Source organism: Nesoenas mayeri (genome assembly GCF_963082525.1).
Source record: "Nesoenas mayeri genome assembly, chromosome: W".
Lineage (NCBI taxonomy): Eukaryota > Metazoa > Chordata > Aves > Columbiformes > Columbidae > Nesoenas > Nesoenas mayeri.
Genome location: NC_137553.1, coordinates 7970677 through 8114855, shown reverse-complemented (window position 1 = coordinate 8114855; position 144179 = coordinate 7970677). Strand labels below are relative to the sequence as shown.

General features: G+C 43.2%; 2 protein-coding genes across 2 annotated transcripts; one reads left to right on the top strand and one right to left on the bottom strand.

Moving 5' to 3' along the window:
- Nucleotides 1-6320: 6320 nt before the first annotated feature.
- LOC308051409 (E3 ubiquitin-protein ligase KCMF1-like) lies at nt 6321-20041 on the bottom strand (the record flags this gene model as incomplete). Its single annotated transcript, XM_080361839.1, has 3 exons — nt 6321-6952; nt 8325-8604; nt 19858-20041. Coding segments are annotated over 3 exons (717 nt in total), but the record flags the coding sequence as incomplete, so codon positions are not given.
- Nucleotides 20042-66182: 46141 nt separating this feature from the next.
- Nucleotides 66183-136467, top strand: LOC308051421 (E3 ubiquitin-protein ligase KCMF1-like). The gene is made up of 7 exons (XM_080361848.1): nt 66183-66436; nt 96915-97082; nt 111917-112056; nt 120145-120246; nt 122756-122930; nt 134184-134463; nt 135836-136467. The coding sequence occupies exons 1-7, from the start codon at nt 66421-66423 to the stop codon at nt 136086-136088; spliced, it is 1134 nt and encodes a 377-aa protein (XP_080217974.1). The 5' UTR covers nt 66183-66420; the 3' UTR covers nt 136089-136467.
- The last annotated feature ends 7712 nt before the right edge of the window (nt 136468-144179 follow it).

The window sequence follows — 144179 nt, the reverse complement described above, 5'->3', positions numbered from 1 at the left end:
CATTTAATGATCAGGATGATGTGCCACAGCGTACCCTCACTGAGCTTGCAAGATGACACAAAACTGGGAGGAGTGGCTGATATGCCAGAAAGGTCGTGCTGCCATCCAGAGGGACCTGAACAGGCTGGAGAAATGGGCTGACAGGAACTTCATGAAGTTCAACAAGGAAAGTACAACGTCCTGCACAACCCCAGGCACCAGTACATGCTGGGGGCCACCCAGCTGGAAAGCAGTTTGGCAGAAAAAGACCTGGGGGTCCTGGCGGATGCCAGGTTGAACATGAGCAAGCAATGTGCCCTTGCTGCAAAGAGGCCAAATGGTAGCCTGGACTGCATTGGGAAGAGTGTTGCCAGCAGGTCGAGGGAGGTGATCCTACTCCTCTAATCAATGCTGGTGAGGCCACCCCTGGAGTATTGTGTCCAGTTCCGGGCTCCACAGTACAAGAGAGACACAGGCATACTGGAGAGAGGCCAACAAAAGGCCACAACGATGATTAAGGGTTTGGAGCATCTCTCCTATGAGGAATGGCTGAGAGAGCTGGGATTGTTTAGCCTGGAAAAGAGAAGGCTCGGGGGGGATCTCATCAATGTATATAAATACCTGAAGGGAGGGTGAAAACAAGATGGAGCCAGGGTCTTTTCAGTGGTGCCCAGTGACAGGACAAGAGGCAATGGGCACAGACTGAAACACAGGAGGTTCTGTCTGAGACTCAGGAAACACTTTTTCACTGTGAGGGTGACTGAGCACTGGAACAGGTTGCCCAGTGGGGTTGTGGAGTCTCCCTCCTTGGAGATATTCAAAATCTGTCTGGAGATGGTCTTGGGCAACCGGCTCTAGGTGGCAGTGCTTGAGCAAGGGGTTTGGACCAGGTGACCTCCAGATGTCCCTTCCAACCTCAGCTGTTCCATGATTCTATGAACAGACAGGGGCCCCAAGACAGAAATGCATGCACATGTAGACACCTGGCTTTTGAGGCAAGCTACAGTGTCCTTAAGTAATCTGTGATTAAGAGTCCACACCCTTAAATAACACACCCAAGATAGGTTAAAATAAGGCTCTCATCTCTTTCAAAGACAAAGGGAGATACACAAGTTAGAGCTACTGCTAAAGCTCACAGTTCCGCTTCCAGCCTCATTTTATGTCAGATGAGCAATCTTGCTGGCCCCTTCTGTGTCAAATCACTATGGAAACATTGTCTTCCTGTGCTGATCCCAGACTACTGAGCACATTCCATGCTTAGTTTGCAACCTATCAAGTTTCCATCCAAGACTCAGATCTCCTCCAGACCAAGTGTCACGTTCCTTCCCCCACTCATTTCCCAGACAAAGTATTTGCTAAGGGACAGACTGTCCTTTCCCTGCTATGGCAGTAATAACTTTGTACCTCTCGATAAACAGGAAAAATGATGTGATCAGAGCCAATACTCTTAACTCCCACAAAACGGAAAAAGCTTCCAGAAGGTGAAGCTGGCAAAAGCTAACAACGTTATAGAAGTGAGAGAACCAAGAAGCTCCTATGGGAAGAACAAAGCCTCATTTCCAAAAGAAACTACCCAGTGAAAGTAGTGACAGCCATAAAGGCTTTCTACTGAGAGGTTTAGTAGGTCTGACAGTCTCCAGAACCAGTTATAATACTAGTAAGGTGTAGTTAACCACTTCACCTCCTGGCCATCTGATTTGACTGATTACCTCCAAGTCCCCAGAGATGTTTAAGTTATTTCATTCTGTTCCATGTTCCACCCACCTCATGCAAATGTCTGGTTCTGGCACAGTACCAAACAGATGAAAAACCTGGTTAAATCAGATTAGAAGAGTTGCAAATAGTCTGAATTGCACCATGCATACTAAACATAAGTACCCGCAGGCACCTAAAGCAGAACTTGTTCCCCAATAGCTTCAAAAAAGTTCTCATCTCTTCCCATTTCTATATATGAATATGCCCTTATCTCCCCAAAAGGGATCATTTTTGCAGCACTTGTAAGCTCAATATCAGCATCACACTAAGGACAGCTACAGTGCTTTCAATCAGCACAGAATGCAGGTAGAAGACCAAGCTGACCTAAGTGTCTCACTGGTCTCCAGAGCTAACACACACACGCTAACACACACACACACACACACACACACACACACACAAGTCAACATCCTCACACAGGTAGAGTCTCATTTGCCATCTTGCAAGACTCACTCTAAGGGCATATCTGAGCTCTGAGGTGCAAATTTGTAGGAGAGCACACCAAATTCCAGATGTGCTCTCTATTCATAGATGTAGCCTCTCTACAAAGATTGTCACAGGTTGTGCCACATTTTTGGGAAAATAAACGTCTCTCACACAAATGCACAGTTTTCAACAGACTCCTTATGACTGTCAGGTATGCCAAATGCAAGGCCCCTCTTTTCTGAAGTGATGGTCTTAAGGTAGGAAATTATGTGATATCCCCTCCAGGCTCCCCTTGAAATGTTCTCAAAGGCTATTTTCACTATAGCACACAGCATTGTGAAAATAAGCATCAGTAATTTGAAAGTAACAAAAATATAATTCTGGGAAATGTTCTTTCAATGAAGAACACTTCCTTGCAAATACTCATCAGCAGAGTGCTAGAACAACACCCTCCCAGTTGCTGTTTGGCATTATTTCTAAGCTAACAAAATCTAACACACTTGTGATTCTTAGAGGAGTTAATGCAGTAACTAAATTTAATTTTAAATGTAAGCCAGCAGATACTCAGATTCTAATCATAAACATGGACAGTAAGAGTTTGCGGGCTTTCCAAGTGCTTTATGTAAAAGCAGAATGGAGTTTGCAAACCCTGCAATGTAAACATCCTCAATAGACCAACTACATATAGATTTAAAATAAAAAATAATATACGTCAAGATACTGATTTTAAATGGGCCTTTCCTGGAAATTCAATGCATGTACTATAAGTTTACGTGCTTAATCACTGCTACATGCACAGAATATGCACTTTAAAAAAAGTGTTTATGTAAATCACTCAGGGTTTCACCATGAAATGACTTTGCATACAGTTGTGAAGGACAGTTTAATTCCAGAATTTCTTCTACAGCTATCTGGATAATACATCATCACCAAAGAATCAACTGAAAAACAGTCCTTAAAATGCTTTATTGAACTGAGTCTTTCTGTAACTTGCAGAAGATGTGTCCGGAAAGACTGCAGTTGTGATTTTGTTGGTTTTTTTTTTTAACATCCTCAACAGTCAATTAAAAATGAATCTTTATTGAAGGTAACTCCTGAGATAAGCAGAAGACCAGTGTAAAAAGTTCCCTTAAAATATTTTCTGTTGCAGAGACTAAAAGAAAAACAATGCTAATACTGTACTAGATGGAAGTGATCAGAATTTGAGAACTGAGAAAATGAGAATGGAACTCAAACGTTAACCTATGGGGTAGCTTCTTTTGTTGCTGTTATCTTAGATTAACATGCATATCACAGTTCTCTTAGGAACATCATCAGATTTTCAAGTCTAATTCTCAGAAGTTGTGTGCATTTTTATCTTTATAAGCTAACTTTACATTCCAAATAACTAAGGCCTTTCTGTCCCTTGCTTTGGGGCTATTATAATAATCCATTAAAAAAACCCCTTAAAGGATTAACAGTATAGGCAGATAGGGAGCATGACTCAATTAAAAAGGCTTTATTTTTCATGTCAGAAATATAACCCAAAACCCCAATAAATAAAGTTGGATAGGAAGTTAGCATTAGAAATTCAATTGTAATGTATGGAGATATCTGGGAAGTCAAATCCTCAAGCTCTCCCGATACAAAGGAGTCTCTGCAAACTATGAAGCAAACACATAAATATCTCAAAAAGATAAGGACTGGGAAGGCTTAGAACTAAGACAGCATAATCACAGAAGGCTAGGGATTGGAAGGGACCACGAAAGATCATCTAGTCCAATCCCCTCGCCGGAGCAGGAACACCTAGATGAGGTTACACGGGAAGGCGTCTAGGTGGGTTTTGAATGTCTCTGGAGAAGGAGACTCCACAACCTCCCTGGGCAGCCAGTTCCAGTGTTCTGTCACCCTCACTGTGAAGAAGTTTCTTGTCAAATTTAAGTGGAGTCTCCTGTGTTCCAGTTTGTACCCATTGCCCCTTGTCTTATCATTGGTTGTCGCAGAGAAGAGCCTGGCTCCATCCTCGTGACACTCACCCTTTACATATTTCTAAACATTAATAAGGTCACCCCTCAGTGACCTCTTCTCCAAGCTAAAGAGACCCAACTCCCTCAGCCTTTCCTCATACGAGAGATGCTCCACTCCCTTAATCATCTTTGTGGCTTTGCGCTGGACTCTCTCCAGCAGTTCCCTATCCTTCTGGAACTGAGGGGCTCAGAACTGGACACAATATTCCAGATGGGGTCTCGCCAGGGAAGAGGGGGAGGAGAGCCTCTCTCGACCTACTAACCACCCCCCTTCTAATACACCCCAGGATGCCATTGGCCTTCCTGGCCACAAGGCCGCAGTGCTGGCTCATGGTCATCCTGCGGTCCACCAGGACCCTAGGTCCCTTTCCCCTACACTGCTCTCTAATAGGTCATTCCCCAACTTATACTGGGACCTGGGGTTGTTCCTGCCCAGATGCAAGACTCTACACTTGCCCTTGTTATATTTCATTAAATTTTTCCCTGCCCAACTTTCCAGCCTGTCCAGGTCTTGCTGGATGGCAGCACAGCCTTCTGGCATGTCAGCCACTCCTCCCAGTTTGGTGTCATCAGCAAACTTGCTGACAGTGCACTCTATTCCCTCATCCAAGTCATTGATGAATATATTGAATAGTACTGGTCCCAGTACTCACCCTTGAGGCACTCCACTAGATACAGGCCTCCAACTAGACTCCGCTCCATTGACCACAACTCTCTGGCTTCTTTCCTTCAGCCAGTTCCCAGTCCACTTCACTACCTGGTCGTCCAGACCACACTTCCTCAGTTTAGCAGAAAGGATGCTGTAGGAAAGCAAGATGTGGGAAAGCAAGATGTGTGGTTCCAGCCACCTGGATGATAAAGTAAGATCAATACTAACACGACCATCCGGACGGTCAAAGAAGAAATAATAGTAACATAATTAGATCACAGCAACTAGTCAAAATATAAAGGGCCTGGGCGTGTGAATGAGTGGGTTGGAACGGTGCCCACAAGATATGCATGGGAACGTGACTGAAAACAGTCACGAGGGTGGTGTGTTTGGGATAACATCTTTTGAAAAAACATCCTGTCTAACCCCTTAGTCCAGGTCCATATCTGTACACCGATAAATTGAGAACTGTTAATAAAAGTCAGCTCAGCCTGGCTCAGCTCTGCTCAGCTCTGCCTAGCTCTGCTCTCGCTGCTAACTAGAACTCCGTGTCTGTGCATCTCTGTCTGCGTCTGCATGCGTCATTCCTCATCGCTGCAGATGCTGTGGGAGACTGTGTCAAATGCCTTACTGAAATTAGGGTAGACCACATCCACCGCTCTGCCATCATCTGTCCACCTCATTATGTCCTCATAAAAGGCTATGAGGTTGGTTAAGCACGACTTCCCCTTGGTGAAGCCATGTTGACTGCCCCTAATGACCGTCTTATTCTTGAAATGCCTTGAGATGCCACCAAGGATAAGTCGTTCCATCACCTTTCCAGGGATGAAGGTGAGGCTGACCAATCTATAGTTACCCAGGTCCTCTTTCTTGCCCTTTTTGAAGACTGGAGTGACATTTGCTTTCCTCCAGTCCTTAGGTACCTCTCCCGTTTCCCACAACTTAGCAAATATGACGGAGAGTGGCCTAGCAATGACTTCAGCCAGCTCCCTCAGCACTTGCAGGTGCATCCCATCCGGACCCATGGATTTATGAATGTCCAGATTGCCTAACCTCTCCCTAACCCAGTCCTCATCAACCAAGGCAGACTCCTCCATTGTCCTGCCTTCCTCTGGGGCCTCAGGGGTACGGGGCTCCTCAGGACAGCCTTTGGCAGAGTAGACAGAGACAAAGAAGGCATTCAGTAACTCTGCCTCCTCTGTATCTTCTGCCACCAGGGCACCCACCCCATTCGTCAGTGGGCCTACATTGCCTCTAGTGTTAGTTTTATATGGCCCAGAGTTTCAATTAATATGCAGGGAGAGCACATAAAAAGGTCATTGGTCATGTGTTACTCAAAGGCTACTTCATGGCCACAAACTGCTAGTGAGCATTAATATTTTTCTTTTGTCACATTACCTTTGAATAATTGAAAAGCTTTGGGGGTTTATAGTTTTACTCATTGTACTCACATTTTTTTAAATGACAAGGTCACTAAAACTCATATACGCTGCAAAAAAAAAAAAAAGCAGTAGTTAAGGTAAACCATCCAAGCAATTTTTATTTATTAATATTCATAAATACACACAGCAGCTTCATTAGAGACTTTTCATTTTTTCCTCTTCAGTTTGAATGTGGAGTATTAGGAGAGCTTTTTGCACGTCAAGCTACAGGATGCAGAGCTGTTTTCTCCGCACTGCAACCTATATTTACCTGCTAAAAGTAAAAATTGGTTAAGTGGAAATGATTATCGTATATATCTTTTCTCTCTTCCTTTGAATGTACACAATGTAACAAGAGTGACAGACCTGGAATTACAATCACCAAAACAAACCCAAGATAGTTGTTGTCCACTTTCATTGGCAAATACAGCACAGAGGACATTGTCTGTAAAGTGGGATGTCATCAAAGAGGAGGCTCATTTCCTTTATTATTCTCTTTTAAATTTAGGTTTTCTAAAGCAACATCTAGAGGCATAATATCTACACAGCCCATAGCACCAAAATCAGCAACCTCTCTCCGTTCATCCTCATCTGAGGAGGAACTTTCTTCCCGCATCAAAGTGGACAGCAGAAGCTCCTGAACAAACAAGCTGCGGTCTGCCCGTTCGCTTTCCTTTGATTGACGCTCTGCTTCTGACATCTTAGGATCATTCAACCTGCATAGCAGCACAGAAAGAAAGAAGACGGGCTTAGTGGTATCATCAACAAAATGAGCTTTCACTAATTTCCTAAACAGCTGGACTGAAACATGCTGAATAACATTTGAAAGCCATTCCTTTGAGAACAACCTAGGTACTGCTGCAATTCTTTCAACATGTACAGATTTGACAACTCCTGATGCAAGAATACAGACATTTAACAAACTTGTTCCTAGATGCTTCAAAAATCTTCGTAGAAGTACATTCTAAGCCTGAAGGAAAAAAATAGCTATTCCTGAAGTTTCTTTTCCTTCAGAAGAGTTTTGTTTTAAGGGGTGTTAAGATTCTCTAGTTATCCCTTAAGCGCTCATTTTGTCCCCAGGACAACTTCTAAATGCAAGCATGATGCAAAATACATTACTACACACATAATGCCCAGAGATTCCCAAAGCACAGTACATCATTCACTTCACTTATCAGTGCATGCACCATCACCTAATAGAAACAAGGCAATTGCTTGCTCCAGTTCTATCCTAGCTCATAGGATCAGTGGCTGACATTTGCAGATACTTTCGCTAAGGTTATTATTTTCAGAAAGTTTTGGATTGAGATGTTATCACAAGTTTTGACAAAAATTGGCATGACAGCAATAACTTGTCCCAACTCAGGTTTCTAGACACAGAAACTGTTTAAATACCTGTGCTCTTTCTCAATATGTGATTGAAAAACACTCCCCCCCGCCTTGAATCCAGAAAATCAATATTTTAAACCTCCTAAAAGAGCTGGAATGAGAGCGCGCAACTCTTCAATAGCAGAATGGACTACGTAATCATTGTAGGTCCCTTCCAGCTGAACTATTCTATTCTATTCTATTCTATTCTATTCTATTCTATTCTATTCTATTGAACTCTATGATCTAACTACACTTTCTGAAACGGGTATGTATTCTGCTTATTAATAGCACATTCCATATTTGCTTTTATCATCCAAAATACTTTATATATAAACCTCTATTCAACCTTCAGCCTTCATTAAAGATTCATTTCCTATTAAATAAAACTACTTTTTAAGTTCTCTCCCCTCACATTAGCAGTATAAAAGTTTGAAACATATTATTGCAAAGGCTCCCGTTTTATCAGAAGTAGTAGGGTAAACAAGCACAGTTTACCAAAGTAATATCCCTTATGTTTCTCTTCAAATTGAGAAACAGCAAGTAATATTTATGCATTGTCTAGGAAGAAACACACAGCAGGGTTCAAAAGGAGTTGTTACAAATGCAAACAAAAGCATAGCATCTCAACTACAAACTTCATTAGGGATCTGGCATTGTCCATAACAGGACCAAGGAAAACAGAAATGGCAGAAGAGTTAAAACCATAGGACAAGTTACCTTGTAAGAAGAAACTGGGAATTCTGTATAGTCTGTTGATTGCTTTCTGTGTTAGATGTATTGGTTGCTGCTATAGATTGTGTAAGAGTGGTGGGGATGCTGCTCGTGTTAGTGCGTCTAGTCGCATTGCGTGCAGTCTCCAGTTGTTGTCTTGCTGCTTGTGCATGCTGTCGCTCCAGCTGCAGTTGCATCTGCAGCTGCTGTAACTGAGAAGCAGAAGGGCCAGAAGAACTGAGCTGCCCTGCAGAACGTCTCACGCCTGATAACTGAGATAAAAGCTCTGCCAGAAAAGAGAGAAGTTTCTACAGTGAAACTGAAATCTGTTTAAATACATATCACATAACAGCATAAATATGTCCTGAATACCAGTATATCAATTCCTTTGCTTTCTTAAACCTTTCATCAATGACATTAATGAACGAATCATATTGATTTGAAAAGCTTTATGGGCTATTCATTACAAGCATCCCGTGTCTCAAAGCCCATAGGGTAAGGAAAATTACGAATGATCTAGAGTAAAGAACTGTGCACAAATAAGAGAGTCAAAGCTTATAGCTTTTTAAACAAATAAAAGTCAACCTATAGGGAACACCATATAAGCAATATCCTGTGCAACAATTCTGTAAAATTTTATCTTTGAGTCAAAATAGTTATTGACTAAGAAACCACTTCAATTCTGACTTCGGTTGGTGGCTTTATATCCCCCAATGCACCTTCAATGCGTATTCCAGAGGGAAGCTGTGCTACAGAAATGACAAACATTACAGCATAATTTCAGACATTTTTAGAAAATATCCAGTTCAGAAAGGTTTTTCAAATGTTGCATTATATGAAAAATATTTGACCACAGCAGGGCTTGTTGTTAGACTTTTGACCTCTGCCGGAAAAAAGATAAATTGTAACGATTAAATAAATAAATACGTCTAGCCTGGATCCCTTCCCTCCAAAATTCAAGACTGTGACAAATTCTGTCCATGCTAAGCTTTTCCCAAAATAAATGTTAATAATAAGTTATTGCTCAGTGATTTACCATAGATTATATTCCACCCAAGGTTGTGAGTACTACTTTGTTGTGTTTGATACAAGGAGGGCAGAAGTAGGAGATTCCCTCTCCCCATCCATCTAACCTTCATTAAAGCTGCAAGTTGTTATTACAGCTCCTCAAAATTTTCCTTCCATCTTACTTTATCTTGCTTTGAAACTAGGCTTTTCTTAGGGGAATAAAGCATAATGCAGTATCTCATTGCATCAGGAACACTTGGAATGCCAACAGTAAATGCTCAAGTCACTTTTAATCAGCACAGCCAATCACATCAAGATTAACTACCAATAATATTTTATTTCACTAATTACTGATAATCACGACAAGGAGAAAAATAAATAATGTTTACAGGTCTGTTAAAAGCACAAGTTCTAACTTCTGGTAGTATGTACTAATTAATTATTGCCCCAATACAAAGGAAGACTTATAACACTGCCAAGTAAAACAGATGTATTTATCCTCTCTGTTTGCAAGATCACTTTGAGTTCAACTTAACAGAACCCTGGTAGCAGATGTGAATTTGAGACACAGGCTTGGCATGACACAGACCCCCAGCCAGGCTGCATTACATTCTCTGAATGCAAAAAAAAAAAAAAAAAGAGAGAGAGAGAACGAATACCATTTTATTATACATGCTCCTAAATGGGAAGGCCTCATGAGGCTGAAACAAACCAAGGCAGCCACTTCACATTTAACTCAGCTGAACTAACACCCAGGACACACAGACATCCTCCCTTCTTGCACCAACTCTAGTGCTTTACAGACCCACGACCTAACTTAACTCACTAAGATGACAGAAAGTTTTTAATTCTCTTTTGCTGGGACATTTTTAGAAGTGGGAGTGCAGCCAGAAGGTTCCAGGAAGTGATTCTCTCCCTCTATTTGGCACTAGTGAAGCCACGTCCAGAGTACTGTGTCCAGTTTTAGGTTCCAGTTTAGGGCCATGTGACATAACAGAGCAAGCCAAGTGGAGGGTCACCAAGATGATCAGGAGGCTGGAACACAGTACATGAGGAAAGAGCAGGAGAACTGGGTTTGTTCAGCCTGGAAAAACAAGACTAAGCTAGACTCTTCTCAGAGGCACACAGCAATAGGACAAGAGTCAGACAAGGGAAACATGGGAAAATACAATTACATCCAAAGGGGTTTATTTTCCGCATCCCCTCTGTGCTGGTTTGACTGAAAATAGGTGAATTTTCTTCATGCAGTTAGAAACCTTTCTTTTTCATAGCTAGCATGCTTGAGGACAAGTAGATAACACCCCAGCAGAGAGCCAATGTTTTTAATTGCTCTGGTCTGAGAGCCAAGGACATTCTGAGCACCCTGCTTACAGGTGTCGAGGAAGGGGGGGCAGACATGGGGCAGAGACTGACTGACATCCAGACTGATCAATGAGAGTATTCCATCCCACTGGCATCATGCTTCGGATATAAGAAAGGAAAGACTTCAGTCCTCGTGAAGGCGAGAATGTTGTTAGCTGGCTGCTCCGATCCTGGGATAACGGAGCTGATGGTCTGGAACTAGAAGGTAGGGGAGCCAAGCAGCTGGGATCTCTGTCAAGGGATGCCACCCTTGGTAGGGCAATTTCAAGAGAGAAAGACTCCTCCATGCTCTGGAGTCGACTCCTGACAGCCATGAAGGCAAGGTTTCCCTTCAAGGAAGATGTTATATGTAATCCAGGGAAATGGAATACTATGGAGAGAGGTATCCAGTTCCTGAGAGAATTAGCTGTGCAGGAGATCATCTATTTTGAGCCAAACAGCCAAGAGGGGACAGATCCAGATAGAATCCTTTGTACATGACCCTATGTGGCGCAGGTTTGTACAAAGCGCACCACCGTCATATGTTAAGTCATTGGCATCAACGACCTGGACAGCTGCAGCTCAACAAAACACTGCTGAAGTGATTAAGCAGCTTCGGGACTTTGAGGACAGCCTCGCTAGCTCTCTATGGGCTTGTGTCTCGACTGTGGGGAAACTGTGCGAAAAATCTGATGACCGGTTTAAAAAGCTGCTGCGAGAAATCAAAGCACTCAGAGAGGACAGGTTCCATTCATGACCTGTATGAACCTGTTTCAGCTATTAGGAGAAGGCACTTCCAATCTCAAGAGAGGGGACAGAAGAAGTACACAAAGAGAGGCACACTGTGGTTTTTCCTACGTGACCAGGGAGAAAACATGAGGAGATGAGATGGAAGACCTACCTTGGAACTCCAGGAACTAGTACTTGAGTTAAAAGGAAAAACTCCTAGGAAAATGGCTGCTCCAGTTTCCAGAAGGGGTAGAAGAGATTCTGATGCTCTTGAAGGAACCTCTAATTCATACCCAGAGACTGTGCAAAACACAAATTAGAGGGGCCCTGCCTCCAGCCAGGCAGAGGAAAGGGACAACAGAGTTTACTGGACTGTGCAGATACGATGGCCTGGTACAACACAACCCCAGGAGTACAAAGCTTCGGTGGACACTGGTTCTCAGTGCACGATAATCCCCTCAAACTACAAAGGAACACTATCAGTATTTCTGGAGTGACTGAGGGATCCCAGGAACTGACTATAATAGAGGCTGAAATGAGCCTAACTGGGAAAAACTGGCAAAAGCATCCCATTGTGACTGGCCCAGATGCTCCGTGCATCCTTGGCATAGACTACCTCAGGAGAGGGTATTTTAAGGACCCAAAAGGGTATAGGTGGGCATTTGGCATAGCAGCTGTGGACACTGACAATACTGAACAGCTGTCTCCTTTGCCTGGTCTCTCAGAGGACCCTTCTGTTGTAGGACTGCTGAGGGTTGACGATCAGCAGGTGCCAATTGCTACCTACGACGGTGCATCGCCAGCAATATTGCACCAATCGAGACTCTTTGATTCCTATCCAGAAGTCGATTTGTCAACTGGAAAGCCAGGGTGAGATCAGTAAGACTCGCTCACCTTTTAACAGCCCAATTTGGCCAGTGCATAAGTCTAGTGACAAGTGGAGACTATCGTGGCCTGAATGAAGTTACGCCACCATTGAGTGCTGCTGTGCCTGACACCTTAGAACTGCAATTTGACCTGCAGTCAAAGGCAGCCAAGTGGTATGCCACAACTCACATTGCTAATGCGATTTTCTCTATTCCTTTAGCAGCAGAGTGCAGGCCGCAGTTTGCTTTCACCTGGAGGGGCATCCAGTACACGCGGCATTGCTTGCCCCAGGGGTGGAAACACAGTCCTACCATCTGCCGTGGACTGATCCAAACCACACTGGAACAAGGTAAAGCCCCAAAACGCTTGCAATATATTGATGACATCTTTGTATGGGGCGACACAGCGAAAGGAGTCTTCGAGAAAGGTGAGAGAATATTTCAGATTCTTTGGAATGCTGGTTTTGCCATAAAATGAAGCAAGGTCAAGGGACCTGCACGAGAGATCCATTCTTTAGGAATAAAATGGCAAGATGGGCATCGTCAGATCCCAATGGATGTCATCAAGAAAATTGCAGGTATGTCTCCACCTACTAATAAAAAGGAGACACAGACTTTCTTGGGCATTGTAGGTTTTTGGAAAATGCATATTCTTGACTACATCCAAATTGTGAGCCCTCTCTGTCAAGTGACTTGGAAGAAGAAAGATTTTGAGTGGGGCCTTGAACAACAACAGCAAGACTTTGAACAAATTAAGTGTGAGGAAACTCATGCGGTAGCCCTTGGGCCTGTCTGGACTGGACTAGATGTTAAAAATGTGCTCTACACTGCAGCCAGAGATAGCGGCCCTACCTGGAGCCTCTGGCACAAACCATCAGGGGAAACTCGAGGTCGACCCTTAGGTTTTCAGAGTCGAGGATACAAAGGATCCGAGGACAACTATACTCCAACTGAAAAAGAGATACTAGCAGCATATGAAGGGGTCCAAGCTGCTGCAGAAGTGATTGGAAGGGAAGCACAGCTTCTTCTGGCACCTTGACTGCCAGTGATGGGCTGGATGTTCAAAGGGAAGGTTCCCTCTACGCACCATGCAACCAATGCTTCGTCGAGTAAGTGGATTGCATTGATCACACAACGAGCTCGAATAGGGAGTCCCAATCGTCCAGGGATCTTAGAAGTGATCACAGACTGGCCAGAAAGTAAAGACTATGGAATGTCACCAGATGAGGAGGAAATAACACATGCTGAAGAAGCGCCACCGTATAATAAACTATCTAAGACTGGAAAGCAGTATGCACCGTTCACAGATGGATCCTGCGGTCTCGTAGGAAAACATCGGAGGTGGAAAGTTGCTGTGTGGAGTCCCACATGACGAGTCACAGAAGCCACTGAAGGACAAGGTGAATCACGTCAATTTGCAGAAGTGAAAGCCATCCAGCTGGCTTTGGACATTGCTGAGCGAGAAAAGTGGCCAGTGCTTTATCTCTACACCGACTCATGGATGGTAGCAAATGCCTTGTGGAGGTGGCTACAGCAATGGAAGAGAAGCAACTGGCAGCGCAGAGGTAAACCCATTTGGGCTGCCACACTGTGGCAAGACGTTGCTGCCCGGCTAGAGAGCCTGCCTGTAAAAGTTTGTCATGTAGATGCTCACGTGCCTAAAAGTCAAGCCACTGAGGAACATCGAAACAACCAGCAAGCGGATCAAGCTGCTAAGATCCAAGTAGCTGAGGTGGATTTGGACTGGCAACATAAAGGTGAACTTTTCCTAGCTCGGTGGGCCCATGATGCTTCAGGGAATCAAGGAAGAGATGCAACACAGAAATGGGCTCGTAATCGAGGGGTGGACTTGACTATAGACACTATTTCACAGGTTATTCGTGAATGTGAAGCATGCACCAAAATCAAACAAGCCAAACGGTTAAAGCCTGTATGGTGTGGGGGGCGACGGTTAAAATATAAGTATGGAGAGGCTTGGCAAATTGATTATACTATACTTCCACAAACCCGCCAAGGTAAGCACTATGTACTAAAAATGGTGGAATGTATTAATAAGGCCTAAGCATGCCGCGAATGGTATGGAATAAGGGGTGGAATGTGCTGGTTTGACTGAAAATGGGTTAATTTTTTTCATGCAGTTAGAAACCTTTCTTTTTCATAGCTAGAATGCTCATTATTTGGACTTAGTTTGAGAACAAGCAGATAACACCCCAGCACAGAGCTAATGTTTTTAATTGCTCTGGTCTGCGAGCCAAGGACATTCTGAGCACCCTGCTTACAGGTGTTGAGGAAGGGGGGCCAGAGATTGACTGACGTCCAGACTGATCAATGAGAGTATTCCATCCCATTAGCATCATGCTTCGGATATAAGAGTGGGACCTTCCAGTTTTGGCTCTACCGGTCTCTCTGGTTCTTCTCTCTCTCTCTCTCTCTCTGGGGTAGCCGGGAAGCTCGTTTGGGACGTTTAGCCCGGCCTTCTGCCATTTTGCAGAGGCCTCTGGGCTTTTCTGCCTTTTTCCTCTCTTCTCTCTCTTTGGGATCAGCTGCTGGGACCGGGCTGTTTCCTAGAACTGGCTGCTCAGCGTGTTCATGAGGAATTGCCTTAAGTATCTTTTATTTCTATTTTATATATATATTTACTAGTAATGTATTAGTATTTTGTTATTTTATTAAACTGTGTTTATCTCAATCCCGTTTTCTCCTTTCCCTTTTGATTCTCTCCCCTGTTGAGAGGCGTGGGGGAGAGGGTGAGCGAGCAGCTATCATGGTTGTATTACTAGCTCGGGTTAACCCGTGACATTCCCCCCACTACCCCCTTTTAAAATATTAAGGCTCTTAAACACTAGAACAGGTTGCTCAGAAAGGTTGTAGGATCTCTGTCCTTGGAGGCATTTAAAACTCAACTGAATGAGGCCTTGAGCAACCTGATCAACCTGATCTAAATTTTTCTGTTATTTTTCTGCTTATTTCAGTGAGTTAAATCAGCTCACAGATGGTCTGAAGAGCAGCCAGCACAACAGAGGCAAAGGAACAATGCCTATTGAAAGGGCCGGCGGGGGGGGGGGGGGGGGGGGGGGGGGGGGGATGTGTGGAGCTGCAGCTTCCTCTTTCAAAAGCAATGTACTTTTAAGTTAGTTCACTGCCTCTCAAGGAATCACAGCCTAACAATAAGAAGTTACAGTTTAAACATTCATGCCTTTTCCAGGATCTGAAGCAAAGGAAGATAATAGCAGGAACTTATCTAAGTGCAGAAAGTTCTGAAGTTTCCCTGGCACTTATCTTTCACTATACAAGCATAAGATTGATGTCTTAAGATTTTACATTAGGACAAATTACAGCTCTTTTAAAAAACAACTTCTCCATCAATTTTTATTTTTACCTCTTTATAGAGAACTTATTATTGAAAATCACAAAGTTGAAAAAATACTGAAGAGATTATATCTGTAAATCCTAAAAACATTCCTGCGTGATTGTTGGAAGTTAAAAATGAGCCATGAAACATCTCCCTCTTGAAAATTCTCCTAAACCGGACCAAAACATGACACAGAAATCAAAGAATGGTTTGGGTTGGAAGAGACCTTTAAAGATCATCTTGTCCAACCCCCCTGCCATGGGCAGGGACATCTTTCACTAGATCAGGTTGCTCAAAGCCCCATCCAACCTGACTTTGAACATTTCCAATTATGGGGCATCCACAACTTGCCTGGGCAACCTGTCACAGTGTCTCACCACCCTCATCATAAAAGAAATTCTTCCTTATGTCCAATCTAAACCTATCCTCTTTCAGTTTAAAACCGTTGTCCCTTGTCCTGTCGCTACAGGCCCTGGTAAAAAGTCTCTCTCTGCCTTTCTTATGAGCCCCCTTTAATTGCTGAAAGGCTGCAATAAGGTCTCAATCCGTTCATCCCCCAGGCTGCATTGATCCCCCAACCCAGGTGCAGAAACTTGCACTTGGCCTTGTTGAGCTTCATGAGGTTCACACGGGCCCACTCCTCAAGCCTGTCCAGGTCCCTCTGGATGGCATCCCTTCCCTCTAGCATATCAGCTGCACCACTCAGCTTGGTGTCATCCGCAAACTTGCTGAGGGTGCACTCGATCCCATTGTCTACATCGTTGATGAAGATATTAAGCAGTATCGGTCCCAGCACAGATCCTTGAGGGACACCACTCGTTACTGGTTTCCACTTGGACATTGAGCCACTGACTAGAACTCTTTGGATACAGCCATCCAGCCAATTCCTTATCTATTGAACAGTCCATCAGTCAAATCCAGTTCAGAGGCAAGAATGATATGGGGGACCATATCAAAAGCCTTACAGAAATCTGATGCAATCACTCCATTGTAGAACCCCACTAGATTAGTCGGGCACAAATTTGCCTTTGCTGAAGCCATGTTCGCTGCCTCTGATCACCTCTCTGCCTTCCATATGCCTTGACATGTCTTCCAGGAAGATCTGTTCCATGATCTTACTGGGTACAGAGGTGAGGCTGACCGGTCGGGAGTTCCTAGGGTTGTTTCCCTTTTTCCAGTCACTGGGGACCTCGCCCAACTACCATGACTTTTCAAATATGATGGAGAGGGGCTTGGCAACTACATCAGCCAATTCCCTCAGGACCCTGGGATACATCTTGTCGGGTCCCATGGACTAGTGTACGTTCAGGTTCCTCGCACAGTCTCAAACCTGATCTTCTCCTACGATGGGGGGGGACTTCATTCCCCCAGTCCCTGCTTTGAGGTTCAGGGGACTGAGAGGTGTGGGAAGAGAGATTACCACTGAAAAATGAGGCAAAAAAATTTTTGAGTATCTCAGCCTTCTCTGTGTCAGTTGTCGCCAGCTCCCCTGTCTTATTTATCAGGAGGTGTACATTTTCTTTAATCTTTCTTTTCTGGCCAACATACCTGTAGAAGCCCTTCTTATTATTCTTCACATCCCTCACCAAATTCAGCTGCAGCTGTGCCTTAGCTTTCCTGGTCCCATTTCTACACATCCAGGCAGCCTCTCTATATTCTCCCCAGGATACACGTCCCTGGTTCCACTGCCTGTGCATTTCCTTCATATGCTTTAGTTTCACCAGGAGGTCCTTAGCCATGCTGATCTCCTGCCTTCCTTGCCTGATTTCTTACACGTGGGAATCTAGAGCTCTGAGAAAATGTCCTTAAACAGCTGCCAGCTCTCTTCTGCTCCTTCAGCCCCAAGGGTAGTTTCCCAGGAGGTCCCTTCCACTAGTTCCTTAAACAACTGTGTTGATGAGCAAGAGTTCCAGTAACCCTTCTCCTCTGGTTGGGCTGTCTGTCACCTGGATTAAGAAATTAATTTATTGAAATCCCCCAGCAGGACAAGAGCTTGCGAGTGTGATGCTTCCTGCAGTTGAAGCATCCCCCCTTGATTGGGCAGCCTGTAGTAAGCACCAACCACGAGGTTTCCTTTGTTGACTTGGCCCCTATGTTTTACCCATAATCTCTCAACCTGCTCATTGCTGTTTTTCAAAGAAAGCTCTGTGCAGTCAACCCTTTTTTTTTTTTTTTTTTTTGTTTAGATAGAGGGCAAACCCCCCACCCCTCCTCCTTTCTTGACTGTCCCTTCTGAACAGCCTATAGCCATCAATTGTAGCACTCTAGTCATGATTTGCCCCATCAAGTTTCAGCAATAGCTATTACATCATAGCTTTCTAGCTGCACAGTGGATTCCAGTTCCTCCTCTTTGTTACCCATGCTGTGTGCATTGGCCTAGAGGCACTTCAGCTGGGCTATCAGCCTTGTCACCTTTTTAGAGGAACATGCCCTAATTCCTTTGAGGCTTTTCACAGGTGTTTCCCTGTTGGTTCCTAATACACCAGCAACCCCTGGCTCCTGTCTGGTGCTCAAAACTCTATCCCCCTGCACCACTGAATTTAGTTTAAAGCTCTCCTTGTAAGTCTGGCCAGCTTGTTGGCAAAGACCCTCTTGCCCCACTTGGTCAGGTGAATCCCATCAGCTCCCAAGAGACCCAGCTTCTCAAAGACAGACCCATGATCATAGAAGCCAAAACCTTGAATATGGCACCAGCCACACAGCCAGGCATTCACCTGTTCAATTCTTCTCCTCCTTCCTGAACCCCTTCCTCTGACCAGGAGGACAGAGAACAGTATCATTGGACCCTACGTGGAATAGTAGGAACGGATGATAATCTATAGGGTTCACCAGGCTCAGCAGCCTCTCAGTGATGTCACGAATGCAAGCTCCTGGTAGGCAGCAGACTTCTCTAGAAAAATTGCCTGGACAGCAAATGAGTGCTTCTGTACCTCTCAGTAAGCAATCTCCAATTACTAATACTTTATGTGCTTCTCTAGTGGCACTGGTTCTACTGTGGAAGGATGCTTGGATCAATTTTGCACGGTCAGCTTTTCCTGGATCCTGTCCATTACTCACGTGCTCTTCATTCTCCAACCCCAGAGCACTGTATCTGTTACGTAGGGGCACTTTAGGGGAAGGTTCTTCCTACTGCCCTGAGCAGAGTCCATTCTCCTTTGTCTCGTGAGTTTCTTGTGTCAGTCAGCTCAAGGTTGAATTTGGGCTTACCTTCCCCTTGCACAACCTTAAGGCAGGCCTGTCACTCAGCTCTATATAAAATGCTTATTAAAATAGTTATTTAAGAATTTTTAAAGAGTTAAAAGACCTCCTTAAAATCAGCAAGCCTGTCATTCAAACTGTACTCTGAAAGTAAACTGAGCACATTTTAAATGTCTATCAATAATATTTCACCTGAACAAATTTCGTCTTGCTGAAATCAAGTACAGCACTTGGTTTGTGCTAAAAAAATAAGATTCATCTCTATCACCTCTATGCACGTGGCAAATTAAAGCTAGATGCATTGAAGTAGGTAATGGTAGTTAGAAACAATTACATTTAAAATTACATGCATATCATATGAGGAGAGGCTAAGAGACCTGGGACTCTTCAGCCTGGAAAAGAGAAGGCTCAAGAGGGAAGAATCTTATCAGTGTATATAAATACCTGATGGGAAGGAATGAAGGAAAGACTCTTCTGTGTACTGCCCACTGGCAGGGAAAGAGGCAGTGAGCACAAATTAAAACAAATGGAATCCATCTGAACACAAGAAAACAGTTTTTACCGTGAGGGTGGTAAAACACTAACGGGTTGCCCAGGAAGGATGTGGAGTCCATCCACAGAGATATTAAAAATCTGACTGGACATGGTCCTGGGAAACCTGCTCTAAGTGGCCCTGCTTGGGGATGGTGGGGGGTGTTGGACTAGATGATCTTGAAAGGTCCCTTCCAACTTCAACCACTCTTTGACACCACCTGTGGACAGGTCAGTCAAGGGAATGAGCCTTTAAGTCTCTAAAGGGACAGTGTTTTTCATTTCAGAAATTTCAGGTCCAGTCCCTGTAGACAATCCAATTGAGGATACTTTTCATTAGTTTACACCCATCAACTACAACACCTGAAAGTGTGTGTGTATATATATATATATCTATATATATATATATATTTCTTTTTTTCAAAGCACAGAAAAGGCAACTATTATCATCTTGGGTTCTGTTTCAAAGTCTATTTAAGGACTCTGAGCTAAAATCAGTGGTCACAGCTCTTACCAGCTATAGGATCCATGGTTTCTCTATTGCTTGGAGAATATGAACTCTGAGAAGATGAAAGCCCACCAGTGGAACTGCTAGTAAAATGCATGTTTGATCTACGTGCACGGGGGCCTCCCAAACCCCGGCCTGGGTGAAACATTCTACGTACATGACGAACGCCACTAGATTCATCATAACCAAACAGTTAAGAAAAATCATTTGCTATCAAGTGTTAAACAGCAACAACATTTACTAGATGGAATAATTAGGCAACACACTACTCCTCATTCATAAAACAATGATTCAACTTTGTAAGTGTACTGTGATCATAGCTATGGCGCCAGTCAGACCTGTAGATCTGAATCCAAAGCACCGAGGCTGTTTGCACCAAATTCATCTTTCCCAGGCTTTTTATCATGTCTAAAAAATGTCAGGATGAATTTCCTACCTTCTGGATCGTTTTCTACTAGCTAACTTAAACTGATGATGCATATTCAGCAGAACACATTGCTCAATAGACATCAAAATAGGGAAAGAAGGGTATTTAAATACTGCAAATAATCTACAAAGTTTTATTACCATTCTTACCAAGAGCATACAGTAATTATTGCATTTTATGCTTTTATCCAAGGAATTTCACCCACTCCAGTGTAGGAGTTCTCAGGGATTTTCTTGAAGTTAATGTGTGGATCGGTTTCTATTAGATGGCGGTTTGTTACTGAACTAGCCAGGCCCAAAGGAATTTCAAGGCTACCTCGGAAATCTGAAAACAGGACCTGCTGTGGGAGTGAGGCAATTCTACAGTAACAGGGCCTCAACAAGATGTAAATCAACAGACCTATTAGCAGTGAGTCTTGGGCGCGTGGACAGTTCGTGAACATAGACAATATCCAATCAGCTAATGCATGCTTGGAGCGTGAAATAACTGCATATATAAGGAGGCTTGTTTCTGTAATAAATGGGTTTGCTTGAATTCATATTGAATTGTGTGGAGTCCATTATTTTTTGCCCTCGCAAGTGGTGATTCTGACGTGATTCGCAAGGAGAATTTACGGCGAGGGGATGACTGCTATGAGGAACGAGCCCCAGCTGGATACGGCTCAGCTGGACCGTGACCAGGACGTACTCTGCGGGCTGCATGACTCCTGATTGATCGCTACAGAAGCGACAGAGGAGGGATAAAGGATCCAATATTGTTGCAACGGACACCCAAAGAGGTGAGCAGCTGGGGGTGAGAGGAGATGGGGTGGAATATTTTTAAAGAAGAAGAAATATTGCGGCTCCTCTTGAATATCCTCTCTATGAGAGGGGTGAAGTATGAGGAGAGTAACCTCAAAAGACTATTCATTTGGTGCAGAGGCAATGGGTTTCCTGCTGACCTGTCAGGAGCTTTTCAAATAGAGACTTGGGAAAAAGTGGGAACTGTGTTGTGGAAGGCAATCAGTCACAGTGAAAAAGATATTCTCGGCCTTGTAACCGCCTGGCAACCGATAATTACTACACTGAAGCAGTTATAACCTGAAAAGACTGTTATGAGCATTAGTGATTCAAAACTTAAACTTGAACTTTGGGTTTATATAGGGCAGAAATTATGGGATAAAGTCAGCAATGGAGATAAAGAAGCTAAATCATTAGCAACTACATGGAAGTTTATAATTACCACTTTAAAAGATCTTAAGGCTGAACTCTCTGCTGCTGCCGGAATTTTTGCAGCGTTGCAGCCTGATAAGAAACCTGAAAGTCGCTGTGAAGTTTACCCGGTTCGTGTCTTTGATACCCTCCCTATTCCATCCCCTGCTGTGCCTTTGGCACCCCTGATGGTTCAGCAGTCCAGAGCAGGGGGAGGGAAAATGCCGAGCGGGTGGCCTCCTGTACCATTGCCCAACTCTGATGAGGACAAGTCCAGAGGATTGGAGTCAGACAACTTGCCCAAGGAACCTGTGAAAGCTGAGAATGCTAAGGTTGTAAACCAGTGTACTACCAGTCCTTTTACCAATTTGTATCTGCCTTTCCTGCCTTTTAACCCTCCAACTTCCACAAGAGAGTACAAGGACTCACTGGATAAGAACTGGACAAAAGAACTGTGTGACAGATTAGATCAGCTAATAGTGAGTGAATCCAGCAGTCGGCAATGCGGTCATGCCAATCATGACGGGAAAGAGGGTGCTCCTGGGGACTCAGGTTATACGAATAATTATGATGCTAGAAAGTATTGACAAGAATGTGCACTGTTCTGAACCCCCCTGTTACTAGTGATTCTCCAGCACCGTTCAAGTCTGCGTTATCTGACAACTCAGATGAGGATGAGGGCTTGCAGCATTATTTTGAAAATCTAAAAGGAAAATGAGTATGTGTACATGTTGCCCCGAGATCAGATAAAAACCATGAAAGACTCAAGCAAAATTAGTCCTATGCAATGTAACAGCTACAGATCATTTAGGACGGAATGATGGGGACTCATTTAAAGGGGCAGGTATCCCCAAACTCTTGGAACAGACACTAATTGACACACCACAATTACAGGCGCTATTAGTTTCTGAAATCCTGAGGCAGTCAACAGACCTTGCATATCAAGCTATGATAGAGGTGCCGGAAACCAACAAAGCAGCCAAATTATTTACAATTATTATCAGGGTCCCAATGAGAATTACATGCAATTTATTGACCATCTTCAAGAGGCCATCAATAAGCAGGTTGAAAACTTAGAAGCTAAGGAAGCACTGGTGTTGAAATTAGCAGTTGAGAATGCTAATGTTTACTATCTATGTGTTATCTGCAAGTTTTACGGTACATATTACGTGCTTCTGTGTATTGCCTCTCTGAAAATCAAGCAGCTTGTCAGAAATGTGAGTTAATTGTTTTACTGGTTGTTGTTAGAATTGTTTCTTTGTGGTATAAGTACACTGTAAAACCTTCTCCCCACTTTTCCCACTCCTGCTGCAAGGAGCCCTGTGCTTCACCCCCTCCCTTCCTCTTCTCATGGTTTTTACTTACGAGATGAGGTTAGGAATGACTGTTTTCAGTCTTGTTCCTAAGAAATCACTATTGGGAGGTGTTTTAAAACATAGGAAAACACTCGGAATTATGAGGAAGGAAGATCTTGTTAAATATTGAAAACAGTGTTGGCTGCTGTTTAAGTTAAATGATTGGGAAAAGTGTCCGGAGAATAGAATCTTGAAGTGTAACACTTTGTTGCAATTAATGTTGTTTTTAAGGCAAGAAGAGCAGGACAAAATAAATCTCTACAAGAAATCATTAAATCATTTCAGACAGTTTTACAGGTGGAACGGTTTGAACTTCAACAAGCTGAGAATTAAATGATAACACATAGGTCATAGAAAGCTTGCTAAAGTCTGCAAGATGCTTTCCTTATTAACCTGTTTTCTTTGTAGGTATCTGTTTAAGCATATTACAGTTTAATAGGTCTTTGTCTGTTATATGGTACAGTAAGTTCATAGACTGTTAAATAATGAGAATCCATGGACTCAAAATGTGCGTTTTGTGATAATATAGAAGATCATGAGTAATTTAGTTCTTTACTGCATGAATGTGATGGTAAAATTTTGTGTGTAGTAGCTGTTATTTTTCTTTCTAGCATGCTAGCTTTATTCCGCATTCAGACTTGCGCAACTCTGTGATAGGCTGTGTCTCATCTCGATGTGCTGGATTTGGCTCTTTGGTATGCACACCAAGTAAAGAATCCTGGTTTTGGAATAACAGTTGTAGCACCCCAGATAAGACACTAATAAAAGCCTTGCCCAGTCCAGCTTGCTGTGGCGGCAGGGGGGGCAGGTGCCGATTGGGCTCCAGCGTGCACTGACCTTTTTTGTCAGGGAGACCCAGTGGTACCTTTGCCTGGCTGAGCAGCAAGCAGCCCAAAGGTGCAATGCAAAAACTGAGATACTGTCTTGAATTAGTGTAACTGTGATCTATCTACATATTTGAACTTCGTATTTGGTTTTCATATCTGAGCTCAGTATTTTAATTTTCATATTTATATGTGGTACCAAAAGAATTTTGTTTGGGGAGATAATTACAAAATGGGAACCAGTTCCACTGCTAAAATACCACCTTGCTCCCCCTTAGGATGCATCCTTACACATTAGAGTAAATGCTCTTATTGTTATCTAATAATTTTGATACCAGAAAATAATTTAAATTGTTAAAAAATAAAAAACCAACACCAAAAAAATCCCAAAACACCTAAATGCTATGATGGATGTGAACTTGGTATTGTATGAAGTTGTATTTAGAAGTTGTTAGAATATGAACTGATTTGGATCTAGGAAAATGGAATAATGGATTGATGTTTAATATACTGTTTTTTGACATCTGTAAATTGTAAAAGGTAAATGGGGCTGAGGAATGTAACGACTGTTGAGCTAACTGGAATTGCATATAAAGTGTATTATGGTTAGAATGAAATGGGAAAACAAAAAAGCAAAATATCCCAGGCCTGTGCTTGAACATAAATTTCAGGCCTGTGTCAAGCTACAAGATAAACTCAACTCATTGTAACTGAGGAGTTTGCCAGAGCCTCCCACTTCGTACCAGCGATTATGCCACCTGCATGGCCTTGGCTACATCTCAACTGCAGCAAGAAGAGAAAGAGAAAGCAAAACGGAAAAACCTAGTTGCCCTCTGCTAAGCGGAGAAAGGAGGGCTTTGCTCCCCCTGCTCTGTCTTTTCTTTCCTGAAGTGTTGTCATCCATCCTTGTTGTGGCACTGCGTTGCTTCTCGGATTTGAATCAGGGGTTGTTGGTGCTGTTTATTTTTGCTTCAGTCTTGTTTCTTAGTTTCTGGCACATCTGTGGAGAGAGCTCATCATTTTACCTCCTTGCTGAAGTCAGTCTTTTCACACTGGTCGTCTTTAGGGGGTCAGAGTGCTCAGTGCTTCTCTGGGTCAGACTGGTACTAATTTGGGTGTGGAGTGGAGCCAGGTTGGTTTGATGTGGAGTTAGAACTGATTTGTTTTCATGCTGGGCTGGAGATCCTGCCATCTCAGATGGGGGCGAGAGGGAGGTTTTATTCCCCTCCCCAGCAATGTTACTGCTAGAGAACTATAATACTGCATCAAGGTGTCTGAGGGTGAAATTTAAAGGTATCGCCAGTGGATCCATAGTTCTAATGAAGCTGAGAAATAAAACAAGTTTGTTTTTTTTTTTAATAGACTTATTCTGTGGTAACTAGTTGTAAGAGACTTCTCAGTAAATTCACCGTGATAGTTTTTGAGGTCATGGGAGAGAATGAAAGAAAGGCCGTTTTTTGAAACCAATGGAATGCCAAATTTGGAACAAAGTTTTACCATATGAATTCTTGTCTTTGCCAGAAAGCCCTATACCTCTCTTGGGTCACGATTTGTTAAGTAAATTGTAAGCTCAAATAACGTTTTCTGAGAATTCTGTTTAATTGTATGTCCTACAAGAAGCTGCTTGAATGGTGCAGATCTGCTTGCTGCAAGTGAGAAATCTCCAAGGAAATTTCGAATGCTGTATTTCACTAGTATTAACAGCCAATGTTTCGATAAAACAAACACTACACTGATAGAACTGAAACTAGACTTCGATCCGGTAAGGGAAAACAATATCCAATAAATATGACAGCCAAAATGCAGTTAGAAATTTGAGAGATGAGATTACTAATAGAGTGATAGACCAATTGTTACTCTGATCAAGAAATGCAGGGAATTAATTTGTCTTAAGAGGCCATGATCCTTTTGTCATATATGTACCATTTGTGAAATTTAATTTTGATTTTTTTATTTGCAATCTACGTCCTTGTAAATTGCACTAACTGGTTTTCTTAACAGCACAGCTGTTGGCATGCATAAATGTAAATTGCTGCAGAACCTGCAAGTCTTTAACATCAGGTCACAGACCATACGTGTATCTGGTCTGATCCTACATACTTGCACAGTTTTTGTTGATGGTTCTGGGAAGTCTCATAAAGCTGTAGTGGTCTGGCGTGAAGATAACAATTGGCATCATTCTGTGAAAATTATTGAAGGTTCAACCCAGTTAGCAGAACTTGGCACAGCTTTACATTGCTTAGAGCTTTTTAAGGAGGAACCTCTAAATTTGATTTGTGATTCTGAGTACATAGTCAAGGTCCAATGCATGTATCTGATCGTATCTGATTCTTAAGTGGTTTTTTTTGGGTTTTTTTTGTTTGTGGGTTGTTTTTTTTTTTTCAAAAACAAAAAGAGGAAGAAGTAGGGGAAACACCACAAAACCAATTGTCAAAAGCATTGTATGTGATGGATCACTTGTATCTAAGTGGTGCAGCCCAAATTTGCCCTGTGATGAAACACTTTGCAAGTATGACCCAAAAACATGCTAAATCAGAAAGAACCTACATTAGTTATGGTCGGATCACTAGTTAATGGTCAATGGAAAAGGCCACATCAATTGATAACCTGGGGAAAAGGTTATGCTTGTGTCATTACAGGCCAAGGATCGAAGTGGATTCCCGCAAAATGGGTCAAGCCATGGCTGAATAAAGACAACAAAGATTTAACAGATGGAGACGGACAGGAGGGAGACAAGTTGTGAGGACTGTTTCAGATGTAAACCGTGGATCCTAATTCAGTGTTATAGATGCTCACAGACCTGGTGGTCTAGAAGCCTGTTAGCAAGCAGGTGGTGTTCCTTTTGTGGAGAATGGCAATTTGAACAAACAGCAGGAGAACCAAAAGGGCGATATTACACTTAGATAGTCAATGCAAAAATGAGGTAAAATTATGAGACATTCCTACCATACTATCTACTGCACTCTTTCTCCCTAGTCTAGCAGCTGGTAAAGCTTTAGGAGACATATCAAAGTTAAGCTATTGGTCTTTTAAACAGGCTAATCTAACTTCTGAGATACTAACTCAGTAGTAGATGTTGATGATATTAGGCATACTACTCTACAAAATTGCACAGTTACAGATCTTTTACTTTTAACGCTAGGTCGTGGTTGTGAAGAATTTGAGAGCATATGTTGTATTAACTTGTCTGATCCTTCTGAATCTATTCATAGTACTTTAGACAAACTAAAACAGCACATTAATAAGATTGTCATAGTAGAATTAAGGTTTGACAAATGGCTTAAAAGCTTGGAAATAGGTGGGTAGTTGTTTGATCTTATTATGTAAGGCTTAGCTACATTATATGTAATTGTAATCGTTGTTAATCATATGTTGTATGCTGCAGTGTATTTCAAAGATGATTCAGCGCGTTGTAAACAAGGCCTGGCTGGTTCAAGAACAAAAAGGGGGAATTGTGGGAGATTTGAGGGATTTTCTTGAGGTTGTTGTGTGGATGGGTTTCTATTAGATGGAGATTTGTTATTAAACTAGTCAGGCCCAAAAGAATGTCAAGGCCACCTCAGAAAGCTGAAAACACAACGTAAATCAACAGACCTATTAGCAGTGAGACTCGGGCGCGTGGACAGCTCGTGAATATGGATAATATCCAATCAGGTAATGCATGTTTGGAGCGTGGACGCGTGATCAGGAAATAACTGCGTATATAAGGAGGCTTGTTTCTGTAATAAATGGCTTCGCTTGAATTCATACTGGATTGTGTGGAGTCCATGATTTTTCGCCCTCGCATCTTCTCATGGTTTTTACTTACGAGATGGGGTTAGAAATTACTGTTTTCAGTCGTGTTCCTAAGAAATGGGTATTGGGAGGTGTTTTAAAACTAACAGAACTTCTAAGGCTTTGAGTGGACTTTTGTTAGATATAGATTCTGTAAGATATGCTACACTGCAAAATAGAGCCACAATAGACTTTTTGTTATTAGCTCAAGGACATGGGTGTGAAGATTTTGATGGGATTCGTTAAATAAATTTTGTATTGGCTGGGGGCCTTTCAGGGTGGTTGTTATCTGTAGTGAAAACGGGACTCATTGTCTTGATGATTGCTGTGGTTGTGTTACTAATGTTGCCATGCATGATTTCTCTGCTGCAAAGGGCCCTGCAGTGGACAATGAAGGCAATTTTTTTTAGCACAAAAAATACAAAAAGGGGGAACTGTGGGACTACGGTGGATCCTTGGATTCCCTGACGGAGGGCATGGGAACAAAACTTAGCCTTGAAGACATTAAGGCCTACCCGTGAGAAAGATGGGAGTAAAGGAGATGTTAAGGATGTACCCATGAGAGAGAAATGAGTAAAACAGTAACATTGTCATTTGTCCGTCTCAACCACGACAATCATCATTACCGGTTTCTTTATGCTCATTTGTGGTCAATGAGGCAGAGTCTAGTTGGAGGCCTGTATCTAGTAGAGTGCCTCAAGGGTCAGTACTGGGACAATTACTATTCAATATATTCATCAGTGACTTGAATGAGGGAATAGAGTGTACTATCAGCAAGTTTGCTGATGACACCAAACTGGGAGGAGGGGCTGACACGCCAGAAGGCTGTGCTGCCATCCAGCAAGACATAAACAGGCTGGAGAGTTGGGCAGGGAAAAATTTAATGAAATATAACAAGGAAAAGTGTAGAGTCTTGCATCTGGGTAGGAATAACCCCAGGTTCCAGTATAAGTTGGGGAAATGGACCTGGAGGTCCTGATGGACAGCAGGATGACCATGAGCCAGCACTGTGCCCTTTTTGCCAAGAAGGCCAATGGCATCCTGGGGTGTATTAGAAGGGGTGTGGTCAGTAGGTCGAGAGAGGTTGTCCTTCCCCTCTACTTTTCCTGGGTGAGACCACATCTGGAATATTGTGTCCGTTTCTGAGCCTCTCAGTTCAAGAAGGACAGGGAACTGCTGGAGAAAGTCCAGTGCAGAGCCACAAAGATGATTAAGGGAGTGGAGCATCTCCCTTATGAGGAAAGGCTGAGAGAGCTGGGTCTCTTTAGCTTAGAGAAGAGGGGACTGAGGGGTAACCTCACTAATGTTTTTAAATATGTCAAGGGTGAGTGTCACAAGGATGGAGCCAGGCTCTTCTTGGTGACAACCAATGATAGGACAAGGGGTAATGGGATCAAGCTGGAACACAAGAGGTTCCACTTAAATTTAAGAAGAAACTTCTTCTCAGTGAGGGTGACAGAACACTGGAACAGGCTGCCCAGGGAGGTTGTGGACTCTCCTTCTCTGGAGACATTCAAAACCCGCCAGGATGCCTTCCTGTGTAGCCTCATCTAAGTGTTCCTGCTCCAGCAGGGGGATTGAACTAGATGATCTTTTGAGGTCCCTTCCAATCCCTAACCTTCTGTGATTCTGTGATTGTCACAACACTGTGCATCCCCAGTTGCTGGAAAGGAATACATGGGTTGAAGGCAGCTCATGACGGTTGCTCTCTTCAAAGTTCATCTTGCTGGTTTTTTGATTTTTACACTATGCTGATCTGAAACACATATACACTTCCCCCATGTTGGTCTGTCTGGCTCAGGAAGATAATACTTTCTATTGATTATTTTAGAGAAGGCCATTTACATAACCAGTTGACCCACTTACCTGATACAGTCATTTATCAAGCAAAGGTGACTCTCTGGTCTTAAGATAATTTCAGATAAGTTCAGCTTTCTTTATAATAGCTGTGGTTATTTCCTGCATTATTTTCTGAGCTTCATGAGTTCATCATCCTTGCCTATCTTCTCTGAGCCTTCTTCTACTGTAGGGGCTCCTTAATCAGTTACAACATCAAGGTTCCAGCCAGTTCTAACCAGCCAGTTCCAGCTGGTTCAGCAACAGACCCACCACAGGTCAAAGCTGAGCCAATCAATCTGTGAATACACATTTAAGAAGGCTGGGGGAGGAGATGAGGCAAGTAGGTTAGGCCAGAGAGATGAGATGGGGAGAAAGAAAAAAAAAAAAGAGGGGGAAAGGGGGCAGAGGACCAATACTTGAGAAGATGGATGTTTTCTGAAGGAACTGCAGCCCAAGGAGATTTTTTTTTTCCTGAAGGACTTCATTCTGTGGGAAAGCCCACACCAGAACAGGGGAAAAGCGTGAAAGGAGTAGCAGAGACAAACTGCTATGTACTGACTGTAACCTCCCAATATCTCCCTGCAACACTCAGCAGAGTGAAGGAGTTGAGTCGAGGAGAGGAGAGGTGTTGTTTTAATGTTTGTTTCTCACTACCAAGATATATTTTAATTTTTTGTTGTTTACTTGGGGTTTTTTTGTCATTTCTCCCCCCCCCCCCTCCATCCTTCAAGTTGAGTCTGTTTTGCCCATGACAGTAATTGGTAAACAATCTCCCTTTCTTTGTCTCAACCTGTAAGCTTTCTCATCCTATTTTCTCCTCCCTCCTGCTGAGGAGGGTGTCCTGGTTTTGTTAAAAACAAGACCAGTTCTCTTTTAGTGATTTTTCTTTCAGCTAAGTTCTTCTAGGTGGCTGTACTTTTCTGAGTTTTAGCCTGCATATTTTTCCTTGGATGCTGTACTTGGTGCTGATAAGAAGACCAACAGAATGCTGAAGAAGTTCATATTTAGATTTATTACTATGGTAGCCAAGAAAGACTGCTAAGTTTTCACACATTCTGTTGTGAGAGGGGTGTGTTTAAGGAGGGGTGGATGGAACAGGTGACTTAAGTTGACCAATTAAGTATTCCATCCCATAATTGTCATACCCCCTATATAAGATCTTTCCAATATAAAGTAAAGGGAGAGGGAAAAAGGGGGTGTTTATCATGGTTTATTGCCAACTTGCCTTAAACTGTGACAGAGGGGTATGAAGGTGCAGCTGAGTGGGCATTTGGCTGTTAGCCAAAGCTAACCCACCACATTAACCATATCCCAAACCTATAACCTGGTAGGACTGCCTTAAGCCCTTTACTGAGAAATCAAAGTATGATAGCCTCCCCTATCATGTTGTCCCCTAGACACATCTGCTCTGCCTTTTGTACCTTCATTTGTCTTCAGGTTATAATAACCCTCCAGCAACACACCTAGCTTACAGTCCTCATCAGTATGTTAGCAAGCTTTTTTGCAAGGCTGAGATAGGGTTAATTTCTACACTGCCAGGATGACTGACCCAGAAGTAACCACAGGGGCATTTGATACCATATAAGGTCATGTTCATTTACAAAGGGGAGGAGTTAAGGGGGCAGTCTCTCTTGTTCTTGTTCACACTGCCGGGAGCTGGGAGACTGGGTCGGCTACTTCTCGACCACGCGGTTTGGTGCTTTTTTCTGTATTTCGGGCGCCGAGCTGTGGCTCATTGGGGGAAGGGGGGGGGGGGGGGGGGCAGTTTCGGCGCCAGCTGTGGCCGGGGCGCCGGGAGAGTTTCAGCACGAGCTGCAGTTGAGAGCCCACTTGTCTCTTCGGAGAGAGGGGGGCTGACGCAACGGACTGCCACTTGGTGGAACAGCCGCGTGGATCGGGTTGTGCTGTATGCCCATCACTTTTTTTGTAGGTTATTTCATTAGTGTTGCTGTTTGCTTTTTTGGTTTTTATCCCAACCCATGAGTTTTGCCTTTGTTTTCTCATTCTCTTCCCCATCCCACCGGGGGTGGGGGAGGGGTGAGCGAGTAGCACGTGATTTTAGCTGCCGTTGGAGGGGAGGTGGGGCTAAACTATGATAGTCCTTTTTGGCGAGCCAGGCAGGAGAGGTGAAGGGCTGGGATAACGACAGAGCTGACCAGACTGTCTTAAAATTTACTATATTAGTGATCACAGTGTTTCTTTGTTAGTCCATGTGGCTGTGTCATCTGATTTCCTACATGCCCTATGTGTTCTTTGCCACGCTGTTTATTACATCTGGGAATAGAATTAGGCTTATCATATTGCTGTCCTGTATAATATCAACCTATGAGATCGTGATTTCTTATCTTACATGTCTCTGGCATCTTTATAAGATCATGTTACTTCCATAGCTCGGGCGCCATCTCTCAGAATTGATTAGTAATCGCACTCAGTCTATGGAGAAGATGGAGGGGGGAATTTTCCCCCACTTTTTCACTTCCCTTTTCTCCTCTGGTTTAGGTACAACGGTTTTTGAGGATTTTGAACACCTTAGCGATATTCAAGCTAGCATTCTCTTGTTGCTGTGTCACCTGAATGTGTCTCAGGTCACATACAGGATTGCAAAATTATGTTTTAAGAATATCACCCATAGATTTGCCCCGATGGTCATGGGTGGAATGGCATGTGGGAAAACATGGGCAAGTATCTAGAGAATTTCTCGCCTCTGGTGGTTTGGATTTTCACTCCTGAACAACTGCAGACCCCTGATGAGGTGATAGAATGTTTAAAAGGAAAATGCTCTGGCTACTCCAGAGAAGCACAATTTACTACACCGTGCTGGGCCCTGGCCAGTATCAAACACTGTTCAACACCATGCAGCTATCCCACAGCAAAGAAAGGAATAACAAGCCAGTAGGCACTATGGCTACTCCTACCCTTGCACCAAAAGCTGCAGCTGCTCAAACCCCAGGCACTGTGGCTACCCAGATCCAGGCAACAGGTGCTACAGTTGAATCAGAGAACCAACCTGCATCTGTATCAGTTGCCCCTATACAGAAAAAGAAATACACAAAGAAATCAGTTCACTTAATGAGGGAAGATGATGACCCAGCCCCATCACAAGAACAGGAGGAGGAGGAGGCGGCAGAACCAGAGATAATCATCCCATCTCTATCCCCAGGTGAGCTGCGAGATACGTGAAAGGATTTCAGCTGCCGGGATGGCAAGCACATAGTTGCTTGGCTGCTCCAGTGATGGGATAACAGGGCTGGTAGCTTGGAATTAGAGGGTAGGAAAGCCAATCAACTAGGGAAGAGGGCATTGACAAGGTGATTGGAAAAAAGACACAAACCTTCAGCCTTTGGAGGTGACTTCTGTCAGGTGTGAAGGAAAGGTATCCCTTCAGGGAAGATGTTTCCTGTCACCCAGGCAAGTGGACCATCATGGGGAAAGGTATCCAGTACTTGAGGGAATTATCTGTTCTGGAGGTGATTTATAATGACCTAAATAATGAGTATTTACCCACAGATCCAGATTAAGTCCAATGAACACAACCCATGTGGTGGAAGTTCCTGCAGAGTGCACCATTGTCCTATGCCAGTTCATTGGCAGTAATGTTCTGGAAAGAAGGCGAGGAGCAAATGGTGGATGAATTGCCCAGCCAGCTCCGGCAATAAGAGGGAAGTCTGTCTTTCTCCCTGTGGGCCTGCATCTTGGCTGTGGAGAAACTGCCACACACGCTAGCTGAAAAATTATCCTGAGAGTTCCAGCATTTCAAAGACAGGTTCTGCTCCCCACCTGTACGGCCAAGGGTCTCACCTTTTTGGAATGAGTGTCTCTCTGATAAAGAGAGAGAATATAAAGTGTATACAAAACAGGGCACCCTGTGGTTTTTCCTGCATGACTGTGTGTCGAGGGTTTTGATTGCAGGGTGACAATAAAACCCTGGCAGATATATTGTTAACCTCCTCTCCTCCCCACCTTCCCCCTTTTGCCCCTCCCTCTCCCCCCTTCCCACTAAGAACAGGCGATGGGGAGGGAAAGAAGGATAGAGAGAAGAGAGTTGGAAAAATTAAAAATGTTTTACTACTGCTACTAATAAGAATAAAGAAAATAATACAAAATATACAAAACCAATCTTGAAAGTCTCAGCAACTGCAGAGACGGCACCCAAAGTCCTGCGTTGGACTCTGCAGCTAACCGGAGCTGGATTCAGTCTGTCACTAGGCCTCAGTTTGCAGGGACGACTAGCAAGGTCCTCTCCTAATGTCGGCCATAAGGAAAAGGGAAAAAAAAGGAAAAGGAAAAAGGGACGAGATCCTCAGATTCTCGTGATCTCCCACTTTTATATGAAGTATTCACGTGAATGGAATGTTCTACACAGCTGATCAGTTTCTTGGTCACCTGTTCCTTGTTGCACCTCTTGCAAGATGTGAATCTGTCCTTATCAATAAGTTAACATTCCATTGCTATGTTTACCAAAACATGTATCTGGTTCTCTAGGAAAATGCAGCTAATATGAAGGCTTTAGCTGACAGGCAAATTCACTAAAAGAGAAACTCGTTTTTAACAAAACCAGGACATTCCACCCCTTATAATATGCCAGTAACGGTATACTTAAACCTTATCAATACAATCTATCAATACAATCTAATTAATCACTACTACTATATATATATATATACACACATATGTACATATATACACAGGAGTAATTCATCTTAATCAGTGGACCATCCTTTGAAAAAGTTCATTAAGCTCCTTTTGTCACAACAGTCTCCCAGGGCAGGAAAAATGGTACATCAAGTGCATCTCATGACCACTGTTTGTGGGTTAAAGAGATCAACTTCAAAGAAGTTGTCAGGCACCACTCGAAGAAGCTAGCGCTGGTTTCATCATCATTGTCTTGATCTGAAAGACTTATTAAATACTCTTAGTGAGGCAATTCACATCATGCGGTTCAGTATTGCATATTTTCAACTAAACTCAAATCCCCTTGAGGTACACACCGAACTTCTCCATCTTTAAGCATCATGCACCAGGTGCTGCCAGGTCCCTGGGCAAAAACAATCCCACGAATAGGCTTGCCTTTGCCTGAGGCAGGAGTAACCCAGACTGCTTTTCCTAACATGTTTTTCATGTGTACTACAGGGACTTTATCTCCTTCTGCAGTACGAAGAATTTCTGACTGGGCAGGCCTGGCTCGATTGATTGATCCCCTATTGTTGACCAACTAAGTGGCTTTTGCTAAATGTGAATCCCAGTTTTTAAAGGTTCCACGACAAGGGGCCTTTAGTGTAGTTTTTAACAGACTATAGTACCTTTCAATTTTCCAAGGCTGGTGCATGATATGGAATATGATATACCCACTCAATACCATGTTCTTTGGCCCAATTGTCTATACTACTGTTTTTGAAATGAGTACCATTGTCTGATTCAATTCTTTCTGGCGTACCATGTCGCCAAAGGACTTGCTTTTTAAGGCCCAAGATAGTATTTCGGGCTGTAGCATGAGGTATGGCATATGCTTCCAACCGTCTGGTGATTGCTTCCACCATTGTAAGTACATAACGCTTACCTTGACGTGTTTGTGGAAGTGTCATATAATCAGTCTGCCAAGCTTCTCCATACTTATACTTTAATGATCGCCCCCCATAACATACAGGCTTTAACCTTTTAGCTTCTTTGATTTTGGTGCAAGTTTCACATTCATGAATAACCTGTGAAATAGTGTCCATAGTTAAATCCACCCCTCGATCGCAAGCCCATTTAGATGTTGCATCTCTACCTTGATGCCCTGAAGCATCATGGGCCCACCGAGCTAGGAAAAGTTCACCTTTATGTTGCCAGTCCAAGTCCACCTCAGCTACTTTAATCTTAGCAGCTTGATCCGCTTGTTGGTTGTTTAGATGTTCCTCGGTGGCTCGACTTTTAGGCACATGAGCATCTACATGACGAACTTTCACAGGCAGGCTCTCTAGCCGAGCAGCAATGTCTTGCCACAGTGTGGCAGCCCAAATGGGTTTACTTCTGTGCTGCCAGTTGCTTCTCTTCCATTGCTGTAACCACCCCCACAAGGCATTTGCTACCATCCATGAGTCAGTATAGAGATAAAGCACTGGCCACTTTTCTCGCTCAGCAATGTCCAAAGCCAGCTGGATGGCTTTCACTTCTGCAAATTGACTAGATTCACCTTGTCCTTCAGTGGCTTCTGTAACTTGTCGTGTGGGACTCCACACAGCAACTTTCCACCTTCGATGTTTTCATACAAGACGACAGGATTCATCTGTGAACAGTGCATACTGCTTATCAGTCTCTGAAAGCGTATTATACGGTGGTGCTTCTTCAGCACGTTTTACTTCCTCCTCATCTGGAGACATCCCAAAGTCTTTGCTTTCTCACCAGTCTGTAATCACTTCTAAGATCCCTGGGTGATCGGGATTTCCAATTCGAGCTTGTAGCGTGATTAATGTAATCCATTTACCCCACGTAACATTGGTTGCATGATGTGTAGAGGGATCCGTCCCTTTGAACATCCAGCTCAGCACCGGCAGTCATGATGCTAGGAGGACCCGTGTTTCAGTACCGATCACTTCTGAAGCAGCTCGAACTCCTTCATATGCTGCTAGTATCTCTTTTTCAGTTGGAGTATAGTTGGCCTCAGATGCTTTGTATCCTCGACTCCAAAAACCTAAGGGTCGACCTCAGGTTTCTCCTGGTGCTTTCTGCCAGAGGCTCCAGGTAAGTCCATTATCTCCGGCTGCAGTGTAGAGAACATTTTTAACATCTAGTCCAGTCCAAACTGATCCAAGGGCTACCGCATGAGTTATCTCACGTTTAATTTGTTCAAAGGCTTGTCATTGTTCCAGGCCCCACCCAAATTGGTTCTTTTTATGAGTCACTCAATAGAGAGGACTCACAATCTGGCTGTAGCCAGGAATATGCATTCTCCAAAAACCTACAGTGCCCAAGAAAGTTAGTGTCTCCTTTTTATTAGTAGATGGAGACATACCTACAGTTTCATTGATCACATCCATTGAGATCTGATGACGCCCATCTTGCCATTTTATTCCTAAAAACTGGATCACTCATGCAGGTCCCTTGACCTTGTTTCGTTTTATGGCAAAACCAGCATCCAAAAGAATCTGAATTATTTTCTCACCTTTCTCGAAGACTCCTTTCGCTGTGTCGCCCCATACGATAACATCATCAATATATTGCAAGTGTTTTGGAGCTTTACCTTGCTCCAGCGTGGTCTGGATCAGTCCATGGCAGATGGTAGGACTGTGTTTCCACCCCTGGGGCAAGCAATGCCACATGTACTGGATGCCCCTCCAGGTGAAAGCAAACTGTGGCCTGCACTCTACTGCTAAAGGAATAGAGAAAATCGCATTAGCAATGTGAGTTGTGGCATACCACTTGGCTGCCTTTGACTGCAGGTCAAATTGCAGTTCTAGCATGTCAGGCACAGCAGCCCTCAATGGTGGCCTAACTTCATTCAGGCCACAATAGTCTACAGTTAGTCTCCACTCGTCACTAGACTTACACACTGGACAAATTGGGCTGTTAAAAGGTGAGCAAGTCTTACTGATCACACCCTGGCTTTCCAATTGACGGATCGAATTCTGGATAGGAATCAAAGAGTCTCGGTTGGTGCGATATTGCCAGCGATGCACCTTTGTGGTAGCAATTGGCGCCTGCTGGTCGTCAACCATTAGCAGTCCTACAACAGAAAGGTCCTCTGAGAGACCAGGCAAATCAGACAGCTGTTCAGTTTTCTCAGTGTCCACAGCTGCTATACCAAATGCCCACCTATACCCTTTTGGGTCCTTAAAATACCCTCTCCAGAGGTAGTCTATGCCAAGGATGCACAGAGCATCTGGGCCAGTCACAATGGGATGCTTTTGCCAGTTTTTTTCCAGTTAGGCTCATTTCAGCTTCTACAACAGTCAGTTCCTGGGATCCCCCAGTCACTCCAACAATATTGATGGATCGTGTGAGGCGTGGAATGACCTTACAACCCTTGAGGTTATAAGGAAGGTATGTATTTATTTACAACACTGGACACACGGGGAATCATTTCACCTAATACGTGTGTAAAATTACAGTAGCTGTGAGCTTGGTTATATGCAGTAAAGTGTTACATATTCATGAAAGTTTTAGGAACGCCTATGCATATTCATAACCTATCCCCGAGAAGGCGGTTCTTATTACAGTGAGTTCCAGGAGACCATTTCCACAGTCTCCACCTCTGGCTCCTCCTGGTTGCAGCTGCGCAGTGATCGTGAACCCACGTCCTCTTTCTCTGTACACGGTCACCTTTGGTCCAGTGTGATGAGTTGGTTAGGTCTCAGACTGCTGAGTTGGTTAAAACTGGCATATCTCCTGTCCTGTGCCCAAGTTTATGTTATCTAGTTCACCCAAGGATGCACCAAGGATTATTATCTTTGCAAGGTGTCAGTGAAGTCCTGTTTTTTGTACAGTAAGTTACACAGAGCTAAGCAAGGCTAGGCAATAGTGCTGTGGGTTAAAGGGTTAGCTCTCCAAGTGTCTTTAGTGATGTGGGTAGGGTTAGTTCTTTAAGTGTTAATGAGTTAATTGTCAATTCCCTGTATCATTCCCCCCTTTTCTAAGAATTTAGTAAATTCTTTTACTAACGTGATGATTCTGTATCTGTGTTTTCTCTGGCCACAGGTAAGAAGGCTACTTCGACCTGAGAAAACTCATCTCTATCCTTAAACAGAATTTTAATGTTAATGCAAAAGTCAGGCTCCCGGTGTTTGTCCCCTGTGCTGCTGAGCTCTTTTGGGGTAGCTGACAACCATATAGCTGGTGCTCCATCAGAAATGGCATCTTCTGGGCTGCAACGGGAGCTTGCATTCTTTGGCGTGGTGACCCCGCTCACTGCAGCTGTAGCATTTGTCTTCTCTTTTGGGTTTCCTCTTGCTGAGGTAGTAAGTGCCGCCCGGGCCGGTCACCCAGAAGGACCAAAAAGGCCACAGGGACCAAAAGGTCACCCAGAAGGTCCAGAAGGACCAAAACATGTCAAGGTGGACATAACCTAATTTATTTGATAGAATTTCAGAAAGGTTTTGGTTAATTACTACAAATTTAAAACTCTCCTGCAGAAGTGGGCAATGTAATATATATACTCTGATTGTTTTGATTCCAAAGCACCCATTTAAAGCGCCCCCCGTGGTTTTATTCAGATCTTGCTCATGCCAATTTTCATCCCACCTATGTGCTAAGGCTATGACTGTAAGAAACACCATTTTCCAGGTTGCGCCTGGGTTACCCTTCATGGTGCTTTGCAGGCTTTCTTCACTCTAGAATGATGGATCCGGGCATTCCATTCTTTAATCTTGATAGCAGTGAAAGATGTCAGGAGGACTTGAAATGGACCTTCCTATTGTGGTTCCAAAGTCCTTTTCTGCAAGAGACTTCACATACACATAATCTCCCAATTGGATGTTATGTACTGACCCATCCAGACCCCTACTCCAAGCTCCAAACATGTTTCCCAATTTTGTTAAGTTGTTTACTCAATACTACCATATAAAAAGTCATAATTTCATCCCCTTCTTGTGCAGACATCCCCTTCTGTACACTATAGGGTCTCCCGTACAGGATTTCAAAAGGATTTAACCCTTCTTTGCCCTTGGCCTTGTTCATATGCAAGAGTGCCAAAGACGAAGGTTGAGACCAGGCCAAATTCGCCTCCTGCCCCAATTTTACAATTTGTTGTTTAATTAGATGATTCATTTAATACTTTTTTTCCTTTCTTCCTGGCCACTGGATTGAGAATGATAAGGGGTATGTAGTTGCCAGTCTATTCCCAAGTACTGACTGATTTGCTGTACAATTTTTGAAATAAAGTGTGGCCCTTTATCAGAGGATATATCAGCTGGAACTCCAAACCTTGGTATTATTTCTTGTACTAATACTTTAGTTACCTCCCGAACTTTTGCTGTTTTGGTAGGGAGTGCTTCTGGCCAACCTGAAAAGGTATCAGTTAGTACTAACAAATATCAGCACCCCCCTTTTCTTGGGAGTTCCGAAAAATCAATTTGCCATTATTGCCCAGGTCCGTTACCTTTCCCAATTTGACCCATTTCTGGCTTAGGTGTATTCTTAGGATTAGTCTGGAGGCAAAGATCACATTGCTGTGTCACCTGTCTTACAGCAGTATACAAATTTGTAGTTACTATTTTTGATCAAATGTTTATATAATGCTTCTGCTGCTAAAGGCCAAACTAAATAGCCGATAACAATAAGTTTTCCCTTGTGAGGTGTGAGCTCACCCTTCCTCATTATATGATTCATCTAAATCTATAATAAGTTTTTGGTCTTCCTTAGTATATTCTGGCTTACCTTCAAAAATAACCTGCCTGTCGGGGACTAGGGCACTTTCCACTTTTAGCTTTTGCTTAGGCACCAGTTTTGCCTCTCTGTCCACCACCTCATTTACTTTTTACAATTCTGAGCTCACTTTCTGATGCGCCTTGATATGCATGATTGCCACCTTCTTAGGAAGTTGATCTGCCAATATTTCTTCTGCATGTTTGATATGTTTGCCTTGAGAGTTCAAGAGTCCTTTTTCTTTGCAAATTGTTCCGTGCGCATGCACAACCCTGAAAGTATACTTAGAGTCTGTATAAAAGTTCACGGTTTTACATTCAGCTAGTTCTAGAGTGCAAGTAAGGGTGATTATTTCTGCCTTTTGTGCTGAAGTACTTTTAGGCAGAGGTCCAGACTCCATCACTTCATGGCTAGTAGTTACAGCAAAACCAGCATGCCTTTCACCATTCAGGATATTGCTGCTTACGTCAGTAAAACAGTTCTCCATGTTCTCACAGTATCACAGTATGTTTGGGATTGGAAGGGACCTCAAAAGATCATCTAGTCCAATCCCCCTGCTGGAGCAGGAACGCCTAGGTGAGGTCACACAGGAACATGTCCAGGTGGGTTTTGAATGTCTCCAGAGAAGGAGACTCCACAACCCCCCTGGGCAGCCTGTTCCAGTGCTCTGTCACCCTCACTGAGAAGAAGTTTTTTCTCAAATTTAAGTGGAACCTCTTGTATTTGAGCTTGATCCCATTACCCCTTGTCCTATCATTGTTTGCCAGCGAGAAGAGCCTGGCTCCATCCTCATGGCACTCACCCTTTATATATTTATAAACATTAATGAGGTCACCCCTCAGTCTCCTCTTCTCCAAACTAAAGAGCCCCAGCTCCCTCAGCCTTTCCTCATAAGGGAGGTGCTCCACTCCCTTAATCATCTTTGTTGCCCTATGCTAGACCCTCTCCAGCAGTCCCCTGTCCTTCTTGAACTGAGGGGCCCAGAACTGGACACAATATTCCAGATGTGGTCTCACCAGGGCAGAACAGAGGGGAAGGAGGACCTCTCTCTATCTACTAACCACCCCCCTTCTAATACACCCCAGGATGCCATTGGCCTTTCTGGCCACAAGGGCACAGTGCTGGCTAATGGTCATCCTGTTGTCCACCAGGACCCCCAGGTCCCTTTCCCCTACACTGCTCTCTAATATGTAATTTCCCAACCTATACTGGAACCTGGGGTTGTTCCTGCCCAGATGCAGGACTCTACACTTTCCCTTGTTAAATTTCATTAGCTTATTCCCCGCCCAACTCTCCAGTTTGTCCAGGTCTCGCTGGATAGCAGCACAGCCTTCTGGCGTGTCAGCCACTCCTCCCAGCTTAGTGTCATCAGCAAACTTGCTGATAGTACACTCTATTCCCTCAACTAAATCGTTAATGAATATATTGAATAATACTGGCCCCAATACTGACCCCTGAGGCACTCCACTAGATACTGGCCTCCAATTAGACTCCGCACCATTGACTGCCACTCTCTGGCTTCTCTCCTTAAGCCAGTTTGTAACCCACCTCACTACTCTATTGTCTAGACCACACCTCCTCAACTTAGCTGTGAGGATGCTGTGGGAGACTGTGTCAAAGGCTTTACTGAAGTCAAGATACACCACATCCACAGCTCTGCCATCATCCATCCACCTTGTTACATTCTCATAAAAGGCTATGAGGTTGGTCAAGCATGACTTACCCTTGGTAAAGCCATGCTGACTGCCCCTAATAACCCTCTTATCCTTGATATGCCTTGAGATGGCACCAAGGATAAGCTGTTCCATTACTTTCCCAGGGACAGAGGTGAGGCTGACCGGTCTATAATTACCCGGGTCCTCCTTCTTGCCCTTTTTTAAGACTGGAGTGACATTTCCTTTCCTCCATTCCTCGGGCACCTCTCCCGTTTCCCAAGACTTGGCAAAGATGTTGGAGAGCGATCCAGCAATGACTTCAGTCAGCTCCCTCAGCACCCGCAGATACATCCCATCTGGACCCATGGATTTATGGATGTCCAGACTATTTAATTGCTCCCTAACCCAGTCCTCAACGACTAAAGCAAACTCCTCCATTGACCTGGCTTCATCTGGGATCTCAGGGGTACAGGGCTCCCCAGGACAGCCTCCGGCAGAGTAGACAGAGACAAAGAAGTCATTCAGTAGTTCTGCCTTCTCTGTATCTTCTGCCACCAGGGCACCCACCCTATTCATCAGTGGGCCTACATTGCCTCTGGTATTAGTTTTATCTGCTATGTATTTGAAAAAGTTCTTTTTGCTGTCCTTGACCCCTCTCGCCAGGTTTAATTCGAAGGAGGCCTTGGCTATCCTAGCTGCCTTCCTACATCCTCTAACAGCAGCCTTATATTCTTCCCAAGTGGCCAGCCCCTGCTTCCATGACCTGTAAACTCTCCTCTTCTGCTTGAGCATACCCAACAGATCCCTATTCAACCACGCAGGCCTCCTGGCTCCCTTCCTTGACTTCCTACGTGTGGGGATGCTCTGATCCTGAGCGTGGAAGAAGCAGTCTCTGAATGCAATCCAGCTCTCTTGAGCCCCTTTTCCTTCAAGCAGTCTTGCCCATGGGATTTCCCCCAGCAATTGCTTGAAAAGGCCAAAGTTAGCCCTGCTAAAGTCCAGGGTTGCAATTCTACTTGCTATTCTGTTCCTGCCACCCAAGATGCTGAACTCCACCATCTCGTGGTTACTGCAACCCAGGCAGCCCTCAACCTTTACTGCTTCGACCAGACCCTCCTTGTTAGTGAGGATGAGATCCGGCAGTGCACCTCTGCTAGTTGGCTCCTCCACCATCTGCATGAGGAAGTTCTCATCAATGCACTGGAGGAACCTCCTGGACTGTGGCTGGCTGGCTGAATGGTCCTTCCAGCAAACATCAGGGAAGTTAAAATCACCCACAACAACCAGGGCCTGTGACTGTGAGGCCACTCTCAGCTGCCCATAGAAGGCCTCATCAACTTCCTCAGCCTGATCTGGTGGCCTGTAACAGAAGCTCACAACAGTGTCACCCCTGCCAGCCTGCCCCTTGATCCTGACCCATACACTCTCAACTCGCTCATCATCCACTCCTGGGCAGAATTTAGTACATTGTAGTTGCTCTCTCACATAGAGAGCAACTCCACCACCATGCCTGGCTGGCCTGTCTTTTCTGAAAAGGGCATAGCCATCCATGACCACATTCCAGTCATGTGAACTGTCCCACCATGTTTCTGTAATTGCCACCAGATCATAATCTCCCGACCAAACATGGGATTCTAACTCCTCCTGCTTATTCCCCATGCTGCGCGCACTGGTGTAGAGGCATTTCAGGGAGCGAGCAGAGCACACCCATTTCTCCCTAGGGGCATAGGAGGCCACCTGGTCCTCATCAGTTTTAGAATGCTGCCCCACTGGGACAAGCCCAGCTACAACCCCATCCCCCTTCGAGCCTAGTTTAAAGCTCTCCAAATGAGCCCAGCTAATTCCTGCCCTAGCATCCTTTTGCTCCTACGAGATAAACCTTTCCTGCGTGACCCTGTCCGGACTGGTGTCTTATAAAACCAACCATTATCAAAAAATCCAAAGCCCTGCCTGTAGCACCAGTTTTGGAGCCAACCATTTAGAGACTGAATTTTCCTATTCCATCTCACATCGTCACTTGAAGATGGAAGGAGTGAAGAGAAGATCACTTGAGCCCCTGAGTCTTTCACCATCCTTCCCAAGACCTTGAAATCATTCTTCATTCCCCTCAGACTACAGGAAGCAGCTTCCTCCCCATCTGTCTGGAAGACCAGCAGCGGGTAGTAGTCTGTTGGGTGCACCAGTTTGGGGCGCTCTCTAGCGATATCCTTGATCCAGGCTCCAGGTAGACTACAAACTTCCTTAAGATGAGGGTCAACTCTGCATATTGGGCCCTCTGTTCCTTTCAGAAGGGAATTTCCTATTACAATCACCCTTCTTTCTTTCTTATCAGAGGCAGTCTTAAGTTGTGAAGTCAACCGCCTCTTCCTATGTGATCTTGTAGGCAGGCTTGGCACCACCTCCTCCCCAACCTCTTCTTCAAGATCCAGGGCCTCAAACCTATTACGGAGGGGCACCTGGGGAGACAAAGGAGGCAGGGAGGGGGGCTGCCCGTGACGCTGAACCGGAATACGCTTCCAACCCTTGTCGTCTTTTAGGTCCCCTACCTCTGCCCGACAGCAACAAGGGTGGGGCTGTCTCAGGACTTCCGCCTCTGCCCAAGAGGGCAGGAGGTCCATCTCCTTTTGGGGGGTACCTCCCTGGGACCTTTCCGACTGGCACATCAGGGTGTTACTCCACCAGTCCATCTCCCTTTCCCACTCCCTGATGGTCCTCAGCATCTCAACCTCCTCCTTAAGTTTCACAACCATGTGGAGCAGATCTTGCACCTGCTCACACCTCACACAGGTGGAGTGCTGGCCTCCCTCCCCCGGCAGCAGCAGGCTCTGGCACTCCCTGCAGCCAGAGACCTGAACAGCCACTGTTCGGGACAGAATCTCAGTCTGCGTTGCCACCATCTGTTTGGGACAAGCTCTCCTCCTGGAGGCGACCATGGTCGTCAGTAGTCTGGGATGCTGGCAATAAGTTAGAGGGGCTGACAAACAACAAGTGCTCTCTGCACCCTGTTGTACAAGCTGCCACACCCGCGGCTGCAGCACAGTGTGGGTGGGACTCACCCGCTACACAAGCTGGTTGCTCCTCCCTGCACCTCGTGGGCAGAGACTAGTCGCTGCCCTCCCAAAGGAATTTTCAAGGCAAGGGGAGGGGGTGTGGTCGCCGTCACAGTGGGAACGCCCCCCGCCATGTCAGCCGCTCTCTCGCAATGGCTGCCGGGGCTTTGGGGATGGGAATCCGCCGGGAATCACGCTGTCCCTGTACGTTTCCCTCTGAGCTTCCTAATCTCGGCTGAACCTCGTGGTCGGCTGAACCCCGCCGGCTCCGGCTCTCGCTGGGCTGGCTCCGATCAGCTGACTGAATGCTAGTATCGAGTTTCAGCCGCTTTTAAACCTCCCTCCGTCACCGTGGGATTGTCCTTTAGATCTGGTCGGCTGGAGTATATTGCTTCGATGGTTTCCAGGTAATTATGATGAACTGGTTTTCCAATGTTATCACTGAGGAAAGAAGCTGGATTGACAGTGTTAGTGATGATGATGATTTAGCCTGATATTTGAGAAGTCCCAATGTCCCCCTTTTTCTTTTAGAACTGTAGACACCGTGTGGGATACTAGCAGTCATTTTCTGACCCATGGTAAATTTCCGGGCCTCCTGTATGTTCAGTACCACTGTTGCAACTGCCCGCAGGCATCCAGGCCACCCTTTTGCAGTTGCATCTAATTGTTTGGAGAAATAGGCCACTGCTCGTCAGTATGGGCCAATATCCTGTGCCAGTATACCCAAGGCTATTCCCTGCTTCTCATGAGAAAATAGAAAAAAAATGGTTTACTCACATCTGAGAGTCCTAAAGCAGGTGCTGCCATCCAAGCCTTACCAAGTTCTTCAAAGGCTCCTGTAGCTCCTTTATTCCATTGCAGGTGTTCCTGATCTGTGGCTTCTAGTACATACAATGGCTTGACAAACAATCCATAATTATAAATCCAAAACTGGCACCACCTTGTCATGCGCAAAAAGGGTCTGTAATTCTTGTACAGTTTGAGGCTTTGGAGTTTGGCATACAGCCTCTTTTCGAGCCTGTCCCAGGGTCCTCTGCCTTGCACTAATTTCATACCTCAAATAAGTTACTTGTTGCTGTATCATCTGGGCTTTCTTCTGTGATACCCCGTATCCTTGGAGCCCCCAAAAGTTCAATAAACTTACAGTTCTGGTTATGCACGTCTTCTGTGTCCTGGTAGCGATCATCCACATACTGTCGTATCTGTCCGTCAGATGGGGCTTCCCAAGATTCAAGATCTTTAGCGAGCTGATTTCCAAATATTGTCGGGCTGTTTTTGAAATCCTTGTGGCAACACCGTCCATGTGAGCTGGGTTTTACGTAAATATTGTCTGTCTGGCTTCACGGAGAGAGAAGCAAAATGGCATCTTTTAAATCTAAAACAGTAAACCAAATCAAATTAGAGTTAATACAGTTAGAAGTGTGTATGGGTTTGCTACCACTGGGTAGAGGTCCTTTGTTATTCTGTTTATAACCTGATTTGTATGAATTTCTCTATTACTGGCCAAATTCCTTCCCTGTCCTCCCTTTTCTAAGGGTATTGTTTTATCCTTACCGGCTTTTCTCCTTCTTTGATTTTTTACCTTGACGGGTACAGCATTTTTGCCCTTCCAGGTACATCAGTAGTCTATATCCCGGGATACACTTGGTTCATGACTTCTTCATTTATCTTGCCTTCTGTGGGAACAGTTGCTAAAAGCAAGCCCATTATTTTCATATATTGCTGATCATTTACCTCCAGAGTAATTTCTCCTTTTTTTGAATCTGATTACTGCACCCATTTGTTCCAACAAATTTCTCCCCAAAAGGTTTCAAGGAATTGGACATATATAGAAATTTATCAATATCTACTTGTTTACCCAATTTGTATTTCAAAGGTTCACAAAGATAAGCCCTTTCACTTTGGCCAGTGACTCCCTTTACCTACTATGTAATTGTTACTTATTGTCCATCCATCAAAAATTCCACTTGTTTCTGTTCATTCCAGGTTCCCATCAGTCTTTTTCAAAACTTGCTACTGTCCGTTTCTCTCTGCCTACTTCCTCTGTACCGTGCCCAACATGCATTTTTCCAATATATATACTGACCTCTCTCTAAAGGCTTCCAAAGCCTTCCAACCTCTTCAGTTCCATACTTTCTTATCCTTTCAACAATCTTCCTTTTCCCTGTTCCTGAATACTCTCCAAGCTTCATCAAACAACATTTCCAAATTTCTACTTTCTGTTGCTCTCTCTACTTTCTGTTGCCCTCAGTTTTTTAACAACATATTAAACATAAGTCCATTATTTCTATTTTCCTAGATCCGATTCAGTTCATATTCTAGCCACTTTCAAACCACTCTTAAATACAATCTCCCAAGCTCACATCCATCATAACATTTAGTTTGTTCTTTTTCCATATCTCCGACTAGCACATAAATTCAATATAGATCAGAGTTTCATAACTTATCTCCTTTCCTGGTCCCAAAATTATTAGATAACAATAAAAGCAAATTATCTTAAAGTACTGTATCTCATCCTATTTTCCAAGTTCTGCAGAACAACATTTAATTGCGACTAATTGATATAACCCCACATTCAAACCACAAGAGAATACAATATTGTTTCAAACTTTCTTTTATCAGGTTTCCCCACTAAGTTACTCTAATGTTTAAGAATGCATCCTAAGAAGAGCAAGATGGTACTTTAGTATTTTAATGGAACGGGTTCCCATTTTGTTATTATGTCCCTCATTTCGGAAGGTGAAAAACATATCTGCATATACTTTCTTACACTGGGCAGACTGTAATTTAACTCATATGTCACGTGACTTAAATCAAGGTGTTTTAAGCTCATCTTCTTCTTCATACAGATCACATGCTAAAGCATACCACCATAAACAGCAATTACTGTAATTAGCACACACTCCCACAGCTCACACAGACACTGGTTGGTCTTAGGATTTGCGAGTTACTTTACGATTTAGAATGGAATGCATGGAATGCCCGGGCACTTACAAAAGATAACACACAGTTATAGACCAGTTATTCCTTTTTGACCATTACCTTTTTCAGCAGCTGAAAAAAAAAAAAAAGATTTCTGCATTACCCTTCACTCTTGCTAAATTAGTCATTAGCAAAAGTCCATTCTGGCTCTCGGAATCAAGATGCAGAAATCTCGGAGTTGCTCGATCTACCCCCAAGATCGCTAGTGGCTGTGGCTGAACCCCAAACAGACAGCAACTCCCCCTCAGGTACCTTTTCCCACTGCAGAACTCTGGCCACACATGAGACGTCTTTCCACACCTTACTGGCTTGCCGCCAAATGCAATTAAATGCAATTTTATTACAACATACCTTATCTGCTATCGTGGATGGAGGTCTCTTGTCTGCTCCTGCAATGAAAAACAGAGATGGAGATCTTTCCAAAAAAAAAACTTCGGGGCACGCCTAAGATCTTCTCAGCTGTTCAAGCAGGAAGCAGAACGCCCTCCTGGCTGGCTCACCAAAATGAGGCACAGAATGACCTTACAACCCTTGAGGTTATAAGGAAGGTATGTATTTATTTATGACACTGGACACACGGAGAATCATTTCACCTAATACGTGTGTAAAATTACAGTAGCTGTGAGCTTGGTTATATGCAGTAAAGTGTTACATATTCATGAAAGTTTTAGGAACACCTATACGTATCCATAACCTATCCCCGAGAAGGCAGTTCTTATTTCAATGAGTTCCGGGAGATGGCTCTAATTTGTGTTTTGCACAGTCTCTGGGTGTGAATTAGAGGTTCCTTCAAGAGCATCAGAATCTCTTCTGCTCCTTTTGTAAACTGGAGCAGCCACCTTCCTAGGAGTTTTTCCTTTTATCTCACGTACTGGTTCTTGAAGTTCTGAGGTAGGTCTTCCATGCCACTTATTCATGTTTTCTCCCTGCTCACTTAGGAAGAACCAGAGTGAACCTCTTTGTGGGCTGCCTCTGTCCTCTCTCTCAAGATTGGAAATGCCTTCTCCTAATAGCTGAAACATAGGTTCGTACAGGTTGTGAATGGTACATATCTTCTCTGAATTCTTTGCTTTCTTGCAACAGCTTTTCAAACCGGTCATCAGATTTTTCACACAGTTTCTCCACAGCAGAGACACAAGCCCGTAGAGAACCAGCAAGGCTGTCCTCAATGTCCTGGAGCTGCTCAATCACTTCAGTAATATTTTGTACACCTCCAGCTGACCAGACCATTCCTGCTAATGCCTTAGCATATGCAGGTGGTGCACTTTGTACAAATCTGGCCACACAGTATCATCATAACCATCGTCCAGTTCCTTGTTGTTATATAATGAATACTTTGATTCAGAAAGAAAGCCCAACATAGATATGGGATCACCGAGCACAATGTAGAAAATAATTGATACAACTTATGCCATAACATCTTTCAATCAATGTAATTCACTTTGCCTTAATACCACTAAATAATGTCTGAAGCAAACAGACATGCGAGTATCACAACTCTATGAGTTGGCACTGTGCCAAGAAAATTGAAAGGTATGTCAGAGCAGTAGAAAAACCAAAAATCTTCAAATTTACCCCTTTCTCTTGCGCCACATTGGGCGCCAATTATCTTTTGAGGGTTTTGATTGCGGGGTGACAATAAAACCCTGGCAGATGCATTGTTAACCTCCTCTCCTCCCTCCCTTCACCCTTTTGCCCCTCCCTCTCCCCCCTTCCCACGAAGGACAGGTGATCGGGAGGAAAAGGAGGGCAGAGAGAAGAGAGTTGGAAAAATTAAAAATGTTTTACTAATGCTACTAATAAGAACAGAGAAAATAATACAAAATATACAAAACCAATCTTGAAAATCTCAGCAACTGCAGAGACGGCACCCAAAGTCCTGGATTAGACTCTGCAGCCAACCGGAGCTGGATTCAGTCTGTCACTAGGCCTCAGTTTGCAGGGACGACTAGCAAGGTCCTCTCCTAATGTCGGCCATAAGCAAAAGGGAAAAAAAAAGGGAGGAGATCCTCGTGATCTCCCACGTTTATATGAAGTATTCATGTGCATGGAATGTTATACACAGTTGGTCAGTTTCTTGGTTGTGGAGGGGTTTTGATAGATAAAGATCTGTTGCTGAATTAGTCAGGCTCAAAGGAATCTCAAGGCCGCTTCGAGAAGCTGAGAACAGAATCTGCTGTGAGAAAGAGGGGCGTTCCACAATCACCGGGGTCCTGGCGTGGCGTGAATCATCGGACGTATCATCAATAAGACTCCAGCGCACAGACAGCCCACGATACTCATTTAGCGAATCCATGCTTGGAGCGTGGATGCGTGATTAGAATATAGTTACATATATAAGGAGACTTGTTTCTGTAATAAATGGTTTTAGCGTGATTCACATTGAATCGACTTGTTTTGCTGAGTCCTTATTTCGCTCCAAAACTTGGTCACCTGTTTCTCATTGCCCCTCTCGTGAGATGTCCATCCATGCTTATCAATAACTTCACATTCCATTGCTATGTTTACCAAAACATCTATCTGGTTCTCCAGGAAAATGCAGCTAATATGAAGGCTTTAGCTGACAGACAAATTCACTAAAAGAAAAACTTGTTTATTAACAAAACCAGGACACCCCAGAGAGAGAGAGAGAGAGAGAGAAGAACCAGAGAGACCAGTAGAGCCAAAACTGGAAGGTTCCACTCATATCTGAAGCATGATGCCAATGTGATGGAATACTTTCCTTGATCAGTCTGGATGTCAGTCAATCTCTGCCCCATCTCTGCCCCCCCTTCCTTGACACCTGTAAGCAGGGTGCTCAGAATGTCCTTGGCTCTCAGACCAGAGCAATTAAAAACATTAGCTCTGTGCTGGGGTGTTATCTGCTTGTTCTCAAACTAAGTCCAAATAATGAGCATGCTAGCTATGAAAAAGAGAGTTTTCTAACTGCATGAAAAAAATTAACCCATTTTCAGTCAAACCAGCACATTCCACCCCTTATTCCACACCATTTGCGCCATGTTTAGGCCTTAATACGTTCTAGTTCATTGCTACTACTATATATATACATATGTACTTATACACATCATATATACAAAGATGTAATCCATCATTCTCTTAGTCCCTGGGCCATCCTTTTGAAAAGTTCATTAAGTTCATTTAATCAATGACTTTAAGCTTCACTTATCACAACAGTCTCCCAGGGGAGGAAAAATGGTATATCTAGTGTACCTCATGCCCACAGTTTGTGGGTTAAAGATATTAACTTTGAAGAAATTGTTGAAGCTGGCTTTGGTTTCATCACCACTGCATTGATCTGAAAAACACTCATTGAACACTGTTAGTATGGCATATAGCACAATGTAGCTATTAACATCATGCAGTTCAACTGAATATTCTCACCTAAAATCAAATTCCCTTGAGGTACACATCGAACTTCTCCATCCTTAAGCATCACCCACCACGTGCTGCCAGGTCCTTGGGCAAAAACAATCCCACAAATGGGCTTGACTTTGCCTGAGGCAGGAGTAACCCAGACTGCTTTTCCTAACATGTTTTTCATGTGTACTACAGGGACTTTATCTCCTTCCACAGTACGAAGAATTTCTGATTGGGCAGGCCCAGCTCGATTGGTTGATCCTCTAGTGTTGACCAACCAAATGGCTTTTGCTAAATGCAAATCCCAGTTTTTAAAGGATCCGCCACCCATTGCTTTTAGCGTAGTTTTTAACAGACCATTGTACCTTTCAGTTTTCCCAGTGGCTGGTGCATGATATGGGATGTGATATACCCACTCAGTACCATGCTCCTTGGCCCAATTGTTTATAAGACTGTTTTTAAAATTAGTCCCATTGTCTGACTCATTTCTTTCTGGTGTGCCGTGTCGCCAAAGGACTTGCTTTTCAAGGCCCAAGATAGTATTCTGGGCTGTAGCATGGGGTACGGCATGTGTTTCCAGCCATCCGGTGGTTGCTTCCACCATTTTAAGTACATAGTGATTACCTTGGCGGGTTTGTGGAAGTATAGTATAATCAATCTGCCAAGCCTCTCCATACTTATATTTTAACCGTCGCCCCCCCATACCACACAGGGTTTAACCATTTGGCTTGTTTGATTTTGGCACATGTTTCATATTCACAAATAACCTGTGAAATAGTGTCTATAGTCAAGTCCACCCCTCAATCACAAGCCCATTTCTGTGTTGTATCTCTTCCTTGATTCCCTGCAGCATCATGGGCCCACCGAGCTAGGAAAAGTTCACTATATGGGAATTGTGGAAGATTGGGCAAGGAGGAGAAAGGTAAACATGCTCAAGTGTCCCGCAGCTGGGGTATAAAGAAAGCACATACATCACACTAATTGTTTTACTGACCTTGTGTGCTTGACAAGTAGAACCTCTGTGTTAGATAACATAGGCCTGAGAGAAACCCTACAGTACCTTATCATCTCTGAGATTCCTGCTTTGTTTTCAGAAAGAGCAGAGTGCAGCAAGAGACTGCGTCTGCTCTAAGCACTGAGCGCAGCCAGCCTAGTGATCTTCCAGCAGGGCTAAACTTACCAGTGCCTGCATCCTCGCTTATGTCACCTCTGCCTGGGAGCTTAGGTGCAGCTTCGGAGATCACCCCGTAGAGAGGTAACTAAAACAAAACTTGGTCTTTGCAATTGCATTCGTGGCCTCTGGCTCTTCTTGTGACATGCCTGTCCTTGTGCACACATTCACCTTTATGTTGCCAGTCCAAATCCACCTCAGCCACGTGAATCTTGGCAGCCTGATCCGTTTGCTGGTTGTTTCGATGTTCCTCAGTGGCTTGACTTTTAGGCACATGAGCATCTACATGACGAACTTTTACAGGCAGGCTCTCTAGCTGGGCAGCAATGTCTTGCCACAGTGTGGCAGCCCAAATGGGTTTACCTCTGTGTTGCCAGTTGGTTTTCTTCCATTGCTGTAGCCACCCCCACAAGGCATTTGCTACCATCCATGAGTCAGTATAGAGATAAAGTACTGGCCATTTTCCTAGGAGTTTTTCCTTTTAACTCAAGTACTAGTTCCTGGAGTTCCAAGGTAGGTCTTCCATCCCATCTCCTCATGTTTTCTCCCTGGTCACGTAGGAAAAACTACAGTGTACATCTCTTTGTGTACTTTTTCTGTCCCCTCTCTTGAGATTGGAAGTGCCTTCTCCTAATAGCTGAAACAGAGGTTCGTACAGATCATGAATGGAACCTGTCCTCTCTGAGTGCTTTGATTTCTCGCAACAGCTTTTCAAACCGGTCATCAGATTTTTCACACAATTTCTCCACAGTCACAACAGAAGCCCATAAAGAGGAAGCAAGACTGTCCTCAAAGTCCCAAAGCTGCTTAATCACTTCAGCTATGTTTTGTTGAGCTGTAGCTGTCCAGGTCATTGATGCCAATGACTTAACATATGACGGTGGTTCGGTTTGTACAAACCTGCGCCACATAGGTCATGTACAAAGGATTCTATCTGGATCTATCCCCTCTTGGCTGTTTGGCTCAAAATAGATTATCTCCCACACAGCTAATTCTCTCAGGAACTGGATACCTCTCTCCATAGTATTCCATTTCCCTGGATTACATATAACATCTTCCTTGAAGGGAAACCTTGCCTTCATGGCTGTCAGGAGTCGACTCCAGAGAGTGGAAGAGTTGTTCTCTCTTGAAATTGCCCTACCAAGGGTGGCATCCCTTGACAGAGATCCCAGCTGCTTGGCTCCCCTATCTTCTATTTCCAGACCATCATCTCTGTTATGCCAGCATCGGAGTAGACAGGTTACAACATTCTCGCTTTCACGACAACTGAAATCTTTTTGCGTATTTCTCAGCTCAGTTGGAGAAAAGGATCAAGTGGTCACTTCCTCTTCTTCTTGTGTTGATGAGGATGCCTCTTGTGTTGATGGTGCCCCCTATGTTGATGATGCCCCTTGGCCATCACCTGCAGCATGAGTAGTCTTTCTTGTGACTCTGTTACAATCGGCAACTGATGCTGACTTGGGCTCACTATCTCTTGATTTATTTCCAGAATCTAAGTGAGTATCACCAGAGTTGGCATAATTACAGTGCCTGTTGAGATTGCAGCAGCATTGCTCAGCATGGGGGTTGCTGTAGGTGCTTTGTCAGTCTCTGAGGCAGTGTCTGCAGTCAGGGGGGTGACGGCCTTGGCTGCTTTGCTCTGTGTAGGAGTTGGAACTGCCTTGTCAGTTGCTGAGGCTGAGGAAGCGGCATTGTCTGCGGTCAGGGTGGGGGGTAGCAGGGGCTGTAGCAGTAGCCTTTGCTGCCTTACTCTATGTGGCGGTGGAGCTGCCTTGGCTGCCTTCCGCTGTTTGGGGCAGGCAGCGTCTGTAGCTACCGTGCCTGTTGCTGAGTCTTGAGAAGACTCAACGTAAGTCTCAGGAGTCAGAATAGATGCAATCCTCCTATTTAACTTCATCCCTCTTATCACTAGCATGAACTGACACACATTCAGCAGACCTGACAATACCAACGAAGTATGATCAAAGCTCCAAGGATATTCAAAACTCTCAAAAACATCTGTAATCTGTCCTAACGTAAAAGGAAATGTATCGTTAGTTAGCTTTTCTATAGATTGGCTCATCCAATTGGAAAACATGTAGCTGTATTTCTCTTTAATCTCTACCGGAGGTTTCTTTAGATACAACAGTAATGAATATAAATTCATTATTGGCTGGAATATAATAAAATAAACTAGTGCCAAACCACACAGTAAAATCATCACCATTGTTCAGTTTCCAGACGTAATAGAATGCAAGAACCTATTAGTGAAATATCCATACTGCACTGGAGCAGGGCAAAGCTCTGGAACACCTACAGTACATTGACGACATCATCATGTGGGGCAACACAGCAGAGGAAGTTTTTGAGAAAGGTGAGAAAATAATCTGAATTCTTCTGCAAGCCAGTTTTGTTATAAAAAAAGTAAGGTCAAGGGACCTGTTGTCACGAGGGTTTAATTTAGGGTTTTGCTTGCTGCAGAAAAATGTTTAAATTTCTTAAAGAGAAGCGCAACTTAAAAGAGTTCGGTGGCAGGTTCACTCTATTATTTATTGCATGGGAAAATATGCCAAGCTGAATGCTGCTTACCTTCTCTCCAGATGCCTGTATTCATTCACGAAGCAAACTTTCAGGCGCCTTCCCTCTCTGATAACCATTCGCCCCAGGGGCTGTGTCTTGGAGCTCCAGAGGCAAACTCTCAGGCGAGGCCCATGTCCATCACGGTACAAACTTTCAGGCGTCTTCTCTCCCTATTTTTAAAGCTCCAATGGCAAACTTTCAGGCGAGACCCTTAACCACATGCAAAACAGACTTTCAGGAAACAAAATTATCAGAAAATAAAAAATTTAATGGAGTAGAATAGCAGAAGGGCTGGCTCAAGATGGGTACTTGCGCAGAGGTCCACCCAAGCATAGAAAACTACAAACTTTTATATCTTTACAGGCCATTCACACCAAGATCCAGTCCAATAGCAAAATTTCACCACCAAGTCCTTTGCTCCACATTGGACCCCTTTTCCCTGACTCCACATGGGCCTTTGTTTTGTTCAGTTGTAGACACTGGTTTTGGTCCATATCCTTGAAGGTGCTGTTTTGTCTGGATAAAACTTTTCTTCTCAGTGAAGTGCAAAATAGGCCCTGTTTTGCAGATGTCTGTGATGTCTCTGCATTAGCCTCGGATCGTTGTTTTCCCAGTCAGTCCCATTTTTCCCAGCAAAATGCAAGCTAGACTTTATCTTGCAGGCGTTTAGTGTAGTCTGCAGTTGCTTTTGGTAAATATGAGCTTAACATTTAAGCAAATCTAGTCTACTAAGTAACATGAATCAAAGAGTATATTAAAAATCGTACAACCTTATATCTCTAAATAATCCATTACATTTGGTGTGCATCTACTTAAGCTATATGATCAATACCGAATTTGAATTGGGCTCATCCGCTGACCTGTGAGTAGTAAAACCATTGCCATACAGCTCACTTATTTATCAGGGAGAGCTCAAAGTGGGCTCATCCAGGCTGTTGCATTTATAGAATGAAGTGGTTGACTTGTACTCAAATTGCATACAGTAGGAAAAGTCTGCACAAGATTCCCTGCGCCCACAAGCCACCGGCATTCAATGTGCTGTTCTGCTTCCCTGTGGGTCCCCTGGGAGGAGTTCTTGGCCTGGCTGCAGCTCAGGCCCTTCCCTCCTCTGGAGCCTGGACCAAACTGCTGCTGGTTTGGCTGGGGGTGGGGGGGGTTGAGTGCATCCACCACACCTGCACAGGAGATCCAATTTTTAGGAGTAAGATGGCAGGATGGATGTTGTCAAATTCCAATGGATGTGGTCAACATAATAGCAGCTATGTCTGCACCAACTAAGAAAAAGGAAACTCAGACTTTCTTGGGGGTTGTGGGGTTTTGGAGAATGCACAAATTGTGAGCCCTCTCTGTCAAGTGACTTGGAAGAAGAATGTTTTTGAGTGAGGCCCTGAGCAACAGCAAGCCTTTGAACAAATTAAGCAGGAGATAGTCCATGCTGTAGCTCTTTGGCCAGTCTGGGCAGGACAAGATGTTAAAAATATGCTCTACACTGCAGTTGGGAAGAATGGCCCTACCTGGAGCCTTTGGCAGAAAGCGCCAGGGGAGACTCAAGGTCAACCCCTGAGGTTTTGGATTCAGAGATACAGAGGATCTGAGGCCCACTATGCTTCAACTGAAAAGGAGATATTGGCAGCATACAAAAGGCTTCGAGCTGCTTCTGAAGTAGTTGATACTGAAGCACAGCTCCTCCTGGCACCTTGACTGCCAGTGCTGGACTGTTTGTTCAAAGGGAAGGTCTCCTCTACTTGTCACAGTTGAGACAGACAAACGACATGGACCAAGTTCTTCCAGGATGAAAGTAGTAGATGCCATTTATTGCTGCAAGTGCATTTTTATACAGTTCTACCAATTCATGTGTCTCTTCAATATTGGTTACAAGTTACAGCAGTAACATCTCATTGGCTAATTTTGCTATCATCAATGTTACTCTTCTACTCACTTCTCTCTCACGGGTACAACTTAATATCTCCGGATACTCCTTTACTCCCATCCTTCTCAAGGGTAAACCGTAATATCTTCAACCTTGATCTCTGTTCCCATACTCTCTGTCAAGGATTCCACAGACCCGCTGTAGTTTCCCACATCTACTCATCATTCAGCTTATGCCACGTGGAGTAAATGGGTTGCACTGATCATGCAATGGGCTTGAATGGGGAACCTTGATCATTCAGGGGTCTTGGAAGTGATCACTGATTGGTCAAAGGGTAAGAATTTTGTGTTGGGGGCAGCTTTGGCTGCAGCGACCATGAGATGGTGGGGTTCAGGATCCTGCATGGAGAAAGCAGGACAATAAGTAAGACTAAAACTACGGACTTCAGCAGGGCAAACTTTGGCCTCTTCAAGGTCCTGCTTGGAAGAATCCCATGGATTAGGACTCTAGAAGGTAGGGGGGTCCAAGAGAGCCGGCTAATATTCAAACATCACTTCCTCCAAGCTCAAGACTGATGCATCCCTATGAGCAAGAAGACAAATAAAGGGAGTAAGAGGCCAGCATGGATGAACTCCTGTCAAAACTCAGGTAGAAGAAGGATGTTTACGTAATGTGGAAAAAGGGACAGAACACCTAGGAGGAATATAAGGGGGCTGTTAGAGTATGATGGGATGTGGTGAGAAAGGCCAAGCTCCACCTGGAAGTAAATCTAGCCAGGGATGTCAAGTACATCAGCAACAAAAGGAAGATCAGGGAAAATGTAGGTCCGCTGCTGAATGAGGTGGGTGCCCTGGTGATGGATGATACAGAGAAGGCAAAGTTACTGAATGCCTTCTTTGCTTCTGTCTTTACTGGTAATACTGGCCCTCAGAAATCCCAGACCCTAGAGGTAGGAGAGCAAGTCTGGCAAAAAGAACTTTCCCTTGGTTGAGGAAGATCAGGTTAGAGATTGTTTATACAAACTGGATATCCACAAATCCATGGGCCATGATGGGATGCACCCACAAGTGCTGAGAGAGTTGGCAGATGTTATTGCTAAGCCACTCTCCATCATCTTTGAAAGGTCAGGGAGAACAGGAGAGGTGCCTGAGGACTGGAGGAAAGCCAACGTCACTCCAGTCTTCAAAAAGGGCAAGAAGAGTGAGGCGCAGAAATGACCTTACAACCCTTGAAGTTATAAGGAAGGTATGCATTTATTTACGACGCCGGACACATGGGGAATCATTTCACCTAATGCGTGTGTAAAATTACAGTAGCTGTGAGTTTGGTTAAATGCAGTAAAGTGTTACATATTCATGAAAGTTTTAGGAACATCTATACATATTTATAACCTGTCCCCGAGAAGGCGGTTCTTATTACAATGAGTTCTGGGAGACCATTTCCATAGTCTCCACCTCTGGCTCCTCCTGGTTGCAGCTGCGCAGTGATCGTGAACCCACGTCCTCTTTCTCTGTACACGGTCACCTTTGGTCCAGTGTGATGAGTTGGTTAGGTCTCAGACTGCTGAGTTGGTTAAAACTGGCATATCTCCTGTCCTGTGCCCAAGTTTCTGTTATCTAATTCACCCAAGGATGCACCAAGGATTATTATCTTTGCAAGGTGTCAGTGAAGTCCTGTTTTTTGTACAGTAAGTTACACAGAGCTAAGCAAGGCTAGGCAATAGTGCTGTGGGTTAAAGGGTTAGCTCTCCAAGTGTCTTTAGTGATGTGGAGTAGGGTTAGTTCCTTAAGTTTTAGTTATTAAGTGTTAATAAATTAGTTGTCAATTCCCTGTATCAGTGGAGTGCCCCAAGTGTCAGTACTGGGGCCAGTATTATTCAATATACTCATCAATGACTTGGATGAGGGAATAGAGTGTACTATCAGCAAGTTTGCTGATGACACAAAGCTGGGAGGAGTGGCTGATACGCCGGAAGGCTGTGCTGCCATCCAGCAAGACCTGGACAGGCTGGAAAGTTGGGCAGGGAAAAATTTAATGAAATATAACAAGGGCAAGTGTAGAGTCTTGCATCTGGGCAGGAACAACCCCAGGTTCCAGTATAAGTTGGGGAATGACCTATTAGAGAGCAGTGTAGGGGAAAGGGACCTGGGGGTCCTGGTGGACAGCAGGATGACCATGAGGCAGCACTGCGGCCTTGTGGCCAGGAAGGCCAATGGCATCCTGGGATGTATTAGAAGGGGGGTGGTTAGTAGGTCAAGAGAGGTTCTCCTTCCCCTCTACTCTGCCCTGGTGAGACCACACCTGGAATATTGTGTCCATTTCTGGGCCCCTCAGTTCCAGAAGGACAGGGAACTGCTGGAGAGAGTCCAGCGTAGGGCAACAAAATGATTAAGGGAGTGGAGCATCTCCCTTATGAGGAAAGGCTGAGGGAGTTGGGTCTCTTTAGCTTGGAGAAGAGGAGACTGAGGGGTGACTTCATTAATGTTTACAGATATATAAAGGGCAAGTGTCACGAGGATGAAGCCAGGCTCTTCTCGGTGACAACCAATGATAGGACAAGGGGCAATGGGTACAAACTGGAACACAAAAGGTTCCACTTAAATTTGAGAAGAAACTTCTTTCTCAGTGAGGGTGACAGAACACTGGAACAGGCTGTCCAGGGAGGTTGTGGAGTCTCCTACTCTGGAGGCATTCAAGACCTGCCTGGACGCCTTCCTGTGTAACCTCATCTAGGTGTTCCTGCTCTGGCAGGGGGATTGGACTAGATGATCTTTTTTGAGGTCCCTTCCAATCCCTAACATTCTGTGATTCTGTGGAACAAGTACAGGTTAGGGGCTGACCTGCTGGAAAGCAGCACTGCAGAGAAGGACCTTAGAATTCTGGTAGACAACAGGTTGACCATGAGTCGGCAATGCGCCCTTGTGGCCAAGAAAGCCAATGGTATCCTGGGGTGCATTAAGAAAAGCGTGACCAGCAGGTCGAGGGAGGTTATCCTCCCCTTCTACTCTGCCCTGGTGAGGCCGCATCTGGAGTACTTTGTCCAGTTCTGGGCTCCCCAGTTTAATAAGGACAAAGAACTACTGGAGGGAGTCCAGCGGCGGGCTCCAAAGATGATTAGGGGTCTGAAGCATCTTTATTATGAGGAGAAACTGAGAGAGCTGTGTCTGTTCAGCCTGGAGAAGGCTGAGAGGGGATCTTATCAATGCTTATAAATATCTTAAGAGTGACTCTTTTCAGTGGTGCCTAATGATAGGATGAGGGGCAATGGGCACAGACTGAAGCATAGGTGGTTCCATCTAAACATGAGAAGAAACTTCTTTACTTTGAGGGTGACAGAGCACTGGAACAGGCTGTCCAGAGAGGTTGTGGAGTCTCCTTCTCTGGAGACATTCAAAACCTTCCTGGACACGTTTCTGTGCAATCTACTCTAGGTGAACCTGCTTTAGCAGGTGGGTTGGACTAGATGATCTCCAGAGGTCCCTTCCAACCACAGCCATTCTGTGAAGAGGCCCCACCATATAATAAGTTACCCGAGAATGAGAAGCGATATGCCCTGTTCACTGATGGGTCCTGTCTTATTGTGAGAAAGGATCAGAGGTAGAAAGCTGCTTTGTGGAGTCCCACATGGTGAGTCACAGAAGCCACTGAAGGACAGGGTGAATCGAGTCAGTTTGTGGAGGTAAAAACAACCCAGCTGGCTTTAGACATTGCTGAACAAGAAAAGTGGCTGGGGCTTTATACTGACTCATGGATGGTGGCAAATGCTCTGTGGGGGTGGTTATAGCAATGGAAGAGGAGTAACTGGCAGCACAGAGGCAAACCCATTAGGGCTGCTGAACTGTGGTGAGATATTGCTGCCTGGCTTGAGAACCTGCCTGCGCCACACAGATGTCCATGTGCCTAAAAGTCGGTCCACTGAAGAACATCAAAACAACCAGCAGGTGGACCAAGCTGCCGAGATTTAAGTGGCTCAGGTAGATTTGGACTGGCAACACAAAGGCGAATTATTTATAGCTTGGTGGGCCCATGATGCCTCAGGTCATCAAGGAAGGGATGCAACATATAGATGGGCTCATGATCGAGGGGTGGACTTGACCATGGACACTATTGCACAGGTTATTCACGATTGTGAAACATGCACTACACTCAAGCAAGCCAAGCAGTTAAAGCCTGTGTGGTATGGGGTTGACGCCTAAAGTATAAATATAGGGAGGCCTGGCAAATTGACTATATTACGCTCCCAGAAACTTGAAATGTCAAGTGCTATGTGCTTACTATGGAGAAAGCAACCACTGGATGGCTAGAAACATAGGCTGTGCCCCATGCTATTTACCGGAACACTATCCTGGGCCTTGAATGCAAGTCCTATGGTGACATGGCACCCCAGAGAGAACTGAATCAGATAACGGGACTCATTTCCAGAACAACTTCATAGACACCTGGGCCAAAGAGCAGGGCATTGAGTGGGTATATCACATCCCCTATCATGCACCAGCCTCCAGAAAAAATCAAACAGTACAATGGACTGTTAAAGACTACACTAAGAGGAATGGATGGTGGAACTTTTAGAAACTGGGATTCAAATTTAGCAAAGTCCACATGGTTACTTAACATCAGGGAATCTACCAGTTGAGCTGGCCCTGCACAACTGAAGCTTCCACACACTGTAGAAGGGGATATAGTCCCAATAGTGTGCATGAAGAATGTGTTGGGGAAACAGCCTGGGTTACTCTTGCCTTTTACAAAGGCAAACCCATCCGTGGGATTGCTTTTGCTCAAGGACCTGGGTGCACTTGGTGGGTAATGCTAGAAGATGGAGGAGTCCGATGTGTACCTCAGGGGGATCTGATTCTGGGTGAGAACACTCCCATCACGTGAATTGTATGATGGTAATTGCTGCGTAATACCATAAACCAGATTAACAATATTCTGTAAGTATCTTTCAGGTTACTGAAGAATTAATTTACTAATGCTACTAATAAGAATAGAGAAAATAATACAAAATATACAAAACCAATCTTGAAAGTCTCAGCAACTGCAAAGCTGGCACCCAAAGTCCTGGACTGGACTCTGCAGCCAACCAGAGCTGGATTCAGTCTCTCACTAGGCCTCAGTTCGCAGAGATGACTAGCAAGATCCTCTCCTAATGTCAGCCATAAGCAAAAGGGATGAAAAAGGGAAAAAAGGACTAGATCCTCGTGATCTCCCACTTTTATATGAAGTATTCACGTGAATGGAATGTTATACACAGTTGGTCAGTTTCTTGGTCATCTGTTCCTCATTGCCCCTCTCGCAAGATGTGAATCTGTCCTTATCAATAAGTTAGCATTCCATTGCTATGTTTACCAAAACATGTATCTGGTTCTCCAGGAAAATGCAGTTAATATGAAGGCTTTAGCTGACAGGCAAATTCAGTAAAAGAGAAACTTGTTTTTTAACAAAACCAGGACACAACCACATAATGAGTGCCTACTAATGAACTAACACTTTAAGCCACATAATGAATGCCTGGTTTAGAGCTCTATGTAACCAATTGTGTTAAGAAAAAACAGAACCTCATCGAATGCCAAGATAAGAAGTTTTACAGCACTAGCTGTAACCTTTAGGAGACAAGATAACCAAGATTTACAGCAAAAGGGGGCGCCAGTCTGGTTTTGGTTGACTTGGCAGCTTGAGTTCCAGCCAATTCATCATAATGAGCCAAAAAAGTAAAAAGTTCACTGTGATGAAGCTGAAGGAGCCTTCATCCAAAGACCCCCAAAGACCCCTTCTCAAGACCACCAAGTGACACTGCGCAGGCGCAACAGGGAGGGGTCAAGGAGGAGACTACGGAAATGATTATCTGAGACTCATTTTAATAAGAAGCGGGGGAAAGTTATGAATATGTATAGGCGTTCCTGGGGTTATTATGAATATGTAATACCTTACTGTATTTAAGCACATCTCTTATTGTTAGAAGGTGTGTGTGTGTTGGGCAGAGCGAATCCCCCCCCCACCCAGCGCTGTTTTGCTTATGCTCTAATGAACACGTGTTTAAGGAATACAATTAAGGAATTGGATTAATCGCTGTTTATTCATGGAAAAAGTGTGAGTTATTTATTTCACCACTTTGTCAAATGTATCCCATCCCTGATCAGCAGTCCTCACTCCTCAAATAGGGACCCATAATTATAGAAGCCAAAGCCATATCTGTATGACACCAGCCCCACAGCCAGTTGTTGATCTGCTGAATGTGTCTGGTTGTACATGAGCCTTTCCCCTGCACTGGCAGGACTGAGGAGACACCATCTGAGCTTCCATGCCCTTTACCCTCATCCCCAGAGCTCTGTAGTCACTCTTGATAAAATTTGGGATACCCTTAACAGCACTGTTCCGGCCTACATGGAAGAACAGGAAAGGGGTAATAGTCAGAAGGCCAGACAAGCCCTGTCAGTCCTTCTGCAACATCCTGGATTCTAGCTTCTGGCAAGCAACAAACCTCCTGAGACATCAGGTCAGGTTGGCAGATTGATGCCTCCATTGCCTGTAGGAAGGAGTCTCCAGTAACTATAATATATCTTTTCTCCTTCGTGCAGACACAAGGCTTTGGCTCACCTACTTCTGATGAATCCCTTGAAGAGTCTTGTTTGTCCTCACCAGTGCCCAGAGCATTATTCCTATTCTGAAGTGCTTGGTTCCTCTGTGCCCCTGCTCTATTATTCTCTGTAAGGAGGAGTTTAAGAGAATGGGGTATACCAAAAGGATTGGAGAGACACAAAGAAGTTTGCACATGCACAAGGAGTATGGACCCCTCAAGGGACATCCATCTAACCCCTGTCCCAGGGCAGAGACCAGTCTTGTGAGCTGAAGCAAGAGGCTCTCACAGCCAGACTCAAACCACCAGGATGACAACTGTGCTGGTTTTGGCTGGGATAGAGCTAATTTTCATCATAGTAGCCTATATGGGGTATGTTTTAGATTTGTGCTGAAAATAGTGTTGATAACACAGGGATGTTTTAATTATTGCTGAGCAGTGCTTACACAAAGTCAAGACTTTTTCTGCTCATCACACTGCCCTGCCAATGAGTAGGCTGGGGGTGCACAAGAAGTTGGGAGGGGACACAGCTGGGACAGCTGACCCCAACTGACTAAAGGGATATTCCATATCATGTGAAATCATGCTCAGCAATAAAAATAGGGGAGAGGTTGGGGGGGGGGGGGGGGCTGCTGCTCGAGGACTGGCTGGGCATCGTGTGGTTGGTGGTGAGCAATTGTTTTCATTTGCATCACTTGTCTTTCTTGGGTTTTATTTATCTTTGTTATTTTTTCTTTTATTACAATTTATTATTATTATTTTATTTCAGTTATTAAACTGTTTTTATCTTAAACTACGAGTTTTCTCATTTTTACCCTTCCGATTCTCTCCCCCTATCCTGCTGGGGGAGAGTGAGTGAGCAGCTGTGTGGTTCTCAGTTACCAGCTGGGGTTAAACCACAACAACCTTGCAGTATTACTAAGTCAGCCTTTGGGCTTTGTGCTATATACTGCAAGACACAGGCAGCACTATCCTCTAAAATGCCAGTACAAAATGCCAACTTCATAAGAACATGTGCATGGTGATATAGTGATCGCAGTTAGAAGAAAATTGTACATCGAAGAGTTAGTGATCTACACAACAATTAACCTAAGTAAGCCCAGGCCTGCATTGTGCTGCACATATTCCTTAGCCACAGGATAAACTTAGCCAGCTTATTGTAACAGAGCAGCCTGCAGGCAGCTCTCATCTTGTACCAGTAATTATACCCCCTGCATTTCCTTGACTTAATCTAAAGCAATGAGTTCTCATGTAAACGTTATTTCTGTTTGACAGTAAAAATGAAGAGAGTTGTTTTCTTGTAAGAAGACCCTGTAAGAGCTCAAATTATCAAAATGGGGTAACAGACAACAACTTTCAACAGACAGGGTTTGCATGGTGTGCTACACCCTGATCAGAGACCCATTCAACACTGCACAATCTGGGGTTCCCAGCATCTGAAGGGACAAAACATTATCTATACTATCCTCTCCTTCTTTATAGTGTTAGCTCTAATAAATAGCATTTAAAATGATACATTACAGAGTCTAAACACCTTTCTTACTGGGATCATAATGAACCAGCACCTCCTGGTGCAAAACACCCTCCTCCCTCTCTATTCCTGAATCCCTATCCCCCTAATCTCCTTCTGCCCTCTTCCCCACCCTTCCCTCTTTCCACCTCCCCACATTCTCTCCCCCTTACCTCCAACCCCTTCTCCTTTCTCCCTCCCCCACAACCCCCTCTCCCTACTTCCCCCTCTTCCCCATCCCTTCAACCCTATGCGCCTTTGTCTCCTCCCCCTCCTCTCTTACCTACTCTCCCTTCCTGTCCCCCTCCCAACTTCCCCTCCCCATTTTCCCCATCTCCCTCTCATCCTTCTCCCCTTCCCTCCTCTCCCTACCCCCTCACACCCCTCCTCCATCCTATCCATTCTTCCCCCATCTCCCTCTCCCCTCCCATGATAGATGTTTCCTTTACAATTTCTTCTCTAGACTCTTTTTGCAAAAGACAAAGAGTTGCAGGGAAAGCAAATAAAATTCTCCAAGTCACAAACTTTTTGCTTTTTCATAATTCTTTATAAGGTTCTGCCTCCCTCCTTCCCAACTATGTGGCTCTCATTTCTTAGGACACATCTGTCACAGTATAGCACAGGCATGCTGCTGCTATCTTAAACCTCTTAGGGGAAAGCTCCTGCAGCAGTCAGGAACTGTGCAAGGTTTGGAGCTTCCCCCTCCCCATTCTGAAAGCACATCCCTATTCTTTGGAGCCTAACACTAGTAAGAGGCAGAATGAAATAAAAAAAATACACAGAAAAGTATGGGAATATGCCACCAAAATGACTTAGTTCACCTATGACAAATCAGTATGTTACTGTGGCCACAAGGTCGTCTTCTCTTCACCTCTCAGCACTTCACAGTCTAAGCAGAAACAGAATTATCAAGACTAGGTAAACTCTACACGTGTGCAATATGGCACTGTTGCAGGTAGGCTGGCATTTACCTTTCTCAGCTGATTAAGAAGTTACCTGAGCACCCTCAGCATTGCAGGAGTCAGGCAGCCAGGACAGGGCAAGGAATCATCAGGGCATGTGTCAGTCAGATTTATCACTGCTTGCTACACCTCGAATTAGAGAGAGTTTTGCAAGCCACACTGGAGAGGGAATGGGAAGTATTATGAACCACCTCACTGAACTTGTCCCCTCCTTCAAGGCTGCTGTCAGCTTGCTGCCATTCCTCGCTCTCTGGTGTCCTTACTAGAGGGTGAGGGAGAAGATCACAGTGCACCTGCAAAGGTGCAGCCCTACCACTACAGCAGTGTGTTTTACAACAGGTGCAAGGAGGGGGACTCTTCTCCCTGTCTCTCGCGGCACACAGACAGTTGTCAGAGGCCAAAATGGTGGAGGAGACTGTATCTCTGGTGAATGTCTGGAGGCAGCAGTCTTTCCTACTTTGGAGGAAGAAGGGGAAAGCCTCATCCAGTACATGTAAGCTACACTAAACCCCATGGCTTTCCCTGAGTTGAGTGGTGTCGATCCTCCTTTCTATTGGCTATATATTTCCTCTTCCTTCCTGTGTGCAGTAGCAGCGGCTTCTGGACAGAGAAAGAACGAAGAAAAAAAAGAGAAAGAATTAAAAAAAACAAAAACAAACAAAAAAACAACAACAACAAAAAAAACCAAAAACAGGTGGAGAAGGAAAGGAACTGGGAGACCTTGAGCTTAGGACGGGAAAGAGCTAACGGATGCAAAAAAGAGTCAGCGTTCTTACAGTAACAATAGAAGAGGGAACAGAGGAAGAGGGGTGTAGATTAAAGCAACGGAAGAGGAAGAGAGGCCTAAGATTCACTGTATCGTGGCGCCTGGGAAGTCGCTGCTGGTGGATCCGCCCCCTAAGGGAGGGAGGGAAAGAGGCAGCCCAGCCGGCTGGCTGGCCGGTGCTGTTGGAACAGCTACTTCTTCTTTGCTTCATCCCTGCCCCTCCCCCCCCCATTTTTTTTCCTTTTTTTGTTGCTTATTCGGCTTCGCACTTGGGGGGCAGTGCGTAAGGCGGGAGGGACCTAGACTAAAGCGACGCCCGAGCAGCCCAGCGGGAGCCTAGGCCTGGGCTGCAGTCTCAAAATTAGGATGTCTCGACATGAAGGTGAGACACCCAAAGCCGCGGAAGGGGGAGGGGGGGGACAGAAGATACGTCCTTGAGTCCTATACGGCGTCAGGGCCTTGCATGCTGCCGTGTGAGGTGGGTCAACATGGCGGCGGCGCCGCCGCCGTTGCCGAGAGCGGGGCCTGTGGAGTCGGTCGTGGAAAGTGGCCATGGAGGGAGGAGGAAGGCGGTGGTCAGTCGTGGCTTTGCAGCGTTGCTGGAGGGGAGGTGGTGGTTGTGTCTGTTATGGGTAGGCCCCAAGTTTCTTTTCTGTCGCCACTAAGCACGTATGCCGGGCCTGTGCTCGCTGAGGTTGAAGGGCCTGCTGCAGCTTGAAATAGGCCTAGTCTTTGTCATCCCTCATTAGTTTGCGACTTGGGCCGTGCCTTGCTCTGGACAAGGAGTATGTCCGAGGCAGCTAATAGAGGGAAGGAGACAGGAGAGCTGTTTATTTTCATTCATCTTATGTAACTTTTTAAAGGATGGGCCTGAGAGGTGGTCCTGGAGGAATTTGTTTTGGGTGAAAAGATGAAGATGTAAGAGGGATGGGAGGTGTGTGTTAGGGTGGCTTGCTGATGTGTCCTGGGAGTCGTGAAAAGGAGAAGGGGAGGTAGGCTTGGCATGATATGCTCCCTGTGAGGGGGAAGTACTTCCAGGTTTCTTAGGGCAGGGAGGAGAAAGGACTGTGGGGCATGAGGCACGGGGGGAGTATTGCTTGAGGGAAGGTGTTACAAGGAGGGTGGCCTGGCATCCAGGGGAAGTGAATTGGGGTGTCGTCTGCTTTGGTATAATGAAGGTGGGGGGGTTGCACGGCAGGGGTAGGAAGAACTCATGCATGTAATTAACTGTGGTGTTGGGATTGGTAGAAAGAGTTTTTGTAGTCTTCATGGTCTTGTTCAGGTGTAGTTTGTATTTTGGTAGCTTTGGCAGGTTGAGAAGTAATTTAATTTTTTTAGTTTTGTCTTTTAAAAGAGGAAACATGCCAATGCAGCAGCAACTTTTGTAGAGAGATCATAATAAAATGATTTTGTGTGTTTGTCCTTGTTTTGCATTTTTATTTTTGCTATGAGTAAGTGAAGTGAATAGTTAAGGGTTAATAAAAAAGAAGAATGGAGAAAAAAATTAAAGAGAATTTATGTAGAGAGAAGTTGTGTGTGATATTAGTAAAGAAACTTGCTTGGTTTTCTACCTCTTACTGGTAGTTGCACTGTTATAAAATATTCTGTAGAAGTTCTGCCTTGTATATTGAAAGTATAGTTTTTTTGCTCTGTTAGGTACTAAATTTAACACCTGTCTCCATGCATAAGTTTGATTCTCCTAGAGCTGTGAGAATAATTTTTTTAAAAGGAATGGTGATATCTTTATTTAATCTTAATATTTTAAAAGCAATGTGCTAGAAGACGTAAATGTTTGGACGTAATAATATTTCTAGATGGAGAGTTGGTAGCTTGATGCTGAACTAAACTATGATGGCTATTCATTGTATAGCTACAGCATTTTTTTAATGTGTATATGCTTGCTTATCTATGACCAGTCTTGCCTGAATCTACTAACACTTTTTAAATCTAGTAAAGGTACCAAATCCTCTTGGCTCTTTTCTGATTAAGATGTGGTTTTGTGTGTGTTGGTTTTTTGGTGGAGTGTGGGTACTTTTTTGGGGGAGGGGGGTGGTGGTGTTGAATTATCTGCATCCTATGCAGATAATGAGGCAAATGCTAACAACAGTGAGTAAAATAAGGGTTAATAAAAAGGTTTTGTTTGTGGCTTTGTTGGAGAAAGTACTCTGTAAACTGCTGCTGTGATAGATATCCAGGGTAGATTTAAAGCAGGGTAGTAGGATGTGGACTCATTAGATTGCACTGGTTAAAGCTACAAAAGCGGTATGATGCCTTGTTCAGTGTTGAGATATTTTAATAAAGGAGAAGAATTACTAAAACTTTTTTTTTTTAAATGTGTTTCTGATTGATAGCCTCTATCTTTTGAGGTTTTTCTAGTGGATGTTAGGGTTTTTTTTGTAGTGCAGGAAATAATGTTTTTCTCAGTCTGTTCATCAGCAGAAATCCAAGTATGGAAATAATGTTAAATGTGGTTTTGTTAAAAATTGAAAATGTATATAAATGTTCTTTGAAGTTGCATGTTTTTAAAAATGCAAATAGTTATTTTAAGTGTTAATTTTATATTAGTTATAAGGTTAGAATAAGTTGCCTTGATGTAGGGTCTGTGGTTGGCTGAGAGTTCTCAATCTGTAAGTTAATGGAAGCTTTTGCAAGGATAAGGTATAGGAGAAAAGTGAGTTTCAATCATGTTAATAAATTGTGTCTTTGCTGTGTGTTTTTTGTCAAAATACCTTATTTTTGCCAGAATCAGATTTGTGATGGGAAGGATGTATTTGAGAAGATAAACGCTGGAGAACTTGGAATTCCAATGTCTTGGGGCTCTAAATAAGCATCTGATGGACATAAAAGCTTATTTTTCAGCAGAGTTTTTGTGGCAACAAATTAAGTCATGTTGTGGATCAGAAGTTGGTTGGGACACAGGAAAAGAGAGAGTAGAATTCAACCATCGACTGCTTGCTATTGACTGTTTAATACCTTCAGAAATTGAACTGGTATAGAACTTCAAAAAATATCCAAAGAGTGGGGGATGTGGGGGAAGGAAATGTTTGCAAATAAGACAGTTATTTGAGCTAGGTGTGACTAGAAGGACTTCCAAGGAAATTTAGAAAGAGCTAAATAAGCTCAGTGCATGAGCAGCACAAGATGAGTGAAATTAACTTGTGTTAAAAGAAAAAGCAATAGGGAGAAATTAACTTTTCGGGTACCTTGAAGTGTCTACTTCACTGGTATCAACTTGGGAAAGATTGTGGGGTATCACTGTAGATAATCATGCTTCTGTTTTGGCTGCTACTGTGTTTGATAAGATATGAAAAATGTTACTGCATTCGACAAGCTGTTCGGAACAGCAAGGTTGTCAAGTTGAGCACTCAGGAGCTGGGATGTGCCAAAACTAGCTTGTGCAGAGAAACTTAATTTAGCCCTCTTTGAATACAGGCATTGTGAAATTGTTAGGTTGGTGCAAAAGTAATTGCAGTTTTGGACTGTGAATTTTAAATCATTAGAACTAGGCTCAAACATCTTTATTAATCAAAATAGGAACCATAACAATCAACACATTTTTGCCAATGATAAATAAGTTTGTTTATTCCTGTAGCGCAAAAATCTGTGCTTTGGGATTCGATGAACTCTTGGAAAGCATTTTCTGCATCCTGCTGGTTGTGGAAGCGTTTTTCCTGCCAAAAGTTGTCAAGATGCTTGAAGAAGTAGTAGTTGGTTGGTGAGAGGTGAGGTGAATATGGCAGATGAGGTCAAACTTTGTAGCCCAATTCGTTCAACCTTTGAAGCGTTGGTTATGCAACATGTGGTCACATGTTGTCGTGGAGAAGAATTGGGCCCTTTCTTTTGACCAATGCCAGCTGCAGGCGTTGAAGTTTTCGGTGCATCTCATTGATTTGCTGAGCATACTTCTCAGATGTAATGGCTTTGCCAGGATTCAGAAAGCTGTAGTGAATCAGACTGGCAGCAGATCACCAAAGAGTGACCATGGCCTTTTTTTACTGCAAGTTTGGCTTTGGGAAGTGCTTTGGAGGTTCTTCTTGATCCAGCCACTGAGCTGGTCATCGCTGGTTGTCATATACAATCCACTTTCTGTTGCATGTCACAATCCAGTCAAGAAATCGTTGTTGTTGTGTAGAATAAGAGATGACGACACTTCAAAACAACATTTTTTTTATTTTTGGTCAGCTCATGAGGCACCAACTTATCGAGCTTTTTAACCTTCCCAATTTACCTCAAATGCCAAGAACCTGTAGAATGGTCGACATTGAGCTGTGGAGTTCTTCGTCAACTTTTCCTGTAGTTTGAAGAAGATCAGCTTTGATGATTGCTCTCTGTTGGTCTTCGTCGACTTCAGATGGCTGGCCACTGTGCTCCTCATCTTCAAGGTTCTCATCTCCTTTGCAAGACTTCTTGAACCACCACTGCACTGTATGTTTGTTAGCAGTTCCTGGGCCAAATGTGTTGCTGATGTTGTGAGTTGTCTCTGCTGCTTTACGACCCATTCTGAACTCAAATAAGAAAATAGCTTCAATGTGCTTTTTGTCTAACATCATTTCCATAGTCTAAAATAAATATAAATAGGAAGTAATAAGCTAGTAGCAAAAAAGGCATAAAGCCAGAAAAGCGCATTAAAATGATGTATAACATAACCACATGTATTTAAGAATGTATTCCAGTATCAAATTACAAATTTCAACTATGTAAAAACCACAGTTACTTTTGCACCAACCTAATACATAGCCACATATTATCTTCTCTGTTGTGCTCTGCCTTTTCAAGGGTGTATAGGGAAGGAGGCTGTTTTATGTAGGAGAGGACCAGATGAGGCATTATAGAAAGAATATATTTTTGTGATGTTGATAGTCGAATTTTGTTGTGGAAAGCTGTATTGTTTTCTGCATTTTCTGTGGAGTTCTTGAGTAATGCCAGGCAAATTGCTTGGAGAAGAGGTTACAGGTGGCTGCTATCGCTGTATTGTTTCATGACAGTCTGAAGATTTTGGCCCTTCACAGTTGCAACTCTCCCTGCAAATTAGTAGCTCTTCTACTGTTTTAGTTCGTAGAAGTGTTTTGGCTGAGACTTCAAACAAAATGCATTCTTGCCCTATGGAAATTTAGGTGGATAAATGTGGTAGTTTTAACTATGAAAATTACTTGTAAGAAGAGCAACAAACAAATTCAGGCAGCACTGTTGGATTTCAATATAACAGTGTTATAAACTATTTTATGCAACTTGAATCTACTTCAAAGAACTCAGGAACTAATGTGACTGGGGGGGTGATGGGGAGAGAGAAACAAAGGACTGTTGCGTGCATAGATACTGAAAAAATCTTGATCTTCAGGGTTGACAAAGAGTATCTAAAAAGTACTAATAGCTTAAATAATATAGATGAAGAGTGCCTATAGTGTGTTTTTTTTTTTGTTGTTTGTTTTTTTTAATAGAAGAACAGGAGGTTTTTACAACTAAAGAGGCTGATTCAAAACTGTTTAACAGAAGTGCATTTTCACACAGTGTGTAACTAGACTATGCAGTGATTTTTTTTCACATAAAAAGTTATACTGCCTGGTTTCCAGTTTGAAGGATTAAAACTTTGGATTCTATCTCAAACTCTGTATTTCACATCTCTTAACTATTTGAGACTAAAAGGTTGCTGTAGAGAGTCTAATGTCTGATTCTGTGATGTTCTTACAACTTTACAAACTTTACATGCATAGTCAGCTGAATCTCTGATGCGAACTCATGCTAATTCCGAAGTTCTTATGTAAATATGATCCTTAATGTCATTCACATGTATTGGGTTTAAGTGGCAAGGTTTGGTTGGTTGGTTGTTTTGTTTTTTGGTTTTTTTTTTGGGGGAGTGGGACCTGCAGGGGTGGCATCAGTGGGAGGAGACATGGCGCTGGGCAGAGGTGGTTCTGGCTGGCTCTGCAAGGGACCCACCGTTGTCAAAGATGAGGAAGTCATTGAAGCTGATAGCACTTCTGTGAAAACAAATTTAAGAAAGGGTAAAAATGCTGTGCAGCAGTGTGTTTAAGAAAGGGGGGGGAGGGGAGTGTAAGTGTAAGAAACAAACTTGCAGACAGCAAGGTCAGCAAAAGAGGAGGAGGTGCTCCGGAGTGCTATAGCAGGTATATTTCCCTGCAGCCTATAGAAAGAAGTGAGAGCAGACCAGTGGTGGGACCTGTGGCCTTTGGAGAGGACCACAATGGAGCAGGCTCCAGGAGGGAACTGTAGCCCATGGAGAGGATCTGGTGCAGAAGCAGGCTAGTGGCAGAAACTGCAGCCTGTGGAGAGGACCCCATGCTGGAACAGTCTTTTCCTGAAGGACTGTAGTCTGTGGAGCAGACCTATTCTGGAGCAGGGGAAAGAATGTGAGGAGAAGGAGCCGTGGAGACAAACTGTTATGAACTGACCGCAATCCCCAGTTCCACATCCTTCTGAGATTGTGCGATGTCAGGTGCTAGATGATAAAACCACAAAGTTAGCACACCTTCACAGTACTTACATCATTTATACTTTTGATTTTGGTTAGTGTCTTCCCAGGTTTACACCCCCCTTTCCAGGATTGGTTAGTAATTTACATAGGGTTACACAATCATTTTCTTGTATTATGCATGCTTATGGGTTGGGGTCTTCGCTCCTGTGGGTGTGATATTTAGTACTATAATGAGCAAAGTTCATCTAAAGGACACTTTATCTGATGATCTCAAGATATGTTAAACAAACTAAACTAATTGTGCAGCTTCCAGGCTGTCCAAATTGCAAGGACAGGAGCTCCTGATAAAGAGCTCTTTGAATAACTCTTTGTTAAAGAAGCAGACTGACCTGAAACTGGTCCACTGATATACATATCCTTGGGTAATTGTTGACAGGATTTAAATATCTTTAGGTTAGTAATTGCCAACAGGATTCAATCTTTTAAGTGGTAATGGCTACGTAGTGACATGCTCAGTAGTTTCACTGGTTTTCAGTATGTATAAATGAATTTTTTGGTTTTGAGATATTTCATGAAGCTCTATTTTGCATAAGCTTGACAACTGTCTGGAGCCTAAAAGTGAGGTCTCTGCAAAGTTAAAATATTTTTTTTCCTCTCATAGAAGTGCCTTCAACTTTTTTTTTTTTTTTTTTATTGCTTGCATAAGTGCTCTTCATTCATAGAATTCAGAACTGAATCTCAGAAGTGAGTACAAACAGTTGCTTGACTCATACCTTTTGCAGTCTTTGGTTCAAGGTTGGAGCCTTTTTTGAACATGAATAAAACCCTCAAGGTACTTTGAAAAGTGACTAGGTTTCTTGTTTAAACTAAAGCTATCTTCTCTGACTTTCCAAAATATTTGAGTTGCTCTACCACTTAAATGATCCAACGTAGGGTTTTTTTTTTTATATTCTAGTATAATTTTTTTTCAGTACACATGTATCATTTTGGGTTCAAAGAAACCCTTATTTTTGCAAGTCAGCTCGTTGTCTGGGTATGAGACCTGCTGAGAGGAGTCAACAAGAGAGGCTCTCCTTATATTACTATGCAGACTCTGGGAGATGGGGGTGTGTGCGTTCTGCTTTCAGGGATATAGGGCTCACAGGATGCAGGGGAAGAGCATTTTGGGATTGTGTAAGACTTAGTATGGGGTATTTAGGGGAAGGCCCAAAGGCAAGGGAAGAAAGGTATCAAGGTGGATTGGATGGAATAAGCATGGGAAAATAGAGGGATAAGGGGATAAAAGGCCCAGTCACATGTAAACAGGTTGCTGATCAGTATGCTTGTCTGGCCATGCCCTGTGCCTGATCAGTGCAGTCTGTCCTGTCTTATTAAGCTTCCTAACTGTTTTTCCTAGGTGAGAAGGTTCTCTGTTGTGTGTCTATGGAGGTCTAAATGCCAGCAACTGGAGAAGGGGCTGTGGAATTATAGGGACTCATGAGCCTGAGGTCCCAGCAACTGAAGTGCCTTCCAGTTGTGTGGGTGCATGTAATAGCTAGTAAACTTCAAGCTGGACTAGCCAGAAAGTAGGAAAAGAGGCTTGGGAGCCAGGTATTGAAGAGTTTGTAAGTCTGGGTCAGTTACTGGAGAGACCAGAGGGTCTGAGAGACAACTACTGGAAAGGCCAAAAGTCTGGATGGGCTACTGGAGAGACCTATTTATATGTGTGTCTTTGTGTGAAACAACTGGAAGACCAGGGGATCCAGGGGCCAGCTACTGGATAGACTGTCTAAGGTCAGTTACTGGAGGAATCCACAGTATGTGTGTGTGTATGTGTACGTGCATGAAGTCTGAATACCAGTAGCTGGAGTGGGGCTGCAGGCCTTGGGAGTTCACATGCCTAGTTGCCCGGAATGGGGGAGACCAGGGATCTAGGGGCCAGCTACTGGAGGGATTAATAGTGTACATATGTATGTGTTTTCCATTAATGGGCTTTTTTCATGATCAGCCAGAGAGAGAATCAGGAACAAGCCATTGGTGCTGTTTGTGAGAGTGTTGCTTTATTTTTTCATCAGCGTTGATCTGTGTGGCTGGCTTTGTGTGTATGTGTTGTGTGCATGTGGAAATACTTGCTCACTCAGTCTTGCTACTCTTTGGAACTGGGAGTATGGCACTGTGGTAGCCTTGCCTTTATTGAGCTACTAGCTTTAGCACCTTCTAATAGCATGTACCTTTTAAATAGAATAACAAATTTAATAGAATCAAAGAATTGTTTTGGTTGGAAGTGACTTACAAAGGTCATCTAGTCCAACCCCCCTGCAATGAGCAGGGACATCTTCAACCAGATCAGGTTTCTCAGAGCCCTGTCCAGCCTGGCCTTGAATGTCATCAGGGATGGTGCATCCGCCACCTTTCTGGGCAACCTGTTCTAGTGTTTTATCACCCCCATTGTAAAAAAATTTCTTCCTCATGTCTAGCCTGAATCTTCTCTCCTTCAGTTTAAAACCATTACCCCTTGTCCTATTGCAGTAGGCCCTGTTAAACAGTCTGTCCTCATCTTTCCACCTAGCCTTGTGTAAAGGTAAGAGTTTACAAGGAAAATTGAGTTTTACTGATACCAGATGTGTTAAATAATCAGTGGCTGAAAGAAAAAACTTGATTAAGTGTATAAAACTATGAGTTAGGATGAAGGCAGTTTGTCTGCTTGACTGAGCCATAATGCTACTTAGTTCTCTGAAACCTAATCAGGTATATCACTTGTTCCCATTGTTCATTTTCTCCTTTTTTGTCACTCTTCTGTGTGTGTTTTATTGTGTGTTAAGGCAAGTTCTGAAAAACCTTCAAAAACCCTTCAGCCTGTGTTCTCATAAGCTGAATCTTTATTGTCCAAAACCAAAAACCTCAGGACCTTGATCCCATGATATTAAATGAGGAATTTCACCCTTGAATTTAATGAGTGCAGGGTTAGGTTGTTAATATTTTCTTGCACTTGTTAGTGTTTAAAGCTCTCCTCAGTTCAAGTATTCTCTGTTCATAGAATTCATGTGTTTGCCAATTTCCCAACTAACAGAAATGTTAAGACCATGCACAGTACCAATTCTTATGCTTCCACTTAAGTCTTTCTGTGCTGATACAATGCATTACTGTTTACTTAAATTACTGTATTTATAATAGATTAGCAAGCTTTCTTGTTGTGATGGTGTTTGAAGACTAAATTATCTTAATTGAAAGATAAGGCTATTGAGAGACAGCATCAGATTTTCAATTAAAACAAAGTCTGCTTGATTACAAGTCCTTGCATTGTCCACTAAGTTTGTAATTATTTTTTCAAAAGTTATTAGGTATGAAAAGCTTTTAAATAAGTTTTGCTTATAGCTTATGACTGGTTATATTCTAAATGTTTAGATATGTTAAAAGTAATATTTGAGAAGATTTTTCTTAAATGCAGAGGTCCATAGTAGTCTGGATACAGGCATATCTTTGCTATAGGAGGAAGTGCTTCATTAATAGTTCTTTAACTCAGAGAAAAGTAGACTGTAATCATAAAGAGACTAATTAGGGCATCAGGTATAAAGAAAAAAATTTGGATGGTCAGTATTACCATTGTGAAGCTCTTTGCTTATTTAACTGTGAAAAATGTGGTTTGTCTCTCTTGCAGTGTTTTCTGGAAGTTGTAAAGCTAGCAAAGAAATGAATAGAAGGCAGCAAATAGAAGTGTTATTCTTGGAGGTTTCAGCATTGACAACTGTTTTCCAATAATGTGAATTAAGCAATTGCATGTTGCTAAACAAGCTAAAGCTAAAGAGAATTTTCTGCAGCTGTTTTATCTAAATTAGTTGCCTGGGAATCCTATAACCATATTAAAATTGTCGTCTTGTACATAGTTGCTTTCTGAATTTGGTATAAGTGACTCCAGTTTTTTTGTCTTTTTCTCTTTAAAGTGGATGAAGTTTTGCTCTTCACTAGAGCTGAGACTGAGAAGTGTTCATCCTGGCTTGTCAGGAAGATAGTTGTATTAGATTGTAGGCCATATAATGATATATATTTTTAGGGAGTGGGTGTCAAATGATGTCTAGAGAGCAGGTTCAGTTTTGGAAAGTGTCTAACTAGAGGACTCTCCAATTCATGTTCTTGGTGTCCCAGGCATATACTTGAAAAGCTGAAAGCATCTGCGGATTTGCATGTAAGTCCTTAGAACTGATTTATCTTCTTGATGTCTTTATAGAGAAGGTATGTTTTAATATTGACAGAAAGTGATCCAAGTTAAACCTAGAGTGTTTTGATATAAAACCCATTCTGGTCTACTTCAGGATAAATGAGTAATGTTTATATTTTCTCTCACAGAAGTATTTGTCTTGTAGCCTCTCAGTGGCTTGATCCTTGTGATAATTGACTTGATAACATCAGTAGTTCAGTGATTTGTGGGATGAGGGGGCACAAAGTACTGTGAACTTTATCACTTGTCTGAATGTAACCTTGTATTGAATACATTTAAAAATAAACTGCATTCCCTGGGTCTACTAGTACCCTATGTTATGACATCCTGCTAGGATTGTAAGAAGACAACTCTGTCCAACAGGCTGTTCCACCTAGGGGGTACTGAAACTGTTTCGGTGATATAAAAGAAAAAAATTAAGCACTTAGTGTTTATACTTGGGTTGCAAGATAATTCTTAAGCATGTAGCATTGGTATTAGTTGGGGCATGCTTTCTCTTGGTATGACAGATGTAATCAAGAGGTACTCAATTTCTTTGCCTCAGTTTTCAACGGTAATCTCTCCTCCCATATCTCTTGATCCCCCGAGCCTCAAAGTGGGGACTGGGGGAATGAAGTCTCCTGCCATTGTAGGAGGAGATCAGGTTTGAGACTACCTGAGGAACCTGAATGTATCCTGGAGAGAATATAGGGATCCTCCCACTCATATCACTGATGTCAGATAACTTTTAATTGGGAAATATGTGTTTGTTACTACCTACATAAGAACTAGAGAAATCACCACAGTGTCAATCATCTCAAAACTGATGGGGGGGAGCTTTATTCAGTTGGACTGTATTATAAATAATTATAGAAAATGCACGTGGAAGTTTCTGTACAGTATTGCTTTAGCAATCAGTGTTGCCAGCTGCACAAAACTTGATAGTTAATTTTTTTCTGGACTAGCTGTTCCGTGTTGGGTGCTATTTCATGTCTTCTGACAGCTAAGACTAAAAGGAAGAAAAAGGGGGAGAGATTTCCCTCTGTCCAGTCGCTAGCAGTTTAGGAAAGGGTATTCTGCGTAGCAGTTAGAAGGGTTTTGTTTAAGCTGTTTTAAATGGCTACACATGTTTCTTGTGAAGAATCTTGTGCAGCCACTGCAAGATATCACTTTTATCCCTGGGAGACTCTGGACAAACTCTTTAAATTCCAGTTTCTTTCTTAAACAGTTTTCAACTGTTTTACTGCCTTTAGTCTTGACCACGTAAATGGTTCTAGCTTGGTTGTTTTCAGTATATATTTGCAGTGAGTTAAGAGTTCCAAATGCTTTTTTAACCCCAGCACAGTTGGGTGAGACATCAATATACTCTTAACTAGTATTTAAATAATGTTGTTTATTTTAAAAACATTTTAAAAGGTGCAGTTAGCAAGCTACTAAGATCCTTTTCTAAATGGGACCAAGGCTGGAATTTTTCAAAAGATTTATATTAAGGATGTTCTAGTTATCTTAGTTCCCAAATTTAGCTTAAAAAAAATCTCAGATTGGGGGCATTTTTTCTGTCACATATAGCTATGGAAAGCTTTCCAAACTGCGTGAGAGCAGTAATCAATCAGTAGAACGTTAGTGACAATGTTCTGTTGCTACCAGTATCCAGTATCAACAGATTCAGAGGAGGAACAAACTATTCTGTGCTACACAACTATATTCTCTCCCAAGGGAGATTTCCTCCCTCCCCCTAAAACCCTGCAGGTGAAATGTTTTATGCTCTATAGCATAATAGATTTGAAAGAGTCAATTCTTCCTGAAAGTATTTATTATAGTAACTGGATATTCTTGCCAAAAGAAGACTAATAATTTCTCAGTCTTAAATTTCTCAACTCAGCGATATCATGAGGAAATTAATTATATACCATAATTGTACATTGTGGGATAAGTACATTGGGCACCAGTCTGATACAAATAATAGATTTTATACAAGTGATGATAATGCTGGTTTTGAAAATAAGAAAATTTGACATAAGGTAAGCTAAAGCTACTAATTTAGAAATTGGAAAAATAAGATATGTCCAAGGACATTATTTCCTAGCTTAGTAGTTAATTGCACTAGTGCTTCTTAAGATAAAAGGAACCTTTAGCTAGACTGTCTTGGGAGAATCATGTTAACACTCTTCTGGGAAAGATCATCTTTAAATGATTCGCTGATAGTCTCTTAGTATGTATGAAAAAGCTTATATTTCAAGTCATAGCTTTTATAGACATCTCCTAATAAATGTGGGAAATAAAGTGAAAGGGCTTGTTTTCATAATTGAAGCAAATGGAATTTGTTTGAAGAATGAGGGAAGATGAAGCAAAGGGGTATGAGGGAAGTGCTGAATCCTCTGTTGACCTGCAATTCCTTGAAGACTGGAGTGGGTGAAATTCCTTGGATAAAAGCATAAAATGCAATAATTACTGTATGCTCTTGGTAAGAATGGTAATAAAACTTTGTAGATTATTTGCAGTATTTAAATACCCTTCTTTCCCTATTTTGATGTCTATTGAGCAATGTGTTCTGCTGAATATGCATCATCAGTTTAAGTTAGCTAGTAGAAAACGATCCAGAAGGTAGGAAATTCATCCTGACATTTTTTAGACATGATAAAAAGCCTGGGAAAGATGAATTTGGTGCAAACAGCCTCGGTGCTTTGGATTCAGATCTACAGGTCTGACTGGCGCCATAGCTATGATCACAGTACACTTACAAAGTTGAATCATTGTTTTATGAATGAGGAGTAGTGTGTTGCCTAATTATTCCATCTAGTAAATGTTGTTGCTGTTTAACACTTGATAGCAAATGATTTTTCTTAACTGTTTGGTTATGATGAATCTAGTGGCGTTCGTCATGTACGTAGAATGTTTCACCCAGGCCGGGGTTTGGGAGGCCCCCGTGCACGTAGATCAAACATGCATTTTACTAGCAGTTCCACTGGTGGGCTTTCATCTTCTCAGAGTTCATATTCTCCAAGCAATAGAGAAACCATGGATCCTATAGCTGGTAAGAGCTGTGACCACTGATTTTAGCTCAGAGTCCTTAAATAGACTTTGAAACAGAACCCAAGATGATAATAGTTGCCTTTTCTGTGCTTTGAAAAAAAGAAATATATATATATATATATATATACACACACACTTTCAGGTGTTGTAGTTGATGGGTGTAAACTAATGAAAAGTATCCTCAATTGGATTGTCTACAGGGACTGGACCTGAAATTTCTGAAATGAAAAACACTGTCCCTTTAGAGACTTAAAGGCTCATTCCCTTGACTGACCTGTCCACAGGTGGTGTCAAAGAGTGGTTGAAGTTGGAAGGGACCTTTCAAGATCATCTAGTCCAACACCCCCCACCATCCCCAAGCAGGGCCACTTAGAGCAGGTTTCCCAGGACCATGTCCAGTCAGATTTTTAATATCTCTGTGGATGGACTCCACATCCTTCCTGGGCAACCCGTTAGTGTTTTACCACCCTCACGGTAAAAACTGTTTTCTTGTGTTCAGATGGATTCCATTTGTTTTAATTTGTGCTCACTGCCTCTTTCCCTGCCAGTGGGCAGTACACAGAAGAGTCTTTCCTTCATTCCTTCCCATCAGGTATTTATATACACTGATAAGATTCTTCCCTCTTGAGCCTTCTCTTTTCCAGGCTGAAGAGTCCCAGGTCTCTTAGCCTCTCCTCATATGATATGCATGTAATTTTAAATGTAATTGTTTCTAACTACCATTACCTACTTCAATGCATCTAGCTTTAATTTGCCACGTGCATAGAGGTGATAGAGATGAATCTTATTTTTTTAGCACAAACCAAGTGCTGTACTTGATTTCAGCAAGACGAAATTTGTTCAGGTGAAATATTATTGATAGACATTTAAAATGTGCTCAGTTTACTTTCAGAGTACAGTTTGAATGACAGGCTTGCTGATTTTAAGGAGGTCTTTTAACTCTTTAAAAATTCTTAAATAACTATTTTAATAAGCATTTTATATAGAGCTGAGTGACAGGCCTGCCTTAAGGTTGTGCAAGGGGAAGGTAAGCCCAAATTCAACCTTGAGCTGACTGACACAAGAAACTCACGAGACAAAGGAGAATGGACTCTGCTCAGGGCAGTAGGAAGAACCTTCCCCTAAAGTGCCCCTACGTAACAGATACAGTGCTCTGGGGTTGGAGAATGAAGAGCACGTGAGTAATGGACAGGATCCAGGAAAAGCTGACCGTGCAAAATTGATCCAAGCATCCTTCCACAGTAGAACCAGTGCCACTAGAGAAGCACATAAAGTATTAGTAATTGGAGATTGCTTACTGAGAGGTACAGAAGCACTCATTTGCTGTCCAGGCAATTTTTCTAGAGAAGTCTGCTGCCTACCAGGAGCTTGCATTCGTGACATCACTGAGAGGCTGCTGAGCCTGGTGAACCCTATAGATTATCATCCGTTCCTACTATTCCACGTAGGGTCCAATGATACTGTTCTCTGTCCTCCTGGTCAGAGGAAGGGGTTCAGGAAGGAGGAGAAGAATTGAACAGGTGAATGCCTGGCTGTGTGGCTGGTGCCATATTCAAGGTTTTGGCTTCTATGATCATGGGTCTGTCTTTGAGAAGCTGGGTCTCTTGGGAGCTGATGGGATTCACCTGACCAAGTGGGGCAAGAGGGTCTTTGCCAACAAGCTGGCCAGACTTACAAGGAGAGCTTTAAACTAAATTCAGTGGTGCAGGGGGATAGAGTTTTGAGCACCAGACAGGAGCCAGGGGTTGCTGGTGTATTAGGAACCAACAGGGAAACACCTGTGAAAAGCCTCAAAGGAATTAGGGCATGTTCCTCTAAAAAGGTGACAAGGCTGATAGCCCAGCTGAAGTGCCTCTAGGCCAATGCACACAGCATGGGTAACAAAGAGGAGGAACTGGAATCCACTGTGCAGCTAGAAAGCTATGATGTAATAGCTATTGCTGAAACTTGATGGGGCAAATCATGACTAGAGTGCTACAATTGATGGCTATAGGCTGTTCAGAAGGGACAGTCAAGAAAGGAGGAGGGGTGGGGGGTTTGCCCTCTATCTAAACAAAAAAAAAAAAAAAAAAAGGGTTGACTGCACAGAGCTTTCTTTGAAAAACAGCAATGAGCAGGTTGAGAGATTATGGGTAAAACATAGGGGCCAAGTCAACAAAGGAAACCTCGTGGTTGGTGCTTACTACAGGCTGCCCAATCAAGGGGGGATGCTTCAACTGCAGGAAGCATCACACTCGCAAGCTCTTGTCCTGCTGGGGGATTTCAATAAATTAATTTCTTAATCCAGGTGACAGACAGCCCAACCAGAGGAGAAGGGTTACTGGAACTCTTGCTCATCAACACAGTTGTTTAAGGAACTAGTGGAAGGGACCTCCTGGGAAACTACCCTTGGGGCTGAAGGAGCAGAAGAGAGCTGGCAGCTGTTTAAGGACATTTTCTCAGAGCTCTAGATTCCCACGTGTAAGAAATCAGGCAAGGAAGGCAGGAGATCAGCATGGCTAAGGACCTCCTGGTGAAACTAAAGCATATGAAGGAAATGCACAGGCAGTGGAACCAGGGACGTGTATCCTGGGGAGAATATAGAGAGGCTGCCTGGATGTGTAGAAATGGGACCAGGAAAGCTAAGGCACAGCTGCAGCTGAATTTGGTGAGGGATGTGAAGAATAATAAGAAGGGCTTCTACAGGTATGTTGGCCAGAAAAGAAAGATTAAAGAAAATGTACACCTCCTGATAAATAAGACAGGGGAGCTGGCGACAACTGACACAGAGAAGGCTGAGATACTCAAAAATTTTTTTGCCTCATTTTTCAGTGGTAATCTCTCTTCCCACACCTCTCAGTCCCCTGAACCTCAAAGCAGGGACTGGGGGAATGAAGTCCCCCCCCATCGTAGGAGAAGATCAGGTTTGAGACTGTGCGAGGAACCTGAACGTACACTAGTCCATGGGACCCGACAAGATGTATCCCAGGGTCCTGAGGGAATTGGCTGATGTAGTTGCCAAGCCCCTCTCCATCATATTTGAAAAGTCATGGTAGTTGGGCGAGGTCCCCAGTGACTGGAAAAAGGGAAACAACCCTAGGAACTCCCGACCGGTCAGCCTCACCTCTGTACCCAGTAAGATCATGGAACAGATCTTCCTGGAAGACATGTCAAGGCATATGGAAGGCAGAGAGGTGATCAGAGGCAGCGAACATGGCTTCAGCAAAGGCAAATTTGTGCCCGACTAATCTAGTGGGGTTCTACAATGGAGTGATTGCATCAGATTTCTGTAAGGCTTTTGATATGGTCCCCCATATCATTCTTGCCTCTGAACTGGATTTGACTGATGGACTGTTCAATAGATAAGGAATTGGCTGGATGGCTGTATCCAAAGAGTTCTAGTCAGTGGCTCAATGTCCAAGTGGAAACCAGTAACGAGTGGTGTCCCTCAAGGATCTGTGCTGGGACCGATACTGCTTAATATCTTCATCAACGATGTAGACAATGGGATCGAGTGCACCCTCAGCAAGTTTGCAGATGACACCAAGCTGAGTGGTGCAGCTGATATGCTAGAGGGAAGGGATGCCATCCAGAGGGACCTGGACAGGCTTGAGGAGTGGGCCCGTGTGAACCTCATGAAGCTCAACAAGGCCAAGTGCAAGTTTCTGCACCTGGGTTGGGGGATCAATGCAGCCTGGGGGATGAACGGATTGAGAGCGGCGCTGCAAAGAAGAACTTGGGGATATACTGGTGAATGGAAAAATTGGACATGAGCCAGTTATGTGTGGCAGCAGCCCAGAAAGCCAATTGTATCCATAAAAAGTCTTGCTGGTAGATTGAGCGAGGTTATTTTGCACTCCCCCTTTCCCCAAACAAACAAATAAAAACCCAACAATACAACAGTCTTTGCCACTTTTCAATAGGTTCATGTTGAAGATATTGCTGTGGAGAACTTGACTGTACCTTTGCTTCATGTCTGCTGTAGAGTGTTGGGCAAGTCAAACTTAATTGGGTGCTTATTAATCACTTGTTACTTGCTTTCTAGATGACTTACACTTTTTATGTGTAACTTCTGGAATCTGGGGTCTGAAAGCGAAGTGAAACAGCTCCTTTTAACATTGGACTTACATCCATATGCGTTATGAACAGAGCTGAAACTCACTGGCTCAGCAGTACTGGATGGATGGTGCTCATATCTTTAGAATAGGGTCAGACAAATATCCGATGCTGTAGCAGTGGACTCCACAAGTATGATAACAGAGAGAGAACAATATCTGGGGATCTGCTTCTATACCAGGTTGGGGTGGAGGAGAGGTGTCTCATTTGGAGAACAATAACTCTTCCAGCGTTCTGGCCTAGTATAGGCCTGTTTTTCTTCCTCCTTTCTATTCAATTACAAATCTACCTTGTGTTTGGCTGTAACCTTGATTTGAACAATTAATTTTGGAAACACTTCAGTCTGGTTGCTTCCTTTTCCATGCTACTGTAGGATGATGTTGCATTTTGAAATTCAGTGGTAGTCTTGCATGTGATTCATTAGTCTTTGAGTACGATCAAAGTGCTTCATGTTCCATATAAATTAGGAAGAGAAGCTTAGATAACTCACTTTTCTTCTGGAGAAGATGGTGGTTAAGCTAGTTTTATAGGTATGTAGAATACCCAAAGGATTTGGTAATCCTTACTTTGTGTATTAATGAGGGAAGGGACTGTAATCAAGTTAAAGGGCAGAAGGCTAGTTTTTGGAAACTTAACTAGAATGTTACATGAGTGGAACTACCCACAAACATCACATTGCTTCAGTGTCCTGCTAAAGCTTAAGGGTTTTAGTCTAAACTGATTTTCCAACCCTGAGATGTTGTTCTGTATGCACAGCTAAATCTTGCTGTAGTCATTGAGCTTTCTTAGTCAGGAACATTTTCTACTTGAATATCTCAGTTGCAGGTTCTGTGTCCGTCTTAAGTAGGTTTTATAGTGATTAGGGGAAAATACTTTCTACCATTGGTATTTCTGTAAGTTAAATATGCATCCCAAAATATTGCTCAATGTGCAATGCTTTGTAATGTTTGAGGCAAAGAGCAAGAAACAACTTGAATGTTTCAGTTTCACTGTATGATTCGCCTTAATCATGTGTTCTTCATAAGAAAATTAGCTACTGAGTTCTAGTCCTGGCTATTGATTTGTGAAGTTTGTACTGCTTTATAGTTTTGGCAGCTTGGATCTTGACCTTTTCATTTCAAACAACAATTCATCTTTGAGGGCTGAAAATAGCTTCACATGGCTGCTTTAAGTCATGCCAAATGAAATAGAATCATAAAATCATTTGGGTTGGAAAAGATCCTTAAGATCATTCAATCCAAACATAAAAAAAATCACTGCAAAGTCCACCATTAAACCATGTCCCTGGGTACCACATTTATTAGGTTGGTGCAAAAGTAACTGTGGTTTTTGCGTTGCTGAAATTTGTCGTTTGATATTGGAATACATTCTTAAATACATGTGGTTATGTTATACATCATTTTAATGCGCTTTTCTCGCTTTGTTTTTTGCTACTGACTTATTACTTGCTGTTTATTTTGTATCTATTTTAGACTATGGAAATGATGTTAGACAAAAAGCACATTGAAGCTATTTTCTTATTTGAGTTCAGAATGGGTCGTAAAGCAGCAGAGACAACTCACAACATCAGCAACACATTTGGCCCAGGAACTGCTAACAAACATACAGTGCAGTGGTGGTTCAAGAAGTCTTGCAAAGGAGATGAGAACCTTGAAGATGAGGAGCACAGTGGCCAGCCATCTGAAGTCGACGAAGACCAACAGAGAGCAATCATCAAAGCTGATCTTCTTCAAACTACAGGAAAAGTTGACGAAGAACTCCACAGCTCAATGTCGACCATTCTACAGGTTCTTGGCATTTGAGGTAAATTGGGAAGGTTAAAAAGCTCGATAAGTTGGTGCCTCATGAGCTGACCAAAAATAAAAAAAATGTTGTTTTGAAGTGTCGTCATCTCTTATTCTACACAACAACAACGATTTCTTGACTGGATTGTGACATGCAACAGAAAGTGGATTGTATATGACAACCAGCGATGACCAGCTCAGTGGCTGGATCAAGAAGAACCTCCAAAGCACTTCCCAAAGCCAAACTTGCAGTAAAAAAAGGCCATGGTCACTCTTTGGTGATCTGCTGCCAGTCTGATCCACTACAGCTTTCTGAATCCTGGCAAAGCCATTACATCTGAGAAGTATGCTCAGCAAATCAATGAGATGCACCGAAAACTTCAACGCCTGCAGCTGGCATTGGTCAAAAGAAAGGGCCCAATTCTTCTCCACGACAACATGTGACCACATGTTGCATAACCAACGCTTCAAAGGTTGAACGAATTGGGCTACAAAGTTTGACCTCATCTGCCATATTCACCTCACCTCTCACCAGCCAACTACTACTTCTTCAAGCATCTTGACAACTTTTGGCAGGAAAAACGCTTCCACAACCAGCAGGATGCAGAAAATGCTTTCCAAGAGTTCATCGAATCCCAAAGCACAGGAATAAACAAACTTATTTATCATTGGCAAAAATGTGTTGATTGTTATGGTTCCTATTTTGATTAATAAAGATGTGTTTGAGCCTAGTTCTAATGATTTATAATTCTCAGTCTAACACCACAATTACTTTTGGACCAACGTAAAATAAGTCTTTAAAATACCTCTAGCAGTGGTGACTCAAACATCTCCTTGGGCAGCCTTTTCCAATGCCTGACAATGCTTTCCATGAATAAATTTTTCCTAATATCCAATCTAAACCTCCTTTGGCACAACTTTATCCTATTGCATATTAGTTGGGGAAAAAGAGACCAACACCTACCTTGGTGCAACCTCCTTTCCGGTAGTTGGAGAGAGAGCAGTAAGGTTTCTCCTCAGTCTCCTTTTCTCCAGGCTCAACAACCCCAGTTCTATCTGTGTCTTCTCATAATATTTGTTATCTAGATCCTTTAGCAGCTTTGTTGCCCTTCTTTGAATTCACTCCAGCAGCTCACTGTCTTCCGGTGAAGAGCCCAAAACTGAACACAGTATTTGAGGTGAGGCCTCACCAGTGCCAAGTACAGGGAGATCATCACTTCTCTAGTCCTTCTGGCCCCACTGTTTCTGATACAAGCCAGGATGCTGTTGTCTACCTGGACACACTGCTGGCTCATATCCAACTGACTAACACCCCTGGGTGTTAGGCAATTTTCCAGCCACTGTTCTCCAAGCCTGCAGCGTTGCATAGGGTTGTTGTGATTTAAGTGCAGGACCTGGCATTTCACCTTCTTGAACCTCATACAATTAGTCTCAGCCTACTGATCCAGCCTGTTCAGGTTCCTCTGTATGGCCTTCCTACCCTCAAGCAGATCAATGCTCCCACCCAACTTGGTGTCATCTGCAAACTTACTAAGGATGCACTTGGTCCCCTCATCCAGTTCATTAATAAAGAGATTAAACAGAACTGGCCCCAATACTGAGCCCTGGGGAACATCACTTGTGACCATCTGCCAACTGGATTTGACTCCTTTCAGTACAACGCTTTGGGCCTGGCCATGCACTCAATTCTTTAGCCAGCTAGGAGTACACCCAGCCAAGCTATGAACAGCCAGTTTCTCCAGGAGAATGCTGTGGGGGATGGTGTCAAAGTCTTTACTGAAGTCTAGGTAGACAACATCCATGGCCTGTCCCTTATCCACTAAGCAGGTCACCTTGTCATAGGAGATAACGTTAGTCAAGCAGCACCTGCCTTTCATGCGGTGATGAGGAATGACGCAGACAGACACGCACAGATACAGAGTTCTTACTAGCAGCAAGAGGAGAGCTAGGCTGAGCTGAGTTTTATTAACAGTTCTCAATTTGTAGGTTTACAGATATGGGGCTGGACAAAGAGGTTAGGGTGTTTTTTCAAAAAATGTTATTCCAGACACACCACGCTCATGTTGTGACTGTTTTCAGTCACGTTCTCATGCATATCTTCTGCAGCATTCCGACCCGCTCATTCACGCACCCAGGCCCAACGTTCACACATCATACATATGGGGGTGGTTTTCCAACCCGAGATATCATTCTCACTGACCTGGGCTGTCACTCCTTACACTCATAAAAAACATACTTTTGTATAACTTGTCCAAGGCTATTTAGCTGGAACCGCACATCCTGCTGTTCCCACATCTCCCCTTTTTTTGTTTTTGAACATCTGGTTCACAGTGAGCGCAGGAAGGACCCTGGCTTTATTCTTCTTTACATTCTGTATCGTTCTCCAGATGATTCAGAGGGCTATAAAAAAAATATTACACAAGCACATCCAATTCCCACAAAAACCCATATATGTGGATTGAGGCCTGAAAACCATGGTTTTGGGTCTAGCCTATTAGAAAATGTTATCCATTATGTTTATGTCTTGTGGTGTTAATTCTTGCAATTCATGCAATTGTTTTTTGCAGGGTACTGGCTAAATCCTGAATCAGGCCTTGCACATTAGGTGAGAATGCTCTCTTGATATGTTGTTTCACTTGAGTCCACTCATAAACACTATAATTCCATTTCAACCGTGTTACACATAAATTCTATTGAGTATATTCCCAATCGCAATTCAGTTTTATTCTGGTAGCCAAAATGTTCTGTCCGTCTCCTATCCACAACAGAGACGCTTCACATGTGTTTATTGCAGAGGTGTGAATAGTTGTCAAGTTTTATTCTTCCCCTTAGATGACTGCTCTCCCGTCTCGGCAGAAGTTGTCTTTACAGAAAGAAGTTTGACTCCTCCTTTATTTGTGTCATGGAGGCACCCCAAAGTCAGTTTTAGGTGGACAAGTTCCAAGTGAGACTTAATTTTAGCTGGAAATGTGTAACCAATAAACTGACTAGAAACAGGATTTATACAATTATTTAGCACTCCAACAACATAAGATACAGGTTCAGATATCAGCTGAGGAAATTATTGGGATACAACGACATAATAATGAGGGTTCACAATTTGCACACATACACTCACAAGAAATAAAACTAGAGGCCTCTTACTTCAGGGTACTCACAAGAAATAATCACTCGCATGGTTTAGGCAAAGACTCATTCAAGGATATATCCAGTAAATAATCACTCACCCAAATGAGGAGATGAGGCATTCTCAATCCCAGGAAGTCTCCTTAGATGGTGTTCCTCTCTAAGGAAATGGCTTCAGTTCACAGACCCACAGCTCCGAGAAGACCACTCAAAGGGTGTCTTCAGTGGGGACCCCATTTTATAGTCTGATCAGATGTGACTGTGGGCATTACAACATAGTCAAGAAGCTTTGCAGCTACTCTGGCCACCTTCTCTGTTGAGGACCCTGTCAATTGACCAAGGGTCCCACCCCTCCTGCCCCACCAGTTGGTAGAGGTGAAGTTACCCTGCCCCAAGGCAGGGGAGGATGTGACTGACAGTGCCTTGGTACCACCCTATGTCTCTACATGGGGACAGGCACAGTGGGGCATAAAAGGTGCTAAAGAGCCATCAACTGCCGCATTGAAGGCTCCAGATCTCAGGGGACCCTGTGACCACAGTCATATGACAGGACACTTTGGAGTGGTGATGCAGTCACCTCTTGCCTCCAAATTCAAAAGGGGGCATTCTGTTGGTGAGTTTGAATGCCCGCTGTGGATCATCATATCTTATGTGTCATTTTCCTGTTATACATTATCATTACAAACTAACTTACTAGTAAACAATACAGTAGTGCAAATTACAACAATTACAGTTATTAACAAATATTGGAGAAAGCTGTTTAGCCATCCTGATAAGGAAAACAAATGCATTGAAAGTTTTTTCACCAGTTAGTCCCCAGTCCAATAATGTAAATCTGTACCATTCTGATATGCTGGTGCCTCTAATTTACAGGGGGTCTAGTACAAACTCAAAACATCTTCTGTGGTTGCTTTAGATACCTTACACGTTGGAATGTCAGCAGGGAGTTTCAAAGTAGAGTCGTGACCTGCATCTCAGTGTTCAAGACCCAGAATGGAAACAAAAGCCAAATTGCTCTGAACCACCCCTCCATCCCCCATCAGTGATAAAACAAGTGAAACTTCTCTGACATACAGTTGTTAATTGATTTCTTGGAAATACATACAGGAGGGGTCTCAACAAAATACTGTTGCATTTGATTAAATTTAATCCAATCCTTGTTTTCCAGTAACTGACCTTCTGGTGGTATCCATGCACCACCTACCCAGCGCATGTCATTGTTACTGCACGGTTGCAGGAGATGATAGCCAAATAGGCTAAGGAAGTGTTAACTGGAGTGAGGGGCCTGCTGCTGCCATCATAGTACTTGTAACTTCTTCAGCTGCCCCCAGGTAACATCACTGGCCTCTTTCTTTGGTCTCTTCTGTTTCCTCGTTGCCCTCTGCTGCAGGGACAGACACTCTGTCTCTGGCATTAGGTTCTGTGCCGTGTTTTTCCAACTCATCGTTAGGTTTAACGTATTTCAGAGGAAGCCACTTTGGTGCTGTTCGAAGAGAACACAAGCATACCCCCTCCCCTAGGTGATTAGTTCTCCAGGCCCTTGCCACTGACTGTTGTGCAGGGGGTCCCGATACAAAACCTTTGGTCTCTGAGACAGTGAATCTGGAATACAGAAGTGTTTTTCCACTGCCGTGATAGAGGAAGGAGGCATGGTACGATTCAAAAAATTTAAAGTATATATTTCATTGTCTAATTGTTCCTGAGGCATCTTATTCCTCCTTTTTTGTTTTAATAACATTTGTTTCCGTGTGGAATGCGCCTTTTCAATAACAGCCTGTCCAGTGGGAGAATGTGGAATACCTGTGACATGCAAAACACCCCATTGCTATAAAAAATATTGCATGGATTTGGCAGTGTAGCCAGGACCATTGTCAGTTTTAATCTGTTGTGGCACACCCAGCATAGCAAAACAGCGGGTCCAGTGGTGCTGAACATCTCTGCTTTTCTCACTAGTAGGAGCAGATGCACAAAGCATACCTGAAAAAGTATCTATAGAAATGTACATATTTCAAATAGCCAAAAGATGAGACATGTAACATCAGTCTGCTAAATGGCATTAGCTGTGAGCCCGTGAGGGTTAACTCCAAGGGAGCGTAAATTTGTAATAAGGCCTTGACATTCCAGGCAAGGGGGAACTATGTCTTTTGCTTGTTCAAGCGTCAGATCAAACATCTTTTTTAAAGCAGCAGCATTGTGATGGAAAAAAACATATGAAGCTCTGGCAGACTGGAAGCAGACTTTAGCTACAGTATAAGAGCCTGCAACTGCATTTCCTTCTGTTATGGGACCTGGTAAAGTGGTATGAGAGTGTATATGAGTAACAAACAGTGGGTGCCTGCAATGCTGTAGTGCAGTTTGCAATGATACAAACAATTCAAAGAGCTGCTGTTGCGAGATTTCTTTAAGAAAGGTGAAGTGGATGCACTGTAGGACCTTGACTATATACTCAGAATCACAGATCAGATTTAGAGGTTCCTCCTTAAAAAGCTCTAAGTAATGTAAAGCTGCGCCAAGTTCTACTAATTGGGTTGAGCCATCAATAATTCTAATAGAATGATGCCAATTGTTATCTTCACGCCAGAGCACTAAAACTTTATGAGATTTCCCTGATCCATCAAAAAAAAATGTGCGAGCATGTGGGATCAGACCAAATACAAGTATGGTCTGTGGAGTGATGTCAAAGACATGCAGATTCTGCAGCATTTTACATTTAGGCATGCCAAAAGCTATGCTGTTAAGAAAATCGGCTAGTGCAATTTGCAAGGACATAGATTGTGAATTAAAAAAAATCAAAATCAGATTTCACAAATGATACATATATGACAGATGAATCATGGCCTAATAAGACCTGAATCCATTCCCTGCATTTTTTGATCAGAGTAACAATCAACTCTAGAAGCTGAGTAATAGTTTTATGGAAAGAATTGGGCCAAAAAAATCCGTTCGAAATATATCAGTCTATTAGCATTTTCATCATGCTGTCTCACAATAGCCACAGGTTGGTTTTGTGTTGTAAGTATAAATAGACAAATCTGCAAGTCCAGTTGAATGCAGTCAGCCTGTAAGGTTATCATAAATTTGTTCATCAAAGTTTCTAACTCCATTGTGGTTGTCATATTTATTGGATATTTTTTTCCCTTACCAGATTAAAGTCCTGTTTCAGTTCTATCAGTGTAGTGTTGGCTTTACCGATACTTCGGCTGCCAATAGTAGTGGAAATACAGCATTTGAAATTTCCTTGGAGATTTCTCACTTGCAGCAGGCAGATCTGCACCATCCAAACAGCTTCTTGTAGGACATGCAACTGAACAGAATTCTCAGAAAATGTTATTTGAGCTTACAATTTATTTAAGAAATCGTGACCCAAGAGAGGTATAGGGCTTTCTAGCAGATACAAGAATTCATCTATTAAAACTTTGTTCCAAATTTGGCATTCCATTGGTTTCAAAAGTGGCCTTTCTTTCCCATGATCTCAAAAACTAGCATGGTGAATTTACTAAGAAGTATTTTACAACTAGTTGCCACAGAATAAGTCTATTAAAAAAAATTTTGGTTTAATTTCCCAGCTTCATTAGAACCACGGATCTGCTGGGGATGCCTTTAAATTTCACCCTCAGACTCCTTCATTCATTATTACAGTTCTTCAGCAGCAACATCGCTGCGGTTGGGGGGTGGAATAAAGCCCCCCTTTAGCAGCAGGCAGCCAAGTTTATATATATATATATATATATATATATATATATATTTCTTTTTTTTTCTTCTTGCTGCATTTTAGATACAGGCAAGGCCACGCAGGTGACATAATCGCTGGTACCAAGTGGGAGCTGCCAGGCTCTGGCAGACTCCTCGGTTACAGTGAGCTGCGTTTATCTTGCAGCTTGACACAGGCCTGAAATTTATGTTCAAGCTATACAGCACAGGCCTGGGATATTTTGCTTTTTTATTTTTCCATTTCATTCCAGCCATAATACACTCTATATGCAATTCCAGTTAGCTGAGCAGTAGTCACATTCCTTAGCTCCGTTTACCTTTTGCAATTTACAGATGTCAAAAACCAGCATATTAACCATCAATCCATTATTTTCGTTTACCTAGATCCAAATCAGTTCATATTCTAGCAACTTTTAAATACAACCTCTCCCAAGTTCACATCCATCATAGCATTTAGTTGTCTTTCCCATATCTCCAACTAGCACATAAATTCAATGCAAATCAGAGTTTAACAAATTAAGTTCTTTTCTGGTTTCAAAATTATTAGATAACAATAAGAGCAAATTAACTTACAGTACTGTGCTTCATCCCATTTTTCAACGAGGACTGCTTGTCCCTGTTATACCCAGGCATTAGTTGCCACAACTAAAATTTACTCACCCGTCAGATTGCGTAGTTGCAGCCACACACACTCTGCTCGATGAAGAGCCTCACAGAGGTCAAACACTCACACGGGGCACCATTTGCGGCAATGAGGAACAACGCATACAGACGCAGACAGAGATGCACAGACAGAGAGTTCTTGTTAGCAGTGAGAGCAGAGCTGAGCTGAGCTGAGTTTTATTAACAATTCTCAATTTATAGGTTTACAGATATGGGGCTGGGCCAAGAGGTTAGACAGGGTGTTTTTTTCAAAAAATGTTATCCCAAACACATCACACTTATGTTGTGACTGTTTTCAGTCATGTTCCTATGCATATCTTGTGGGCGGCATTCTGACCCACTCATTCACGCGCTCAGGCCCAACGTTCACACATCATACATATGGGGGCAGTTTTCCAACCCGAGATATCATTCTCACTGGCCTGGGCTATCACTCCTTACGCTCATAAAAAGCATACTTCTGTATAACCTGTCCAAGGCTATTTAGCTGGAACCATACATCCTGCCATTCCCACATTTCATAAACCCACGCTGACGGGGCCTGATTGCTTGGTTGTTTTGCATGTGCCACGTGATGGCACTCAGGATGATCTGCTCCATGACCTTCCCTGGCACCGAGGTTAGACCAACAGGTCGCTAATTCCTCGTATCCTTCTTCTGGCCCTTCTTGTAGATGGGCATCACAATCACCAACTCCCAGTCAACTGGAACCTCCCTGTTTCGCCAGGACTGCTAATAAATGATGGAAAGTGGCTTGGTGAGCACCTCTGCCAGCTCCCTCAGTAACCTTGGATGGATCCCATCTGGCCCTAAAGTCTTGTGTGCGTCTAAGTCACGTAGCAGGTCACTAACCATTTCCCATTGGATTACTGGGTCTTCATTCTGTTCCCCATCCCTGTCTTCCAGCTCAGGGAGCTGTGTACTTGGAGCACAACTGCTCTTACTGTTAAAGAGTGAGGCAAAGAAGGCATTTAGTACCTCAGCCCTTCCCTCATCTTCTGTCACTATGTTTCCTCCCGCATCCACCAGAGGATGGAGATTCTCCTTAGCCCTCCTTTTGTTGCTGCTAATGTACTTACAGAAACATTTTTTGTTGCCTTTTACAGCAGTAGCTACATTCAGTTCTAGTTGGGCTTTGGCCCTTCTAATTTTTTCCCTGCATAACTTCACGACATTCTTGTCCTTTTGACTTGCCTGCCCCTTTTCCAAAGGTTATAAATTCTTCCTTTAGTCCTGAGTTACAGCCAAAGCTCTCTGTTCAGCCAGGGCAGTTTTCTTCCCCAACAGCTCATCTTTCGGCACATGGGGACAGCCCGCTCCTGTGCCTCTAAGATTTTCTTCTTGAAGAGCAACCAGTCTTCGTCGATTCCTTTGCCCTTCAGGACTGCCTCCCAAGGGACTCTGTCAATGAGCCTCCTAAACAGGTCAAAGCCCAAAGCCTGCTCTCTGGAATTCCAGGGTAGCAGTTCTGCTGACCCCCCCTCCTTACTTGTCTAAGAATAGAAAATTCAATCATTTCATGGTTGCTATGCCCAGGGCAACTTCTGACCATCACATCGCCCATGAGTCCTCCTCTGTTTGCAAACAACAGGTCCAGTGGGGGGCCTTCTGTAGTTGGCTCACTCGCCAGCTGTGTCAGGAAGTTGTCTTCCATACACTCCAGCAGCCTCCTAGACTGTTTCCTCTGCTGTGTTTGTATTTCCAGTGGACATCTGGTAGGTTGAAGTCTCCCATGAGGACAGAGGCTAGCGATTGTGAGACTTCTCTCAGCTACCTGCAGAATATTTAATTTGTTTCTTCATCCTGGTTGGGTGGTCTGTAACAGACACCCACCAGGATATCTGCCTTGTTGTCTTCCTCCTTATTCTTACCCATAGACACTCAACCCTATTGTTACCATCATCAAGCTCTAGACAATCAAAACACTCCCTAACATTCGGGGCTGTCCCACCTCCTCTCCTTCCTCACCTATCCCTTCTGAAGAGTTTATAGCCTTTCAATGCAGCACTTCAGTTGTGCGAGTCATCCCACTATGTATCTGTGCTGGCAACTATGTAATGATTTTGCTGCTGCATAATGGCTTCTAGCTCCTCTTTGTTGCCCATGCTGTATGCATTGGTATAGATGCACCTCAACTGGGCTTCCTGCCACCTTTTTGTGGGAAGAAGCCTTAAGTCCAATATGACCATTCTCAGGTGCTTCAGTGATTTCCAACACATGAATAATCCTTGTGTCTTTGCCAAATTGGATCATTTTTCTTTTGTGATCATTTCCATAAGGTCATTCTGGAGAAGATGCACGAGAACAGTTTCCACTGAGTAGAAATTAGTTTTAAAAGCTTTTAAAAAGTCACTAATGTCATGTAAATCAGAACTTTGTGAAGAATCTGAATTCTTTTCACAACTTGTTTATTTGTTTGCTCTTTTTTTCTCTGCTTATTATTGAACCCTTCCTGAGTATGTGTTTTTCTTTAAAACCTGAGATTAATATGGATGTATCTAGTTTAATTTGCCATTCTTTTATCTTTCAGTGTGGGTGTGTTGGGTTTTTTTTCTGTGTTTTTTTTTTAAGGAACAGAGAGTCAAACTTCTGAAATTTTTATTAACACAGTGCATGGGTTAAAAAGAACAGAGATGAACTGAACAGAGGGGTTTTTTTTCTTGACACTTTCCACTCCTGTTGCATTAAAGGATATGAAAGTAGTGTGTTATGCCACCTGCTGTCAAGTTATCAAAATGAAAATGTGGTAGTTAAGAGAGAGAGATCTTGGAGAGACGTTGAGAGAATTATCTCTCTGTAATTTAATTTTGTCCTCTGGACCTGATATTGAAAGTAGTACTGGTGACTTGTGTTAATACTAGATTTTTATGTGATTGTAGAATTTATAGTTAGGAAATGGTTATTGGGATATTTGCAGTTTTGAGACCTTTTTGATCTTCCTCTACTAATCCTCTTGTAATCAATGTCATTGCTTTCTTCCAATAACACTGTTTCTGTAACGTTTACTGCATTTTCACTGAAGTATGAAAAGCTTGTTTGAATTGATCCTGATAGAGGACTTAAAATATCATGTTGTACCTAGTAGTTATTTTCATGAAGGCCCTTAATTTACTACTGCAAGTGAAAGAAGTTTTCATGGGCCTTGACAGATGAAAAGATGATGTTTCTGTTGCCCTGAGAGCTGAAATGACACAGAAAATTGCAAAAACCTTTGGATGAATATGAAGCCTTTTTCTGACACGGGCATTATGAATGATCTACAGTGCAAAGATTGAACTTCCAAAAGGAAGAAGCTGAAGAGCTGATGCAACATAAAAATTAGGATTTATTCAAAGTTCTTCTGTACTTCAAATTAGAAGATACAAATTTATGCTCCCAGATATGTATACATTGTGAAAAATGGTTGTGGCATTCTTCGGAATTGAACTATTAAAAATTAAAAGTTACTTGGTGGTGGTGTGTGTATCACGGTCTGCTGTGGGTTTTTTCTTTGTTAGCTTTTCACAAAACTTCGAGATCAACCACTGTACTATATAGCCTCAAAAGTGTTTTGAATTAAGTTTCTGAATGAGGAAAAAAGTGATTTAAAAGAATTTATAGCCTAACCAATTCTAATTTTGAGTGTTTGGTTTTTACTTTACTTTGAGTTTGACTTGCACTTTGGATGGTTATTGCCATTTTAAATATGTAATTATGCTTAAAATTGAGTCTTATCATGCATCAGCTGCATGAAAGCTTCTCGACTTAATGCCTTTTGTTGTAGTGGGCGATAGCAACAAATATGTATTATAAAAACAATACAAAATTATTGTTGTTTTCAAGCAATTTTATTTGTTCACAGGTGTCAGCTGTGATGCATGTTTAAAAGGAAATTTTCGAGGTCGCAGATACAAGTGTTTAATTTGCTACGATTATGATTTGTGTGCAACTTGTTATGAAAGTGGTGCAACAACAACGAGGCATACAACTGACCATCCAATGCAGTGCATACTAACAAGAGTAGATTTCGGTAAGTAATAATTTAATTCATATTAGAGCTGTTTGTAGTAGATAAAAACTTGTATTTTTGTTTCACTACTTAGGAACATTTTCCCCAAATAGCATGCTGAAAATTATAGCAAGTTTCTATCTCTGTGATTAAAAGCTTGTTTTGTCTTTGGTTCTAGCATATGAAACCTGCTCTACTCTTTTGGGTCAAGTGTTTTGACATATAGTAAATTATCAGACTATTTTAGATATATATCTGATAAAAAGGACTACTCCTAAATTAACTTCCAATCCAAAAGGTGCAACAAAACTACACGCACACCCTCCCCCTTCCCCCAATATGCTGTAACAGAAAGTACCACGGTGAAGAAGAGAAATAGTGGTGAGAGTTTGGGGAAAATATTTTCTAGTTTGATCAGGAGATATTAATGCAGCAGGGGTGGTAGGCTGTACTGAGTGTGGAAGACCTAGTGGCAAGGGCTAGGAAGTAGTGTTGTCCCAAAACCAGGGTTCTTTTACCTGGCGTGCAATTGAGCCAAATTTTACACACAAAGATATTGTTTATTACAGAGTTGCACAAATCTGGATGCTGGAATAAAGCCAGCACACTGGAAAGAAAAGTAACAGCCATTATATACAAAATCTTATCACTACGTTCAAACACTCAGGACAGTCCTAAAGAGCCAATTGGCTACACATTTGCATATTGGTTACACAATCATTTTACCACTATACATGCTCCCTGCGGAGGGGTCTCAGGCTGGCCCTGTATCTTTCCTCTTGTGGTTATGATTTTTCGTATTATAATGAGCAAAGTTCAGCTAAAGGACACTTTATCTAAGAGTCTTGAGATATATGTTAAACAAGACTCAACTAATACTTGAAGGTAAAGGGGCCCAAGAGAGATGGTTAGCATTCAGGGACTGCTGCTACCAAGCTCAAGATCAGAGCATCCTGACACGTAGGAAGTCAAGGAAGCGAGCCAGGAGACCTGCTTGGTTAAACAGGGAACTGCTGGGCAAGCTCAAGTGGAAGAGGAGAGTTTACAGATCATGGAAGGAGGGGCTGGCCACTTGGGTAGAATATAAGGCTGTTGTCAGAGGATGGATGTATGGAGGCAACTAGAAAAGCTAAGGCCTCCTTAGAATTAAACCTGGCGAAGAGGGGTCAAGGACAACAGAAAGAGCTTCTTCAAATACATGGCGGATAAAACTAACACTAGAGGCAATGTAGGCCCACTGATGAACAGGGTGGGTGCCCTGGTGGCAGAAGATATAGAGAAGGCAGAGTTACTGAATGCCTTCTTTGTCTCTGTCTACTCTGCCAGAGGCTGTCCTGAGGAGCCCCGTACCCCTGAGGCCCCAGAGGAAGGCAGGACAATGGAGGAGTCTGCCTTGGTTGATGAGGACTGGGTTAGGGAGCAGTTAGGCAATCTGGACATCCATAAATCCATGGGTCCAGATGGGATGCACCTGCAAGTGCTGAGGGAGCTGGCTGAAGTCATTGCTAGGCCACTCTCCATCATATTTGCTACGTCGTGGGAAACGGGAGAGGTGTCTGAAAACTGGAGGAAAGCAAATGTCACTCCAGTCTTCAAAAAGGGCAAGGAGTACCCGGGTAACTATAGACCGATCAGCCTCACCTCCATCCCTGGAAAGCTGATGGAATAACTTATCCTTGGTGCCATCTCAAGGCATGTCAAGGATAAGAGGGTCATTAGGAACAACCCCAGGTTCCAGTATAGGTTGGGAAATTACATATTAGAGAGCAGTGTAGGGGAAAGGGACCTGGGGGTCCTGGTGGACAACAGGATGACCATGAGCTAGCACTGTGCCCTTGTGGCCAAGAAGGCCAATGGCATCCTGGGGTGTATTAGAAGGGGGGTGGTTAGTAGATTGAGAGAGGTCCTCCTTCCCCTCTACTCTGCCCTGGTGAGACCCCATCTGGAATATTGTGTCCAGTTCTGGGCCCCTCAGTTCCAGAAGGACAGGGAACTGCTGGAGAGAGTCCAGCGCAGAGCCACAAAGATGATTAAGGGAGTGAAGCATCTCCCGTGTAAGGAAAGGCTGAGGGAGCTGGGTCTCTCTAGTTTGGAGAAGAGGAGACTGAGGCGTGACCTCATTAATGTTTAGAAATATGTAAAGGGTGAGTGTCACGAGGATGGAGCCAGGCTCCTCTCGGTGACAACCAATGATAGGACAAGGGGCAATGGGTTCAAACTGGAACACAGGAGGTTCCACTTAAATATGAGAAGAAACTTCTTCTCAGCGAGGGTGACAGAACATGGGAACAGGCTGTCCAGGGGGGTTGTGGAGTCTCCTTCTCCGGAGACATTCAAAACCCACCTGGACGCCTTCTTGTGTAACCTGATCTAGGTGTTCCTGCTCTGGCAGGGGGATTGGACTAGATGATCTTTTGAGGTCCCTTCCAATCCCTAACCTTCTGTGATTCTGTGATTGTGTGAATTGCGCAGGCTCCAGAATGTCTGAAGTTGCAAGGTCACTAGTCTGTAGTTCCTGATAAGAAGTTCTCCAAAGCACTTTTTTTTTAGAGGAGCAGACTGACCTGAAACTGAGAGTATTTACATATCTTTAGGTAAGGAATTGCCAACAGGATTCATTCTTTTAAGTGGTAATGACTACAGTGGTCCTCTTGGTTGCTGTTTTCCCGGAGTCATTTCTATCACATCATATTTATAACACCAGTGTTGTAATTCAGGAGATATTTCCCTAGCCCATCTTTGCATTAAGATGTCGTTGACCTTGAATGCTTATTTCTTTTTATACCTGTTTTAAGCCCACAAGGCTAATGTTTTAGTAATAGCTATTTGTAGTGATTCAGACTTTATTGTTTTTGAAGTTTTTCAGCTTTTAGTCTTTTGTTTACCTTTTTGGTATAAAAAAAATGAATGTACACATTGTGATATTTCCTGTATGCATTTAAAGTTCAGAATAGCTGAATATACCAATGTACAGCTTCTTTCTCAGAGATCTCTGTGAGCAGAGAAGTATTTAATTCACATGTAATTCTGAAGTGGCCCCTTGCCCTAAGACTGCCTTGTAATAACTTTGTCTTTCCAAACTCTAGATTGTCAGAGCACAGATTTCAATTTTAAGCATACACATTTATCTTTGAAAATAATATCATTTAAGTTTCTAGATATTTCTTCTTGAGCTTCACTTTTTTGCCTATTCATGAGGTAGAAATATTTGTGTTACAGTATATTTTAGTTCAATGTTGTGGTCACTATTTGAGATAAATGGTTCAAACTTATTTTTCCCCTCCTGACTGTTATTCTCATATATTACATTTAGGGTTAAATGGCAGCAGCATCATAAGCATTAAGTGTACATGACTCATAGGGAAAAGAGGACTGATGTATGCCTATTATGGAGCTATAACATTCAGTGCTAAAAGTTTGAATGTAATACAGTGGGAAAATTTATTGCAAGTCATTTAGCTTTTTAAAAGTCATTCCAACTAATCTTGTGAATGTTCTATGCATCTAGAAAACACATTGTTTCTTGGAAACCTCAGTAGTTTTCTTTGAAATCCTCTAAGTAAACATACTTTTAAATTAGGGTGTGTAACCCTCATAATTAAAAAAAAACAACCAAACAAACAAAACACGAGGGATACAAATAGAGGCTTGTCTTAACAGGGGGTGTTCCTTAAGAAACTGACGTCAGACCTGATTGGAAAAGACAGCAAGGGGAGGAAACTGCACCCAGCAGTGTGGGAAATTTAATCAGGCAAAAACAATCAGCCCAGCTGATTGCAATGAATGGGCATATATTCCCAGTGGGCAGGTGTGTGACGGTATGGTGATCACTCTGAAAAAAGTGGTGTTCTCTGCTTCTCCTGATCTGCTAGCACCTGATAGAATTAATGCAGCAACACAGAGCTCTTGTTCTAACATGTGACGCCACCCCCCCCACCTTCCCCCAGGTTTCTGGCTGTGGGATGTGTGAAGGGATATTTCTAGATGGAAGTGACTGCAAGCAAGACTGTGGGAGGTGTGACTAGGCTAATGAACTGCTCTGCTTGATGGTTGAGCTGCAGGAGGAGAAGAGCAGACTGAGGAGTATTCAAGTGTCTGAGAGGGAGATTGATCAGTAGAGCTGTACTCTGCTATCTGTGATGCAGAGAAGCCAACTCAGCATGGCCACTATGGAGGCAGGTCCTGGATCCGCTTTGTGCCAGGAGGGAAGGTAGTATCCCAAGAGATAAGGAGAGGTGGAAGGAGGTTACAGCATGGAGTGGTGATACCCATCCTTACCCTCTAAGTTACCCTTTTGGCTACCTTTACAGAATAGGTATGAGGCCCTGGCTTTGGTAGATTGAGCACATAATGAGAAGGAGGAGGAAGCTGCACAAGCAGTATTGTCAAGACCAGAGAGACTAATCCCTCACAACAAAACCTGTGTGAAGACCAGTGCTGAGAAGAAAAAAAAAGAGTTATGCTCATTGGTGACTTCTTCCTGTGCAGAATGGAAGCACCTGTGTGCAGACCAGACCCTCTTTTTCAGGGAAGCTTGCTGCCTCCCTGAGGCCTAAATTAGGGATATCACCACAAGACTGAAGAGCCTAGGTTAAACCTTCAGACTACTATCTATTCCTGCTCTTTCATATGGGTACAAAAAGTCTGAGGTCAATCTAAAGAGAGTTTGGAGCCCTGGGAAAAATGCTAAAAAAATATTAATATTAATATCTGACTCCAGGACTGGTGCTTCTGCCAAAACTTTGAGTTTTTAAACCATGGAAGAGCCTTCGAGGCACAAAGTATGCTGGGGCCTGATGGGATCCACCTGTCCTGATGGAGAAAACACATCTTTGGGCATAAGCTGTCAGGACTGATCTAGAGAGCTTTAAACTAGAATCAGTGGGGCAAGGCGATATCAACAGAATTGCAGTAGGTAAGCCAAGGGTTATTATGGCATTGCCTGAGGGTGGCAATGCTAATGGGAGCATATATGCTACTCCTGGGACCATGGAGGGCTCAGGAGCATATCTGAAATGCTTGTACACCAATGCACACAGTATGAGAAGTAAACAGGATGAACTGGAAGCACCCAGAGCTATAATATCATTGGCATTAGTGAGACTTCATGGAATTAGTCCCACAACTGGAGTGCGGGGATGGAGGGCTGCAGGCTGTTCAGGAGGGATAGGCAGGGCAGGCAAGGTGGAGGATTTGCATTATATGTAAGGGAGAGGTTTGATTGTACAGCCTTTACAGTTAGTGATGACATGGTTGAGAGCCTCTGTGTGAGCATTAGGGGGATGAAAAACAAAGGAGGTGGTGTTAGTGAGTGTCTACCACCGATTGCCCAGACAGGATGTAAGCACCGATGAGTTATTCTATAGGCAATTAGGAGAAATTTCAGGATCAGTATCCCTTGTCCTTATGGGAGATTCTAACTTGATAGATATCATCTGGGAATACCATACTGCTGTGATCACAGTATCACAGAAGGTTAGGGATTGGAAGGGACCTCAAAAGATCATCTAGTCCAATCCCCCTGCTGGAGCAGGAACGCCTAGGTGAGGTCGCACAGGAACATGTCCAGGTGGGTTTTGAATGTCTCCAGAGAAGGAGACTCCATAACCTCCCTGGGCAGCCTGTTCCAGTGCTCTGTCACCCTCACTGAGAAGAAGTTTTTTCTCAAATTTAAGTGGAACCTCTTGTGTTCCAGCTTGATCCCATTACCCCTTGTCCTATCATTGTTTGCCACCGAGAAGAGCCTGGCTCCATCCTCATGGCACTCACCCTTTATATATTTATAAACATTAATAAGGTCACCCCTCAGTCTCCTCCAAACTAAAGAGCCCCAGCTCCCTCAGCCTTTCCTCATAAGGGAGGTGCTCCACTCCCTTAATCATCTTTGTTGCCCTACGCTGGACCCTCTCCAGCAGTTCCCTGTCCTTCTGGAACTGAGGGGCCCAGAACTGGACACAATATTCCAGATGTGGTCTCACCAGGGCAGAGTAGAGGGGAAGGAGGACCTCTCTCGATCTACTAACCACCCCCCTTGTAATACACCCCAGGATGCCATTGGCCTTCCTGGCCACAAGGGCACAGTGCTGGCTCATGGTCATCCTGCTGTCCACCAGGACCCCCAGGTCCCTTTCCCCTACACTGCTTTCTAATATGTAATTTCCCAACCTATACTGGAACCTGGGGTTGTTCCTGCCCAGATGCAGGACTCTGCACTTTCCCTTGTTAAATTTCATCAGGTTATTCCCCGCCCAACTCTCCAGCCTGTCCAGGTCTCGCTGGATGGCAGCACAGCCTTCTGGTGTGTCAGCCACTCCTCCCAGCTTAGTGTCATCAGCTAACTTGCTGATAGTACACTCTATTCCCTTGTCTAAATCATTAATGAATATATTGAATAATATTGGCCCCAGTACTGACCCCTGAGGCACTCCACTAGATACTGGCCTCCAACTAGACTCCGCACCATTGACTACCACTCTCTGGCTTTTCTCCTTAAGCCAGTTTGCAGGTCTGGGAAATTCTTGAAGTTTATGGGGGAGAACTTCTTGTTACAAGTACTCAGTGACCAACAAGGAAAGATGCCCTCCTAGACTTGCTGTTTGTGAAGAGGAAGATTCGTGGAAGATGTGATGGTAGGTGGCTGTCTTGGCCACATTGACCATGAAATGGTCAAGTTTAAAATGTTCAGTGTAATGAGAAAAAAGGTCAGCAAAGTTGCTGCCCTGGACCTCAGGAGAGCAAACTTTATTCAGGGAGCTATTTAGCAGAATACCCTGGTAATCTGCTTTTGAGGGCTGAGGGTTCTGGGGGTGCTGGTCAGTCTTCAAGGACCACCTTTTAGAACCGCAGGAGCAGGTAATTCCATTGTGCCTTAAGTCAAGCAAGTGGGGCAGAAGACCAGCTTGACTGAACAGGTAACTCTTCATGGAGCTTAAGAAGAAAAAGAAATTGTATGATCTCTAGAAGCAAGGTCAGACCTCGCAGAAAGATTACAGAGCTGTGGTTTATATGTGCAAGGAGAAGACATGAAAGGCCAAAGCTCAACTAGAGTTGAAACTGGCCAGTGTTGTTTCAGATAACAAGAAGGGCATTTTTAAAGTATGCTAATAGCAAGAGGAGATCTAAAGAAAACATTGGACTGATAATTGTTGAAGGTGGTCATCTGACAAATAGGGATGAAGAAAAAGTGGGGGCATTCAATGTGGTCTTTGCCTTAGTCTTTAACAATACTGATAGGCCTTGGGCTGCACAGTCCCCTGAGTTGAAGAACTATGAGTGTGGGAACAGTGATTTTTCCATTTGTCGACACTGAAATTGTAAGGGACCAGCTGTATCAGATGAATGTTCACAAGTCCATGGGGCCTGATGGGATTCATTCCAGAGTACTGATGGAGCTAGCAGATGTTGTGGCAGGATCCCTCTTGATCATCTACAAAAGGTCTGGGGAGGTCTCTGCTGACTGGAAGCTAGCCAATCTACAGGGAGGGTGTGAGGGAAGACACAGGGAACTACAGACCTGTTGGTCTAACCTCAGTTCCTGAAAAAAAAATATGGATAGGAATATACTGGGTACTATTGAAGGGCATTGAAAGAATAATGCAGGGGTGTCAAACTCATTTTCACTGGGAGCCACGTCAGCCTCGTAGTTGCCTTCAAAGGGTTGAATGTAATTTTAGGACTGTATAAATGTAACTACTCCTACATTTCATGATCCTACCCCTGGAATAATGCAATCATTAGGCACAGTCAACATGAGTTCACAAAGGGAAAGTACTGTTTAACTAATTTGATATCTGTCACTGTTTAAGGCTGGGCTAGCAATCAAAGAGATGACAGATGCTCTCTATTAACCATTTCCTTCCCCAGAAGGAGAAAAGAGAGAGAGACTTGTAGGTTGGAAAATTAAAATAGCTTTAATTAAACAATAACAATAAAAAAGAGTATAATAATATACTATTATTAATGATTATAATAATAATAGAAATAATGAAATATATACAAAACCAATATTGAGCTCCTCCGATGATGATCATGGAATTGCGTACCATGGTGGTACGCACTGCTGATGCTGCAGGGCAGGTGCTGGGAAGTCCTGGACCAGGCTTGGCAGCAGATGGGAACTGGATTCAGGAACACACGGATCAGGATTGAAGGCAGAAGAACAGACAGAGTCCTCCTTGGACGCCAGCCATAAAAGAAGAGACCGTGACCCCTGTAATCCCTCAGCTTTAAGCTGAGTATGCTGTGTATGGAATGGAATACTCTGTTGATCAATTTATGATCACCTGTTCTGTTCACTCCTCCCTGCAGTTGCAACTCATTTACACCCTTTCACTTGTGGAACATAAGAGATTTAGCAGTGACCTTGGTTTCTATAGGGATAAGTATAATCATGGGCCTTTCTGCATACTGTTCCTACCGTTACCTTGGTATCAACTGTAAACATCAAGCATTATCAATTCTAGGAGTAGATATTGACTGAAAAATGCATTTAGCCTCAGAAAGTGCATTTACTGAGAAGAAACTTAATTGAAAGGAAAATTTATTGAAAGGAGAATTGGTTCTGTCCTAGCCAAAACCACGATGCAGGGTCACCTGCCTAGTGGATGAAGAGAAGGTGATGGATGTAGGTTTTCTGGTTTTTAGTAAGGCTTTTGGTACTGTCCCTCACATTATCCTTCTGGACAAGTTGTTCAACTGTGGGATGAGCAGGTTCATGGTACACTGGATGAAGAACTGGCTGAACAGCAGGACTCAAAGGGTTGTAGTGAATGGGGCTATATCTGGCTGGTGACCAGTCACTAGCAGTGTTCCTCATGGCTCTATTCTAGAGACAGTCCTGTCCAATATATTTATCACTGATCTGGATGCAGGAGTTGAATGCTCCGTTAGCAAGCCTGCTGATGATACGAAACTGGGAGGTGCTGTTTGACTCTCTCAAGGGACAAGAGGCTTTGCAGAGGGATCTAGATAGATTTGAGCATTGGGCTATGAATTATGGGATAAAATTTAACAAGTCAAAATGCCAGATTCTGCACCTGGGACAGAGTAATGCTGAATACAAGTATAAATTGGGAGAGGAGTGGCTGGAGAGCAGCCCTGCAGAAAGGCATCTGAGGGTGCTGGTTGACAGTAGACTCAATACAAGTCAGCAGTGTGCCCTGGCAGCACACATCCTGGGGTGCATCAAACACAGCTTATCCCACTGTATTTAGCCTTGGTGCAGCCTCAACTTGAGTGCTGTGTACAGTCCTGGGCCACACAATTTAAGAAGCATGTTAAGGTCCTTGAATGTGTCCAGAGGAGGGCAACAAAGCAGGTGAAAGGGCTGGAAGGCATGTCCTATGAGGAGTAGCTGAGGAGTTTCGGTTTGTCTAGTTTGGAGAAAAGGAGCCTGAGGGGTGACCTCATTGCTCTCTACAGCTTTCTGAGGAGGGGAAATGGAGTGGAAGGTGCGGATCTCTTCTCCGTGGTATCCAGTGATAGGACACATGGGAATGGTTAAAAGCTGCATAAGGGGAGGTTCAGACTGGACATTAAAAAGCATTTCTTTACCAAGAGAGTGGTCAAACACTGGAACTGGCTTCCTAAAGAGGTGGTTGATGCCCTAAGCTTATCAGTGTTTAAGAGGCATTTGCTTTAACTTTTGATCAGGCAATTGGACTAGATGATAGTTACAAATCCTTTCCAACTGAAATATTCTATTGTTTTGTAAATCTGTATGAAGAATTAAGCCAGGAAGTTGGAAGAAACTTTGCAGTGAAGTAGGGAGGGGGGTTGATTCAAAAGATCTTTAGGACTACTTTCAAATTGTTTGGTTTCTTTGGAGTACAGGAGACATTTCTGTTTCTATAGCTTTTTTAAGTAAGAAGAATTAAAAACACATTCTTTTAGCGTTTTCATGTGACTGAATACTTGAACACGGTTTTCTTAGAACCAGTGTTAGTAAGAGGAGAAGAAAATGCTGAAGCACAGCTGTTCAACAGGACTTCTTGTTTTATTAAACCTGGAACAGCATGAGAGGAAAGCACATCACTGTATTCTGAACTGCAACAATGGCTAATGAGAACACCGAAGTATAAGTCACCTTGTCGATTTATGCAGCAAAGTAAAATAAAGACTGTTTATAAATGTCTTTCTACTTAGGCTTTAGGAAGGTTTATGACTTCATTCTGAAAATATTTATGCATTGTATTACAATCCTGTATGGAATGTAAGGCAAAAAAGAGTATGTACAGTGTGGTTAACAATCAGATGCCTAGAGAAAGTGTAGTAAATTTTAAAGGGCATTTTACAAATAAGGAGATCTTGTGACTTAGAGGAACATAGAGGAATTTATTAGATAAGGAAAAAGTATAATTAATGCTGGAGTTAGTCTAAACTCATTTCAGAGTTAGGTTAGCTGTTCTTGTGAAACTGACAATCATGAAACAAAGACGTACAATAAGGTTAAAAGAAAACACTCTGAAGGAAAACATCAGCTGTATAGAACTAAATGGAAAAAAAAAATGGAACTAGATGGAAATATCATTTGTCGTCTCTGGAAGTATGAGTGGGAAATGTGAGAATAAAGAACACTGGGAGGAAAACACCAGAAGTAAAAACATAGGATGTGGAAGACTTAATAGAGGTAGATGTATGACTACTAGAATAACTTTCCATTGACAGAATTCAGAATTATTGCTTGCAGTCAGCTTTGAATAAAAGATGCAAGGTTGTGCACGTGTGAAGACTGTTTTAATGGGAATAAACTCATTGTGGTTGTTCCTAGTTGATGGACTTGGGGAGTGGACAGTAGGCAATATGGTGAATATTTTGTGGTAGAGGGAAGCAGGAGACTATATATATTTTTTTTTATTTGCAAAACTGAAAGTTCAGAGGAGATCAATATCCCCCCTATATCTTCCCCTTTTAAAGATGGAGGGGAAGATGTGTTATAGGAATGATTTGTTCAAGATCCATCTGTAGTTGACGACGAAGATGGACCAAGGGAAGGACCTAACTATCTCTAGTTCCATTTAGCATGCTACCCAGTAGGCAGCATTGTTTCTATATAGAGACTCATGGAGGCTGTACTGGTAATCTGTGCTTGAAACCTTGTTCACGTTCTGGGTTGTGATGGGGCAATTAACCAAGTAAGTTCTCCTAGGTGTCAGGGATAGCTTGAACATCTAATGAAATTAGTGTGCGGTTGTATAACTCTGTAAGAATACTTGCCATGTAAACCAAATATGCCAGGATTTGGGGGAGGAGGGGTGACGAGACACCAGAGGCTGCCCCCATGTCAGATAGTCAGTTCCAGATGGCTCCGAGACAGACCACCCCTCCGAATTGACCAAATCTGAGCCAGACAGCAGTGCCAGTGGGGCCTCTGTGATAACATATTTAAGAAAGGGTAAAAACCACTGTGCAGCAGCTGTGAGAGAGGAGTGAGAAAAATGTGATAGAAACAACCCTGCAGACATCAAGGTTGGTGAAGAAGGAGGAGGATGAGGTACTCCAGAGCAGAGGTTCCCCTGCAGATAGTGGAGGACCATGTCAGAACAGATAGCCATGCTGCAGCCTGTAGAGGACCACACACCAGAGCAGGCTCCTAGCAGGAACTGCACCCTGTGGATAAGAGCCTGTGTATGAGTAGGTTTTACTGGCAGGATCTGTGGCCTGTGGGGTACCCAAGCTGGAGCAGTCTGTTCCTGAAGGACTGTACCCTGTTGAAAAGGACCCCATGTTGGAGCAGTTAATGAAGGACTGTATCCTGTGGGAGGGACTCCACACTGGAGCAGGGGAAGAGTGTGAGGAGGAATTAGCAGCAGAGATAAAATGTTATAAACTCACTGCTACCCCCCATTCCCCATCCCCCTGTGCTGCTCGGGGGAAAAGGAGGTACAAGAATCATGAGTGAAGTTGAACCTGGGAAGAAGGAGGGGTGGGGGAATGCATTTTTAGTTTTGTCTTTGTTCTTTAACATCCTATTCTATTTTTAATTGGCAATAAAATAAGTTAATTTTCCCCATGTAAGAGTCTGTTTTGCCCATGACAATAAACTGGTAAGCAATCTCCTTATCTTTGTCTTGACCCACAACCTTTTCCATTTTATTTCTTCCCCACATCCTGTTGAGGAGAGGGAGAGTAGCTGTGTGGCCAGCCAAGGTCAACCTGCCACACCTGGTCAATTATTATAGTGCTTAGGAGCTTTAAAATGCTGTGAGATATATACTGATAAGATGTTCCTGGGGGAGCTTTAGTCGTGGCCTTGAATTTCCAGAGATTTGGACCAGTATAGGAACTCATGAGACTGTTGGAAATTAATAAGAAGCACTAGTGACTTCCAGCTTTACCTGTGTTTATGAGTCTAGTTGGCTCACTTCTTCTGTAAGTCAATGCACAATCTAGTATTTCTTCTGAATGAGGAAGGTGGAATTCTGAACAGTGACAGTTGGATTGTTCTTCAGATCATAGAGTGATGCTGGGAAAAGATGCTTGTTAGACACACGCTTTAAAATGCTGAATGGGCACAACCATTGGTATGCTGTCATAGCAAAGGACAAAAAGCATTGCAATAGGTCTATTTAAAAAATAAGGATATCCATATCTAGTAGTCTCTGTAGAAATTATACTTTTTGTTAGAAGAGCATAGAAATTCAGAGCAGACTTCCAGTTTTGGTGTTCCTGAAAAAGAACTGCTGGCAGTGACCTACAAACTCTACATTCTAAGCTGTTGGGATGCTTTATGATTTCTGTTATGTAGAAGCATGTTGTTTCCTCACTGTCCCTGCCATTTTCAAGGGTTTAGACTAGGCAAAGAAAGTAATATGATTTTCCTGGAAAATTGTATTAAGAACTTAAACAGAAGTAACACAATATAAGTCCCCAGTGTAAGTTCAGCTCAGGTGCTTATAGGGTACAAGATCAAAACCCTCCAGCTACCTTTTGCAAAAACATGAGCTGCTTGCACAAAGTTAAGCTTTAAAATGCCAAATCTGAGGTCTGGATAGATTGACTGGAATTCAGCTTGAGATTTTACTAATCTTAAACTATTACAAGATGATCTATTTAGTCTTGCATGTCTTGCTAAGTAGTGACAGCTGTGCTGGCAGTGTTAGGTGTTGACAACTGCACATTAAATCAAATACCTTGTAATCTACATCATCACCTGTGTGTGTTCAAGACTTTGGTATGTGGTATCAACAACAGAACATCCAGCTACTGCTGGATGAATTAACTGAATACCTGCCATTGGGTCTCTGTCAGACCCAGCAATGTTTCTGATTCTCAAGTAGTTAGCCCAGCAAGCACTACTTAGCTCTGTAGCTGAACACTGAGGAACTGATGAATTTGTATGAAGAAAAACAGAGAACATGCTGTTTCTTGCTACTGGACATGGCTGTACTCTGAGATATTTCAGAAAGGTTGAAATATTGATGCTCTGTATGGAAGCAGTTGGCAGCTTTTTCAAGACTGCCAAACTTACACTTTACTCTAGCAAACATGGTTCTTGTGCTGCATTTTTATTGTAAAGGGAGGTTTCTGTTCCGAGTTCTAAATAAGGCAAATAGAAATTCTAATTGTTGGGGTTAGATCACTCTGTTCAGTAAAGCAGGACAAGAAATGGTGTTTGACAAAATATTAGAGTCTATATGAATGATGTTGCTATATTATTATATGTCTTTATCTGAGTATTTACAAAGGGGGGGGAGATATAAAGAGGTATGCATTGTTTCTTTATGCTTTTGGCAGGGTACCTAGCCAGAAGGCTTGGGAAGCTTTTAAACTAGAAAATGTGAAGTGAAATGGAAGATGCAGTAGCTTTTAATACTATTCTGATTAATGAAGTTTATTGATCAGTGTTAAAGTATCACCTCAAAGTTCTGAATCAGTTCCTTGAAATACTGGTTTTGTCCGAGAAATGATAGTGTATTTCTGCATGAGTGCCAGGAGGTTTGCAACCAGAGAGAAGAATGTGCTGACTCTGTGGTTGATAAAGAAAAATTGTTCTTTTTCTTCGTCATTGAGATTGTTAGGTGTCCAAAAGCCATTTCCTTTAATAAACACTATCACTTCCAAATACCCTTAAGCTTGAAATCTAATTTAGTATGCCATCAAGTCCCCTTTAGAGAGCCCCCTTTAGAGTGCATTTTGAGCCTAAGCATCATATTAGTGCTTTTTCTCCATAACCAGTAAAGGAAACTTCCTGGAGTGATGCAATTTAGTATGAATTTAGCATGGTTTGTTAAATTTTCATTATCAGTTTGGCTCATGTTTATGGCTAAATTAGCAGCTTAAAGAAGGCTGCTACTTCAATAGTCAAGAAGTGCTGAAGTATTGCAACTGGTATGTAACATCTCACTCCTTTCGCTTCACTAAAATTTCCCCTTATTGTTAAACACTGGTTCAGCTATGGCACCAAGATCAACATATGGCATGCTGGTGTCGCTGAGGCATTTAAAATTACAATATTTAACATAGATTTACTGTGACTAATGCTGTGAGAGCACAGTGCATCTCTAGTGATCTTATCTGTAGTACAAGCTCACCTATGGTAAAAACAAGGATGGGGGAAAAACAGATGGTTTGGAAGCACCATCAGACTTTGCTCCTCCTAAACATTAGAAAGTTATGTTGTTTACTAGTGAAAATTGTGTAGTCTGTCTATTCTTTTGGAAGTTGAGTCATTGAACAACTTTATAATATTGGCATGTGCACTTTGTGCAGAATTAGAATGTTTATTTAGATTAAATAATGAATTAATTTGACAGTGATTACATGCACATAGGTGTATATATAAAGAGGTTATATAAATAAAATAATGAACTATGCTGCTTGAAAATAACCCCTCCTAAAACATCGTCTTTTTCCAGATTTGTATTATGGTGGAGAAGCTTTCTCTGTAGAGCAGCCACAGTCTTTTACTTGTCCTTATTGTGGAAAGATGGGTTATACGGAAACATCGCTTCAAGAACATGTTGCTTCTGAACATGCAGAAACATCAACAGAGGTGGTAAGCTGCTTCAGCATTGTTTTTCAATTACAATGAAAGCATATGAAAATTTCCAGAAAATGAGTTGGGTTTTATTTTGTTTTGGTTGTTTGTTTTTTTGTTTTGTTTTGTTTTGGTGGGGTTTTTTTGTTTTGTTTTGTTTGGTGGGTTTGTTTTTTTTTTTTCGTTGGTTGTTGTTTTGTTTGTGGGGCTGTTTGTTTTTCTTGAAATATGTGTTCATTTAAATGCTGACTACGAAGGCAGATACCATACATAAATACACACCATGCTGGCGTTTTCCCTCACAACTTCTTGAGCTACTAACAGTCCCCAACTCAATGATCCTACATCTGCCCACAACATCACCTTTACCTCTCTACAGACTTTCTCACGGTGCTCTCAGCAGTCTGAATCACAGTTATGCAGCTGAGTCCTTGGATCCTTAGTATGCAGGCCACTAAATCCTAGTGTTACAGAGAGGATTAAACCCTTGTAAAAATAAAATAGCTTTTAAATATATTGACTTTTTAAAAGTGGCTCTTGCTGTTACCCTTTGCCCTACCACTTGATTTTCCTGATTATTTCATCAGTAGTAATTGGTGCAGAGCAATTATACACTGTATAATAGACTACTGGAACAATTGTTTTGCTTCTGTTTTTGTCAGTAAGCATTCTGATCTCCTCAAGTATATCTGGATGTTACTGTTGCTTGTGCCAGAAGGTCTGAAATGTGAGGTGACTTCTTTGCTGTTTAAACAATAAAATAATAAATAACTTGGATTTTGATATTGTTAGAAATAGTTCTCAACCTTCATTACAGTGTTGAGAAACTACGTGCTTGCACTGCTTAGTGTTCAGACTACTTTCTTTTTAGAAAAAGTCTGTAGCCTTGTGTTCAGATTTCCCTTCATGGTGCAGGGGTATATTTTGTATTTATTTTTATAGCACACTTCACTAATTCAACAGTTGTGTGTTAGTAATTGTAGGTTAAATTCTTGACCAAGAAGTTTGGGTATCTTTCCAGCAGTGGGGGATATGTTCATGTTTGTGTGTGAATACTGTTTATGCCTTGAGAAATGTGTGATTATAGAAGGACATTCAGGGAATTGTAGTCTAGTTATAAGTTGTGGAGAAATGACTCATGATTTTGGACTTGTTCTGACCTCTAAGCTCTCTTACATTTTGAGAAATTATGTGGGAGAAGGAGAATCTCTCTCCTTAGAGCCTGCTAAGGGCCTTCTGTGAAGGAGTAGTAGAGCAGGTAAAATTGGTCAACTTGTTCTGAGACTCAAAGGTGTCTTGGTCTTTCCTAAGAACATATGAACTATCGGTGTATATTTCTTTATTTTTAGAAATAAAACCTCAATAATTATTTTTTCTCCATTAAATGATCAAGGATAATGGTCAGCAGTATAGGGCAAGTGCAGATGGATGTGGCTGGCATTATGATGATTGTTACTGTTGCTATTTAGTTTCAGTAGAGTGGAAGTGATTAACAAATAAAATACACTATTCAGGTAGAAGCATTTTAGGGTTGCAGCTCTGAAAATTGTAAGACATGCCATCAGATATCATCTTTGAATCAAGTTTCAGAATGAAGACATCAATTTTCTGCTATTCAGTCATACTTAGCAGATTCATTCTGTATTTAGTAAGGCAGCAACTAGACTTAAGTGAAAGGACCAGGTGGGGTAGGTTGACCTTTGGCTAGCTGCCAGGTGCTCACCAAGCTGCTCTCTCTCACCTCCCTCCCCAGCAACAGGATGGGTAAAAAATATGGTGAAAAGCACACGGGTCAAGATAAGGACAGGGACATATTACTCAGCAATTACTGTCAAGGACAAAAAAAAACTTGACTTGGGGAAATTAGTTTAATTTATTGCCAATTAAACAGTGAGAAATAAGAACAAATCTAAAAACACCTTCCCCCCACCCCTCCCTTCTTAGAATAGTTTGGGTTGGAAGGGACCTTCAAAGGTCCACCTCTCTGGGCAACCTGTTTCAGTGTTTTACCACCCTCATTGTAGAAAAAACTTCTTCCTCATGTCTAGCCTGAATCTCCTCTCTTTTAGTTTAAAACCATTACCCCTTGTCCTATCACAACAGCCCCCGGTAAAACAATCTGTCCCCATTCTTCTTATAGGCCCCTTTTAATTACTGAAAGGCTGCAATACTCTCTCCCCAGAGCCTTCTCTTCTCCAGGCTGAACAACCCCAACTCTCCCAGCCTTTCCTCATAGGAGAGGTATTCCAGCCCTCTGATCATTTTTGTGGCCCTTCTCTGGACCCTCTCCAACAGGTCCATGTCTTTCCTGTACTGAGGGCTCCATATCTAGACACAGTACTCCAGGTGGGCTCTCACCAGAGCAGAATAGAGGGGCAGAATCACCTCTTTCAACCTGCTGGCCACACTCCTTTTGATACAGCCCAAGATAAGATTGGCCTTCTGGGCTGCAAGTGCACGTTGCTGATTTATGTCAAATTTTTCATCCACCAGTACCCCCAAGTCCTTCTCCACAGGGCTGCTCTCAATCCCTTCATCCCCCAGCCTATATTGATACCAGAGGTTTCCCCAACCCAGGTGCAGGACCTTGCACTTGGTCTTGTTTGAACCTCATGAGGTTCCCACAGGCCCGCTCCTCAAGCTTGTCCAGGTCACTCTGGATAGCATCCCTTCCCTCCATTGTAAACTGCACCACTCATCTGCAAACTTGCTGAGGGTGCACTTGATCCCATTATATCATTGATGAAGATATTAAAGAGTACTGATCCTAATACAGACTCCTGAGGGACACCACTTGTCCATCTAGACATTGAGCCATTGATCACTACTCTCTGGATGCGACCATCCAGCCAGTTCCTCATGCATCAAACAGTCCACCCATCAAATCCATACCTCTCCAATTTATAGAGAAGGATGTTGTGGGGGACTGTGTCAAAGGCTTTACAGAAGTCCAGATAGATGACATGAATAGCCCTTCATTTGTTCACTGATGGAGTTACTCCATCATAGAAGGCCACTAGCTTGGTCAGGCAGGACTTGCCCTTGGTGAAGCTGTGCTGGCTGTCTCAAATCACCTCCCTGTCCTCCATGTGCCTTAGCATAGTTTCTAGGAGGATCTGTTCCATGATCTTCCCAGGCACAGATGTGAGGCTGACAGGTCGGTAGTTCCCGGGGTTCTCCTTTCTACCCTTTTTTAAAATGGGTGCGATGTTTCCCTTTTTCCAGTCACCAGGGATTCCACCCAACTGCCATGACTTCTCAAATATCATGGAGAGTGGCTTGGCAAATACATCAGCCAATTCCCTCAGGACTCTGGGATGCATATCGTCAGGTCCCATAGATATATATCTGTTCATGTTCTTCAGGCGGTCACAAATTTGATCTTCTCTTACAGTGGGAGAGACTGTGCAACTCCAGCTTCTTCCCAGGCTTAACTTCACTCCTAACTCTTCTACCTCCTTTTCTCTCCCTGAGTGGTGCAGGGGGATGGGGAATGGGGGTTGTGCTCAGTTCATAACTCTTCATCTCTGCTGTTCCTTCCTCCTCACACTCTTCCCCTGCTCCAGCATGAGGTCCCTTCCACAGGATACAGTCCTCCACAAACTGTTCTAGCATGGGTCCTTCCCACAGGCTGCATTTCTTCAGGAAGAGACTGCTTTTGCATGGGTCCCCCACAGGGTGAAAGTTTCTGCCAGAAAATCTGCTCCTGCGTGGGCTCCTCTCCATGGGCTTGTAGCTTCCTTCAGGGCACATCCACCACCTCTGGTATGAGTCCTTCACGAGCTCCAGTGTGGATATATGCTCTGATGTGGTGCTCCGTGGGCTGCAGGAGGATGACCTGTTTCACCATGGATTTCTCCACAGGCGGCAGGGGAATATCTGCTGTCTGGAGCGCCTCCTCCCCCTCCTTCTTCACTGACCTTGCTATAGTGTATGCAGAGTCATTTCTCTCACATATTCTCACTCCTCTCTCACAGCTGCTGCTGTGTAGCTTTTTTACCCTTTCTTAAATATTCTATCACAGAGGTGCTACCACCATGACTGATTGGCTCAGCTTTGGCCAGGGGTGAGTCCATCTTGGAGCTGATTATAACTGGCTCTGGCCATGGGGGCAGCTTCTGGTGTCTTCTCAAACAAAAAAGTGTCTTTAACATGTACATGAAAAAAAAGCAGCATGGCACAGATCAGATAAACTAATATCAAGAACAGATAAGTTAATATTGTGGTCAGCAACAGTTCAATGGCTATAATAATTATATGTTCCCTCTAATATGCTCTGGTCAAATCTGTCATTATCTTGAACTCTTTGAGTCCCATGTTGGGTGCCAAAAACACTGATTGTGGCTTAACCCCACCTGGCAACTAAGCACCACACAGTTCTTGCTCATTTCCCCCCTGCCCCTAGTGGGATGAGGGGGGAAAATAGGAAGGGTAAAAGTGCAAAAACTTGTGGGTTGTGATAAAGACAGTTTAATAGGGAAAGCAAAAGCTGCCTATGCAAGCAAAGCAAAATAAGGAATTAATTCACTCCTTCCCATTGGCAGACAGATGTTTAGCTGTCTCCAGGAAAGCAGGGCTCCATCATGTGTAATAGTTACTTAGGAAGACAAACACCATAACTCTGAACATCTTCCCTTCTTTCTTTCCTGTGGTTTTTATTACTGAGCATGATGTTATATGGTATGGAATATCCCTTTGGTAAGTTGGTAAGTCCCTTCCCAGCTTCTTGTACATCCCCAGTCTACCTGCTGTTGGGGCAGTGTGAGAGACAAAAAAGGTCTGTGTGAGACGTGTTCAGCAAAGCTAAAGCGTTGGTGTGTTATCAACACTCTTTTAGTCACAAAGCCAAAGCACAGCATTATATGGGCTACTGTGAAGAAATTTAATTCTATCCCAGCCAAAACCAGTATACTTGTATAAATATGGAGGTGATGGTAATAAGAGAACAGATCTAGAAACTGTCGAGTCATCTCTGATGTTTGGAGTCTAACTGGCTTAAGGCTTTTTAATAATCTTCTGAATTTCATTCAAAGTAATATGGGGATCTGTTAATTTTAAGGGATGTTAAGAGCGTGGCTGCCTTCTTCAGCGTAGGACTCCCTTCTGCTCAGCTGCTGAAGCCTGACCTGGGGCCTCTGCCTAGGCTTAGGGATGCAACTGCCACTTTCCCATTTGCAGGTTCAACCAGTAGTGAAGCTGAGCACATATTCCAGAGACCCATACACACACATAGGACACTGACATGGCCCATCACACAGACAACCACAGACACAGTGCTGCCTTCAACAGCACCTACATATAGGACTTGCATAAAACATAGGCAGCCAAGTTCCTATCTTCCTCTTCAGCTGGTAAAGATAGGTCACTAGCGAAAGTACACACATGATACTCTCGAGATTCACAAGCACACACACATTCACTGTGATCCGCTGAGTATGGGCATGGCCCCCTTTGTCCAGTACCCCTGCTTGGATCCCAGGCACTCTTACCTGCTTCACAGATCTCCTACTTGCCAGCTAGTCCAGTTTGATGCTCACTAGCAAACACACATGCACTCATGCACTCATCTCACATTCCAAGTTCCCCTGGGCATACCAGCACAGACCCTTGCCTTCATACTCTTGTCTAGACTTGAGGCTCCTGCCTACTCATCAGCTAGTCCAGCTTGAAGTTTGTTAGCCAGTACACATGCACACCAAGTTTCTGGAAGATGCAGACACCCATTCCCCCCTTTCCTAAGCAGCTGGCACCAGGCACCACATGGGCTGTGACTGGTGGTCCTGCTCCAGCCACCAATGCTGGACCCCTCAGTCATGCTGGTTCCCCCCTATTAGCTGTTTTTTTGGACACACACCATTACTGCTGCAGAGGCCATGACTTGTTCCAGTAGCTGACACCACAGGCCAGGGATGCCTGCACTCCTGATCTGACTGGAGTAGTTGGCACCAAATCCACTCATGACAGCCCCTCCAGTATCTAGTACTACAGACACAAAGTTTGTAGTACTGTCATGGTTTAAGGCAAGGCGGCAATAAACCGTGGCAGACACTCTCTGTTATCCCCTCACTTCCCGCCACCCCTTTCCTTTAGATCGGAAAGATGATTGGAAAGATAAGAGGAAAGGAAGAGAGACTTAGACTTCAAGTTAGAGAGTTTTAAAGGGTTTTACTAATGCTACTAATAAATAGAGAATATATACAAAATATACAAAACCAATCTTGAGTTCTTGATGTGGAGTAGGCGTCACTCCAGCAGCAGGAGCTGGGTGTGCGGAGCTGGCGTGGCTCCAGCAGATGCAGGCCAGGCCCCTGGAAGTCATGGGCGGGACTTCACAGCAAACCAGAACCTGGTTGCAGGGATGCAGGGCCTGAGGCCTGTAGATCACAGGCAGACAGACAGGGTCCTCTCTAGATGCTGGCTATGGTCGAAGAGAGCATGACCCTCATGATCACCCTCTTATATAGGGGGTATGACGATTATGGGATGGCATACTTCAGTTGGTCAGTTTTAGTCACCTGTTCCATCCACCCCTCCTCAAACATGCCCCTCTCACAACAGAACGTGGGAAAACTTATCAGTCTTTCTTGGCTACCATAGTAATAAATCTAAGCACGAGCTTCTTCAGCATTCCTTTGGTCTTCTTATCAGCACCGAGTATAGCATCCTAGGAAAAATATGCAGACTAAAACTCAGAAAAGTACAGCCACCTAGAAGAACTTAGCTGAAAGAAAAATCACTAAAAGAGAACCGGTCTTGTTTTTAACAAAACCAGGACAAGTACTCACTCTAGGTCTAGAGAGCTATGGCCCCTCCAACTACTGATGCTAGGACCCTTACTTGTTTGAGTAATTGACACCACAGGCCACAGGGTCACCTACAGCCACAGTCTGACTCCAGTGGCTGGCACCAAATTTCGTTCACATATACAGAGGTCTCACCAATAGCTGACAGTCTTTGCAGCATACATACACGTGGGACAGAGTGAGATTATGTAGAGAGATTGTTAAGATTTAATAAGATATAGGAATACAGGACAGACTGCGGTGATCAGGCTCAGGGCTCAGCCAGACAAACATACTGACCAGCTCTGTTTTACATCTGACTGGCCCACTTTATACCCCTTTCTGTCTACCTTCCCCTTTGTTCCTCCCTGTTCTCCCTTCCCCCTGCATGTCTCTTCAAAGGTTTGTATGGTTCTGTTGATTTCCTCACCCCTCCCAGTCTGGTGTCTGGGGTCTCCCTTCTAGTTTACAGTCTTATCAGTTGCCATGTCCTGGTTGATCTTCCTGTAAGAGTAGTTAAGACTTAACATACTGTGTGGAAGTTTCTCCTTTCTGGGCTTATTAACCTATGATCTGTCAAACTTTAAGGCTGGCCTGCAAAACTGTTGCAAAACACTTTTATGGCACACTTCTCTCAGGTGGATGCAATGTCATTGGGAGGAAAAATAAAAATAACAAATGAAGGTTGCTATGGCAGTAAGTGTCCCTAGACTTTTTAAAAAATGTGTGTTTAGGCTTAAGGAAAAAAGCAAAACTATAATCCCATCTCCCAAAATACTCAATAGGGATAAGGAGTTTCTCTTCTCTGCCAAATCTCTACTTGCACATTACCTCAGTGGGTGGTCTCAGTGGTGATACTTTAATGAATATTCACATCTGGTTTCATTCTCCTTCCCACACTTCTCTGGTGAGATGAATGAGAAGTTGCTCGGGGATTCAAAGAGCAGTAAATTAACTTGATAATGTCATAAGCAGGTACCTACAAGCAGTAATCCTGTGTAACCAGACCTACTGTCTGTGCTGGAATTGACATATAAAGACAAGTTTGAAAGCCAAAACTTTGCAGATCGGATTTGAAAAATTTTACTTTTTGGTTTCCCTGGTATTATTAAAAGCATAATTACAAGGAAAAGTGGATATTAAAAGATACTAAAATTAACAGCTGCATTTGAACACATTTACTGTTTTAAACCTGTGGCTGTTTAAATATAGGATTAGAATGTGATATTTGAAGTATAAGAATCCATGTCAAGTGATCAACTCTGAATTATGTGATTTGTGTAAAGTTGGTTGTGTTTGGTTTTTTCTCACTTTGTTGTTTCAGATCTGTCCAATATGTGCAGCATTACCTGGAGGGGATCCTAATCATGTCACAGATGACTTTGCAGCTCATCTTACACTGGAACACAGGGCTCCTAGAGATTTAATATCCTTTCTTAAGTTGAGGGAGAAGGGATAGACTGTTCTTTATGATAGCTATAACTGCTTGTTTTGACTGCGAATGGGCTTTAGATGTAGCTTGACAATGTGGGTGTGTGTTTTTGTTTTATTCCTGATATCAAAACCTTTTAAAGATGTGTTTGACGCCCAGCTGCTTTTTTTCTGCAGTGCAGTTTTTACCCTTTTTGGTGGTTAGTTCTGATGCCATTTTGTGTATGGGAAAGCAGCAATACAGATGCAATAGTGTATTATAGATAATTAAAAGACTGAAAACAGTAAATTTCACCAAAAGCAAATGTATTATATAATGCTTTGAACTTAGAAATTGAGTGATTTTAAGTGTTTGATTAGTTTTATCACCGTATTTCAATAGGGTTTTTTATTGACTTTTTTAAAGATATAACTAGAAGAGCTATCAGGAGACTTCCTAGGGATTAGGACTGTCTTTCAGTTATCTGCAGATTGTACTGATATAACTACTCTCAATGACTGAAGAGTTCAAACTGTCAGTTTCTTTGCACTTCAAGTACAATTTTCTTTTGTGCTACTTAGGAATAGTAATGTGGCACAAAACTTGATAGTTAATTTTTTTCTGGACTAGCTGTTCCGTGTTGGGTGCTATTTCATGTCTTCTGACAGCTAAGACTAAAAGGAAGAAAAAGGGGGAGAGATTTCCCTCTGTCCAGTCGCTAGCAGTTTAGGAAAGGGTATTCTGCGTAGCAGTTAGAAGGGTTTTGTTTAAGCTGTTTTAAATGGCTACACATGTTTCTTGTGAAGAATCTTGTGCAGCCACTGCAAGATATCACTTTTATCCCTGGGAGACTCTGGACAAACTCTTTAAATTCCAGTTTCTTTCTTAAACAGTTTTCAACTGTTTTACTGCCTTTAGTCTTGACCACGTAAATGGTTCTAGCTTGGTTGTTTTCAGTATATATTTGCAGTGAGTTAAGAGTTCCAAATGCTTTTTTAACCCCAGCACAGTTGGGTGAGACATCAATATACTCTTAACTAGTATTTAAATAATGTTGTTTATTTTAAAAACATTTTAAAAGGTGCAGTTAGCAAGCTACTAAGATCCTTTTCTAAATGGGACCAAGGCTGGAATTTTTCAAAAGATTTATATTAAGGATGTTCTAGTTATCTTAGTTCCCAAATTTAGCTTAAAAAAAATCTCAGATTGGGGGCATTTTTTCTGTCACATATAGCTATGGAAAGCTTTCCAAACTGCGTGAGAGCAGTAATCAATCAGTAGAACGTTAGTGACAATGTTCTGTTGCTACCAGTATCCAGTATCAACAGATTCAGAGGAGGAACAAACTATTCTGTGCTACACAACTATATTCTCTCCCAAGGGAGATTTCCTCCCTCCCCCTAAAACCCTGCAGGTGAAATGTTTTATGCTCTATAGCATAATAGATTTGAAAGAGTCAATTCTTCCTGAAAGTATTTATTATAGTAACTGGATATTCTTGCCAAAAGAAGACTAATAATTTCTCAGTCTTAAATTTCTCAACTCAGCGATATCATGAGGAAATTAATTATATACCATAATTGTACATTGTGGGATAAGTACATTGGGCACCAGTCTGATACAAATAATAGATTTTATACAAGTGATGATAATGCTGGTTTTGAAAATAAGAAAATTTGACATAAGGTAAGCTAAAGCTACTAATTTAGAAATTGGAAAAATAAGATATGTCCAAGGACATTATTTCCTAGCTTAGTAGTTAATTGCACTAGTGCTTCTTAAGATAAAAGGAACCTTTAGCTAGACTGTCTTGGGAGAATCATGTTAACACTCTTCTGGGAAAGATCATCTTTAAATGATTCGCTGATAGTCTCTTAGTATGTATGAAAAAGCTTATATTTCAAGTCATAGCTTTTATAGACATCTCCTAATAAATGTGGGAAATAAAGTGAAAGGGCTTGTTTTCATAATTGAAGCAAATGGAATTTGTTTGAAGAATGAGGGAAGATGAAGCAAAGGGGTATGAGGGAAGTGCTGAATCCTCTGTTGACCTGCAATTCCTTGAAGACTGGAGTGGGTGAAATTCCTTGGATAAAAGCATAAAATGCAATAATTACTGTATGCTCTTGGTAAGAATGGTAATAAAACTTTGTAGATTATTTGCAGTATTTAAATACCCTTCTTTCCCTATTTTGATGTCTATTGAGCAATGTGTTCTGCTGAATATGCATCATCAGTTTAAGTTAGCTAGTAGAAAACGATCCAGAAGGTAGGAAATTCATCCTGACATTTTTTAGACATGATAAAAAGCCTGGGAAAGATGAATTTGGTGCAAACAGCCTCGGTGCTTTGGATTCAGATCTACAGGTCTGACTGGCGCCATAGCTATGATCACAGTACACTTACAAAGTTGAATCATTGTTTTATGAATGAGGAGTAGTGTGTTGCCTAATTATTCCATCTAGTAAATGTTGTTGCTGTTTAACACTTGATAGCAAATGATTTTTCTTAACTGTTTGGTTATGATGAATCTAGTGGCGTTCGTCATGTACGTAGAATGTTTCACCCAGGCCGGGGTTTGGGAGGCCCCCGTGCACGTAGATCAAACATGCATTTTACTAGCAGTTCCACTGGTGGGCTTTCATCTTCTCAGAGTTCATATTCTCCAAGCAATAGAGAAACCATGGATCCTATAGCTGGTAAGAGCTGTGACCACTGATTTTAGCTCAGAGTCCTTAAATAGACTTTGAAACAGAACCCAAGATGATAATAGTTGCCTTTTCTGTGCTTTGAAAAAAAGAAATATATATATATATATAGATATATATATATATACACACACACTTTCAGGTGTTGTAGTTGATGGGTGTAAACTAATGAAAAGTATCCTCAATTGGATTGTCTACAGGGACTGGACCTGAAATTTCTGAAATGAAAAACACTGTCCCTTTAGAGACTTAAAGGCTCATTCCCTTGACTGACCTGTCCACAGGTGGTGTCAAAGAGTGGTTGAAGTTGGAAGGGACCTTTCAAGATCATCTAGTCCAACACCCCCCACCATCCCCAAGCAGGGCCACTTAGAGCAGGTTTCCCAGGACCATGTCCAGTCAGATTTTTAATATCTCTGTGGATGGACTCCACATCCTTCCTGGGCAACCCGTTAGTGTTTTACCACCCTCACGGTAAAAACTGTTTTCTTGTGTTCAGATGGATTCCATTTGTTTTAATTTGTGCTCACTGCCTCTTTCCCTGCCAGTGGGCAGTACACAGAAGAGTCTTTCCTTCATTCCTTCCCATCAGGTATTTATATACACTGATAAGATTCTTCCCTCTTGAGCCTTCTCTTTTCCAGGCTGAAGAGTCCCAGGTCTCTTAGCCTCTCCTCATATGATATGCATGTAATTTTAAATGTAATTGTTTCTAACTACCATTACCTACTTCAATGCATCTAGCTTTAATTTGCCACGTGCATAGAGGTGATAGAGATGAATCTTATTTTTTTAGCACAAACCAAGTGCTGTACTTGATTTCAGCAAGACGAAATTTGTTCAGGTGAAATATTATTGATAGACATTTAAAATGTGCTCAGTTTACTTTCAGAGTACAGTTTGAATGACAGGCTTGCTGATTTTAAGGAGGTCTTTTAACTCTTTAAAAATTCTTAAATAACTATTTTAATAAGCATTTTATATAGAGCTGAGTGACAGGCCTGCCTTAAGGTTGTGCAAGGGGAAGGTAAGCCCAAATTCAACCTTGAGCTGACTGACACAAGAAACTCACGAGACAAAGGAGAATGGACTCTGCTCAGGGCAGTAGGAAGAACCTTCCCCTAAAGTGCCCCTACGTAACAGATACAGTGCTCTGGGGTTGGAGAATGAAGAGCACGTGAGTAATGGACAGGATCCAGGAAAAGCTGACCGTGCAAAATTGATCCAAGCATCCTTCCACAGTAGAACCAGTGCCACTAGAGAAGCACATAAAGTATTAGTAATTGGAGATTGCTTACTGAGAGGTACAGAAGCACTCATTTGCTGTCCAGGCAATTTTTCTAGAGAAGTCTGCTGCCTACCAGGAGCTTGCATTCGTGACATCACTGAGAGGCTGCTGAGCCTGGTGAACCCTATAGATTATCATCCGTTCCTACTATTCCACGTAGGGTCCAATGATACTGTTCTCTGTCCTCCTGGTCAGAGGAAGGGGTTCAGGAAGGAGGAGAAGAATTGAACAGGTGAATGCCTGGCTGTGTGGCTGGTGCCATATTCAAGGTTTTGGCTTCTATGATCATGGGTCTGTCTTTGAGAAGCTGGGTCTCTTGGGAGCTGATGGGATTCACCTGACCAAGTGGGGCAAGAGGGTCTTTGCCAACAAGCTGGCCAGACTTACAAGGAGAGCTTTAAACTAAATTCAGTGGTGCAGGGGGATAGAGTTTTGAGCACCAGACAGGAGCCAGGGGTTGCTGGTGTATTAGGAACCAACAGGGAAACACCTGTGAAAAGCCTCAAAGGAATTAGGGCATGTTCCTCTAAAAAGGTGACAAGGCTGATAGCCCAGCTGAAGTGCCTCTAGGCCAATGCACACAGCATGGGTAACAAAGAGGAGGAACTGGAATCCACTGTGCAGCTAGAAAGCTATGATGTAATAGCTATTGCTGAAACTTGATGGGGCAAATCATGACTAGAGTGCTACAATTGATGGCTATAGGCTGTTCAGAAGGGACAGTCAAGAAAGGAGGAGGGGTGGGGGGTTTGCCCTCTATCTAAACAAAAAAAAAAAAAAAAAAAAGGGTTGACTGCACAGAGCTTTCTTTGAAAAACAGCAATGAGCAGGTTGAGAGATTATGGGTAAAACATAGGGGCCAAGTCAACAAAGGAAACCTCGTGGTTGGTGCTTACTACAGGCTGCCCAATCAAGGGGGGATGCTTCAACTGCAGGAAGCATCACACTCGCAAGCTCTTGTCCTGCTGGGGGATTTCAATAAATTAATTTCTTAATCCAGGTGACAGACAGCCCAACCAGAGGAGAAGGGTTACTGGAACTCTTGCTCATCAACACAGTTGTTTAAGGAACTAGTGGAAGGGACCTCCTGGGAAACTACCCTTGGGGCTGAAGGAGCAGAAGAGAGCTGGCAGCTGTTTAAGGACATTTTCTCAGAGCTCTAGATTCCCACGTGTAAGAAATCAGGCAAGGAAGGCAGGAGATCAGCATGGCTAAGGACCTCCTGGTGAAACTAAAGCATATGAAGGAAATGCACAGGCAGTGGAACCAGGGACGTGTATCCTGGGGAGAATATAGAGAGGCTGCCTGGATGTGTAGAAATGGGACCAGGAAAGCTAAGGCACAGCTGCAGCTGAATTTGGTGAGGGATGTGAAGAATAATAAGAAGGGCTTCTACAGGTATGTTGGCCAGAAAAGAAAGATTAAAGAAAATGTACACCTCCTGATAAATAAGACAGGGGAGCTGGCGACAACTGACACAGAGAAGGCTGAGATACTCAAAAATTTTTTTGCCTCATTTTTCAGTGGTAATCTCTCTTCCCACACCTCTCAGTCCCCTGAACCTCAAAGCAGGGACTGGGGGAATGAAGTCCCCCCCCATCGTAGGAGAAGATCAGGTTTGAGACTGTGCGAGGAACCTGAACGTACACTAGTCCATGGGACCCGACAAGATGTATCCCAGGGTCCTGAGGGAATTGGCTGATGTAGTTGCCAAGCCCCTCTCCATCATATTTGAAAAGTCATGGTAGTTGGGCGAGGTCCCCAGTGACTGGAAAAAGGGAAACAACCCTAGGAACTCCCGACCGGTCAGCCTCACCTCTGTACCCAGTAAGATCATGGAACAGATCTTCCTGGAAGACATGTCAAGGCATATGGAAGGCAGAGAGGTGATCAGAGGCAGCGAACATGGCTTCAGCAAAGGCAAATTTGTGCCCGACTAATCTAGTGGGGTTCTACAATGGAGTGATTGCATCAGATTTCTGTAAGGCTTTTGATATGGTCCCCCATATCATTCTTGCCTCTGAACTGGATTTGACTGATGGACTGTTCAATAGATAAGGAATTGGCTGGATGGCTGTATCCAAAGAGTTCTAGTCAGTGGCTCAATGTCCAAGTGGAAACCAGTAACGAGTGGTGTCCCTCAAGGATCTGTGCTGGGACCGATACTGCTTAATATCTTCATCAACGATGTAGACAATGGGATCGAGTGCACCCTCAGCAAGTTTGCGGATGACACCAAGCTGAGTGGTGCAGCTGATATGCTAGAGGGAAGGGATGCCATCCAGAGGGACCTGGACAGGCTTGAGGAGTGGGCCCGTGTGAACCTCATGAAGCTCAACAAGGCCAAGTGCAAGTTTCTGCACCTGGGTTGGGGGATCAATGCAGCCTGGGGGATGAACGGATTGAGACCTTATTGCAGCCTTTCAGCAATTAAAGGGGGCTCATAAGAAAGGCAGAGAGAGACTTTTTACCAGGGCCTGTAGCGACAGGACAAGGGACAACGGTTTTAAACTGAAAGAGGATAGGTTTAGATTGGACATAAGGAAGAATTTCTTTTATGATGAGGGTGGTGAGACACTGTGACAGGTTGCCCAGGCAAGTTGTGGATGCCCCATAATTGGAAATGTTCAAAGTCAGGTTGGATGGGGCTTTGAGCAACCTGATCTAGTGAAAGATGTCCCTGCCCATGGCAGGGGGGTTGGACAAGATGATCTTTAAAGGTCTCTTCCAACCCAAACCATTCTTTGATTTCTGTGTCATGTTTTGGTCCGGTTTAGGAGAATTTTCAAGAGGGAGATGTTTCATGGCTCATTTTTAACTTCCAACAATCACGCAGGAATGTTTTTAGGATTTACAGATATAATCTCTTCAGTATTTTTTCAACTTTGTGATTTTCAATAATAAGTTCTCTATAAAGAGGTAAAAATAAAAATTGATGGAGAAGTTGTTTTTTAAAAGAGCTGTAATTTGTCCTAATGTAAAATCTTAAGACATCAATCTTATGCTTGTATAGTGAAAGATAAGTGCCAGGGAAACTTCAGAACTTTCTGCACTTAGATAAGTTCCTGCTATTATCTTCCTTTGCTTCAGATCCTGGAAAAGGCATGAATGTTTAAACTGTAACTTCTTATTGTTAGGCTGTGATTCCTTGAGAGGCAGTGAACTAACTTAAAAGTACATTGCTTTTGAAAGAGGAAGCTGCAGCTCCACACATCCCCCCCCCCCCCCCCCCCCCCCCCCCCCCGCCGGCCCTTTCAATAGGCATTGTTCCTTTGCCTCTGTTGTGCTGGCTGCTCTTCAGACCATCTGTGAGCTGATTTAACTCACTGAAATAAGCAGAAAAATAACAGAAAAATTTAGATCAGGTTGATCAGGTTGCTCAAGGCCTCATTCAGTTGAGTTTTAAATGCCTCCAAGGACAGAGATCCTACAACCTTTCTGAGCAACCTGTTCTAGTGTTTAAGAGCCTTAATATTTTAAAAGGGGGTAGTGGGGGGAATGTCACGGGTTAACCCGAGCTAGTAATACAACCATGATAGCTGCTCGCTCACCCTCTCCCCCACGCCTCTCAACAGGGGAGAGAATCAAAAGGGAAAGGAGAAAACGGGATTGAGATAAACACAGTTTAATAAAATAACAAAATACTAATACATTACTAGTAAATATATATATAAAATAGAAATAAAAGATACTTAAGGCAATTCCTCATGAACACGCTGAGCAGCCAGTTCTAGGAAACAGCCCGGTCCCAGCAGCTGATCCCAAAGAGAGAGAAGAGAGGAAAAAGGCAGAAAAGCCCAGAGGCCTCTGCAAAATGGCAGAAGGCCGGGCTAAACGTCCCAAACGAGCTTCCCGGCTACCCCAGAGAGAGAGAGAGAGAGAGAAGAACCAGAGAGACCGGTAGAGCCAAAACTGGAAGGTCCCACTCTTATATCCGAAGCATGATGCTAATGGGATGGAATACTCTCATTGATCAGTCTGGACGTCAGTCAATCTCTGGCCCCCCTTCCTCAACACCTGTAAGCAGGGTGCTCAGAATGTCCTTGGCTCGCAGACCAGAGCAATTAAAAACATTAGCTCTGTGCTGGGGTGTTATCTGCTTGTTCTCAAACTAAGTCCAAATAATGAGCATTCTAGCTATGAAAAAGAAAGGTTTCTAACTGCATGAAAAAAATTAACCCATTTTCAGTCAAACCAGCACATTCCACCCCTTATTCCATACCATTCGCGGCATGCTTAGGCCTTATTAATACATTCCACCATTTTTAGTACATAGTGCTTACCTTGGCGGGTTTGTGGAAGTATAGTATAATCAATTTGCCAAGCCTCTCCATACTTATATTTTAACCGTCGCCCCCCACACCATACAGGCTTTAACCGTTTGGCTTGTTTGATTTTGGTGCATGCTTCACATTCACGAATAACCTGTGAAATAGTGTCTATAGTCAAGTCCACCCCTCGATTACGAGCCCATTTCTGTGTTGCATCTCTTCCTTGATTCCCTGAAGCATCATGGGCCCACCGAGCTAGGAAAAGTTCACCTTTATGTTGCCAGTCCAAATCCACCTCAGCTACTTGGATCTTAGCAGCTTGATCCGCTTGCTGGTTGTTTCGATGTTCCTCAGTGGCTTGACTTTTAGGCACGTGAGCATCTACATGACAAACTTTTACAGGCAGGCTCTCTAGCCGGGCAGCAACGTCTTGCCACAGTGTGGCAGCCCAAATGGGTTTACCTCTGCGCTGCCAGTTGCTTCTCTTCCATTGCTGTAGCCACCTCCACAAGGCATTTGCTACCATCCATGAGTCGGTGTAGAGATAAAGCACTGGCCACTTTTCTCGCTCAGCAATGTCCAAAGCCAGCTGGATGGCTTTCACTTCTGCAAATTGACGTGATTCACCTTGTCCTTCAGTGGCTTCTGTGACTCGTCATGTGGGACTCCACACAGCAACTTTCCACCTCCGATGTTTTCCTACGAGACCGCAGGATCCATCTGTGAACGGTGCATACTGCTTTCCAGTCTTAGATAGTTTATTATACGGTGGCGCTTCTTCAGCATGTGTTATTTCCTCCTCATCTGGTGACATTCCATAGTCTTTACTTTCTGGCCAGTCTGTGATCACTTCTAAGATCCCTGGACGATTGGGACTCCCTATTCGAGCTCGTTGTGTGATCAATGCAATCCACTTACTCGACGAAGCATTGGTTGCATGGTGCGTAGAGGGAACCTTCCCTTTGAACATCCAGCCCATCACTGGCAGTCAAGGTGCCAGAAGAAGCTGTGCTTCCCTTCCAATCACTTCTGCAGCAGCTTGGACCCCTTCATATGCTGCTAGTATCTCTTTTTCAGTTGGAGTATAGTTGTCCTCGGATCCTTTGTATCCTCGACTCTGAAAACCTAAGGGTCGACCTCGAGTTTCCCCTGATGGTTTGTGCCAGAGGCTCCAGGTAGGGCCGCTATCTCTGGCTGCAGTGTAGAGCACATTTTTAACATCTAGTCCAGTCCAGACAGGCCCAAGGGCTACCGCATGAGTTTCCTCACACTTAATTTGTTCAAAGTCTTGCTGTTGTTGTTCAAGGCCCCACTCAAAATCTTTCTTCTTCCAAGTCACTTGACAGAGAGGGCTCACAATTTGGATGTAGTCAAGAATATGCATTTTCCAAAAACCTACAATGCCCAAGAAAGTCTGTGTCTCCTTTTTATTAGTAGGTGGAGACATACCTGCAATTTTCTTGATGACATCCATTGGGATCTGACGATGCCCATCTTGCCATTTTATTCCTAAAGAATGGATCTCTCGTGCAGGTCCCTTGACCTTGCTTCATTTTATGGCAAAACCAGCATTCCAAAGAATCTGAAATATTCTCTCACCTTTCTCGAAGACTCCTTTCGCTGTGTCGCCCCATACAAAGATGTCATCAATATATTGCAAGCGTTTTGGGGCTTTACCTTGTTCCAGTGTGGTTTGGATCAGTCCACGGCAGATGGTAGGACTGTGTTTCCACCCCTGGGGCAAGCAATGCCGCGTGTACTGGATGCCCCTCCAGGTGAAAGCAAACTGCGGCCTGCACTCTGCTGCTAAAGGAATAGAGAAAATCGCATTAGCAATGTGAGTTGTGGCATACCACTTGGCTGCCTTTGACTGCAGGTCAAATTGCAGTTCTAAGGTGTCAGGCACAGCAGCACTCAATGGTGGCGTAACTTCATTCAGGCCACGATAGTCTCCACTTGTCACTAGACTTATGCACTGGCCAAATTGGGCTGTTAAAAGGTGAGCGAGTCTTACTGATCTCACCCTGGCTTTCCAGTTGACAAATCGACTTCTGGATAGGAATCAAAGAGTCTCGATTGGTGCAATATTGCTGGCGATGCACCGTCGTAGGTAGCAATTGGCACCTGCTGATCGTCAACCCTCAGCAGTCCTACAACAGAAGGGTCCTCTGAGAGACCAGGCAAAGGAGACAGCTGTTCAGTATTGTCAGTGTCCACAGCTGCTATGCCAAATGCCCACCTATACCCTTTTGGGTCCTTAAAATACCCTCTCCTGAGGTAGTCTATGCCAAGGATGCACGGAGCATCTGGGCCAGTCACAATGGGATGCTTTTGCCAGTTTTTCCCAGTTAGGCTCATTTCAGCCTCTATTATAGTCAGTTCCTGGGATCCCTCAGTCACTCCAGAAATACTGATAGTGTTCCTTTGTAGTTTGAGGGGATTATCGTGCACTGAGAACCAGTGTCCACCGAAGCTTTGTACTCCTGGGGTTGTGTTGTACCAGGCCATCGTATCTGCACAGTCCAGTAAACTCTGTTGTCCCTTTCCTCTGCCTGGCTGGAGGCAGGGCCCCTCTAATTTGTGTTTTGCACAGTCTCTGGGTATGAATTAGAGGTTCCTTCAAGAGCATCAGAATCTCTTCTACCCCTTCTGGAAACTGGAGCAGCCATTTTCCTAGGAGTTTTTCCTTTTAACTCAAGTACTAGTTCCTGGAGTTCCAAGGTAGGTCTTCCATCTCATCTCCTCATGTTTTCTCCCTGGTCACGTAGGAAAAACCACAGTGTGCCTCTCTTTGTGTACTTCTTCTGTCCCCTCTCTTGAGATTGGAAGTGCCTTCTCCTAATAGCTGAAACAGGTTCATACAGGTCATGAATGGAACCTGTCCTCTCTGAGTGCTTTGATTTCTCGCAGCAGCTTTTTAAACCGGTCATCAGATTTTTCGCACAGTTTCCCCACAGTCGAGACACAAGCCCATAGAGAGCTAGCGAGGCTGTCCTCAAAGTCCCGAAGCTGCTTAATCACTTCAGCAGTGTTTTGTTGAGCTGCAGCTGTCCAGGTCGTTGATGCCAATGACTTAACATATGACGGTGGTGCGCTTTGTACAAACCTGCGCCACATAGGGTCATGTACAAAGGATTCTATCTGGATCTGTCCCCTCTTGGCTGTTTGGCTCAAAATAGATGATCTCCTGCACAGCTAATTCTCTCAGGAACTGGATACCTCTCTCCATAGTATTCCATTTCCCTGGATTACATATAACATCTTCCTTGAAGGGAAACCTTGCCTTCATGGCTGTCAGGAGTCGACTCCAGAGCATGGAGGAGTCTTTCTCTCTTGAAATTGCCCTACCAAGGGTGGCATCCCTTGACAGAGATCCCAGCTGCTTGGCTCCCCTACCTTCTAGTTCCAGACCATCAGCTCCGTTATCCCAGGATCGGAGCAGCCAGCTAACAACATTCTCGCCTTCACGAGGACTGAAGTCTTTCCTTTCTTATATCCGAAGCATGATGCCAGTGGGATGGAATACTCTCATTGATCAGTCTGGATGTCAGTCAGTCTCTGCCCCATGTCTGCCCCCCCTTCCTCGACACCTGTAAGCAGGGTGCTCAGAATGTCCTTGGCTCTCAGACCAGAGCAATTAAAAACATTGGCTCTCTGCTGGGGTGTTATCTACTTGTCCTCAAGCATGCTAGCTATGAAAAAGAAAGGTTTCTAACTGCATGAAGAAAATTCACCTATTTTCAGTCAAACCAGCACAGAGGGGATGCGGAAAATAAACCCCTTTGGATGTAATTGTATTTTCCCATGTTTCCCTTGTCTGACTCTTGTCCTATTGCTGTGTGCCTCTGAGAAGAGTCTAGCTTAGTCTTGTTTTTCCAGGCTGAACAAACCCAGTTCTCCTGCTCTTTCCTCATGTACTGTGTTCCAGCCTCCTGATCATCTTGGTGACCCTCCACTTGGCTTGCTCTGTTATGTCACATGGCCCTAAACTGGAACCTAAAACTGGACACAGTACTCTGGACGTGGCTTCACTAGTGCCAAATAGAGGGAGAGAATCACTTCCTGGAACCTTCTGGCTGCACTCCCACTTCTAAAAATGTCCCAGCAAAAGAGAATTAAAAACTTTCTGTCATCTTAGTGAGTTAAGTTAGGTCGTGGGTCTGTAAAGCACTAGAGTTGGTGCAAGAAGGGAGGATGTCTGTGTGTCCTGGGTGTTAGTTCAGCTGAGTTAAATGTGAAGTGGCTGCCTTGGTTTGTTTCAGCCTCATGAGGCCTTCCCATTTAGGAGCATGTATAATAAAATGGTATTCGTTCTCTCTCTCTCTTTTTTTTTTTTTTTTTGCATTCAGAGAATGTAATGCAGCCTGGCTGGGGGTCTGTGTCATGCCAAGCCTGTGTCTCAAATTCACATCTGCTACCAGGGTTCTGTTAAGTTGAACTCAAAGTGATCTTGCAAACAGAGAGGATAAATACATCTGTTTTACTTGGCAGTGTTATAAGTCTTCCTTTGTATTGGGGCAATAATTAATTAGTACATACTACCAGAAGTTAGAACTTGTGCTTTTAACAGACCTGTAAACATTATTTATTTTTCTCCTTGTCGTGATTATCAGTAATTAGTGAAATAAAATATTATTGGTAGTTAATCTTGATGTGATTGGCTGTGCTGATTAAAAGTGACTTGAGCATTTACTGTTGGCATTCCAAGTGTTCCTGATGCAATGAGATACTGCATTATGCTTTATTCCCCTAAGAAAAGCCTAGTTTCAAAGCAAGATAAAGTAAGATGGAAGGAAAATTTTGAGGAGCTGTAATAACAACTTGCAGCTTTAATGAAGGTTAGATGGATGGGGAGAGGGAATCTCCTACTTCTGCCCTCCTTGTATCAAACACAACAAAGTAGTACTCACAACCTTGGGTGGAATATAATCTATGGTAAATCACTGAGCAATAACTTATTATTAACATTTATTTTGGGAAAAGCTTAGCATGGACAGAATTTGTCACAGTCTTGAATTTTGGAGGGAAGGGATCCAGGCTAGACGTATTTATTTATTTAATCGTTACAATTTATCTTTTTTCCGGCAGAGGTCAAAAGTCTAACAACAAGCCCTGCTGTGGTCAAATATTTTTCATATAATGCAACATTTGAAAAACCTTTCTGAACTGGATATTTTCTAAAAATGTCTGAAATTATGCTGTAATGTTTGTCATTTCTGTAGCACAGCTTCCCTCTGGAATACGCATTGAAGGTGCATTGGGGGATATAAAGCCACCAACCGAAGTCAGAATTGAAGTGGTTTCTTAGTCAATAACTATTTTGACTCAAAGATAAAATTTTACAGAATTGTTGCACAGGATATTGCTTATATGGTGTTCCCTATAGGTTGACTTTTATTTGTTTAAAAAGCTATAAGCTTTGACTCTCTTATTTGTGCACAGTTCTTTACTCTAGATCATTCGTAATTTTCCTTACCCTATGGGCTTTGAGACACGGGATGCTTGTAATGAATAGCCCATAAAGCTTTTCAAATCAATATGATTCGTTCATTAATGTCATTGATGAAAGGTTTAAGAAAGCAAAGGAATTGATATACTGGTATTCAGGACATATTTATGCTGTTATGTGATATGTATTTAAACAGATTTCAGTTTCACTGTAGAAACTTCTCTCTTTTCTGGCAGAGCTTTTATCTCAGTTATCAGGCGTGAGACGTTCTGCAGGGCAGCTCAGTTCTTCTGGCCCTTCTGCTTCTCAGTTACAGCAGCTGCAGATGCAACTGCAGCTGGAGCGACAGCATGCACAAGCAGCAAGACAACAACTGGAGACTGCACGCAATGCGACTAGACGCACTAACACGAGCAGCATCCCCACCACTCTTACACAATCTATAGCAGCAACCAATACATCTAACACAGAAAGCAATCAACAGACTATACAGAATTCCCAGTTTCTTCTTACAAGGTAACTTGTCCTATGGTTTTAACTCTTCTGCCATTTCTGTTTTCCTTGGTCCTGTTATGGACAATGCCAGATCCCTAATGAAGTTTGTAGTTGAGATGCTATGCTTTTGTTTGCATTTGTAACAACTCCTTTTGAACCCTGCTGTGTGTTTCTTCCTAGACAATGCATAAATATTACTTGCTGTTTCTCAATTTGAAGAGAAACATAAGGGATATTACTTTGGTAAACTGTGCTTGTTTACCCTACTACTTCTGATAAAACGGGAGCCTTTGCAATAATATGTTTCAAACTTTTATACTGCTAATGTGAGGGGAGAGAACTTAAAAAGTAGTTTTATTTAATAGGAAATGAATCTTTAATGAAGGCTGAAGGTTGAATAGAGGTTTATATATAAAGTATTTTGGATGATAAAAGCAAATATGGAATGTGCTATTAATAAGCAGAATACATACCCGTTTCAGAAAGTGTAGTTAGATCATAGAGTTCAATAGAATAGAATAGAATAGAATAGAATAGAATAGAATAGAATAGAATAGTTCAGCTGGAAGGGACCTACAATGATTACGTAGTCCATTCTGCTATTGAAGAGTTGCGCGCTCTCATTCCAGCTCTTTTAGGAGGTTTAAAATATTGATTTTCTGGATTCAAGGCGGGGGGGAGTGTTTTTCAATCACATATTGAGAAAGAGCACAGGTATTTAAACAGTTTCTGTGTCTAGAAACCTGAGTTGGGACAAGTTATTGCTGTCATGCCAATTTTTGTCAAAACTTGTGATAACATCTCAATCCAAAACTTTCTGAAAATAATAACCTTAGCGAAAGTATCTGCAAATGTCAGCCACTGATCCTATGAGCTAGGATAGAACTGGAGCAAGCAATTGCCTTGTTTCTATTAGGTGATGGTGCATGCACTGATAAGTGAAGTGAATGATGTACTGTGCTTTGGGAATCTCTGGGCATTATGTGTGTAGTAATGTATTTTGCATCATGCTTGCATTTAGAAGTTGTCCTGGGGACAAAATGAGCGCTTAAGGGATAACTAGAGAATCTTAACACCCCTTAAAACAAAACTCTTCTGAAGGAAAAGAAACTTCAGGAATAGCTATTTTTTTCCTTCAGGCTTAGAATGTACTTCTACGAAGATTTTTGAAGCATCTAGGAACAAGTTTGTTAAATGTCTGTATTCTTGCATCAGGAGTTGTCAAATCTGTACATGTTGAAAGAATTGCAGCAGTACCTAGGTTGTTCTCAAAGGAATGGCTTTCAAATGTTATTCAGCATGTTTCAGTCCAGCTGTTTAGGAAATTAGTGAAAGCTCATTTTGTTGATGATACCACTAAGCCCGTCTTCTTTCTTTCTGTGCTGCTATGCAGGTTGAATGATCCTAAGATGTCAGAAGCAGAGCGTCAATCAAAGGAAAGCGAACGGGCAGACCGCAGCTTGTTTGTTCAGGAGCTTCTGCTGTCCACTTTGATGCGGGAAGAAAGTTCCTCCTCAGATGAGGATGAACGGAGAGAGGTTGCTGATTTTGGTGCTATGGGCTGTGTAGATATTATGCCTCTAGATGTTGCTTTAGAAAACCTAAATTTAAAAGAGAATAATAAAGGAAATGAGCCTCCTCTTTGATGACATCCCACTTTACAGACAATGTCCTCTGTGCTGTATTTGCCAATGAAAGTGGACAACAACTATCTTGGGTTTGTTTTGGTGATTGTAATTCCAGGTCTGTCACTCTTGTTACATTGTGTACATTCAAAGGAAGAGAGAAAAGATATATACGATAATCATTTCCACTTAACCAATTTTTACTTTTAGCAGGTAAATATAGGTTGCAGTGCGGAGAAAACAGCTCTGCATCCTGTAGCTTGACGTGCAAAAAGCTCTCCTAATACTCCACATTCAAACTGAAGAGGAAAAAATGAAAAGTCTCTAATGAAGCTGCTGTGTGTATTTATGAATATTAATAAATAAAAATTGCTTGGATGGTTTACCTTAACTACTGCTTTTTTTTTTTTTTGCAGCGTATATGAGTTTTAGTGACCTTGTCATTTAAAAAAATGTGAGTACAATGAGTAAAACTATAAACCCCCAAAGCTTTTCAATTATTCAAAGGTAATGTGACAAAAGAAAAATATTAATGCTCACTAGCAGTTTGTGGCCATGAAGTAGCCTTTGAGTAACACATGACCAATGACCTTTTTATGTGCTCTCCCTGCATATTAATTGAAACTCTGGGCCATATAAAACTAACACTAGAGGCAATGTAGGCCCACTGACGAATGGGGTGGGTGCCCTGGTGGCAGAAGATACAGAGGAGGCAGAGTTACTGAATGCCTTCTTTGTCTCTGTCTACTCTGCCAAAGGCTGTCCTGAGGAGCCCCGTACCCCTGAGGCCCCAGAGGAAGGCAGGACAATGGAGGAGTCTGCCTTGGTTGATGAGGACTGGGTTAGGGAGAGGTTAGGCAATCTGGACATTCATAAATCCATGGGTCCGGATGGGATGCACCTGCAAGTGCTGAGGGAGCTGGCTGAAGTCATTGCTAGGCCACTCTCCGTCATATTTGCTAAGTTGTGGGAAACGGGAGAGGTACCTAAGGACTGGAGGAAAGCAAATGTCACTCCAGTCTTCAAAAAGGGCAAGAAAGAGGACCTGGGTAACTATAGATTGGTCAGCCTCACCTTCATCCCTGGAAAGGTGATGGAACGACTTATCCTTGGTGGCATCTCAAGGCATTTCAAGAATAAGACGGTCATTAGGGGCAGTCAACATGGCTTCACCAAGGGGAAGTCGTGCTTAACCAACCTCATAGCCTTTTATGAGGACATAATGAGGTGGACAGATGATGGCAGAGCGGTGGATGTGGTCTACCCTAATTTCAGTAAGGCATTTGACACAGTCTCCCACAGCATCTGCAGCGATGAGGAATGACGCATGCAGACGCAGACAGAGATGCACAGACACGGAGTTCTAGTTAGCAGCGAGAGCAGAGCTAGGCAGAGCTGAGCAGAGCTGAGCCAGGCTGAGCTGACTTTTATTAACAGTTCTCAATTTATCGGTGTACAGATATGGACCTGGACTAAGGGGTTAGACAGGATGTTTTTTCAAAAGATGTTATCCCAAACACACCACCCTCGTGACTGTTTTCAGTCACGTTCCCATGCATATCTTGTGGGCACCGTTCCAACCCACTCATTCACACGCCCAGGCCCTTTATATTTTGACTAGTTGCTGTGATCTAATTATGTTACTATTATTTCTTCTTTGACCGTCCGGATGGTCGTGTTAGTATTGATCTTACTTTATCATCCAGGTGGCTGGAACCACACATCTTGCTTTCCCACATCTTGCTTTCCTACAGCATCCTTTCTGCTAAACTGAGGAAGTGTGGTCTGGACGACCAGGTAGTGAAGTGGACTGGGAACTGGCTGAAGGAAAGAAGCCAGAGAGTTGTGGTCAATGGAGCGGAGTCTAGTTGGAGGCCTGTATCTAGTGGAGTGCCTCAAGGGTGAGTACTGGGACCAGTACTATTCAATATATTCATCAATGACTTGGATGAGGGAATAGAGTGCACTGTCAGCAAGTTTGCTGATGACACCAAACTGGGAGGAGTGGCTGACATGCCAGAAGGCTGTGCTGCCATCCAGCAAGACCTGGACAGGCTGGAAAGTTGGGCAGGGAAAAATTTAATGAAATATAACAAGGGCAAGTGTAGAGTCTTGCATCTGGGCAGGAACAACCCCAGGTCCCAGTATAAGTTGGGGAATGACCTATTAGAGAGCAGTGTAGGGGAAAGGGACCTAGGGTCCTGGTGGACCGCAGGATGACCATGAGCCAGCACTGCGGCCTTGTGGCCAGGAAGGCCAATGGCATCCTGGGGTGTATTAGAAGGGGGGTGGTTAGTAGGTCGAGAGAGGCTCTCCTCCCCCTCTTCCCTGGCGAGACCCCATCTGGAATATTGTGTCCAGTTCTGAGCCCCTCAGTTCCAGAAGGATAGGGAACTGCTGGAGAGAGTCCAGCGCAAAGCCACAAAGATGATTAAGGGAGTGGAGCATCTCTCGTATGAGGAAAGGCTGAGGGAGTTGGGTCTCTTTAGCTTGGAGAAGAGGTCACTGAGGGGTGACCTTATTAATGTTTAGAAATATGTAAAGGGTGAGTGTCACGAGGATGGAGCCAGGCTCTTCTCTGCGACAACCAATGATAAGACAAGGGGCAATGGGTACAAACTGGAACACAGGAGACTCCACTTAAATTTGACAAGAAACTTCTTCACAGTGAGGGTGACAGAACACTGGAACTGGCTGCCCAGGGAGGTTGTGGAGTCTCCTTCTCCAGAGACATTCAAAACCCACCTAGACGCCTTCCCGTGTAACCTCATCTAGGTGTTCCTGCTCCGGCGAGGGGATTGGACTAGATGATCTTTCGTGGTCCCTTCCAATCCCTAGCCTTCTGTGATTATGCTGTCTTAGTTCTAAGCCTTCCCAGTCCTTATCTTTTTGAGATATTTATGTGTTTGCTTCATAGTTTGCAGAGACTCCTTTGTATCGGGAGAGCTTGAGGATTTGACTTCCCAGATATCTCCATACATTACAATTGAATTTCTAATGCTAACTTCCTATCCAACTTTATTTATTGGGGTTTTGGGTTATATTTCTGACATGAAAAATAAAGCCTTTTTAATTGAGTCATGCTCCCTATCTGCCTATACTGTTAATCCTTTAAGGGGTTTTTTTAATGGATTATTATAATAGCCCCAAAGCAAGGGACAGAAAGGCCTTAGTTATTTGGAATGTAAAGTTAGCTTATAAAGATAAAAATGCACACAACTTCTGAGAATTAGACTTGAAAATCTGATGATGTTCCTAAGAGAACTGTGATATGCATGTTAATCTAAGATAACAGCAACAAAAGAAGCTACCCCATAGGTTAACGTTTGAGTTCCATTCTCATTTTCTCAGTTCTCAAATTCTGATCACTTCCATCTAGTACAGTATTAGCATTGTTTTTCTTTTAGTCTCTGCAACAGAAAATATTTTAAGGGAACTTTTTACACTGGTCTTCTGCTTATCTCAGGAGTTACCTTCAATAAAGATTCATTTTTAATTGACTGTTGAGGATGTTAAAAAAAAAAACCAACAAAATCACAACTGCAGTCTTTCCGGACACATCTTCTGCAAGTTACAGAAAGACTCAGTTCAATAAAGCATTTTAAGGACTGTTTTTCAGTTGATTCTTTGGTGATGATGTATTATCCAGATAGCTGTAGAAGAAATTCTGGAATTAAACTGTCCTTCACAACTGTATGCAAAGTCATTTCATGGTGAAACCCTGAGTGATTTACATAAACACTTTTTTTAAAGTGCATATTCTGTGCATGTAGCAGTGATTAAGCACGTAAACTTATAGTACATGCATTGAATTTCCAGGAAAGGCCCATTTAAAATCAGTATCTTGACGTATATTATTTTTTATTTTAAATCTATATGTAGTTGGTCTATTGAGGATGTTTACATTGCAGGGTTTGCAAACTCCATTCTGCTTTTACATAAAGCACTTGGAAAGCCCGCAAACTCTTACTGTCCATGTTTATGATTAGAATCTGAGTATCTGCTGGCTTACATTTAAAATTAAATTTAGTTACTGCATTAACTCCTCTAAGAATCACAAGTGTGTTAGATTTTGTTAGCTTAGAAATAATGCCAAACAGCAACTGGGAGGGTGTTGTTCTAGCACTCTGCTGATGAGTATTTGCAAGGAAGTGTTCTTCATTGAAAGAACATTTCCCAGAATTATATTTTTGTTACTTTCAAATTACTGATGCTTATTTTCACAATGCTGTGTGCTATAGTGAAAATAGCCTTTGAGAACATTTCAAGGGGAGCCTGGAGGGGATATCACATAATTTCCTACCTTAAGACCATCACTTCAGAAAAGAGGGGCCTTGCATTTGGCATACCTGACAGTCATAAGGAGTCTGTTGAAAACTGTGCATTTGTGTGAGAGACGTTTATTTTCCCAAAAATGTGGCACAACCTGTGACAATCTTTGTAGAGAGGCTACATCTATGAATAGAGAGCACATCTGGAATTTGGTGTGCTCTCCTACAAATTTGCACCTCAGAGCTCAGATATGCCCTTAGAGTGAGTCTTGCAAGATGGCAAATGAGACTCTACCTGTGTGAGGATGTTGACTTGTGTGTGTGTGTGTGTGTGTGTGTGTGTGTGTGTTAGCGTGTGTGTGTTAGCTCTGGAGACCAGTGAGACACTTAGGTCAGCTTGGTCTTCTACCTGCATTCTGTGCTGATTGAAAGCACTGTAGCTGTCCTTAGTGTGATGCTGATATTGAGCTTACAAGTGCTGCAAAAATGATCCCTTTTGGGGAGATAAGGGCATATTCATATATAGAAATGGGAAGAGATGAGAACTTTTTTGAAGCTATTGGGGAACAAGTTCTGCTTTAGGTGCCTGCGGGTACTTATGTTTAGTATGCATGGTGCAATTCAGACTATTTGCAACTCTTCTAATCTGATTTAACCAGGTTTTTCATCTGTTTGGTACTGTGCCAGAACCAGACATTTGCATGAGGTGGGTGGAACATGGAACAGAATGAAATAACTTAAACATCTCTGGGGACTTGGAGGTAATCAGTCAAATCAGATGGCCAGGAGGTGAAGTGGTTAACTACACCTTACTAGTATTATAACTGGTTCTGGAGACTGTCAGACCTACTAAACCTCTCAGTAGAAAGCCTTTATGGCTGTCACTACTTTCACTGGGTAGTTTCTTTTGGAAATGAGGCTTTGTTCTTCCCATAGGAGCTTCTTGGTTCTCTCACTTCTATAACGTTGTTAGCTTTTGCCAGCTTCACCTTCTGGAAGCTTTTTCCGTTTTGTGGGAGTTAAGAGTATTGGCTCTGATCACATCATTTTTCCTGTTTATCGAGAGGTACAAAGTTATTACTGCCATAGCAGGGAAAGGACAGTCTGTCCCTTAGCAAATACTTTGTCTGGGAAATGAGTGGGGGAAGGAACGTGACACTTGGTCTGGAGGAGATCTGAGTCTTGGATGGAAACTTGATAGGTTGCAAACTAAGCATGGAATGTGCTCAGTAGTCTGGGATCAGCACAGGAAGACAATGTTTCCATAGTGATTTGACACAGAAGGGGCCAGCAAGATTGCTCATCTGACATAAAATGAGGCTGGAAGCGGAACTGTGAGCTTTAGCAGTAGCTCTAACTTGTGTATCTCCCTTTGTCTTTGAAAGAGATGAGAGCCTTATTTTAACCTATCTTGGGTGTGTTATTTAAGGGTGTGGACTCTTAATCACAGATTACTTAAGGACACTGTAGCTTGCCTCAAAAGCCAGGTGTCTACATGTGCATGCATTTCTGTCTTGGGGCCCCTGTCTGTTCATAGAATCATGGAACAGCTGAGGTTGGAAGGGACATCTGGAGGTCACCTGGTCCAAACCCCTTGCTCAAGCACTGCCACCTAGAGCCGGTTGCCCAAGACCATCTCCAGACAGATTTTGAATATCTCCAAGGAGGGAGACTCCACAACCCCACTGGGCAACCTGTTCCAGTGCTCAGTCACCCTCACAGTGAAAAAGTGTTTCCTGAGTCTCAGACAGAACCTCCTGTGTTTCAGTCTGTGCCCATTGCCTCTTGTCCTGTCACTGGGCACCACTGAAAAGACCCTGGCTCCATCTTGTTTTCACCCTCCCTTCAGGTATTTATATACATTGATGAGATCCCCCCCGAGCCTTCTCTTTTCCAGGCTAAACAATCCCAGCTCTCTCAGCCATTCCTCATAGGAGAGATGCTCCAAACCCTTAATCATCGTTGTGGCCTTTTGTTGGCCTCTCTCCAGTATGCCTGTGTCTCTCTTGTACTGTGGAGCCCGGAACTGGACACAATACTCCAGGGGTGGCCTCACCAGCATTGATTAGAGGAGTAGGATCACCTCCCTCGACCTGCTGGCAACACTCTTCCCAATGCAGTCCAGGCTACCATTTGGCCTCTTTGCAGCAAGGGCACATTGCTTGCTCATGTTCAACCTGGCATCCGCCAGGACCCCCAGGTCTTTTTCTGCCAAACTGCTTTCCAGCTGGGTGGCCCCCAGCATGTACTGGTGCCTGGGGTTGTGCAGGACGTTGTACTTTCCTTGTTGAACTTCATGAAGTTCCTGTCAGCCCATTTCTCCAGCCTGTTCAGGTCCCTCTGGATGGCAGCACGACCTTTCTGGCATATCAGCCACTCCTCCCAGTTTTGTGTCATCTTGCAAGCTCAGTGAGGGTACGCTGTGGCACATCATCCTGATCATTAAATGAAGAGGCTGAACAGGACTGGACCCAGTACTGACCCCTGGGGTACACTGCTAGCCACTTGTGTCCAACTAGACTTCATGCCACTGATCACTGCAGTCTGGGCCCAGCCATTCAGCCAATTTTCAGTCTACCTCACTGTCTGCTCATCCAGCCCATACTTCATCAGCTTCTGTATGAGCATTTGATGTGAGACGGTGTCAAAAACCTTAGTCAAGCCTAGGTAGACAAAATGCACTGTTCTCCCCTCAACCTCCGGGCCAGTCATTTCATCACAGAAGTTTATCAGTTTTGGTCAGGCATGACTTCCCTTTGATGAATCCATGCTGGCTGCTCCCAATCACCTTCTGGTCCTTTGTGTGCCTGGAAATGGTTTCCAGGAATAGTTGCTCCATCACCTTCCCAGGAATGGAGGCGAGGCTGACTGGCCTGTAGTTCCCTGGGTCCTCCTTCCTGCCCTTCTTGAAGATAAGGGAGACATTTGCTTTCCTCCAGTCCTCAGGCACCTCTCCCAGTCACCATGATCAAGCAAAGATTATCAAGAGCAGTCTTGCAATAACATCTGCCAGCTCAGCACTCGTGGGTGTATCCAATCAGGACCCATGGACCTGATTGGATACACCCTGGACCCATAAGTCCAGGTTGCTTACATATTCCCCAACCTGATCCTCTTCCACCAAGGGTACATCTTCCTTGTTCCAGATTTCCCCCCTGGTCTCTGGGATGCCTGAAGGCTGGTCTTGCCAGGATAGACTGAGGTGAGGATGGCATTTGGTACCTGAGCCTTTTACATGTCCTGCTGTTGACCCAAAACCAGGGTTCTTTACCCATTGTGCATACAAATGAGCCAAATTTAGCACACAGAGACAATATATTGTTCATCACAGAGTTGCGCAAGTCTGGATGCTGGAATAAAGCCAGCATGAAAAGTAAAAGGCATTATATACAAAATCTTATCACTACATTCACACCCTTGAGATACGTGTTAAAGCAAGACTCAACTACTTGTGCGGGCTTCAAAAGGTCTAAAGCTGTAAGGTCAGTAGTGTCTGTAGTTCATTATTAGGTGTTTCGCAAGTCGCTCTTATCTTTGTTATACGAGCAGACTGACCTAAAACTGAAAGGATTTACATATCTTTAGGTTAGCAATTGCAGACAGGATTCATACTTTTAAGTGATGACATCACTGCACCACCAGGTCCCTTGCCACATTCAACAGCAGACCCACATTTTCCCTAGTCTTCCTTTTGTCACCTACATACTTAGGAAAGCTCCATTTGGACTTTGGCTTTCCTAACCTCATTGCTGGATGCTCAGACAATGTCTCTGTATTCCTCTCAGGTTACCCATCTGTGGGTGGCAGGGCTGGCTGTCAGGTGCCCACCAAGCCGCTCTAT

Coding starts and splice junctions, on each gene's coding strand:
- LOC308051421 (XM_080361848.1), top strand. Junction 112,057..120,144: donor CAGAAACATCAACAGAGGTG/GTAAGCTGCTTC, acceptor TTGTTGTTTCAG/ATCTGTCCAATATGTGCAGC. Junction 122,931..134,183: donor AACCATGGATCCTATAGCTG/GTAAGAGCTGTG, acceptor CTTTTCTGGCAG/AGCTTTTATCTCAGTTATCA.